At 40.5% G+C, this 144,179-nt stretch overlaps 6 protein-coding genes across 13 annotated transcripts; 3 read left to right on the forward strand and 3 right to left on the reverse strand.

Moving 5' to 3' along the window:
• Window positions 1-7,215: 7,215 nt before the first annotated feature.
• Window positions 7,216-49,871, reverse strand: SCAI (suppressor of cancer cell invasion). Of its 2 annotated transcripts, none has more exons than XM_053473512.1 (17): window positions 49,756-49,871; window positions 25,143-25,272; window positions 19,616-19,711; window positions 19,303-19,389; window positions 18,189-18,287; window positions 17,214-17,310; window positions 16,924-17,022; window positions 15,297-15,449; window positions 14,675-14,776; window positions 13,868-13,969; window positions 13,675-13,753; window positions 11,911-12,010; window positions 11,028-11,109; window positions 10,039-10,111; window positions 8,860-9,033; window positions 8,637-8,737; window positions 7,216-8,118 (listed from the first exon to the last, which is right to left on the reverse strand). In XM_053473512.1, the coding sequence occupies exons 2-17, from the start codon at window positions 25,244-25,246 to the stop codon at window positions 7,972-7,974; spliced, it is 1,695 nt and encodes a 564-aa protein (XP_053329487.1). In that variant the 5' UTR covers window positions 25,247-25,272; window positions 49,756-49,871; the 3' UTR covers window positions 7,216-7,971. The 2 variants fall into 2 exon arrangements, with proteins under 2 accessions (XP_053329487.1, XP_053329486.1); XM_053473511.1 differs by having other exon boundaries at window positions 49,738-49,849.
• A 3,557-nt stretch (window positions 49,872-53,428) lies between these two features.
• On the reverse strand, window positions 53,429-61,479 carry PPP6C (protein phosphatase 6 catalytic subunit). The gene is made up of 7 exons (XM_053473187.1): window positions 61,325-61,479; window positions 58,083-58,178; window positions 57,434-57,499; window positions 56,720-56,861; window positions 56,112-56,191; window positions 55,313-55,522; window positions 53,429-54,854 (listed from the first exon to the last, which is right to left on the reverse strand). Exons 1-7 carry the CDS (start codon window positions 61,397-61,399, stop codon window positions 54,606-54,608), a joined length of 918 nt encoding a protein of 305 aa, XP_053329162.1. The 5' UTR covers window positions 61,400-61,479; the 3' UTR covers window positions 53,429-54,605.
• Window positions 61,480-62,650: 1,171 nt separating this feature from the next.
• Window positions 62,651-68,321, forward strand: RABEPK (Rab9 effector protein with kelch motifs). 2 transcript variants are annotated; one of them, XM_053473017.1, is made up of 8 exons: window positions 62,651-62,739; window positions 63,164-63,231; window positions 63,399-63,556; window positions 64,078-64,230; window positions 64,582-64,743; window positions 65,749-65,898; window positions 67,197-67,346; window positions 68,031-68,321. In XM_053473017.1, exons 2-8 carry the CDS (start codon window positions 63,179-63,181, stop codon window positions 68,300-68,302), a joined length of 1,098 nt encoding a protein of 365 aa, XP_053328992.1. In that variant the 5' UTR covers window positions 62,651-62,739; window positions 63,164-63,178; the 3' UTR covers window positions 68,303-68,321. The 2 variants fall into 2 exon arrangements, with proteins under 2 accessions (XP_053328992.1, XP_053328993.1); XM_053473018.1 differs by having other exon boundaries at window positions 62,695-62,735.
• Window positions 68,322-69,985: 1,664 nt separating this feature from the next.
• On the reverse strand, window positions 69,986-74,968 carry HSPA5 (heat shock protein family A (Hsp70) member 5). Its single transcript, XM_053474253.1, has 9 exons — window positions 74,834-74,968; window positions 73,359-73,553; window positions 72,766-72,997; window positions 72,514-72,648; window positions 72,271-72,383; window positions 71,767-72,157; window positions 71,392-71,629; window positions 71,088-71,255; window positions 69,986-70,881 (listed from the first exon to the last, which is right to left on the reverse strand). The coding sequence occupies exons 2-9, from the start codon at window positions 73,481-73,483 to the stop codon at window positions 70,322-70,324; spliced, it is 1,962 nt and encodes a 653-aa protein (XP_053330228.1). The 5' UTR covers window positions 73,484-73,553; window positions 74,834-74,968; the 3' UTR covers window positions 69,986-70,321.
• Window positions 74,969-81,733: 6,765 nt separating this feature from the next.
• GAPVD1 (GTPase activating protein and VPS9 domains 1) lies at window positions 81,734-107,002 on the forward strand. 6 transcript variants are annotated; one of them, XM_053474251.1, is made up of 27 exons: window positions 81,734-81,814; window positions 87,852-88,063; window positions 88,772-89,615; window positions 89,980-90,066; window positions 91,442-91,576; window positions 91,697-91,889; window positions 93,014-93,094; window positions 94,588-94,739; window positions 95,031-95,160; window positions 95,571-95,720; window positions 96,348-96,521; window positions 97,556-97,696; window positions 97,835-97,969; window positions 98,127-98,246; window positions 98,515-98,598; window positions 98,819-99,180; window positions 99,742-99,829; window positions 100,146-100,223; window positions 100,458-100,580; window positions 100,957-101,083; window positions 102,519-102,628; window positions 102,749-102,908; window positions 103,460-103,647; window positions 104,224-104,437; window positions 104,785-104,857; window positions 105,727-105,924; window positions 106,067-107,002. In XM_053474251.1, the coding sequence occupies exons 2-27, from the start codon at window positions 87,879-87,881 to the stop codon at window positions 106,205-106,207; spliced, it is 4,473 nt and encodes a 1,490-aa protein (XP_053330226.1). In that variant the 5' UTR covers window positions 81,734-81,814; window positions 87,852-87,878; the 3' UTR covers window positions 106,208-107,002. The 6 variants fall into 6 exon arrangements, with proteins under 6 accessions (XP_053330226.1, XP_053330225.1, XP_053330222.1 ...); XM_053474250.1 differs by lacking the exon at window positions 93,014-93,094 and having other exon boundaries at window positions 95,568-95,720; XM_053474247.1 differs by lacking the exon at window positions 93,014-93,094 and having other exon boundaries at window positions 81,755-81,814; window positions 95,568-95,720; window positions 97,838-97,969.
• A 10,808-nt stretch (window positions 107,003-117,810) lies between these two features.
• LOC128503135 (carbonic anhydrase 1-like) lies at window positions 117,811-125,101 on the forward strand. The gene is made up of 9 exons (XM_053473158.1): window positions 117,811-117,883; window positions 118,749-118,820; window positions 119,319-119,348; window positions 120,173-120,337; window positions 120,966-121,117; window positions 121,973-122,065; window positions 122,912-122,975; window positions 123,528-123,682; window positions 124,688-125,101. The coding sequence occupies exons 2-9, from the start codon at window positions 118,763-118,765 to the stop codon at window positions 124,808-124,810; spliced, it is 840 nt and encodes a 279-aa protein (XP_053329133.1). The 5' UTR covers window positions 117,811-117,883; window positions 118,749-118,762; the 3' UTR covers window positions 124,811-125,101.
• The last annotated feature ends 19,078 nt before the right edge of the window (window positions 125,102-144,179 follow it).

A 144,179-nucleotide genomic window follows, 5' to 3' on the forward strand; every position in this document is an offset into this window, starting at 1 on the left:
TGAGACTACAATTCGCACAGGCTGACCAAAATTGGACAATGGAAGGCTGGAAGAACGTTACCTGGTCTGATGAGTCTCGATTCCAGCAGTCTGGAACGTTGTCTGGACTGATGAGTCTCGATGCGGCATTCAGATGGCAGGGTCAGACTTTGGCGTAAACAACATGAAATCATGGATCCATCCTGCCTTGTTCAGGCTGGTGATTGTGGTGTAATGGTGTGGGGGGGGGGAAACATTTTTTTGGCACACTTTGGGCCCCTTAGTAACAACTGAGCATCGTTTAAACGCGACAGCCTATCTGAGTATTGTTGCTGACCATGTCCATTCCTGTATGACCACAGTGTACCCATCTTCTGATATTCGGTGTACCTGCTCGGCCATGTAAACCCATTTTATGAAGCTCCTGACACAAAGTGCTTGTGCTGATGTTGCGTCTAGAGGCAGTTTGGAGCTCTGTATTGAGTGATGCTACAGAGGACAGACAATTTTTACACGCTACATTCTTCAGCCCTCAGCAGCCGCGCTCTCCTTTGTGGTGGAGCTTGTGTTACTCCTAGATGCTTCCTCTTCACAATAATAACCCTAACAGTGGACCGCGGGCAGATCTAGCAGGGCAGAAGTTTCACAAAAGATGGGATTGTATGACAGTGCCACGTTTAAAGTGACAGCGCTTAAGTACGGCCAATGTTTGTCTATGGATACACCTGTTAGCAATATATAAAGCTGAAACCTAAATTCAATAATTAGGAGGGGTGTCCACATAGTATAGAGTAAGGTCAGCTGTGGGTGGGGGTCTATACAGATTCAGGTCAGGGTTTTATTATTCTAGAATGCATATTTAAGTACCCACAGAGTACCTTAATTTGAATTCTTCCTTATTTGGGTGTTCCGAACATTAAACTGTCCCTTTAACCATAAAGTATATCTGCTGTTTCATCAGAAATGTCTTGAATCATGGGGTTTGTAGGAGAAATTAAACATTTCCTTTAATTATACATTCTGAAAAGCCAAGCAAGTTGGCTCTGCATAATGTGCGACGAATGCAAAAGAAATCTTGCAGCTGTAAGTAACATTATGAAGGACAGATTCAGTCGTCCTTTGTGTTACATAAATGCCCACGCATCCTAAACTCTCCCCTCTTGACTTATTAATGGTCACAGCACATAAACACTGTACAGGGATTTAGAATCTGCGGAGGATGCCTGGTATGCTGAGCTCTCCCTATATTCGAAGCTTTATGGGGATATAAATAATATTCCCTTATCTTTCTCCTGTATCAGCGTCCTCCACCTTCTGCCTCCGCTTATATTTAATGTTTTGTATTAAAAGCGATCGTAACGTTGTTCTTCGTACTTGGAAGTGTTGATTCAGACATTGTTAGGAGGTTAACAGTACCATCGTCATTCACAGGTCCCTTTAGAACCATTGTGCCAATCACTGCAAGTGTGCAACGGTCATAACTCTTACTATTTGGGCAGTTTTTTTGTGTTCTATTAATGATGTTTATTCTAAATTCTAATCCAAATCTTTCACGGTATACTATGTCACATAATATAACTACACATACTGCAGGGCCTCAGAATGAAATCAAGATTTGATTAGCAACTGGGTTTAAAGTTTTTTTGTTTTTTTTTAATGTTACTGGTTATGTATGAGTGATCTACACATAATACTTAACCCGTTAATGACCGGGCTGTTTATTTTTGTACCCTTTGTGACCAAGGCTATTTTAACACTTTTGGGGTGCTAGTGTTTAGCTGTAATTGTCTCCTCTCCCATTTAGTGTACCCACTAACCACCTCCTTAGCTCTTTTAAAATGGGCGTCTGTTGCCATACAATGTATGCCAGACGTTGACCCCCCAGGAAGGGGCCACACGGAGCCCCTGCTGCCGATCTCGGTGTTATGAATGCCTCGACATCAAGGCATTACAGTAACACTGTTTAAGCAATGAAAACAAAAAAAGCAATCGTAGATCACTTTCTAAGCTTGTTTAATGTCATGACGTGTCAGGCATGTCATTGGTCTTTAACTGACTGCTTTTGTGTTGTTAAGGGGTTACAACAAGCTCAATCATTTAATGTAATGTAGCAATACAGCCTTTTTTAGCACTATGGAATCTGATCTGCATATAAAATATGATGTAATGTAATTTATGGTTTAAGACATGCAATAAAGATAACATTAGCATTGCCATATATTGGTTAGAATCAGATGACCAGACTGGAAAAATACATTCATATTACTAAATGTTATATATATTTATATACAGACCATGTTATGAAAAAACAAGAGAAAAAGAAAAACTTTATTTTTGAAGGAGAAAATATCCATACAAGTAACCACAGACATCAAGCAATATGCTTTTAAAATTCCAGGGAGAACAACATTTACAATATGACCCAAGCAACCGTCCATGTGAATTATATACAAATGCCCAGAAATATTTGAGTTGTTACCAGAGGCGTTGCTAGGGGAGGCCAAGGGGACTGAAGTTTCACCGGTATAGCCCTGTTTGTCGGACATCAGCAATGTGGGAGAATAAGGCTGTGTGTGTGTGTGTGTATACTGTGTGCAAATTGGTTTATATCATATTTGTGGTTTGGATAGACAGTAATGTATTTATATTGGGTGCATTCCTGGGTCTGACCCAGGGCAGCACCCCAGCCACCACAGGACTCCCCTGTGGACAGTGTCCTTATTGCTCAGCACAGGGATAAGGCGGCATATGTGGCACCCCACCTATTAAGGATGTACAGTATGGTATGGAGACTGGAAAGACTGGCCTTGGTCCTGCATAGTGTAACTGGGCCAGCTAGGGAGATCAGAGATCGCCCTTCTAACCATCCCATTGGGTGGCACCAGGGAGCCAGATAACCTCCCATGGACCTGTCGCTATAGGCCTGACTATAACATTGTGTATGGAATCCATGTGTGCATTGAATTAGTTGAAACTTAGTATGGGCTAAGAACTTGTATGAGGCTAGCAACACCCCTGCTTCGTACAATCTGTGCTGTCCACCCTCCCGCTGGATCAGACCCCTAACTTAACGTGTAAGAAAAGGACAAACGTTGTAGACTCCATTTCTGCAGCAATGGATTCCATTTTACTACAGCAAAACATTCCAAGCTAAATTTACAAAGTGCCATTCACAATGGTCTGACGCTCATGATTCATCCTAAATACATTTTGGCTTGAAAAATATCTACTAAACCGATAACCATTTAACAAACACAACTATTTCATTGCGAGAGAGGCACGTACTGCATTGCTTTTCGTCTCTTCTCGAGCTGAAATGAAACTACAAAACATACATTACACAACACATAAAACATGAAATAAAATCATGAGGCTTCTGTCAAGGCTTTGTTGGATTGATTTAAAAAAAAAATCTAATGCTAATGGAATGAAAATATTCCATACTTTGGAAATTCAGAAAACAAAAAATACAAAAAAATGCACTCTAAGCTTTGAAAATGATTCCACTGCTTTAAAACACCCACGTTGTTTTGCGATTACAAAGATTTAACATGAGTTTCCCTAAATTTATGCTAAATTCTCTAAACTGCTATATAACTTTTTTTTTTTTTTTTTTTTTTTTTAAGTTTACACAATGTACACCGCTAATCAAAAATAATTCTGCTAAGTCTCAACCGTTCTCTCGTGGCTACAGAACATGAAAGACGCACGCTTACATTAACAATAAATAGAGGGGTGGGGGGCACGCGGTCACGGCTACTTACAAGACTTTTATATATACGTGTGCTTATCTAAGTTTGAGTTCAGTCTTTGTGGATTGGTGATAGGACCGCAGTAATGACCATCGCTTGATCCGATTAATAGCATGAACTGCATTATTTGCATAGAATTTGTAAGCCTCGAGGTTTTTCTTTTTATTGGTTGCTGACTTATGTATGCTTACCCCAGACATGACCGTTGCTACTGGATTTTGTAAGTAACACTGTCTATATGGGAATTTTTTTTCTTTAACATATCCTCCACGTGGGGGGGGGGCTGTAATTAATCTTATTAACCCCTTTTACAGGTGGAGTGAAGATGCCTTACCCTCCTCTACAGCACCGTAAAGCTACAGAGCCCGTCCGTCGCTATCCCAGTAGGGCATCGACGTTAAATACTGCTTGGTTACCTCTGAGCTGCTTTTGGACTTCGTTGGTTCAGTCAGTTAGTATTTGCGTTTAAGGCCAGATGTACACTCACACTACTGGTGTCGCAAGAGAAGCGGCATATGAAGATCAGTCAAAAAAGTGAATACTGGACCAGAGTGGTTGGGGTTACCATTAAACATCTCTTTTGCACCACAGCTCCATGACATATGCCTAATGTGCCCTGTGGGAAATGCAAGCCTCTAGATGGTAAACTCTTTGAGTAGGGCCCTCCTCTGTAAGTCAAATTGTTATGTTATATATGTCTACCCATTGTATAATGCTACGGAATTTGATGGCATTTCCCCCAAACTCAGCGGCATCTGTCGGTGCCATCAGCTCAGTGGCCAGTGGAAGAAGCTAGGTTTCCGACATCATTAAAGGGGATGAGTTTGGGCACATAGAGTACCACGGATAGAAACGCTGGCCTTGGAAGAACAGGGAAGGCAGCGGGACACCAATTACGTAAAGAAATACATTTGAATAATATGAAGGAACGCAAGACTACTTGTGAAAGCAGATGTCGATGGCCATGGCATGACTTGTCTAAAGGATAGGCAGGGGATATGAGTGACACCCAAAGACAGGAGGGGAAGAGGCTCCACACCAACTCCTCCAGCTCTAGAAGTTTAGCTTGTTGATTGAAGGAATACCTTGGTCCGTAATAATGTTGGAGGCAACCCACAGCGCGTCAACCTATTACTCATCCGGGTAATCACTCAATGCCGCGTCTTTGCTAATAAATTCCTATTTTTCCCCTATTCTCATTACTGGTTGGTTGGGATGTTTCATTTTTTAATAGTAATTTTCTAGAAGGTCACATATCTTATATAAACATGATTGTAAGTTTAACAGCAAACATTCAATGCCTACTGTAAGACATTTAACATGAATAAAAACAATGCACTTGTATCGATAGCAAAATCTAGGAATTTAGTTCTTCGTGTTTCCAATGTTTCTGGCATTTTTGTGCTTTCTTACAGAATATCACAGTATATTCATCTATAGGAATACACAGACCCCTGGATCATAAAATAAAATGCATTCAAAAATCTACATAAACATTTCCATTAAACATGTTACTGCTAAGACAAAATTCATTTGAAAGCACCAAGGATGGATCCAGGTAGAGCTAATAACCCTCGCGTCCCTGATCCACAGCACCAGTGCCATGTGTTCACTCCACAACTGTTAGTAATACAATGGAAGGGGGGCTGTTATGAAAATGATTGTACCGTTTAATTTTCGTATCAGTTCATAAGCAAATTGGGCAATGATGATACTTATCGGCTAATAATCGTTTATACCAATATAGCCATAAAAAAATTAGATAGGACTCGCTGAACTTGGGGTACTCTGACATAGTGGCGGGCTAAGCAATATATGGCCATAAAGTATGACGGAATCCCCAATATCTATACCTTCGTTGAATTCTTTCTTTATGTATTTATTGGTCATTATTATTCCAGCAGCAACCTGGGAATCTGAATGTTTATGCCTTTTATGCTTTCTAGGTTGTGTGCGCCTCTATTTTGATTGTAAGCTTGCGAGCCGGGCTCTGTCCACCTAATGTATCGGTTTGTCTTAGTCTGTCAATTCTCGTCTTGTCAGACCCCTTGAATATATCTATTGTATTAAGCGCTGCGTAAATTGTTGGCGCTATATAAGCAAAACATAATAACAACTGAATTAGACGGCAAGCTTCTGACGCTATTCGATCTTTTTCTTCAGGCATATTACACTTGAAGAAGAGACTTAAGTAGTCTTGTACTCTTGCAATTCAGGTAGCCGATAAATGTATCCTCTTTATCAAATTTGCTTAGTTTCTTTCCATGGATAACCAGTTACAGCCTCCTACCTCTAGTAACCGGTCATTGTTACACTTAAGAAGTACGCTTACTTTGCAAAGAAAATGTCGCATAGTCTGGAAGGTCAGTTGGTAAAAGAAAAAAATACAATTTGTCTTTGAAACTAATCTAAAGCTATTACTGGCCTGCAGCGCAGCCCGGTACGATAATCCTGGACACAAAATAGTAGGAAGGAATGAGACCTTTGAACTGAACTACATGTAAAACCTGATTGCAAGTATTCAGCTAACCAGAATGTGTCTTGGCGAACTGCTGGTCATACGAAGCGGCTTTGCAACCAATATACGTAAAATTATAGTGAAAGTTACATATGAGAATACAGATTAATAATAGTTTTACACGTATAATGAACGTGACAGGACAGAACACAATATTCCTGACATAGAAGAGGTAAGAACACATAATGCTACCAGTGATTCAAAGGACAAATAGGAGATCAGACATGATTTTCCTAACGTATACCGACAGCAAAGAGCTTGAGTTCAGATTAATAAGGAAAATGCATATTGCCACATCCAAGAAAAAAAATGGAGTCTTCGGTTGACGCCGATAGCTTTTAGTGGGACTGCCTAGAAGGATATGTCAAGTTACAGAAGCTTTGGGGATCTCAGAAGTCCCTGGTGTGACTTTCAATGTATTTTCTAGGTTGGCCACTAAAAAGGTATCAACTTCAGCTCTAAATTCAGATTACAAATACCAAGGACTTGATTAAGTACCCATCGAAACGTGGATTGGTGTTCTTCTGCCTCATTTACCTCCTCCCCAGATACATCTACTGGACCAGGAAGCTAAATATACCAGTGCTCCCATTAACTAAAATGACAGTACCACTAGGGTTTCAGTAGCAGCAGGCGAAGAGGAGGCATACGAGACAAAAGAACTCCAATAACTAAAACGCCGGCACTTGTCTGCATGCAAAATGGACTCCAATACGTATAACACGAAAATGGGGCTAAATCCTTGGGATTGTAACTGGATTCATTTCCACTCCAGAAAGTATCTCAGAAAGTTAAAGCTTTATCCTTAAGTCTCTCGAGTGCCCTTTCACTTCTGTAAAACACGAGCAAAAAGGACAATCCTTAGCTCTATGACAGCGAACTGCTTTGGTTAATAACGAAAGCATCCTCCGGTGCACTGCAAGCCCAGGTGGCAGTGAACGGGTTAAAATAAACTTCAAAGCATGATACATACAGCATTACTACGTAATGGACGCTTTATGTCTTGTAATCGTATGTCTCCAATAACTAAGGTAGTCAACGATGTCCGAAACTTTTCTGTCCCTTTAAGTCATAACCGACCTACTGTTGTGCGGAGTGAAAAGGGATGACTACTTTGTACTCAAAGTTCTCATCGGCACGCTTACAGTGTTTAATTAAACCAGAAAAGATGAAAAGCCTCGTCTCTAAACCCTACCACGGTTCTCATGTTTAGTAATTCAAGACAACTGTCCCGAGGTTTCGGAATATGCCGCTGGGGCCTGCCATCCATGGCTTGTATGTAAATGAATGCTTTAAACACAGACTCCTGTATCACGGACATTGTTCCGGGGCGTTGCAGTACTTCACGTTGCCCCTCTGTCCTCACAGAGGAGATTTTTTTTTGTTTTCCATGCTAGGGGATTGTCATTCCAGGACAGAACACATAACAACATGCGCAGTAAGCTGGGGCTCGCCGCCCTGCAAGCAAAGAACACAAGCACTAGGTGCCACACTACCGACTATAGGAGGGTGGGAAAAGTGCAAACACAAACTATATCTCCGTACCTTCTCTGCCAGAGGTGCTCACTCTACAACCAAGGCTTAGAATTAACATAGTAAAAAGATCAAGTACTTTGTATCTCTATGGTCAATTTGCATTTTTACAAAAAAAAAAAAAATATGCACCTCTCCATATTTTGTGGCTTTGGATGCACAAATGTCCATGTAAAACGGGCGCTACAGCTAATATTCATCCATGGTGCTCTCCAGGAACAAGTTTCGGACATCTAATATTGAAGCCAACTCCAAAATCTGTTTTTGAAGGTGGAGGTTTTCCACCATCTCGTCCCGAGGCAGAGGTGGGTACGTTTCTGGGTAATTCCTCGTTTCCTGATAGAAGAAAGGCAGATTTAAGGAGTCACTGAGGCACGGGATGTGCAGTAAATAACTATGTCAATGTTTAGTGGCAGTGAAAGTGCAAACAGAATACATCATCTTTATAGTCCGTCCAGAAATCACAAGTAATGTAAATATGCCGCATACAGAGCAAAAGAAAAATGGTAGACGTTCCCGTTAAACGCCCTTTGATGCTTTGATCGTGGCTAGCCCAAAAACCATAGAGAGTCCCAGAAGTCAGGTATCCCGAACTCCAAAGAATACCGACCCCGCCAATGCAAAGCTTTGTGGTTGGAGAAGCAGGACGTGGGGAGTACCGAGGTTTTGGCAAAATATTAACCGACGCGTGTGTTCTACGCGATCGTAATTTCATTACAAGGTGTCTGTCTGGATCAGTTTCAATTCTACGTCTAACTACTGCTAGGGTCTGCGTCAAACGGTTGTATATTCTCACTAGGTCTTCAAAAAAGTATTTTGAAAGTGGGTGGAATGGAATACGATGATTTACTTACCCTAAAGCTTTTGTGCATCCTTAAAGTGGCTGAACAAAATATGAATCGTGTAAGAAGCAAGCGCAGGAATTCATCGCCAAAAAACTGAAGAAAAGCCTGATCTGTGGAACAAATCCGAAAAACAGATGACTGCAAAATTGTATTTTGCAAATATTACGCTCTAGACACCCAAGTTTGATTGGAATCAAATGGTATATAGGTGTTAGAAACCCCTTTCCTTTACCTATGGAGCGCGAGTGCGTCAGCAGCTGAGCAATGTCTCGGTTGATTTTCCGGAGGTGTTCCTGACATTTCTCCCAGAGTCCTTTGCGCATGCTTGATAGACCAGAGATGAAGAGAAACGCCATGAGCGGGTTATTCAAGAATAACGTGAAGAGACTGCCACGCTGTGAGTGATCTGTAAAGATGGAAAAGATGAGTGCTTAGCAGGAAAGGACACCGAATTTGACAGCAGAACCATTCGCCCCATTTGGTCTCCCCATTTTTAACCCACCGTAAAAGCCTCAAATCTTATTTAGCTCTTGATCTGGTCTCATATTCCGGAAAGGCTGTTCTGGTTAAGTTAGATCTATTCATCAAAATGTATATTTTTTGTATGTTTTTTTTTTTTTTTTTTTAAAGCCACATTTGGAAAGTGCGCTCCCCCCCCCAATTTTGGTCAGTCTTTGCCTATGCCCTATCTTTGAGCCCAGTGATCGTAGATCACTTTCTAAGCTTGTTTAATGAAATGACGTGCCAGGCACGTCATAGGTCGCTAAGTGTCTGTTTTTGCGTGACGTGCCTGACCCGTCAATGGACATTAAGGGGTTAATGTCTATAAATACTCCAAATTGTCAACAAAAATGTAGTATATAGCAATCATCTCTGACATGTTATGCATACGCATGGAAGATGCAGACACATTTGCGATGCATCATGAAGGAAAGTTCTCCAGGGTAGTATAGTTTATAGATCACTAGTTTATTATTCCCTCCCCTCTTAACCCCTTCCCCAGTCCTGTCCCTCTTTAAATCCCTCTTCCATCAAACTTTGTTCTCCTTTAACTTCCCTCTCAACCCATTTCCTTCATCTCTCCCCAATATCTACCCTATACTTATCATTCCTTCATTCTCTCTCATTCTCTCACTCTCATTTCTACTTCCTATCTCATGTTTTTCCCACCTCTTCCACATGTTTACTTTTCCCCAGTGGCAGAGCATACCCCTCCTTACCTATTGATTCTGTAGGTCAAATTGTTATGTTATATACTACTTGTAATGTCCTGTCTACCCATTGTACAGCGCTATGGAATATGATGACGCTATAAAACCAATTAATAATAATCAGGTAGAGGATACTTGTTATATGTTCCTCTCTACCTGATATCCAGGTATCAGGCCATTATACAATCATATGCACACACCTTGCAAAGCCTTTGGATATGATGTTGGAGAGAGCAGGCAGACCAGTGGCTGTCCAAACAAGTTGGTGAAGTTCTACAAGTAAAAAGAAAAGACACAAACCAAGTTAGGACCCAAACACACATAATAGGGTTTGTCTGCTCACCAAACATAACATAAAAATGATGTTTACTTAACAAGGATAAAAAATATCATTTTAAAGTCTAATTTTAAAAGCCCAGACTGATTTCATCATTGTGGAACACACTAGACTGTAGGGGGTTAATAACTACCGTTTCCCAGAAATCATATGACAAATAGGCGAGATTCTTTGTATAACAAATCATTTATCCAACAAACAGAAAAAAAAATCCACTGAAATCGGATTTCAAGAACTTCTAGACCCTGCAGGAGCTGCCGGCGGCCCCTAATCTGTGCTCTGGCAAACGCAGCGGCCAAATTGGCAACCCTCCACATCTAACACGATAAATACAAGGAGGAAGGGAGGTGTGCAGGAGCGCTCGGTGTCACCGCTGTGGATGGAGCTGGCACCTCATCCTCATTGTGCTTAAATTACGGAGTAATCCCACTCCTCAGCGCCAGCATAGGGTTTAATGGACCAACCGTACAATTTAGAAAGCTCAATCCCTGTGTGCTTCTTCTGTAACAAGGGTTGTGTTGGGCCCTGAATAATACATAGGTATGGGCAAGAAGATGCTCAAGAAACTGCCCTTATCGCTGGAGAAGTTCACTAGGCCACACATTATGTATAGTTAAGCATTAATATTTTAACTCGCCAGTCTCCGGAACAGAGGTAGCTTAAAGGGATCCTTATATGTTCTATATTTACAAGGAAGTACAAGCACTGTGTGTGTGTGTGTGTATGTGAATGGGGAAACTGATCCCGTATGATCCTGATATCCTCAACCTTCATCCGTTCTCCCCGTTCTACTGTCCTCGTGTCACTGACCCCAGATATTATTATTATTTTACAGAAAGCGTACGGTAATACCTTGTAGGCCACACTGTTGGACGAATCCACAATGATAAATAAGGGTTTTCTGGTGAAGGGATAGAGATCACCTGGGTGGAGGCTGTTAATAAAGAAACACATTAGAGGTTAAAGACCCCAAAACATCGGGATGGCTCCCCACAATAACAGCACATACAGGCATGTCTTATCCCTGGCCGGGAACAATAGTGTAACAGACATTCAGGTCAAAATTGATCATGATAATACCACTAATACATAAAAAAGGGGAGTACTTCGCTGCTTGTGACGGTGATGCCACCACTTTTACCAAAATCCCTCTTTATACACAATCCCCAGACATGAGATCTTGAAAAGTAGTTTGAGGTCACAGCCGTGATTTTTTGGGGGGAATATAGCAAAGGAAGCCTCCAAAACAAAACCCATATAAAACATTTTGTTCATTTTACAGCTTCTACTTCTATAAGTGGTTGAAAATGTCATTTTTATCCCAACCTATCACTTCTTAAATTTGGAAACAGAGACTATTTTGTATAATGAAAAATAATTAAAACATACGACATTCTAAGTTTTACCTATTCCTTCTTAATATATGAACATCAAGTTGTTTTAACATGGATGGGCAAAAAGGACATTCTAACCAAGATACATTGGCGATGGCTTACAGAACAGAAACAGCGGTGATTTCACCATTTAAAATAAAAAACACATAAACCACATTTTTTTCTGGTTCACATAACTAGTACATTTTGACAATAAGATTAACACGCTTTAAGAAATACTAGACCAGAAGGCGAGGAGGGCCCCCTGCTTTTGTTAGCGTGTAATCTATCGGGTTACATACATGTTTATCACTTTCACCAGATGGCACGCTAATACATGCGAAATATTGGTCTCCCCTCACCAGTGCATCTCTTTATAGGTCTGGTTCCGCTTGTGCAAAGCATCGCCGTTCACCACATCTCGATTACTATTGGTGAGCACCCCTCCGAAATCATACGGACCTGTAGTGAGGCAGCGATAATGGAGCTTCAGCAGATCGATTTAAGCAAAGCACAGCCCGGGGTGACACTTTGACGTCTGCTGGCTAACACATAGACGTGCGATCTTCTCTTATAATCTTTTATTCATACGCAAGGTTCCCTTCCAGAGAGCGTCATAGACATGGAAAAACTAGACAACAACAGGCACGAGCGGAAGGGTCAAGTGACAATTATCCGCCGTGAAAAATCAAGCTTCCGTGAAAATATAAGACATCCACGGAAATGTCCATTATAGACTCGAATTACAGAGAGATTGCACTAATAAATATGTCAACCAGCTTGTCTTTTAATTCTTGTAATGAGAAATATGTAACTGTTAAAGAAAAAAACAGCACATCAAAGGCTGGCTAAATATTGCAAATGATGAAAATGACAATTCTTTTATGGTATGGATCAGTGTTGTCCAACTTTCTCAGGTGGAGGACCACATGCCAACGTAGAGAACCGAGCGCTAGTGGATAAATGATCCCATCGGGCAGTGTTAAACTTCTACATCTAGCCACTGGTAAGACACGGATGTAGAAGGGTCATCTCTTACCACAGCAATGCCCAGTTGGACAACAGTGTCTCAGAGGGGTTTAGGATGAACATACAGTCACAATGAAGACAAGATAAACACACAGGAAGATAAATGCACAGTGTGTGAGACACCGAGAACACAAAGGACAAGGACAGAGGCACCAGTGTAACAAGCAGGTATTAAGAGTCAGTCTAGAATCCTGCCAGATACACATAGTCAGCGGTAAACATGTAAAAAGGCTATTAGCGTGTACTAGTATTCCTCTGTGCCTTCACACACCGCATGCTTAGCCGTGCACACACGAGACGGGCAAGGGGCGGCATGCGTCAGATAAAGGAATGCATGTTTAATCCAGCTGATGGCCAGTGACTTATGAATATGGTTTTGGAAATCTGCCGTCGTTAAACTGAGATTGTGAGCCGGCGTTCCTTGTTTTAAGTCTGCGCGTGAGATGAATGGCTTGGCACATGCGCAGAGAGTCACCGGCTAGCATGGATCAGAAACTATTCGGTGTTCATGGTGCATTTACTGTGGAGATCTTGGGGGATTCGATAGAAGGCATGGCATGGATACATAAAACTAAATTTAGGGCATATTAGAACTTGTGTTCATGTCCAAGTTGTTTACATGGCTGTCAATTTGCTTTTAAAAATAAAACCTAAGGAGAATGGATGAATGGCAGCTCCCAGAATCCCTCGTAAGGCGAGATTATTATAGCACGTTAGACGGGACACAGACGAATACACAGTGACATTAGGGGTGTTTCTCCCATCATTGAAATCTTTTGCTTCAAAAGAAGGGATTCTGTTTGGTAAAAGGATAAGGACGCACACAGACAACCGATTCGGATCTGCAGCGGCTTGTGAGAGTCGATTCCTATTCGTGCGATGTCATGAGTTAAGATGAAAATGGCAGCTACGTGAGGATATGGATGCCTGGTTAGCGGCAGCACTGCTGGAGGGCCAACATTAAAGAGCGGCCAAATGACGCAGAAGATGTCTGTACATGCACGGCAAGCCGCTCCAGCAGTGAGACGCACGTCACACAGCATGGAATAAAGGGAATTGGAGCCCTGTGCGTGACAGGGAGCATTCCTTTATCGTACCTTCATAGTCAGAGCGACCTGTAGGGAAGACTCCTGTGGCAGACAGATAGATCAGGAGGGCACTGTTTGCAGGCAGCTCCTGCGGCAGGGAAAGCAAAAAGTGTCACAGCAACAAAACAAAAAAAGTCAATCCACGTATCTTTTTACACATACAGCGCATTTACTCAACAAGCCCCCCTAAAAAAGAACTGACCTTAAAAGATGCCGCTAGGAACGTGTACAGTTGGCTGAAGGTTGGCTTGTACAGCAGATATTTATGGGGGTTCTCCCTTTTCGTCGGCTTCTCTCCAGGGTCCTGTAAAATGTCTGATCTGTCAGATGTAGCCGTGGTATATTGAACGCATACAATAAAAAAAAATAAAAAAAAACGCCTATGACACTTTTATCCAAGTTGCTCAAAAGGGAATGTGGCTTCCACATTTTTTAAATTCTACATTTTTCGCGTAACACATAAGCAGGCACTGATTGTTGCCATAGAAACAGAAAAGGTTTCTAAAAGTTTCCGTGCTTTATGTGATCCAACCTTCAGAGGAAAGAAAAAAAAGACGACAGTGCTAAAGATTACGTGCTTGGCATACCAGAGAGTGCAATGTTCTTCCTAATTGGAACAGCGCCATTAAGAGGAGCTCTCTATACGAGACATCGCTGCATGGGAGCATTTTACTAAAAAAGCAAGAAGGGTCTATTATTTAATTACCTTTTACAATATGGAGACCCTTATGTAGAAAACAGGCGATGGAGGGTTAATGATCCCTACCAGGTTATAGGAAACTAGAATACGACGGCAGAACCGTTGGCCCATCCAGTCTGCCTGTTCTTCCTGCTGTAGAAACCTCAAACCTTAATCAGTCATTCTAACCTTTTAGCATCTTGGTAGCCACACGACTGCAAATTATAAAGCGATCAAACAGACACATCAGTGCATCGCTGACGCTAACCTCATCTAATAGTAATAAAACAACAAACCAAGTGACCAGAAATTCCAACTTCACGCACTTACCTGTAATCCTGGTTTATTCATCTGAGAGGTGAGGTTCATGGGTTCCCTCTCCAAGGCTTGTAGCACCCGGAACATGTCTATAGTTAGCTCACTAAACTTGACCTGAGATAGCAAAGGAAAGTGATCAAGAGGACAAAAAAAACACTCATAACGCAAACTGAAACAAAACAAGCCATGTTAAGGCATTCTATAAAAGCCGATCTTCATCCGGAAGGGGAAGTCCCAAGTCCTTAAGCATAAAATACAACGATGGGGGAAAAAAAGCTTTGTTTTATATTATTTTGCTCCAACAAACTTCCTTTACCTGCAGGCCTGGAGGCTGCCATTGGTGTCAGTCATGATATGTTGGGTGCCTTTCCCTGCTTAAACACCACACTGAGCTGACTCTTCATGGCAATGCTAATGAAATCTGTTCCTCCATAGACTTCCATTAGTCAGAGTGTCAGGACAGGTGATTGAGACTGAGCCATTTTATTATTTACCACAAGGCAGCATGATATGTGTGTTTGTCTAATGGATTGGGCTAAGATCACAAAGCTAGAAAGCACGCAAACAGCTAACATACAAAGTTTAACATAAGCAGAACTTAAATACTTTATATTCTTTTGTGTTATTTTTTTACCTGGTTATTACAGTTGCCAATAATTAGAGCATCAGCGAGCATCAACTGACCCACCACCATACCCTGCTCCAACACTGGCCCGGAATTCTCCGTCAACCTGTTGGAGATGGTCACAATGGTATTGTCATCATTCAGCACCATGACAGGGTCTGCCTGGAAGGAAAAATGGAGGACAAGTAAGCGAGGCTGCTCTTTTTGAAGGGTATGGAATGATGTTCCACGTATATATTGCAAAGGCTCTGTGGTAGGAAAAGGGTTAAGACTGTGTGCGCTGAAATCGAAGGCTACTCTGTCCATGTTCTGCAAGAAGCATTAGAATAGATCCATTAATCATAAAAAACAAGTCTGAAATCCCGGGAGTGACCATGTGAAGGACACATGAAATAAATGATTACAACCAACTCATGGGGGAATAATCTTGGAGCCCTGGAACTATCCTAAACATTTATCATACTACGTTGGCTACTGATTTATTATTTAGATTCAATGTAAATTAGATGCGGTGCTGGAAGAATTGTCTCAGGAGGAAGGCATGAGCCGTTCCTTTGCTTTGACACTATCTTTGAAGACAGAACAGATAAAACGTTGTGTAACTTTCAGACTGCATTATGCATTACCTAGCTAATCTTCCCAAATATCACAATATCTTAAACTCATATTCTAAGAAACAATAGCCGAGATACGGCTGAAGACAGTCTGCGTAGACTTATGAAATATTAAAGGGAAATGGTCACTTGTAAGACGAAGCCATGTTTGAAACCACCATAGTTAGAGCCAGTGCAGTTAATGCAGAAGTTCTTCATCGCCTATGGTCCCCAAGTGACGATTGAAAAGGGGTCTACTGTAAACCCAATTAAGAATATGCAACAACGCCTTGAACTTAATCTACTTGTACTCTTTTAGCAGACAGAAGGTCCGGTGATAAATGGTTTTTTACTATTTTCTGCATGCAAATAGCTGTAGGCGTTCTTTTGCTACTTGAGTTAGAAAATAAAAGAGTTTGGCGTGAGAAAATATTTTTTTTTCTTAAAATGTTACAATGTAAGCCTTTGGCAATAAGGTATACTATATGGACAAAAGGTATTGGGACACACCTCTTAATTATTGAATTTAATAATGAAGTCAGTTCAAGTCAAAGTCAATTTGTGAAATGTCATCCCTTCTAGATATTCTATGTAACTGTAAGTGGTATTATTGGAAAGGCGTTTTGGGGAAAGGCCTTTTCTATTCCAGCATGACTGTCTGACATGGTTGGATGAGTTTGTTGTGGCAGGACTTGACCGGCTGCACCGAGCCCTGACCTCAACCCCATCGAACACCTTTGGGATGAGTTGGAACGGATATTGTGAGCCGAACCTTCTCGTCCAACATCAGTGCCTGACCTCACAAATGCTCTACTGGATGAAGGGGCAAATTCCCGCCGAAACACTCCAAAATCCTGCGGAAAGCCTTCCTAGAAGAGTGGAAGCCATTATGGCAGCAAAGGGGGGACCAACTTCATATTAATACCTATGTATTTATTATGTCATGTCATAAAAGTCCCTGTTGGTGTAATGGTCAGGTGTCCCAATACTTTCGTCGATATAGTGTATTTCAAAGGTGAAGAAAAGAATGGGGTAAACGGAACCTCAATGAACGCTGCAACTTCTTGAAGAACAAGATTCCACTCCAGCTGATCTTCTGTGTTGAAGCGGTGTGTGTAGTCTTCAATCTCATCTGAAAGTTCCTACAAACATGGAATAAACTGATGAAGGAAGAGCGTAATCAATGCTATGGTGTGAATTTTTTGTGACAGACTTCCCCGTAAAGCAAAACATGTAGATGATAGACAAAACACTAACACAAGCGTACAAAATTGTACCATTCTAACATAGCCAATGCTATAAGAGACAAATTGCGTGATCAGGTGAAAATTACCTTGACTAGATCCTTAACAACATCCATTTTATTAAGTAAGAGGCAGACGACAATGAAGCGGGCATAATAACGCAGCTTCTTCACCACCAACTCAGGCCTGAAGGAAGTAAATAGCAGAGCTAATATAGGACAATAATATTAGCATGGACCATCTGGGCAATCATTAAAACAAAATTATATATATATATATATATATATATATATATATATATATATATATATATATATATATATATATATATACACCTATATTTTAAGAGCATGAACTCATCCTACTTAAAAATAATAAACATGATACAACTCATTTGTTAAAGAAATGCATTTCATTTCTAAATGCATTGGCATAAAAAAAAAACAGAGCTCAGAGTAATAATGTGATTATTATTATTATTTGATGTGTATATTTCCTTGGACAAGCGCTAATTTATGTGACTATTTATAAAGTCTTTTTTGGGGGTTTGGTTATATGTCGTGCAACCAACATCCGCGCAAAACATAAATCGTGTGTCCATTACTCATTATTTATTTTTCGGTGTACAAGTGAAAATAAATACCTTTCACAAATCATGTTGATTTACTTTAGAAAACAGCGTAAGTTATCCTAATGGCAAGGAGGCAGTGGGTTTACATCATCAGTGTCTCCCTGCAATTCTAAATCACACGACCTTTAGCTGTCCACATGTGCCGCTTACTGATAAAACAAAGCTAAAGATAGTTTGCTTAATGTGTCATCTGGCAACCAATAAATTCTAGTTATTAGGGATTTACTGTCACTCAATTATAGTATCTTAAGATGCACATCTCAAACAATTGCGTGCCTGAGTTTCACAGTTAAAATGTCGGGCGGATCTGAAGGCGATTCTCCACCACATTTTAACTCTGAAGACTGCAAAATAATACATTTGAGCATGAGCGTCCCTTTAAAAAGGAAAAAAAAAACAATTGCCACACATTTTAGAGGAACTACAACCTTACCTGTCCTCCTTGGTGACCTGAGAGTAGTAGGAGCGCTGTCTGATTGCTGAATAAAAGGAGAAAGCTTCATTAAGGTAACTGGTCTCTGATGTACGAAGGCTGTGAAGGAAACAGACGTAGAGGGGTCTTTAGTCCGGTTGTACTATACTGATCATCAAATACACTAATGGCTCTCAAACAGAAAATAGGAGTGTAAAAAATGTGCGCAACAAGATATAAAGCCGGAGCAGGATGAAACAGCTGTAACCGGAGCCGATTGTCTTGTCTCACGATGTGCTACTTAATAAATAATAAAAATCAATGCGCATCAATACAACAATCAAAAATTTCACTTTGTAAAACTATGTCTGGATAACAAACCAATTGTTAAAAACAAACAAACAAAAAACTCGATAACAGTATCTGCTTCCAAACTTTAATTACAGCTCCTGGCTTCACATCCCCATAGAAGGGGCTTAAAGCTTCAAAAAGCATCAAAGGTTGGAAGCAAGTCCTGCTGGGAGCTAATGAACGGACGCAGAGTCAGATGTTTCCTAATAAGACCGGCGTTTACCAACACAACACTGATTGGAAACAAATACTGCTCTGCTACTGGAAAAAGCTCTTTTTCGCTGGCCCTAGGTCAACCCTACTATCATTAAAAGTAGGCAATTCATAGTTTACTTAAATTATGTCACTGAAAAAAACCTTACAAACTATGCTAACTGAACTGTTACAGCACATCTTAAGAGAAAAAATCTCTACATTTGTCCCAATAAATAGGCTACATGCTCTGTGTGAAGGTAAATGGTGCCTTTTATCACTCCCATCGCCCCTGTGCTCCAATAGCACGTTCTGTTCACTGATCCAAGTTTAAAAGGCTAATTGATCGTTAGAAAAACCTTTTACATTACAGATAAAAATGTCATTGTTTTCCATGAAAACAGGTAAGTGACCCCAAACTTTTGACCAGTTGAGTATATAACGTGAAAACAAAATAACTAAATATAAACAACATGATCTGTTGACACATACAGTACATCTTATAGTATTTTGGCTACAATAAGCTGCCGGTACTTCAGCCAATGGCTCCTTAAACTCAAAGCGGTAAGTGTTTCCGTAGATCGGTACTCACTAATAATGGTAGTAGAGCTGTCCAATTTTTGAGGCTATTTCTCCAATCTGCCAACGTTTGAGACCGTATCGGTTATCCAGGACCTGTCTGAAAGGGAATAAGTCAATAACTACATGAAAAACTACAAAGGAGAACTCTATGCTTGAATACAGGTGATTCAGTTATGGGTTCTCTATAACAACTGGCATTTTTATACATATGGTTTCCATGACTGTGCTACTGCATGACATATATCATGGTTAATGAAGGGCTCATATTTTATAGAGTTTGGGTTTATTGAACATGGCCCCCGGTCTGATTCGCGTGTTCTTACCTGTGCTGCTGTTGAAACTTCCAGAGCTTTGTATAAACATCAAAAGTCCTCCCAAAGTACGATTGCCATTGCTTCTGCCCGTACTGGGGCAAATCCCTGTAATAACAGGTGAGGTGTTAGCTCTAGGCTGGGCATGTGCAGGGGATAGAGGTGGCCGATACAGCAGAGGAACCACAACTCCCATAACCCCGTGATGGACAGCGATCAGCGCATGCCTTTTCTATTACGATGCTGGCTGATCATCATGGGAGTTGTTGTCCAGCAACATCTAGCTGGAAAAAAAGTGTGGCATGTGATCAGCGGCAGCATCTCGGATTGCAACATTTTGGGTTTTTGCTATAAATGAAGCCTGCTGTATATTTCTATAGAAGCTCAGTATCCATCCCAAACGACAATTATGTTTTATCGCAGATAGAAGGGCCCAGGGCCAGTCCCACCTGCTTTCCCCCATCCCCCCAGTGATCGGGTGATGCTCAGCGGTACAACCTGCCCTCGCTGAAGAGGTAAGGGGGCTCACAAAATTGGGGGGGGGGCATAACCGATTCTCTGCTAGTGGAAGTTTCAACAGACTTTAAATGTTAAAACAGAAGAGAAGGATCTCTTGATCAGCGCATTCTCTGCATGCGCCTTCCACCTCTTCCGGCACAAGGCAACGTCGCTCCATCACACACAGCTCAGCCACCTGCAGTGAGCGGTTTCCATGGAAACAGACTGGCACAGGGAATGGTTACCCAAAAGGCTTCATCACCTCCCCCACTTCCTTCCTTCTCAATAAAAGCAGAGGGCAAGTCTTGTGTTTCACGGTTTTAAGGCTGGAACCAGAGACTCTCGTGGTTGAGCTTTAACAGCAGTTCATTTCTCTTTAAAAGGAGAACTGGAATATTTACATTAACCCCTTTAACACAAAGGAATCTTTCCATGTGTGTTTCCAAGGCACGGGGTTGGTTTTGTGTCCCCACATATTTTCTATAAGCATGGGACGCTATCATGGTCCTCGCTGTACAGCGCTGTGGAATATGACGGTTCTATAATAAATCAGTAAGTAACGATAATCGTCTGGCTGGGAACTTTTAAGAGGAAGTGCATTTTAAATGCATGTCGATGACATCACAACAGCCTTATGGAGTAAAGAGACACAGAGCGGAAAGCCCATTGGAGTCTAGCTAACTAGAGAGCGAGAGGTCATGAAGTGTCCTTATTAAATTATATATATATATATATATATATATATATATATATATATATATATAAAATCACAAAAGGCCAACATATCTGTGTTTGATGTTAGTAATGTGTGTTAATAAGAGAGATAAAGTGTGAGCAAAGACGGAGAGAGAAAGAGAAGAGAAGGTAGGAGAAGAAGAGAGAAAGAGAAGAGAGAGAGAAAAAGAGAGAGATATTATAGAATGGTCCATTAGTAAAACATATCTGTCATGTATTTCTTTTAAAAATAGCTACATAAAAATAACAAGAGATTGTGAAGTAGAAACAGTTGGAAGTAGCAGATTGGGCAGTGAATGATTCAATTATTAAGTTAAAATGTAACAATGATATCCCCTGCGCAGAATATTGCTATGTGAAACGTTCTGTAGTGCTGCTAGCAGCATCCTCTATGCTGATCCTGGCACCCTGTTGATTACAGGGGGGCTTCTATGTCTAATTTGGACCCCACAACAGTCAGCGCTACAGAATCTGCTGGCGCTATATAAATAAATGTAATGTAAAGCAAGGAATAAGTGCACACCAAGCAAACACTAGACTTCAAAATGAATTAAAAAAAGAGGAGCATACCCCTAACAAGCAGGTAAATACAGATTTTGGGGTGCTGCTGAAATTTGAACTAGTAATGCATATTGTTTCCGGAGCATTCCGAATTCTGCACTTGTATCCACGTTAGAGAAATCCTTCTCGGTTTGTATTTTCGATTCAGAACCCAGGGATTTCGCAGAGAATTGGGAGTTTTGCTGGAGAGGAGGAGACACTCAAGTCAGAACCGGCTTAAAATGTCGCCCCCTCTTTTGGCACCGATCTGCAGAGTATGGGGATCAGCGGACACAAGGAGAGTAAGGGTCCCAAAGAAAAATAATTAACCGAATACTATGTGTTTTTTATTTTATTAAGATTTTACTTCCGTCCCGTTCCTCCGCCAGCTCTTTAGAAGCGCTCTGCTTTAAGCTCAGTATGAGGTACAGGCAGTTAAAAAACGCTCCGCTGGTTTCTGACGCAGAAGAAGCCGAGTATGGGAGGCAGAAGAAGATAGGAAACGGCAAACACAGTGAAATGATTCTGATAGCTCTACACCCGATAGGTACTAAACGTCTCGTTAATACGGGAGCGGGAACACTGCGTGTAAAAGCCAACAGCGTGTAAATAGGGAATTCAAAGATGATGTTGACAGCCAAATATTTAAAACGATGTCCTCTTCAAAGTGACCTTTAACGCCAACATGTTATCTACTGAAATAGAGAGATTTGGTATCAATATTGTTAGTGGGCCAGATCCAAAGCTAAAATCATAATGATCCCGGCAAGAACAGGGTAGAGATGCTATTAAATAAGATGGATCAGACTTCTGCAGGAACTCCATTAGCTGAGTGATCTCTCGAATATTAGCTTTGGAAATAAACCAAGAGCCAAAGAGGTTAAAGTAAATTAGCGCGATGCAACCACTGATGGTTTGGCCATGACAGAGGCTATTATGCAGTGGGGCGGCTTGAGGTTTCAAAATAGTTTATTGTTCATGTGTCAGCAAGAGGAATGTATATGATTAGGATTATATTTTGTTGTTGTGAGTAAGGGATTTAAACCTTGTGAAGCCAAGTTCCTCCAACCTTGGAAAACTGGCTGGTTCAAAGCCATATTGTAACAGAGCATCGTCACCTGGCATGATAAAAGTTAAAGGGACAGGGCTGTTATGCTTATGAGAGCCGAGTGCCCCCTTTAAATTACCATTTTGTCCCCCCATGGAGGAAGTCTTCAGAACCCCCTCCTTCATCCGTCTCCTTTAACGTGCCCCAGCTCAGATTATTTGCTATCCACAGACTCAATGCAATCTCATTCCAGTGGCTCGGCTGCAGTACACTCACAGGACTCCAGGGGGAGACAGTCATAAAGAGTTTCCAAGAAATACTTATTGTATTTGCATTATTTAAAATACACAAATACACAATTCATGGTCATATATAAATAAAAAAATACACATTCAAAATCTTTCCTTTAAGACGGCATCTAGAAACATAGAATTTGACCACGGATAAGAACCATTTGACCCATCTAGTCTGCTCATTTTTCCTGATGTAGAGACTCGGATCTTAACCAGTCCTTGGTCTTATCTTAGATTCAGGATGGCTTTACGCCTTTCCCATGCATGTCATAGTGTTCTTCAGATTATATGTGTCTGTGAGCTAATGCGTTTGTCCCCGGCGCTATACTCTGCATCCAGCCCCTCCACCCGCCGCATCGAGTTTGTGAAGTCAGGGCACATCGTCACACAGTCAGGGAAACGGGCAGTGAAGCTGAAAATTAAAAGTGAAAACCTCAACAGTTGCTGATTTTTCAGGATCGAGGAAGATGACATTTTTTTTCCAAGCTCATGAAAAGGAAAAAAAAAAAAGGGTAGCAAGAAAGAAAGAAAACACAAAATCGACTTTACACACATGAATTGCGACAGCACAGAGAGTAACGGGCTTCAGGAACTAAGGTTCCTAAATGACCTTATTAAATGCTTCTGCTTCACTGTACAGAAAGAATTAAGGGTGTTATAACCCATCCATACACAGATACAGAGGAGACGGGATATCCCAAATGTCCAAACGAGATCCTGATGCCGTTTAAGGGACATCTAACCCTGCAACCCTGAGAACAGACACCTTCGCGCCTCCATAACACACAAATATCACCAAGTTATCTGTAACAGGAGGGATTTTTTATTTTATATCGAATTGTAAAATATAGGATGTGAGAAATGTTACAGAACCAATGTTTAAATAGGGAAGTCCCATGGAAATACGGTACTGTACACAGTAACGCAGGTTAGCACTGACAATAAACCGGTTTCGTTTTTTATATTGCCCCAGTAAAGCTTCCTTTATCTGCAGACCCAGAGGCTGACGTCAGCCAAGGGATCTTTTTGAGTGACTTTCCTGCTCAAACACCACACTGTGCTGATTCTTTATGGCAATGCGAATGAAGTCTGGCAATAGGGCCATCATATTGTTTACCACAATGCAGTATTGGTAAGGAGTCTGGGTGCTTGTCAAGCATATTGAGCTCAGATAGCGGAGCTAGAACACATACGAGTTGCTAACATGCAGCTGCCTGAAACATTACATGATTAAAAGAAAATAGAACAATTTTAAAAAGAAAACAGCTTTTTTGAAAATCATTTTTTGAAAGAAACAGTGGAAATTCCCTTATAAGAAGTGTGAGAAGTTGAAATCCTAACTACAGCTATCTTAGACATATTATTAACAGGGCCAGTGGCACTCATTGGTGCCTATAGGCATTAAGTAAAATGTCTGCCACAAAACCTATTGCTGCCTACAACTCAATATCATAGTGGAGAATAACAAAATGTTGCAACCTACTGCAGAAATCATGTACCTACAGGAGTTGAGATAATATGCGATGCGCCCGGGTCAATGCTTTAATACCAGGTCAAAAAAAAAATGCTGATTCGTTTGTAGTCAATATATTAATCAGATTACAATTCTAGAACTCCTTGTGAACTAAGAAGGCATGTATTTTTCTCCTCTGAAGAAGTAATCATTGTATTTCAGTCCAAGCGTAGTCTGTAATAATCCCATTGACACTATGAGTAGATTACTATTATTATTAATTTTTTTCCTTTAGGGCAAATCTCTCAGTCTCTCGTTAAAATTATGTGGACTCATTCACTTCCACTCTCATTCATGTTCAATTTCAGTCTCATTCACTCTCTCTTACACTTCCTGAATGTCTTCCTACCTTCTCTACGGACCGATTCCATGTTTTGCAGCTCCACTAGAATATTCTTCATCTTCTTTCTTTCATTTTTTTCTTTGTCTGCATCTCCACGGACATGACTTCCCGGTGAACTTCTACAAAATGCCGGAGCATGGGGGAAGCACCGACATTTTGTGGATGTTCATGGGGAGGTCATAAACGTGGAGATGCGGTCGAGGAAAAAGACGGAAGACAATAGAAGAACAAGAAGATGAAGAGGATGCTAGAAAAGAAGCAGAGCTGCGAGACACGGAAGCAAAAGTGGTCGGCGGATAAGGTAGAGAGACTGAGAGCGAATGAGACTGTAAGACAGTTCCAGTGAATGTGGGCGTCAGAGTAACGTTACGCTATGTGGTCAGATACTTATCGCACAAACTTCACTATGAAAAGCCACTATGAAACTCGCATGTCTGGTCCATTACAACATATAGCCAAGGAGGGGGAACGTTTTGCACCCCAAACTAGAATATAAGATGTTGGTAGCCAGTAGGTTTAGATGTTCACAAATGTGGAGGCTTATCCTTCATACCCCACATCACACTAACCTCAGACCATTGAAGAGCTGCTTGGACTTATCCAGCAAGTAGCAGAAATCAGTCACTGTCTTTCTCTCCACCTGTGGGATGTCATCATCATTGGTGACCGACATTACTCTGCCTTATGTTGTCCTCTGCCCTAAAAGTGGGAAAAAACAAAAACAAACAGATTACATCACACTTAATTTGACACTTGGCAATCACATACCATGCAGTCTGTATAGACTAATATGATATCCATTGTACCGAGCTGTTTTTACCGCAGCTTGCACTCTCCATGTGCGAGCTGCCAACATACCACCTATTAATGCACATTATGTGACACCAATGGCTGCCTCGGTAACTGCAGCACCTGAGAGCCAATCGCCCCCCGGTGACGCACTACCTGTGTAATTTGTGGGTAAAGGACTGAGGGTTTTGCATAAAGAGCAGTCACTATACCTTTGGTGCATACATGAGACCAACATGCTAAACTTTAATTTCTCTACAGCAAATGGCTTCCCAAAGGCTACGTGTGACCATCAATGGTTTTTGCACAGCCTTACCCTACTCGAATTATTATTTTTTTTTTAAAGTTCCATTGCATTACATTAAAATGATATCCTGACCCCCCTGTCTATTCATCGTAATGCTATGTGATCTTCAACACAAAACAAGGCTCCAGGGAAACCGGAAAACTGGGGTAAGCCTTCCAAAGAGACGCAACGGTCGAGAAGTGGAGTCAGCCTTTTTGGGGCAGATCTACTTTAGGATGCTTATAGCTTATCAGTCCCCAAGAAAGCAGACAGCATTTCTCTTCCAAGGGGGTTTTAAGGGTTTCTATACGCATACAACAGGAAGGGCGTAGGTAAAAGAATCAATCGGTGATCGCTTAGATTACAGTACTGGTATTCATACGTGATGCCAGAGTGTTTGGTTCGAGATAACATAACGGTGACAAAGGTGACAAATTAAATCATGCAGTTTTATATCCTTATTCCACCGATGAACGAGATGAACGCTCCTGACTCAGACACGCGTCTTAATCCTCACCTAAAGCCCATTTCAACAGGACCAGAGTAACAGAAACAACGTAGTCCTAACTTGTGACAAACATTAAAAGACAACGGCCTTAAAGTGACTTATTATTTATTCATTTATTATTTATTAATATTTATTATTATTATTTATTCAAACTAATCCTACGCATGTTGTTATCAAATGAACCTCTAGTGCCGTCGCATTATAAGCCTTCCCGCGGCCATCTATCTCAGAAGTATATTGAGTTAAGGTACAGCAGCCACCTCCACAGCGAGTGATAAAAACTAGTAGCACATTTTGAGAAGATGCCAGCAGTCAGCGGGAGGTGCTGGTGTTCTCCCCGACAGAACGGTGGGAGTAAAACGAGACGTGTGAGACTGCGAGGAGATCCTGACACTTGCAATCTTTGGCAATAATTAAATTCTCGCGTCCAACGCATTAATAGATCTGCACTTTACAAGGAAAAAACCTGCAGATGAAATGTAAAAGCTTTCACTGCATATGCTATATGGACAAAAGTATTGGGACACCTGACCATTACACCAACAGGGACTTTATGACATCACATGATAAATACATAGCAATAGTAGAAGTGGTTAGCACTTAATTAATGACAAATAAATGACAAATAAACAGACGGAGGCTCAGAACATTCATGTCGTGAGGGATTTTAACGTCCACTATGGTGGGACTGGTGTTCAGCCTTCACATACTTTATTGCTGGTTTTTGTAGCTACGCTCTGCTTTGCCATAAGAGCAGAATGTTTGCTTTTACATGTTTTTAAGAAGCATTTATCCAGGGCTAGACACCATTGAAGTACTCAACCGTTCTAGCATGGAACCTTTTCACACCAAGGATGGTAATGCTTCGGACAAATAAAACATAAGAGATCCCTTTCTGGCCTATATAGCTAGACTGTCCTTCGCGATAAACAGGCATTTAGAGGTAAGATTACAGTTCTCTTACCCCTCTGGATAATATAGCTTCAGCAACACCACCAATCTCAGCCCACTAAACAAATGGGAAGTTTCAAATATTAAATCTAAGCTTTCCATAGCTAAACGCATGTACTTCACCAAATACTTTTCTCACAACCCCAAGCACCCTATTAGTACCTTCAAGTTCTCTGTCCTCTTCTACCACCTCAAGCTCTCAAATTCATCTGATTTCAAACAGTTTAGTAAAAGCTACAACACTATACCCAGCACTCAACCAGCCCATGTGCTAATCCTACTGCAAGATTTGTTTTTTTGCACTTCTTTTATCTCCCTACCACCTGCCCTCCTGATCTACCACCCGTTACATTATACTTCATCTCACTTTCCGACTATTTCCAATCGTAGCAACTCTAAGTTATAGTTTCATTCTCAACTTTTGTAATAAAACACATTCCAAATTTCCATCCAAAAATCCTTTTTTTTTTTAGAATTTAGGATTCTGGAACCTCTTGTCCAGACTTACCAGCCTGCCTTACCGTGCCTTGAAACACAAACTAATCAACCAAGTAAACGATGGGACAGCCGTTTTATTGGAAAGTATGGGATAAGACATAATTAGTGAATTTGTAAGCCAGAAATTGGCAGAATGCAGGATAATTTTGAATAACATCGATAGTACAGCCTACATATCAGTTACTTTCATAAAGGGTTCCTATTGGTTACACGCTTAGAATTTGATGGCACATAATATCCATTTGCCCATTTCTCCTGATATAGACTCACATCTTAATCAGTCCTTGATCTCATCTTAGATTCTGGAAAGCTTTATGCCTTCCCCATGCATTTTAAATTTCACTCACTGTATTGGCTTCTACCACTTCTGTCGGGAGGTTGTTCCATTTATCTACCACTCTCTCAGTAAGGTAATAGTACATGCTGACGTGGGTCTGCACATAAACTGCATTAACTTTCAAAGCAACTTTTTGCCTGATGATAAAACCAGAAGTCAGTAGAGTGATACCATTCCATATCAAGGGCGCCAGTGGTAGCATCACCCCATGCTCTCCATCACATAGGAAGCTGAAGCTGCAGCTTAATACGTGAAGAATTAACGGGTAAATAAAATGAAGATTAGTGTTGAGTCTCTGTTTAGTTGCAATCAACATCTTGCCTATGGTGTGTTCTAGCCCACAATAATACTCAGCCTAAGTGGCTAGCAAAGACTGGGTTAACAGACAAATAGCGTTTTATGCAACATATGGGAGGAGATCTATACGGGTGGATGGTCTGTGCTTAGCTGCCTTTATAAGGGGGTCATCAATGCTCTAAAAAGGTCAAAAGCTTCAGGACACTAATCTATTAACTTGCTCAGGAATCAATACGGATATGAGCGATCATAGGAAAATAATATGTAAAGCGAGCCACGGGTGACAGATACAGTTTCATCACAAGCTCACGGAAGCGCGATATCTTGATTTAGGGTAGCACTGAATTCGATTGATAACGGTAAGTTTGGTTACCGCACCTCCGATGTGCTCAATTCCCAAGAGGGCAACTTCACGTAGGACAGGCTATTTTTAAACGTGCGTCTTCTACGCTCGCATCTATTGCTGGCGCCCGCTGCGTTTTCTGAAACTATAAAAAGAGAATTCGGGAACTTCAAGCCATTTTCTGTTTGTAAAAATATTGGCTGCTTAATGAATCTAAACACACAGCGCAGCAAAATGAAATTAGTAAAGATGGCCGATAGGAACCTCAAGCATAAAGTTTTTAAAGGTACCCTAATGCGGTCTCGCTGATGTCGTCGGCGGTGTTGGATTCGTGTTTTGCTGTTATTGGCCTGTGGCTTGCTTGATAACTCTCCTGCCTATTGAATTTGTTCCCGATTAGCCCTATCTGTTCCCGATTGATACCAAACCTGGTATTGTATGATCATCCTGCATTAACCCCTGGAACCCTGCGTTACCTGCCTAGGAATTCCACCAGTGGTTAATCTACACAGATGTACATCTATTCTACACTATTATATACCGGCCTACACCGGAGCCTCCGCACTGTATGGATGACCCAAAGACTTCTGTGGTGTGCGCTCCTAAAGGTAAAGGCGACGTGACGTCACTAGAGCCATGGTGAGTCAGTCAGGGGCCGTGTTCTTCCAAAAGGGATGGTGACATCTTCCAAACTTCTCAGACAGACAAAGTTGGAGCTCACTTGCACCAATAAACATATATTAAGTCCGGGATATTGTGTTGATGTCTGTAACCTCTACCCAGTCAACAAGCAATGGTGTATTTGCGTGATAACATGTTACATGTAAAAAGGAACCCAGGAGCACCCCCAGAGTCTGTATCTTTGGCGAGAGGAATACACGGTCTTCCGGGGTCAAATCCTGCAAGATATCGCTCCGGCACACACGGCAAGTCATCAGAGTTGTGGCTACAAGTAAAGGTGAATGTCAAAGACAACATCATTGATGCCTCTGGCAGAAAAAGTCCAGTGCAATCAATAAAGACAAAATTAAACTATTGTAAGCCAAGGGGCATTCTAAAAAAAGATCTCGCTGCGCCCAGGAGGTTACAAAACGGCAATGAAAAGCCTGGACAAAAACCTAAAACACTTCCAGCTCCGAGGAGACGTGACTACTGGCTGCTTTATACACGCAAACAGCAAAATGAGAAATACACACACTACACACATACACAGGCCGGTGCGTACACACAGATAGGGGCAAGAACTGATCAGCACCTAAACGTGAAGATCTGATCCCTTCTGCCCCGCAGGGTACAGGAGCAGAACCGACAGCTTGCTGCAGCCGGGGCGTCACTGCGGCTTTAACAATACAGCACCCAAATCAGCAGAGGTAATTGAATATTGACTGATCCGTATATCGATCACATTGTAAGCACGCTGGCGCAGGCACCCAATCCCTGCTGACACGCAGGAATCCAATTTTGCAAGGTTCTGAAGCGGCAAAATCTTTAAAACTATTTACATTTTACATACATACATACATACATATATATATATATATATATATATACACATACACACACCGTATTGGCCCGAATATAGGCCACACTTTTCCTCCCTATATTCGGGGTTTAGTGCAGGGATGCGAAGTTCGTATTGCCCAACGCCCAGCACATGTAGTTCCGGGTGGGTGTTTTTTTCTTTTTCATTTAGCGATGCAGGGGACCTGGATCCTCCTCTCCAGCAGCCATGCACGTCTGCGCAATGTGCGTAGACAACCTCCGCTGCCGGGGTTTCTAGGGTGGAGCACCGGCATGACATAACCTTCCGGTGTTCCACCACAGAAGTGCCGGCAGCGGAGGTTGCCTACGCGTATTGCGCAGACGTTTATCGGCTGCAGCGATGTGCGCAGAGAACCACTGCTGCCTGAACTTCAGCCGGGGCTTTTATGACGGAGATGCACCGTCATGGGAGAGACGTCCACCGGCCGGCCCCAATAGACACCAGGGAGTCTGGGGGTGCATTTGTAAGTCGAGGGGGTCACTTCTAGGAAGCAGAGTGGAATATCAGGGAGTAGAGTGGCACTTCTAGGGGGCATAAAGCATATCTAGGGGGGCAGGTGGGCATATCTGTAAGTAAGGTGCATTATGAATTAAGGGGGGGACCTTAAAATGGCTATTGGTTTTCTGTCTGTATATAACACCCAGCTTTTGAACGGTACTGTTTATTTCAGCTGTAACCCTGGTGGCTAGGACTTCTACTTTTTGTATGATGGTCATTATTATTAACAGTCTTAGACTCAAAACTTACCTAGCCTTCATTAAGTACAATATGATGACTGCCCTGGCAATAAACAGGTGCATTCACTAAGGTCTGTAAGTTAAGTGCATTGCAGAAGTTACTTAATATCCAAAACGGCATAACAGATTAATAAAACGAGTTTGCACAACGGAAAATCTAGATTTTTTTTTAAAGATATCCATTCCACATACAAAGAGGTAATATGATCCTGGCTGCTTTTTTCCAAATGTGTCGTAATATTAGCCATCCGAGAGGTTCCGACTGACCTTCACGGTATAGAAACCAGCAATTGGACAGCAATGCAGTAAACCATAAGTGACAAACCCAAGGGCAGATCGTGTATTTATATCCAGCATCTAGATGGCAGATCAATAAATATACGGATGTGTAAAGTTAATCTATCACGAAAACCGTATATCCTCGTACTTACGTTGAAACTCAAGCCTACGTAGTATAATGAAATGTTGCCGCTCATATACACTCTGGGGGGGACAGAAGCGCAGAGAAACGTATTATTATACATAAGCATATTGGGTGAATACCTATTATTGGATTGATATTGTCTCCGTTACTGTTTTCAGCTTCATTATTGGGATTCATATACAAATGATGTATATCATACACATGTATCAGATACAGTACTTGATTAGTGCCAGGCTGGCTCGTAGCCATTTATACATATACATATACCGTATATTCCGGCGTATAAGACGACTTTTTAACCCCCAAAACTCTTCTTAAAAGTGGGGGGTCGTCTTATACGCCGGGTACTTACCAAGCCGGAGGTTCCCACGAAGCCACCAATCTCTCTAATCACTACGCGCCGGCTATTGATGCCGAGCGCAGGGATGCCGTCATGTCCCGGCGCCCGGCATCAATTGCCGGCGCGTAGTGATGAGGGAGCAGGGAAGCCCGAGGTCTGGCACTTGAGACCTCGGCTTCCCTGCTCTCTAATCACTAGGCGCCGGCTATTGATGTCGAGCGCAGGGATGACGTCATGTCCCGGCGCCCGGCATCAATAGCCGGCGCGTAGTGATTAGAGAGCAGGGAAGCCGAGGTCTGAAGTGCCAGACATCGGGCTCCCACAACTGGATGGAAGAAAGAAGACAGAAGATAAGGTAAGAGATGGGGAGAAAGGGACAAAGGGGGGAGAAATATATATATATATATATATATATATATATATATATATATATATATATATATATATATACACACACACACACACACACACACACACACTGGTGTATATATATATATATATACACACACACACACACGTGTGTGTGTGTGTGTATATATATATATATATATATATATATATATATATATATATATATATACATATACATGTGTGTGTAAAGGCAGGGGTGTGTGGTGAGGGCAGTGTATAAATGTGTATGTATGGACAGGCATATGTGTAGATATATATATATAGATATATATATTATATATGTGTGTGTGTGTGTGTGTGTGTGTAAGGGCAGTGCATGTATGTATATGTCAGCAAATCACCGGTAAGGTACATCGCTTGCCGTGATTGGCTGGTTGTTGTACGCTGGGTAGAGGGGTAGTCTTATACGGCGAGTATAGTCCAAACTCTATATTTGGACTGTAAAAGTTGGGGGTCGTCTTATACGCCCAGTCGTCTTATACGCCGGAATATACGGTATATATATATATATATATATATATATATATATATACACACACATATACACACACAAACACACACACATTTTTACCACAATATGATTTCATTGTTTAAAGTTTACCAAGAACCAAAGCTTAGTACAATGAATAATACCGGTAGATTGAGAAAGTAATAGAATTTGGACAGACAAATGCTGTCCAAATTCATTGATGTGGAGAGACAGATTGTGTCAGACTAATAAACCAGGCAATGGACCCAAACACACATTGCACGCTCACACTAATGCACACTCGTGCCAATTACCACATACACACTCACATTAAAAGATCCGCACTCTATCTCACAGCTCCACACCCTTACCTTGTCTGGAGCCTTTTCCTAGATCGTGACCTCACTTGGCTTCTGTCCGTCCTCCAACTCGGACTGGCTTGCTTTAAGAATTTTAGACCCGCTCAGTGAGTCTGCCCCGCTGCGTATCCTGCTGGTTGCCCCATGCCCCAACCATCAGCTGGACAGCCCGGCTTGAAACCACAACTCTCTAGTCTGATGACGGCAAACAATGGCAAGTTTCTCCAGCTGGCTCAGTACAATGCATAATCGGATGGCTAAAGAGTCTTAACTATGCATTGTACAGAGCCACACAGCAGAAGCGCACCAGGGTTGGCCCTTAACGATTTTGGCCCATTTGTGTTGGTGGGAAAAAGAAGCGGCATGCAGCGGGAAAAAGGTTTTGGACAGGAGACCTTTTTTCCTGCTTTCATAGAAAGTATATTTAGATAAATCTATATTACCCAAGATTATTTTAATAAAAAGTTAACACTAGGCAGACGGTGATGATGTATTACTTACAGTGCTTTTGACATTTTATTTGGTATACATGCAGTACGTACAATGAAGTAAATGCCACATGTTGTGTTTAATAAACACTTGTGGCATAATCTGTCATAGGTGTGGAAATTGCTCTTCAGATCCTTTCTGCCCATCTGCCAGCGTTGCTCCAGTGTCAAATAAATCAAAATAATAGATTCTTGGCCGGATAGTAAAATTCTGTTTGCAAATTACGGGATAATCTGTCTATAAACTGTGCTTCTACAAGACAATGAATCACAAACTGTCAAGTGTTTTGGAATGTACCCTGACAAAAGGACAGACCAATCAGCAATCACAGTTGCAGCGAACAGCCAATCAGTTGAGGGGGAGAAAAGACGCATAAAGCATTCCAATCATGACATCACAATTTAGCCAATATTCAGCCTACTTTTTGTAGAGATATGAGATCATCACAATACACGGACAATGCATCAAACTCCCTTGAGGTCATAGGTCGTGGGAATGTAGTGCTTATTATGCCTCAGTTGATTTCTATACATAGGGATAAAACGTAATAATGTATAAAAATGCGCTATATGATGGCACTATATGAAACAATAAATAACAACAAGCTTGCAATTCAATGTTATTATAGGACATAAAATAACATTAAAATAAGTAGGGGGGAGGGGGAGTGCTTTTTATTCCCATTCCAGGGCTAAAGGAATACAAAGATGTCAAAACGAGAGCTGGGCTTCATTAATAACTTGACTACCATCTCCCAGAAGCAGACGGGTCACCGACGTAACATGTTGTCTGCGCACTTGTTGTGACATTGTGGTCTAGCTCAGTTACGACTGATGCACACGTGTAACGCTGCCGGAGGTTGTTGAAGTTTTCTTAATTTTGGGAAAACTTGGGCATTTTATGTGAATATGTCACTTGTGTTGAATAATCCCAGCAATTATTTCTGGACTATTTGAATAGTAAAGGCCCGCACTCGGCAGTAACAGCGCACATGTGTCACTGTACGTCTCCCAGGGCAGGGCACGAGCGCCATACGTCCCTACGATTCTAACACGGCTCTGCAACGCTTGGTTTACAAATATAGAAAGCCGTATAAACCGGTAACTTAATAAAGGGCAATTACCACAGCCGCTCTATTAACACTTCAAGAATACAATTCGTTTACATTGGTTGTGTTAAAAGCTCTAATTAGCAAAATTTCTGTAACACGCAACGTAGCGTGTTCTACATGTTGAGGAACACCCAACAGAGAGAGGAGGTGATGAAAAGAAAGAGCGGGTATGCCGACTAATTCCACAATACAATAGCGTTTGTACAGACAAAATCATTTTACTTCTCTTTTCTAATGAAGAACCTCGTTGCACTTTAGAATAATACCATCAGACACCGGAGAGTGAAATCGGGCCCGTGGGGGTGCCGTCCTGAATCCTGCTGGGATCTATATCCGTCCTGAAAAGCTTTTGGGGGTTTATAATTTTAAATTATTTTAGTAGCACCGTCACTCTGTTTTTCATGAAATAATTCTATGGTTGTACATCATTTAAAAGCAAGCGGAACAGCCTCAGAGAAAAGGGCGCACTGCATCAGTGTGGTGGAAAAACAGCAACACAACCAGAGAGTAACCTAGGGGTGCACCAGGAAAATAATATGTTTTAACATCCATCAACAATTTAATTAAATAACTAGTTGGTTTTTTTACAAACATGGATTGACAAAGCAAACGTTGGCTTAACTGATCTTCCAATAAAATAATAATAATAATAATAATAAAAAATATCCAAGCATGATCGCCTCTTTAAAATCCTGCTAGGTATAAGGATATTTAACAGAGCAACCAAAGGTCTTCCAAGTTTCCAAACCCTACCATATGCCACACACCAAGTCCGAATTCATAAGACATCGCTATGATGTCACTGAAAAAGAAGTATTTTTGATGTACGCTCTTCTGTCTGCCACCAGGTCTCACAGTTTTCCCGTATCCCAAGCGCACAGGTCTTGCTAAGATTATCAAAGGAAAACAATACGGTCTAAAATATGCAATCCTGAAATCTTCAGTGAATTGCAGAAATGTAACGTTTTAGACACAACCCCCAAGTGTCCTGTAGGCCTTTTATTTTATGGATCAATACGTAAAAAGCATACGTCCTGGCTAAACTACAATCACCCAAACCGAATGTTCAGAAGAGACGAGATCTTGCCTGCGATAAGCTCACTCCAGGACAACGTCACTTCACTTAAAGAAGTTAAACCCAAGGGGAGGAATTACACAGGTTAACGGAATATTAATGCCGTTTTGAAAACTGCTCTGCGGGAAACTCAATTTCCCAATACTCTGTTTACTGCAACAGTGAAAGTATCCAGTGTACGTCACTCCATGCATATGACAGCTGTGTGGTCTCTTATTTATTTGTGTTATACCTTTTGGAAATGTATGGCGGGAATTTTTGCAGAATACCCCCGAAGCAATTGTCCCCCCCCCCACACACCAGCTAAATGCCGGGCAGGAAACGTCATCTCCAGTTGGCTTCAGCCAATTAATTATGCGGCAAAAAGGATCCAAAGGTAATCAGTTGATAATGAATCGGTGACCAATAAGCGAGTTGTAAAGTAACACTTGGAAGTCCTTGGACCGGATAAAGTGACTATTTGTTATGCCAAGTGGATTAGGGCAGGCATTGGCTCTGTTGACTTGATGCATGGGGGCATTTGCCTGATGGCATTAGAGACAGGAGATATACCAACAGCTTGTAAAGAAAATATTAACAAACATATAATTTTCTAAGTTAAAGGGCCACTCCAGCCATTATACGCACTTTTATTCTTCTGAATCCCCTCCATGCATTTGTCATTTCCCTACCACCAGCTGCTTGGCTTTCAGGCGATGTATTCAGACCTTGAGTTTGAAGATAAGCATGTGGAGGTTACTAGCCTTTTCATTTAGCCACCACTATTACATTACGATTCCACGGAAAGTCAAAGAGGCTAGGAATGCATTGCATACATTTTCTTTTTTCCTTTAATTTTCTTGTGAGTAGACGAAACATCGCCCACGGGCAATTTACAATGTTAAAACAACTCGGCTCTGGGCACAACAGATACATTATTTAGGGAACAGACTGGTGATCAGGGCTGCTATATGATTTATTAATATGTATCCGTGTAAACGTCTCAATCTTGATTTCTCGGCAGCCGTGCCATCAGTCGGAGAGGGAGCAAGCTAGCAGATGCGAGGGAAGGTGAAAACGCATTGTCAGATATTCATGCAATCAGCAAAGCAGAACACTCGGGATGCAAACAGAAATGGCAAGAACGCTCAGCAATACTTCCCTTAATTATTTTACTGCAGCCAAGACAGATTCACAGCATATGGTGTTGGGAATAGGCGTTTGGGGTCTACCCATCTTTTCGGTTCGGTAAGTCAGTGTTTTTTGCAATGCGTAAGGTCAAGACCTACGTTTAAATCAGGGAAATGTCACAATTGTTAGTCCAATCCCACACAACGGCAAACGGAAGCAATCTGTGTAATGGATAAAGATAATTTTGTCTTGGAACCATCTTCTATCCTGCTCATATAGGAGCCATCGTAAGGATCTACCCATTTCGACCGGTATGCTTGTGGTTGTATATTACATCCCCTTGGAAAGCCATAAGTCCAGGCTTGGGTTGAGGCAGAACCCCTTTAGAATTTTTGGTGGTTCATAAATTCCACCAAGGGATTAGTCCATCAGAAAATATAACTGAGGTGCTGGCACCGCGTATGTATCTTTAACAATAAGTCACGTTAGCTTATCCCTCACAGACTGCAAATATAAGGCAAATCTGTGAAGGCAATTTGTCTTGGACTTTCTTGAAATACTGTAAGCCAGTAGCTCTAAGACTTCTGTGACTCTGAAACGCAATGGCGCCACCAGGATTAACGTCCCACTCGATGAAAAATGCGGTTGTCAAGGATTTAATACACACAATAGCGGAAATATTCAGCAGCAGGACTATTCTTCCCAACTCTCGGTCAACATTGCGTCATTTTGAGGAGCGTGATAAAAAGGCCTTGCAGACCACATTCAAGAAGCGCTAAAAAGCAATATGTTTTGGCTGGATGGCATCCTCCAGTAGACATCGTGGAGGGAACATAATGGGTCTGCATAAGTGAATGAAGAACATAGGAAGGTGCTGGGGTAAATTGAATCATGCTGGGCTTGTTAGAAGACACCTGCTGTGATTTGGTCAGAAGAGTACAGAGCGCGGTCCATTCAGTGACTCCGCTGTAACTGTAATCAAGGTAATGACTCTTGTTAGGAGAGGGAAAGCAGTGGGGTATTGTCTCTGGCATGTGTGGTTATGTCTTTCCAGTTCCGTGTTGTCATTGCTTTAGTTCATAACCTCTTATTTGGAGATAATACAATTGCTTTGGTTAGTTGGTTATATATTTCAAGGGGGTGAAGACAATGCAGGCAACGTTCTTATTTTTGTCTAACACAGAACATAATAACGGTAAGAGATGACATTAAGCCAGAATAACATAGCTCGTGGACATCTGTATTTCGTGCCAGTCCATAGGATATTTGCAGAATATTTTTTTTTTCCCTTTTATCGCTCCCCCCCCCACCCACTGTGATAATAGCACTGGCAATAAAGTCCAACGGCTAATGACCACAGAATCCCACACGCCGGTCTGCGAACAGCTTTTACAGGACAGAGGTCCGCAGCTCTGCTGGAGGCTTTCAGCTTCTTAGAAACCCCACAGCAATTCTGCTTCCCGTTAGGATTTCAAGCGCTCTCAATTATTCACAATTTTGTATTTGGAAAGTGCTGCTAATGCAGCTGATATACAGATATATTCAGGCCGTTTCTGTCAGGAACGCTTCTCTGGCTACATTTATCATACAGCGTACAGTGATGATCATATGAATTGGTCTGTTTAACCTGCCTTGTTTATCACAGATTACTCCGTAGCCCAAATCCACGGTATGCGAAACCTAACTTTTCATCCAATTAAACCAGCACTGACACAGGCTATGAGCCGACAAAATCACGGCACTCGGTGCGAGCACCATTCACACTTAAGCGTATTTCCACGTTTGGTCAATGTGGACATTACCAGAAGCACTGATCAGAGCAGAAGAGATCCCATTGGCCCTGTCCAGACCCTGCTGGGATCCCCCTGCTGGCCAATCACACAAACTGCAATCAGGATCACCGTGTGATCAGTGACAGTTGAGACCAGAAATAGAAGAAGAGATAGAAAACAGAAGAGTTGGGTACAAAATCGAAACCGTTCACTGTATTCCGGCCAACTTCCGCAGTGAATAAACTGTAATGTGTTTCTTCCAGATATGTAAATAAAATTGGTCTTTTCATAAAGAGAACCACTTGATCCATACAGAGAATATTCAACATGCGTCAGGACAGAAGAAGCAGAGACTCTCCATAAGCAGAAATGCCAGCAGCGGCAGCTGGGAGCGAGGGAGGAATCATTCTGTCTGACGGAGATCTGGACCTGCCTTCCGCTGTTTGTTCCATAAAATGTTAATCAACGCTCTTAATTTCCCAAAACATTATCTGCTTCTGTGGTGTAACTTGTTTCAAAGGGAGACAGATCAGCATTAAGCAGGAGACAGCCAACTCGCAGAAAGACTAGAACCTAGATCAAGCAGCATGCGGGTAATCTGTCGGCCCGGCAGATAATTCCACAACAAACATTAACCATTTTATTTACAGAAGCGAAAGGACTCATCTCCAGGTACCGCAGGTCCCGGGGTGTGCTGTATACAGACGCTCGCAATGAGATTAAAGCTGAAATTTCTCCCATATCACATTCAGCTTTTTGAGACGCACGATGAGTAGGCGATCCTATAGGGCATGTTTATCACGAATTCTCCTGCCTAAGCCCAGGAGGATCAAATGAAGATAACAGACACACCTGTGCTCGGATACACGGCTTCTGTTTATAAAAATGGCAAACCAGGACTCCAGCTTTAACGGAATGTGATGGGGGAATTCTGTGTTAAAGGGACATCATGTCCCCTTTTACTTTTTCTTGTAATTTAGCTGAAGAAACACCACCCAAGGTCAGTGAATGAACCCATCATTTCAACAACAAAGGGTGGTTCATACTATTTTATCATATTAAATAAGATCAATGCCCTTTGACTGTTTCTTTAAAATTGCTGATGCCGTTTTTCATATTAAAAAGGAGTAGACTTCATTTGATACTTTCTAGCTATTCTGATACAGGATACAAACCAATTATAACGTAGGATGAGAATGCACCCTTTACTTCCCGCACAGTTGTGGATGGTGATGTATTTACCTTGACACTGGGGGTGTCAATGATATCCTTTAAAGCAATGGTTCTCAAGCTACTCTTCTAAAACCCATAGACCAGGCTTTACAAATATAATGGAATACAGCCATGTAATCACTATATCCTGAAACCTTGAGAGTCCTTGAAAATTACCACTAGGTTTCCAGTTGTATGGACCAATGGCAAAATAGCATGATCAAAACGTTAACACCAGTATATAAACCTGATGTATGTTAATCACCAATCATTTCCATTACTCGCTTGCCCAAGGATGTAATATCTGCAGACTACACATTCTCCCGATTCACCTGCATGCTTCTATAATCTCAATTAATAATTAGTGATGAGGAGGTACGGTGACATTTTATGCATCCACTGGCAATTTTGGGCTGAAATGACACATCTAGCACACAGTGCGGTACATATCTGAACGCAGAAAACAACGAATCCGCTAAAAAGTAACATGATCACTGTAGCGCTGCGGAGAGGTTATTGTGGCAATATACATTTTATAGTAACCCATTATACAGTGGTGGCCTGGCTATGTCTCCACTAGGTCATAGCCATCACTCTTATCTGTATGTGGCCGAATTACTGCCATGGCACACATCAGCTGCTGACCTTGGGCCTTGATCAATAGGACCTGCTAAAGGCTGCTGTGCAAAATGAAAGCACGCGTGTGAAATGTATTTCAGGCTCCAGTGGTTTCCATTAGCCGGCTGCCTATGCCTCCTGTTCCGTACCTGCAGGCAGATGGCAACGTGCAGTCAGAAGACTTTCCGAGCTTCACCTAAAACATTTCACTGTCTGCCGGTAAACGGACGTCCAGGAAAACATCCAAGAACAGGTGGGATGCATCCTCACAGTATCGCTCCTACGTACACAATCATTTCATAACAACGTTTTCATAAACGGCAATTACAACACAAAGTGAAACAAGCAGGTGAAGCATTTCATTGGTTGCTAGAGCGGCTACACTGCTTATACCGCTGTGTCTGTGATGTCACTACTGCCCTCAGTGTACAATGAGATCATACTCTCTTAGAAAGGTGGCTGTCTGTGTCCATCGAGTCCCGATGACAAAAAGATCTGCAGCAAGACACTTTCTTAAACTCACGAGCCAACTAACCATGGCTTCTAAACTGTTGGCATTAAAAACGTGTAAGCTGTGTAGATTCCAATGTTTACATTTCTTCTTTGGCCCCTAAAAAATCAAAATGGCAACTAAAATTTTCCTACAGATTTCAAAATTCTATTTACAAAAAAAAATACATTTATATTGGAAGTGAAGCTATATACCAAGGAGCAAAGATCTTAAAATCCTTTGCCTGTTTTTTATTCTCCTTAGTAATTCCTCCCCTGATTCATTAATGGGTAACAAAACACACAAGATAACACTCCAATTGAATCAAGAGCTGAAATGGTCTATCCTATGTGGGATTTGCAATGAATGTTACTTTTTATATGGAATTGCAGCAGAAAGATGGCTGGTCCCACGTGTAGCAAAACAGACGATAACATTTTATTTTAATGTTAATAGTTTAATTTAAAAAAATGAATACATTTACACAATTAGTATTTTTCACAATGAGACAAATCTTAACGATAAACGTAACTTTTAAACCGAGTAACTCCAAGACAATTATAGCGACTGAAGGAAAAGCTTGAGCTGCAGCTCGCTTTAATAAATCATTTGGGTTTGCTAAAGGCTGTGAAGGTGACAGCTCCACTTGCCAAGAACAATGATATGGGAGGGGATCGGTGGTGTCTATTCACTAACGGCAACTCTCTCATTTCACTATTATCAAGGGCCAACATGAGCAAGTGAAGGCCGAGTGTTCCTGCATAACGCAATGTATACGACTTTGAAGAAAGACATTTACACATACATTACACAGGGCCAGCCAAGCCATTCCCCAACAGAAGCTCACTGGGGTTGGCCCCTCATAATGTATAGTGAAGTCCCTTTTAGTGAATCATAATGTATAGTGAAGTCCCTTTTAGTGAATAGACCCAATTTAGTAAAGAAAAAGAAGATCTGGCCGTCAACTCCCGTTACACCCGCCAGCTGAGCATAAAAGGAGCAAACAACCTATAATAGAATATTGCATCATCTAAATATCTCTGATGAAAATAAAATAATGAGCCTAAAATTATACACGTTGAAGAGCTACCGGGGGAGACGGGGACATATTACACATTACACGCCCATGCAGGCAACCTGAAATGTAACCGAGCAAAGGTGATTTGTGCCAGGCTGTAACATGTGTAAGATATAATAGTAGTGTGGTAACGCCGCGCTCGGGGATAAACCATCAAATATTCTATAGCAAAACTGCACAAATGATACGGCGGCACAAAAGCAGAAACCCACGGGAGGTCAGGTCAAAGCTCTGACACACAAGATGTCCTTATCATAGGTAACTAAACTTTGATGGAATGCAGTATAAACACAATGTATGATTATTTATATGGTATACGGACATAAACTTTTGCTGGCACCCTTTAAACTATCGTAATTGTGCAAACATTTTATTAATTACCAAATAACAGCATTAAGGATCAGTGGTTAAGGTTTAAACTTTAAAGGGCCCTCCAGTTCCAGACACATCCTCCCTTTTACTATTATTCTCTCTTTACGTCAGAGTAGAATTCTGTATGTACTTTTTGAATTTGTCACAATTATATATTTTATATACCGCCAAATGCTGCTAGCAAATTCCACGGCGATAGGTAATTAAAACATTCAATTTATATTAATATTCAATATTAATAATGCGATAGTAGAGAAAGGACTGAAATGATAATAAAATCATACACAATAGAAACAAAATCTACGCGATTATACAAAGACTGCGTGTCAACGATTACCTTTGTTTTGGAGGTTTGTGAGAACGTCTCCGGTGGTCCGCCGCTGCTCTGCACGACGCAGCAATGACCACATCTGACAACGGAGAGCAAGTCAGTGTGACACCTGCAGGAAGTGACATCATAAAGCTAGTTTTCCTAAAAATCTTGCTTTTTGTCACACCAACTGGCCCGAGCGGCCCGGTACAAAACAAATGTGGGGACTGCTTGTGGTTAAACCAGAGATACTTAACATTTGGGGAGTTATTTACTAAACAGGGAGTTGATTAAAGTGAAAACGTTGGCTCATGTTATTAACTCTGTGTTATAAAAAGGCACAGCAAACTCTTCTTGCAGGGGAAATATATAAATGTATACATAATACAAAATAAATGAGGAGTGATGACCTGTTACATCTCATCACGACTCAACACTACCTCTTAAGTAACTCCTTTGTATATATGATTATTTTTTATGATTTTCACCAATACATACCCCACATACGCCATATCTGTGTGTAATATTACACGTATAGGATAACATGTAACTTCTGGGAGTTAGAGCTTTAAAATAACAGACACTGGAGAGCAAATTGAGGGGAAATTCTAATTCATGATTATATGTTATATATAATATCTCATTAACACGCACAGTATCTCATCAATTAAATAAACATTCAGAAAATACATTAAATAAGGTTTATTGTGCTCCGCTTTCATATGATTGCAAAACAAATAAGCCAGAATTGTTTCAAACGAGGATTCAAAATAACGAAACAAATACACAAATATATACCTTTCCCGCTTAACTAGCGAAGGCCTGTATATGGATAAATATTGGCGTTAGATGTATATAGGAAGGTTACAAAGCAGCTCTGACCTCCCCCTCCCCCACCTCCTCTACTATAGAGTAGAGATCGTAGATAGGCTTTCCGCCTGTACCCGAGATTTCTGGGTGCGTTTAGCTGTACATTTAACGTTGGCATTCATATGTAGATTTCCAATAAGTGGATGCTTCAAAGGGAAGTTTCTTACAGAGATAAGATAGAGGCACCGTTATCATGTGAATTTCTTTTTGGGTTTCAAAAGGAAAAATACAATGATAGAAAAATCCACCCAGCCACCAATCAAGAGTGTGAAACGCAAAATAGACAAAATATTACCAGAAAGTGAACTTTTTCTAACTACAAACACGACCAGGTTTACGATAATTTTAACCAAATACAACCTATGAAAAGAGAGAGAGAGAGAGAGAGAGAGAGAGAGAGAGAGAGAGAGAGAGAGAGAGAGAGAGAGAGAGAGAGAGAGAGAGAGAGAGACCGAGAGAGAGAGAGAGAGAGAGAGAGAGAGAGAGAGAGAGAGAGAGAGAGAGAGAGAGAGAGAGAGAGAGAGAGAGAGAGAGAGAGAGAGAGAGAGAGAGAGAGAAAAGAGAGAGTGGAAAAGAGAGGAAAAAAAGAGAGGAAAAACGGAGAAGAGAAAAGAGAGCGAGAGAAAGATAAATGTTTAATAATGTCTGCCATTATCTAATTCTGTGAATGGGTTTTTTCCCGCCATACCTAATTTAATTTGTATGAACCCCGATGCCCTGCGCCAATCGTTAAAGCCGGTATCACAGCCTCATGCTGATGAGTCCCATTAAGGACTGTCTAGTACAGCGGACATCTGCTCTAATGGGGTCCATTTATGAAGTGGATATAGAGGCAAAAAAGGTGATCGTTGTTACCCCCTGTTTACATCTGCCTACCCAGAATTCCCTGCAGCAGCAGTAGAACTACAAGATTTCTGTGGGAAACGCAAGCCTTCTGGCTTCCATGGTGGACGTAGATGAGTGTATAATAATGTGATTTATATAGATATATATATATTATACACACACACATATATATATATATATAACAACATGACGATCCAACCCAAGCAAGTTTCACCTGTGGGCAGAGCTTAGCTGGCCCTGTATAATGTATAGTTAAATCAGTGAGATCAGTCTTTTCGCACATTAAATTAATCAGAATCCCCCCCCAAAATTGGAAGGGACCGCACATTAAAGTGCATATAATGGCTGGAGTGGCCCTTAAAGGCGCACACGTTAAGCACACATTGGAGTCATTTAGGTGCAGGCACCAAGCAATTTGTTTTCTCCAAATGGACTCCAACGTGCATTTAAATATAAATACAATGATGTAGAGCAGGCACGTCCAAACTTTTTTCGAAGAGTGCCAGATTTGATGAAGTGAACATGTGCGAGGGCCGACCGTTCTGCCTGACATTATTTGAACCATAAAATGAAATGCAAATTAACTATTTTATGCAAAGTTTATTGAAAACAGCATACTTTTCATTTGGATGACAAATCTAAACAGGTGTTAAATCACTCTGCCTTTAATATCAAAAAAACGGATCTATATTTGGGCAACTTATCTGGGGGGCCTTATCAGTCCGGAACGCGGGCCGCAATTGGCCCCTCGGCCGGACTTTGGACATGCCTGATGTAGACTATACTTTTCCTATGATACATACTGTAACACATCTAGTGTTTGCTCAATGATAACGCAAGGAATGCTTTAGACATCCAGCAGAGGGGGTAGAAGGAATGGCTCACCATACTGACAGCTTTTGGAGGTGTTTGGCATGAATTTAGAAGAAAATACGTCTCACGATGATTTATGCATTTACTTGAACCCTGTCACTTTAACCAGTGCTAAAAAATATGATGGAACCGCAAGAAAAATCATAAAAAAGTGCCTCGTTTATGACATCACTACACAGCATCACATAAAAATTAATTATTCCCAATTACCGTTCATTTGCATATAGCCACACACGATGAAGAACGATAATCCACGCAAACTAATCTAAGTATTTCTAGATATTCTCACTTAAAATAATCCGCGCCCAAAGCAGTGATATTTTATTCCCCATGCAGCCGTTGTATAAATGAACAGATGTGTCCTTTTAATGAATCCATACATTTATACGTACTGTCCTCGTACTAGTGGGGGAAATGCCAACAAAGCACCTCGCTTTCCTAATATCCCCCTCCCTTGGCCATTTGTCTTGTACAAGTCTTGTAGTCATGCTTACTGCAAAGCAAACCACTGGGGGTACTCATACAAACAAACAATCCAAAAATAAACACATTATATATATATATATATAATATACACATACACATAAACAAGGGGCCTGAAGTTCCGCGTGGTGTCTCCGCTCTGCTGTTAGGAAACCCGCGTAAAGTCGGAGGATCGTGGTCAGAGGCGAGCGATCAGCAGCACCATCTCCTATTCACTTACAAGCAACCGTTAGAAGAAGGACCCTACTGCTAACCTACTGTCACTACAGCGAAGCACCACTACCTCGTGTGTAATTATATATATATATATATATATATATATATATATATATATATACACACATATACACACACACCGTATATATATATCTCCATAAAATCTATGACAAACAATAAGAAAAAGGGTTGGCAAAAAAAGTAAACATATGCCTCTGACATACCCAAGGCCACCACCATCCCAGTAAGAAATACCTTCATATGGTGTCAGTTCCCTTTACGAAAAACATAGAAACATCGAATTTAGTGGCAAATAAGGACCATTCATTTATCTAATTTGGTCATTTGGCTTGTTTTATGTCCAGAATAATCTTATGCCAACACAGTCATGTTTAACCCCTTCACTACCGGGGTTTTTAGTACTGTACGTACCATGTTTTTTTTTGTTTTTTTACCATATGTTGGTTTAAGCAAGATTACCCTTTTCTGTGTTTAATGCAACTAAGTATGTAAAAAAATAAATAAATAAATAAACCTACACTAAAAAAATAAATAAACAAAATTCCTTGCAATTTCCTTTACAAACATAACAATGTTTCAATTTATGTTCAACAACATTCCCTGATCAGACGTATCCGACATGCACATGTTTTTATGTTCTACAGGGCCACATGCATCCCTTCCATAATATCCTATAGGGTACAATTTTTAACGTCTGGCTCAAGGGGTTTATACGTTTGTTATGGCGTTAGGTGTTTTTTTTTACTTTTATCAGTATAATTGTAACGGAGATCACTTTTAGGCTTCTGACGACAATAGAGATGTCCCTGCTACACAAAGTCAGGACATACTGGGACGTCCTAATGGGTATCTAATCACAGCTTTTCAGGACGTACCAGTACATCCATATGGTCACAAAGAGGTTATTAACTGCTAACACTCTTGCAGGATGGCTGTTCACCAAGTAGGGTGATGGATAGGCAGAAGTAAAACTTCCCACATTACATCTAGTCTTCTAACCCTCTAGATTTAGATTATGACCTCTTGTCCTGACATTTCTCCATGTCCATTCCTCATTTTAGAGACTCTTCTCTGGCATCTTCTCCAGAATCTCTACACCAGAACTAACCACGATACTCCACGCGACGTCTCGCCAGAGATCCGTAAAGTGGCAGAATCACCAAAAAATCCAACAAACGGTGAACCTTCCGTTATTTCAAGAAAAAACCTGGTTATATTTATCTGTGTTATTATTTTATTTGTATTGGTCATGAGCACAATAAATACGTCCTTTCCAGCAAAGATAATAAAATGACAATATAATGAAAGGCCATGTAAGGAAGAACATCCAAACTATAAGTTTACATTGTATTTTTTGTATGATTCTTGCACACATTCTCTGTTCTACATATTGCGTCCTTGGGGAAAGGTGTGTGTGTCCCCGTGAGTCTGTGTGTGCGTGTGTCCGTAAGTCCGAGTCTGTGTGTGCGTGTGTCTGTGAGTCCGAGTCTGTGTGTGCGTGTCCGAGTCTGTGTGTGCGTGTGTGTGCGTGTCTGAGTCCGAGTCTGTGTGTGTCCGTGAGTCCGAGTCTGTGTGTGCGTGTGTCCGAGTCCGTGTGTGCGTATGTCCGTGAGTCCGAGTCTGTGTGTGCGTGTGTCCGAGTGTGTGTTGTTCCTATAGATTTGTACAGCGCTGTGGAATAGCATGGCGCTATAAAACATTAATAAACAATACTCTTGCACTGCTCCAGTAATTGGATAAATCACATATAATAGCACTGAGAATCCACTTGTTACAGACGTGCATCCAGAACGAAGATTCTATATCTATAGCAAGTATTTCAGCAGCTGTGGCAAAGCGAATCATGGAGGAGGATTTCCTTTTAAACCAGGTTGATTTTTAAATATTACAATATTTTTGGGACACTGAGTCGATAATGATTATTACACCAACATATACAATAGCAAAAAGATCCTGTGGGTGTCTATGCAGTCACAGATCTTAAGGCGTTATACTATAGCGTGACTGGCGTTAAGTTGATGGAAACAGAATTTGATGGCAAATAAGAATCATTTTCTGATCTTATTCGGCCCTTGGTTTTTTCGTAGTTAGGATAGCTCATGCCTATCCCACACGTTTACATTTCCTCACCGCATTAACATCTACCACTTCTGCTGGGATGCTATCCTACTTATCTACCACGCTACATCAGTATTGTTAGAAAATGTAGGCAATGAATGCTAAGTGTAAAAGATAATGTTGTAAATGCAGACATCTGGCGATTTAAAACCAATGACAATGCATATTATTCCAAAAATGTGTGTCAGTCGGGAGAGAAGAGCTAGATAGTGTTCACGCCTGGAAAGGAGGGTTGCATGGTATACACGTGATAGCCTGGAATGGAGGGTTACATGGTATACATGCTATAGCGTGGCATGGAGGGTTACATGGCATACACGTGATAGCCTGGAATGGAGGGTTACACGGTAAACACGTGATAGCCTGGAATGGAAGATTGCATGGTGTACACATGATAGCCTGGAATGGAGGGTTACGTGGTATACAGGTGATACCCTGGAATGGAGGGTTACATGGTATACACGCTATAGCCTGGCATGGAGGGTTACATGGTATACACGCTATAGCCTGGCATGAACGGCTACATGGTGTACACGCTATAGTCTGGCATGGAGGGTTACATGGTATACATGCGATAGCCTGGCATGGAGAGTTACATGGTATACACACTATAGTCTGGCATGGAGGGTTACATGGTATACACGCTATAGCCTGGCATGGAGGGTTACATGGTATACACGGTATAGCCTGGCATGGAGGGTTACATGGTATACACGCTTTAGCCTGGCATGAACGGCTACATGGTGGTACACGCTATAGTCTGGCATGGAGGGTTACATGGTATACATGTGATAGCCTGGCATGGAGAGTTACATGGTATACACGCTATAGCCTGGCATGGAGGGTTACATGGTATACACGCTATAGCCTGGCATGGAGGGTTACATGGTATACACGCTATAGCCTGGCATGGAGAGTTACATGGTATACACGCTATAGCCTGGCATGGAGGGTGACATGGTAGATAGATAGATAGATAGATAGATAGATAGATAGATAGATAGATAGATAGATAGATAGATAGATAGATAGATGATTGACAGACAAACAGACAGAGATGCCCATGTTTATGGTAAGAATATTATACGGCACTGAGAGAGTCACTGCACCCTTGACAATAAATTAAGACAACCCTGATAATAAGATATCATCAAGTGCATACAGCAAACATAAATCATATTCTGTCACGCATAGCAACGTGTACCACGGTGTGACGTGCCCGTGTACATTTATATATGTAACACACATGTCCAATAAATGTCTGGGGACCCCTGCATTGTATGATACATTACCCATGATATTTAACACAACAAAGCCCCGCGGGGTTTTCATTCATGACACCAGTGTTATTATATGCAGTGCATACAGTGTACTTGGCTTTCCCTCTGTCACCACACAACAGGTACACATCAATACATTCACAGTGTCAATATACGTGCTATCCTAATATATACACACACATAATATATACACACACATTATATATATATATATATATATATATATATATATAACTGTAAAGAATACACATCAGACGCGGGTATACATGTAATTACAATTACAATATTACAATAGATGAGAACCATTGAATTCTGGTCCATCTGCAGAGATTGTATACAGTGTGTGCGTGTGTATATATATATATATATATATATATATATACTCCTTAGCAGTCCTGCAGATGAACCAGTATTCAGTCACACACACATATACATGTATATATTATATAGCAATGATTGAACACATGCATTAATGTACCAGAGGGAGGCAGTTAAAGCACAGCCAGGCATGCAGGAAATGCACCGTACCCGTGCTCAGAGCCGTACCCGCTGCCAGCCGTCTCCCGGCCTCTTCTCTCCCCTGCCCCGCTACAAATCGCGGCTCCAGTCCAGCAGTTTAGCGGTGTTATGGGTGCACTCTGCAACCAAACCTCACAAGTGACAGCCCGCCTTTGGTCGCCAGCTATTGGCTGGTGTTTGTCAGCTCAGGGTTACCGAGCGCTGCTATTGTAAGAACTGACTGCCAGTCGTCATAAATGACCCTCCCCCTGGGTTCGGTTGACATGGGATTAATAAAATAAAAAATGCTAAGCGCCCTCTCGCGGTGAGAGACGAGTACAGCACGCAGGGTCAGGTTCATATAGAAATACTGTTTTACTGTCAATATAGGCGGGAAAACAAAAGCTTTCTGGCATTGGACTCGTTCTTAGAGATGTGAATTCCTAAAAGTGAACATATATGTACTTTACATTTTAATTTAAATCACAGCTGCTGTACAATGTACTTTAGTGCATGCCCTCCTCTGTTACTGCGTGTCTGGTATGGTTTCGTGCTCTAATAGCAACACAGCTACCAGTTACTTACCTGAATATTTACCACACCCGTTTTCCCAAATCCCCACCCAATTAACCTAACCCACAGGATTAGCATAATCTAGCCCCACCCAGTTATTATGGTGCAGATTATGTCACCAAATTCCCACCAATACTACCATAGACACTTAGAGTATTACATTAACACACTGTATATCGACACACCCCAAAAACACAAACAGTCGAAAACTGTATACCGACACTTATTGTAGGACCGTGCACTGACACTCCTCTCACACACGCTATTTGCTGACACACAATGTCTAAAACTGTATACTGTCACCCACACACACTTATTCTAACCCTGTACACTGACCCCCACACACACTTATTCTAACCCTGTACACTGACCCCCACACACACTTATTCTAACCCTGTACACTGACCCCCACACACACTTATTCTAACCCTGTACACTGACACACACACACACACACACTTATTCTAACCCTGTACACTGGCCCCCACACACACTTATTCTAACCCTGTACACTGACCCCGACACACACTTATTCTAACCCTGTACACTGACCCCCACACACACTTATTCTCACCCTGTACACTGACACACACACTCATTTTAACCGTGGATAGGCACAGACATGGTTCATCGTGAACCTTTTTACAGATGCTGGACTTGTTTTATTAGAAATATTACTAAACCCTGCTCCTGGGTTAAATGTATGTTAGAGTGAATTAGAGTGAATCATTCCATTCCCTTTAGGCCCCAAAGAGTAACGGATAAACTGTCACAATACAAACATATACACTTCCTTTACAAAACACCTACCCATACACACATACATACACATTCACACTTGCCCTAACACACACACTCATTCTCTTCTTCCTCATTACCTCACCTCTTTTTTCTTTATCTCCCTTATTTTTCATATCTCTACTCTTTTTGTATCCTTATCTCTCACATTTTCTCACCTTTCGCCCCATCTCAGTTCTTTCTCATTATCTCCTTCCTTTCTCATTTCCCTTTATTGCTCCTCACCTCTTATCTTTCTCCCTGTTCTTTTCTTTAAGTCCTGTGGTGGGAGGGCGCTGATGTTTCAGTGCTGATATGACATTGTATCTGGCATTAATCGTCAGCACACAGTGCTAAGGAGCCCCTTAAATCCGGACGTGTTAGAGGGAGATCTGTGCTCTCCCCCTTCACCATTCATTATGAAGGACACTAGCAATTTTCACCATCGTCTGAGCCAGCCCTATATAATGACTAACTCAAAGTATGAGAAGACATCTCAAAGATTTAGCTATATATATTATATAGGGTCAGTCACTGGGGTTGGCCCTTCCTAAATGTGTAAGCAAAGTAAAGGAGTCAAAATCAGAACTCTCCCCAATAGTGAATATACAATATAAGAAATGATGTGAATCAGTGCTCACTGTTAAAATTACATAACCACAATAAATTACCCCATTGGAACGCAGCCTCCATTCTGTACTCCCCTGAGTATGCCGTACACTGAAACACAGAACATTGGAGGCGCAGGACCATATGGGAGAGAAATAGAAAATCCTACAGCGTATTGTTTTCAATTCAAAGTAATAATTAAAGTTTAAAAACACTCACAAACTTAGAATACTTAAGTGGCCATAGAGTTCCTTATTGCTTCTGCTTCTTCCACCCTAGCAAGTTCTGAGTAAGATTTGTCTATGGCAATCATGAGGTCCTACTTCTGCCCCCTTCTCAGCGGTCCAACGATTCTTGCCATCGATTGGGTTTTTGAATCAGCGGCAGGAAAGCAATCCCACTGAAATGAATGGGAACACTTTCTGTGTGGATGGCGGGGTATCAGATGCATGGACACGTGCTCGACTGCTCACATCTGGGGTTGGGTAAAGGGACACATGGGGGATTCTGCATAATCCTCCCATGTATGTACAGGAGGGACCACTCAATCCGATGCCTTAAAGTGCATATGATGGTTGGAGTGTACCTTTAAGGTGATCTGGCTAGATCATGGACAATGCTTTACAAAGACATTTTAATTGGTCTCCCGCTATTAGTATCTACATGCAATATATATAATTATTATGGAGCGCCTTAGCATTTTCACAAAGATTCTGTATTCCGGGAAAGGACATGCAGCTCTCTTAGACAAAGTGTTCTCCCTACATATAAAAACATTTGTATGTATTTATGAAAACGCACACGTAATATTGTTTTACCAATGTAACTAATTCAGCATTTGGTACAAGGCATTTTTGGTACTAGTGCACCTAGATAGACTGGACCTCCAAGGTAGTATTCTCAGGGGTACTACCTGTGCCATGCGCTACACCAGGAAGACAGCAGTAGATTAGACAACTAAATGCATGGCAGAAGTCTTCGTGTAAGGAGGAGGACTAGCTGACGATCTCAAATATTTCTGTTCAGTACTGCAGATGAAAATGAAGGAGACGGACCTCAGTTAGGGGACAAAGGAATAGCGAGTCATTTGATACATGTGAGTTTATCGAGGCAGCTGTCTAAGGTAAAGACAAGTCTATGGGATACATGATTGGAGACACCCCAAGTTATCAAAAGAGCTTGGACCCATTCTATTTAATATTTTTATTAGTGATATCGCAGATGGTCTTGATGGTAAGATATGTATTTTTGCTGATGAGACAAAGATTTGCAACAGGGTTGACTTCCCTGGAGGGAGAAGCTAAAGGGCAAATGATTTAGGTAAACTAGAAAAATGGCAGCTGCCGTTTAATTGAGTTAAGTGAAACATAATGACCCCAAGGCATAAAAATCCATGGGCAGAGTACAGAATAGTTAAGCATCCATGGCATCTTCGATATAAGATAAGGCCATGGACTAAGTAATCAGGAACCAGGCAGACCAGATGGGCCGAATGGTTCTTATCTGCCAGCCAACACATTGTTTCTATATTACGCTTCCGCCAAATGATTTCACAATTTTAGTTTGAAAAATCTGAAAAGTTCTGAAACAGCAAGCCTGGAAATTATACTAAATTTCAGGTAATGAAAACTTACAAGTGTCTCTTTCAAGAAACAATAATTGCGAAAACAACCTGCAGGTATTAAAGCACAGGCTCAAAAGGAATAATTCTACATTAAAACTACCCCAAGTCAAACACCTGTAAGAACACAAACAAGATAAATTATTAAAGCCTTACACTTTTTTTTTTTATTCCCAATATTTAAATTCTATGTGTTTTATTAAGATTACTTTATTAAAATACAAGATATCTGGAAGGGAAAATAACCTAAGATCAGTACAATTATTTTAATGTACAAATTCAAAAGCTGCAGTAGTTTCCATGAACATTCCATTGGAAATAAAAAGCAACTTTTGACAAACTCTTTAAATTTTTTCATTTATATATTCACTTTAAAACATCTGATGAAGGGAGGCGTACTTTTTCCTCCAACACACAACACAAGGTGTTTACAGTCAGGTCCATAACAATTTTGCTGCTGAACATTTGTCCTGTCACAAAAAAATAAAAAAAAAATCAAACAGCTAGAAGTAATTAATCGAAGAGTTGGCTGGGGTTGGCGGAGCAGAAAAAAGGTGGGAAAAAGGGAAAATATTTCCCGCCAGACTTCAAACAAGTGGGAAGTTGGGGAAAAAAAGAAAACAAAACATATTTACAACAAAAAGAAACGCAGTTAGGTTGTGGCACTTGAATAAAAATAAAAAAGTGAATTTTAGATAGCCTCCAATGCTGCCAATTGACTTTAGAAGCCAAGCAGCGAGACATTTTTGGCCTAATTATATTTTTTTTTAGGTTTAGGGTGGTTACAATTTTAGATCCTGGTTACACCGCAGCTGTTGGTTAACCAGGCAAGCAAACCGAACAAACTATAGCTCTTAACTGAATCGCACGCAGAAGCCTTTAGTGCCAACAGGGCAGAACAAGGTTTACGGACCCCAAATGTATTAATGACACTTTATATGCTTTGGTGCATAGTGACAGTAAGACTCAGCAACATCGCAAGTACCAACTTAGAATGCGGTATCATTTCAGTTACCATACTGGACTACAAAAATATTGAAACGATTTAATGGGAGACCATTTTTGCAGCTCATTCTCGCATGGTTGTTAAATTAACACTTACATCAGAAAAAGTGAAGATAACCCTTTTGCTGCCAAGCGCGGCTGGGAGCTGCTGAATTGCTTGGCAACAATAAGGTTACGAAAGTAATAAACAATATATGTTTGATAATTTATTAAAAAAAAAAAGGCAAGATGCAGCATTTCAGCAGCAAAGTGCTAAAAAAAAATAAAGACGAAAAAAAAAAGGTTCCAGCACAGAACAGAATGTGGAAAGACCTCAGAGAAAATACGGAGTGGTGGTTCTGGGAGGGATGACGCGCTCTGAATCAGGGACAGCCCGAAATAGTTTTGGCTCTCGAGTATTCACATCTTTGAACACCATAATGGAGGCAATGTTTCCACAGCGGTAACAGTAGTTGGGTGCTGACCAGACTGTCACAAGTTTCTCATCAAACATGAATTTGTAGCCTTCATGCACAAGTTGATGTGCTCTGCAGATCAGCTTCAGATTGTTGATGTGGACGAACTGTAGGGAGGAAACATCCATTATCAACAGGAAGATTTCAAACGTGCTGCACAGCGTCGATCAAAAAAGAAACAACGACCAATGAGAAACTTCATCACGCTAAGACTGACAACACAATATATTGGTAGAGTAACCAAAAATCTTTTTTTTTTTTTTTTTTAAATGCACATCATCATCCAGGCAGGTAGCGAGGTGGTTTCATTTTAAATTACCGGGAACCACAATTCCATCCCAAAATTAACCATTCTATCATATGAAATGTGTTTCTCTGTAACATGTTTAGACAGGTTTTCCAGCTGTTCTAGAACTCCCATAATGACCAGAGGATCAACAGAAATGTGGCATAACCAGTAAAGGTTCTTTTTCTTAACATGGGTATTTTATGATAGAACAGCTGTGATAGATTGCAATATCTCCCTGTCCATGTCAGATAATCCAGTATTGTCTCTACTCATTACCTCATTAGTGACTTTGGCACCAAACAACCAGCCTGCTCCTCTGGGACTAATAGCCCAAGTATCGACATCTTCTGGGTCGGACCAGACGAGGTCACAAAATGCTCCTTTGTGAGGAATCTCTTGGTTCCGCTCAATAGTTCTGATCTGATCCAGCGTCTTTATGTCTGGAGAGAGGCCACCATGCACGCAGAGTATCTGCTCGTCTATGAGCTGCAACAGCAGAGGTGACAATATAAGGCCCGTGCGTTTACAGTTTGGGTAGATTATTCAAACAATCACAGAATTAAGAAAACCAGATACAGGAATAGTATGCAGAACTAGGTGTTTGGCATGAGCACCAAGCATGGAAAATACAAGCCTCCACTCAGTAGGGTTTTCTACAAAGCAATCCAAAGTAGTGGCAACTTGGCCCAATTTAAGATAGACTTTAGGAGGCTGCGTTGTAGAAATAGTTTTCTTTCTGACATTGGGCTTTACCAGTAAGGCGAGCATGCTCCTTAATAAAAGCCCTTACGCGTTGTTCATAATAGTTAGTTAATAGTTCATTAATATCAGTCTATTAGCCAAGTGTTAATAGCCCACTGTCACAGTGCAGCAACACTGGTCAAGACTGTTGAAAGACCTTGGGCTTTATTAACTAAACAGTGAGCTGTGAAGGATTAGCAAACGATTATCTTAACACTTAATGCTACAAACACTACGTTATACTACAAATGCTTCCAATAAACATTTCCGATTAGCCGCTCTTTAGAAGGTGCGCTTTTATAAACCCGTGTCACATTACCAAGAAACTACTTACAGCTGCTACGGTGAGCATATCGAACACCTTGGTACAGTACCGCCATGCATTGGCATTTCCATACTTCGTTTGGCACTCGTCTATAGAGAAAAAATACAAAACTCAATTACACCTTTGATACATGTATTCCGTGCAGCGCGTGGTATATTTAACATAATTAAACCACAGAGCAGAATTAAGGCTATTATACAAGTCTAATATATTAAACGTGACCGCACATTTAATTGAAATCAACAAAGCGGTTAATGAAAAAACCACAAATACTGCGTGATTAAGAGAACCTTCTGTTTCTAACAGCAGACCCGGAACCTACTAAATACTTAGGATGTTATCAGCAAAGAGAACAACAACATGAATGTAAAATTACAGATTTTTCTTGAGCAATGGAATATTCGGTTGCTCTGCTGCTCGTGGCCTTATGGACGGCAACATAGCCATAACTATCCACCGGTGAGGTAGCCGAGCTCCGTGTCTCTGATGTCACACAGTGAAAGATGCCTTCACAACCAAGATTTCCTCCAACAGAACATTTCAAGGATACAGAGAAAGCTCAGTTCCATAAACGTAACGGAAGGAAGCAGATTCATTCTAGAGGCAGAAGCGCTCACCATAAAATCCATAAACTTGGGTGATTTGCCTGCTCTCGTGGTTCCCTCTTAGCAGTGTGATGCGGTCTGGCCACTTTGCTTTTAGGGCGAGAAGGTAGGTAAATGTCTCCAAACTGTAGTACCCTCTATCTACAAAGTCTCCCTGTAAAAAAAAAGAGGGGGTAGTATTAAAAACAATATATACAAGCCTGTCAAAGAAAGGCAACGGTCAAAGTCACCTTCATAACGGAGGGAAACAGAACGAGGGCTGAATGTACTTTAGAACATGGCTTAAACACATAAGCGTATCTCCATAATCCGCAACATCAGCCATCTTGGTTTTGTCAGGAAAGACCAGCGTTTGCTTGCGTGCCATTAACTCGCCTTAGGCAGTTATTTCAAGACAGATTTAGAAGTTGGAGGAACACTGACATAACTTCTAGATTGTAAGCTTGCAAGCCAAGCCCAAACACTTTTTATGCAGTAGCTGTTGTACATAATGCCTCCATCTACTGGCAGAAAGCTACATATTCCGTCCCAACGTCATGTTGTCCTTGTAAGTTGGTTATATAAAAGTACCTGAGGCAGCGTGATGAAGAAGTCTACGCAGGGACTATTTACAGTTAAATCACTTTTATGGTTTATGCAGTTCTCTGCTGTGGACTCTGCTGTGGGAAAAAACATGAAACGTGGGTTTCTCATTAAACCCAGAAAAATAAACCCGAGCTTACTTACCATAAAGATGTAGTTCGTATCAGGAACCTGCCCTCCGGTCCTGAAGAGCTCACACAGATCATAGAACTGGAAGACAAATTGTGACGATCACTCACTGAGTGCAAAACACACAAAGCCCATTTCCGGCTGCTTTAAATCCCTCAACACATTTTAGGCTTTTGCTTTATTTAAAGCTGCCGAGTTTTAACACTTTTAGAACAGGGCATTCGAAGCATTATTCCTGCTACAATTCGGTGCCCAATCCCTATATGTTTAATAGTTAATACATTTCCAGGAACAACTATCATGTAGCACAAAAACAGGCACTGGCAGGCAGTTTCCATAGAAACTGAAAGAGCTTCTTAAAAGTTTATATTTTGTGTGATTAACCAGAGGAAATAATAAAACATCTAAGGTTTATTTGCTAGAGAGTGCTATTGGGGCATTTGCTAAGTGAATCAGGACCTTTAAACTTCATCTACATTTGCAGATGTTCCCTTAGGACAGTCGATGCCATCTCATGCTATGGAGGAGACTATGGATCAACGCCAAAGTCATGGTCCAGGTGCTGAAGAGCCACACGCATGACGGCAGGTTTCTTGGACAGTGAACATGATAAGGAGCAGTCAAGTTACATTATTGTGCAATTTAGCAGAACAGCTCACACTACCTGTCCATGTATATCTCCGCAGACCGTCACTGGCGTCGACACCGGCTGTACATTAGACTCTTCCAGCAGCAGATCACAGACATAGTCACATAATCTCTTTAGAAGAATGAAAGACATAATAGGTATTAAGAAACAGCAGGGTGAAATATTGCTGTATTTTAAATGTTTAGGTGCTGCATATACACACAAACACACCACATACAAAGCAGGAGACCCCCTACATGCTAAGCGCTCCCAAAACAATCGCGTTCACCACCTTACAGTCGCAAGTCTAGCAGCAGAGAACATTACAGCACTGCAGATCCAGAGAAAGTAGTGTCAAAGTTAGTAGCCAGCTTGATATAATGTAGGACCCAGAAGCACAGAGATTGACATAGATGGCCGGCTGTTTATTCTGGCTTAGACTGACTAAGACCGCAGCCCCTGGAGCAAAGCGGTGGGCAGACGGCTCTACTGGCCAATGTGGCTCTCTACTCAATGGGCCAGTTACAAGGAAGAACTCTTATCTCTCCAGCCTGCCTATTGGGGGACTGTGCCCTGTGACATCATATCCTTCTGCTCGGCACAGAGGATCACAGTCGCAGAGAGGGCGCTGCCCTAGGCAAATATACCACTGGCACAAAAACTTAGTAGCCAGTTCAAAAAATCTAGGAGCCATTGTCAACCTGGCTCCTGGGATTCATCAAGCCCAGGTTTATAGTAAAATAGAGCTGTTCTTTTATCTCTCTACTCATCTTTGTTGGAGAGGAACATTTGTTGTGATTTTTGTATAACATTGGTAGGTATTACTGTAAAATGAAGTTATACACACACTGACATTTAATCAGACAGAAGGGGGAAAATATACAAAAATTATTGGTTCAGAACCACGCTGCCATTCAACTTGGCCAGCAAGTGGAGGGTTTTATTTGCATCGCTTGTGCTTTAGTCTCTGAGGTCTGCAAATAATCTGCATTAAACTGAGAGAAACAGGATAAGGGCTTCCTGTAGAACTACCTGAATGCAACGTCAGAACGTTCTGGAAGTCTCACATCAAATCATCAAACTTAAAGATACCAACAAGCTGCGACTTACTGGTCAAAACCGAAGCCAGTAATTGCTTGACAACCCTTTCAACAATACCCAAGAACGTTAAAGTTTTACTTCCTTAAATTTGTTTCCCACCAGTTGGTGTAAAAATCAAAAAGATCTTATAGTGAGAACCAGAATTACAACATACAAGAGGAATTGAAAACTCCAATTAGTGAGATTTTCCTACCGCAGAGTCTCAGGGAACGTTTGACTAGTGTATTACTAATTTACTTACCAATTTAATTAGCATAAAAACAATATATATATATATATATATATACCTAAAAAATCCTTGTTAAGGTAAAACGCTAACAAAATTAAGGCTATTGCAGATGAATTTGAAGGTTTAAAGTGATTCTGGCACAAGTGATCTTATCACCATAGCAACCAATGACAACTGCATGCTGGTTAGCCTTGCCATTGGTTGCTATACCGTAACCGACACTGTGCTCCATGCTGTTAGACAGTATACGGTCCCTGGCCTCCTCAAACAAGCACTTTAACATGCATTCTCTAACAATTAAGATAAAGCAACTTATGGAGAAGCTGCAGCTCTCCTGCTCCTCTGTGGGCTCCTGCTTACGGAAGCCAATAGGCAGTAAGAAAGCACTGATTGAAATCAATGGGAGCACTTTGTACGCATGCAGGTATCATTGGACTACATGCGGATTTCACAAAGCCAGCGCCAGAGCCTACTAGCCAATTATCTCCCGCATGAGAAATAGCAGTGGGGTCCAAAGGCATATGGGGGTCACACATTTGCAAGGGGACCCCATGATCACTTAAAAGGGACCCCTAAGTCATCAGATACAATAGAAGAGCATATTATGGCAAGAGTACCCCTTTATATTATACGCGTTAGAGAAACCAAGCAATAAAGTTGTATTAAAGGGATACTTTGTAAGTATTTTCATTAACATGTAATGAGAAAAAAATAAAACAACCTAACTTTAGCACCCCCTCTATTGCTCTGCTACTTAAAGCAGTCACTGGCAAGTACGTGTGTCCTGAGGGATCTTAGGGAGTGCTTTCTACACATACGCACGTGGATGGGGGTCTCTTTAGACCCCTTGGAACTTCCAAACAAGCCGGTGCAAACCAAGAAGGTGGGAGGCAGGAAAACCACGCAAAAGCGTACAGCCATTCCGACTAATCATGTCATTCATTTACATGGAACAATGATTATTATTATTATTTATTGTTTAATATAGCGCCATCAAATTCCGTAGCGCTGTACAATGACCCGTTAAAGGGGACACGGCTATCACGAGCATCAGACTGCATATAACGGGTGCAGCGTCCCCTTGAGCAAGTAGAATTTCTTTGGCATTATTAACCATTTGTTGGCACCATGGCTCTGGGATTCCCTGTACGTGATGAGCCCTGTTTTAAGTTGTTACTTTTCATTCCTATAAAACGGGGGGGGGGGGGGGTATTTGTATGGCATTAAGGTCGTGTGCCAATTTATATTTCAATTCCATCACGAGCCGGCAACCAAAATAAACAAAGGCAGGTATCAGCCTTAAACCGACGAGCTAACCGTTTCAGGACGTGGATGACGAGGAGTCTGCAAATGACTTTGTTCCTTAAGATACAACATAGACACCTCTATGCTCATTCATTATTTCACAAGATGCTATACAGCTGTTTAATTGCACGGGCGATCTTTACATTAGCGTAACGCTTACTTATCATTTACATGCTCGCTTTATACAGAAATAGGTAAAAACTAACATAAGTGCATAACGGAGCAAAGAAATGATCCAGGCATTGAGGAAGTGCAACTCACTCATCTCTAATTTGAAAAAAAAAAAAACAATTACTGTATAGGTCGGCGCGTGTGAATAATGTAAAAAGAAACGACACTATTAGTATACCAAAGGCTGGAATTGGGCAGCAGTTACACAAACGAATATATATTTATATATATATGTATGTAATATATACATATCTATATATTATATATACATAACTATATCTATATATCACACAAACACAAAGGTCTAAGAGGACACAACCAACTGCCCGATGACAGCATGCAAAAAGCAGTTAAGGAGAAGCACAGACATGATACGGCAGGAACTGGCAGACTTTGACCCGAATGACAGACCTCCCGCGGTCGCAGATCGAACACCGCGAAACCGCCAGGCTCCACAACAACCTCCGCTCACCTTCAGGTCATTTTCCGGTAGATATTTACACTGCCGAGCAATTTCCACGTAGTTATCCAAATCTAGGGGTGCCATTTTGTGCAGAGGGAAAAAAAATTATCAGGGCGGGAGGCACCGGGCAAACGTCACATCCGACACGCTCCTCACTTCCGTGAAATGTGGGAAGGAAGGGACTCGAGAAGCAGTTTGAACAACTTTATTCGTATTACAAAAAAAGAACAAATTCTTTTTTAATTGACTTTGACTAACTGTTGGCCATTGGTTGTAATGATGTTCTTATGGGAATAGTAATTAGTTAATTGTCACACTATATTTATGAATGGGCTGATGCATAAATGAGTCATTTTATCACTCACTTAAACAGCAAACTTGTTTCACCAGTAATGTGTTACATATTATATATATAAATTACTCATCTGGTAGGCCATCCATGTGAGACGCCTCATATATGCAGTACCCCCTGTGAATGGCTACGCATGATGGGAATTATACTTAGACAACAACAGCTAGCATGCGTCAAAAGACAATGAAAGCTAAGCCGGTCCCGCCATCATACCATCTAATATTACAGTCTAATAGCGTTATGGTTATAATAGCGCAGACATGCTCCTCGGTGCACTTGCAATGTGCACAGAGGGACACTCCAGCCATCATATGCATGTGACAGCTGTAGGGTTCCTTCATGCATTCGGTGTCGTTACACAATCTGATCTCCGGTGTAGCGACAGGGAGACTTACCGGTAAGCCCTAAGGAACATCTTGCCTCACCGTGTATGGATGTACCATCTAGTGTGGGGAACTGGTTAATGTGCATTGTCTGTGGTCTCTGCATGGGTTGCAGGATCATCCCTTAAACAAAACTTTAATGCATAACAATAATCTACCGAAAGGATCCACTCAACTAAAAAAATCCTTCAGGTAGTAACCCTTAATTCTGGATCAGAGCAGCCCGGTCCTGCTTGCCAGGCCTCTACTGCGTGCCCTCAGGGTTTTGTGCTGTGCGGTTTACATCATGCAGATGAGGGAAACGAATAATCCGAGGAGTATATCAAGATGGCGGAACTGTTTGTTTATACTTCAAACGCTGTCATACTGATATCATATCGCCCGGGTGTTACGTGTAGGGAGAATGACCCAATAGTAAGAACACCGAACCGTACAAATTCGAGGTTCTGAATCTGAGCCTCCAACACAGCACAGACCGGAACTCGATAACATAAAATGGCTGAAAAGTAACCAGCCGCCTCTCTAATCACGTGATCACGGAGTACGCGAGCGCTTCCTATTGGTCAGGTTACGAGAGGGTTGCCATTTGAACATTCGACATTTGAGGAAGCGGTTGCCTTGGTAACGCTGGCCTAGCGGAAGGAGCGTGGTAGGAAAGGCATAATCCGGTGTCACGGTCAGCCTTGTAGGTAAGCAGGTAGCTTTTTACCGGTAGAACACCCAGTACATGAACTTACCATGTCTTTTATTGCCAGTGACCCCTAATGTTTTTTAGTGTCTGCAGCTAAAGACATGCTTAATCGCCAGTTATGATACCTTGAGGGCATTAAACGTGTGTGTGTGTGTGTATATATATATATATATATATATATATATATATATATATATATATATGTCACTATTGAAAATTACCCCTTTTTTTAGGAATAATGTAACAGAAAGCTCAGGATGTGTGTTTGAAGCGTAACACCCGTCCACATGCTTTCCCTTATTATGGATACTCAAAAAAAACTATTTTGTATACCAGAAAATTAAACAATCCTCCCCAAAGTTAAGTTGCTAGCTCATTATAGTCATCAGTTTGACAAACCGGGCTGCTTTTCTATGTTTTAGGTTGAATTTGCCACAATGGAGCTCTTGGAGGTTTTAGGACCAGAAGATACACCCAAAGCATCTACGTGGTAAGGTCTTTCTCATAAAGATTTCATATGGGATTCCAAAGCTGTGGTCATTACTATTATTAATTTAATGCAAAAGTGAAATCTTACTCCTTTCTATAGTAAAATAAACCCTATTGTGGGGCTGCATACACTATTTACTTTTGATGCAATGTAAATTGTCTCATCAGGTATACCCTTGTTCCCCAAGGAGAAGCACCAAGTTCCCGTGTGGGTCACACCTGCATATATGTGCCTTCAACGGAAGAGTCAGCAAAGGGAAAAGTCGCCATCCTTGCAGGAGCAAACCCTGGGGGTTGTTTTTCGGATGCTTACATCTTAGATCTTGGTAAGTTACACTAAAAGCGTGAGAAAACGTGAGCGGATGTGGACTGTGGTTGATTGCCGCGCCGAGGATCTAACCCAGGAGTGTCCAACCTGCGGCCCTCCAGCTGCTGCAGGACTACATCTCCCATCCTCTTCAGCCAGCCCCCTTAGCTGAAAGAGCGTTATGGGAGATGTAGTCCTGCAGCAGCTGGAGTGCCACAGGTTGGACGCCCCTGATCTAACCTGTCTGTAGGATCCAAAACAGGAGCAAATGAAAATGTGTCATATAGATTTAAACATTTCATTTCTACAATTACAGTTACAATTACCGTACTGTGATCATCTGGGAGCTGGAGCCAAGTTAAGCGTTACTTCCCAGATAACGTAGGAATGGAAGCGTTTCTGAGTAGGGCAAGCAAGTTGTAAAATATAGTAAATTCTTTATTATTCTCCGTTCAGCCTTCACTATTCTGTCCTGCATAGGATTTTATGACGGCTATCATTTTCTTAATATATTTAACGCATTATGTTTTCTCTCTGTAGATAGTCATACATGGGATGACGCAGACTGGGAAGGTCTGTTACCCCGTTACGAACATGCCTGCTTTTCTCCTTCAAGTGATCCGGGCAGCATCTGTGTGTTTGGTGGAGCAGAGCAGTCCATGAATAGAAATTGTGTTCAAGTATTGAACTCTGGTAGGTAGCTTAATATCCGTCCGTCCTGGACTTAATGGTATTACTGGCGGTGTCTTCTTGCAAAAGTGAAGAATGGCTGTATATGTACGGATCAATATGTAATGTACCAATACTTTAAGCACTAGAGGTCAAATTCTTGAATCAGAGGTCATGTTCGGCCATTGGAAAGTTATTTGTGGATGTTGTAACTCATTCACTCATACACAAATGCATTCATCTTGTCTGGCTTAAACCCATGCATACACTTGTCTCTAACACTGCCATTAGTTATGTCTTTTGGAAGATTAACCTTCTGATGAATAATGCATACACATTTGTGTCATAACATTTTAACACATTTTTGTTTAATAGGGACCTGCTCATGGAAAAGCCCTAAAGTTAAAGGAACGCCACCTTCCCCAAGAACCTTTCACACCTCTTCTGCTTCCATTGGAGACAAGCTTTATGTGTTTGGTGGGGGAGAAAAAGGTGCAGAACCCGTTGAAGATCTCCAACTTCATGTGTATGATGCAGGTAACGGTGATTATCTAAAGATTATTTTGCTTTGATGACAGTTAATTACATTTATATGTTTGAAGTGACCAATGGAACTGCGTTTTTTTGTAAACCATTGGATGAACACTGAAAAGGCATTCACAATCAACTAAGCTCTTGTGTTGCTTAATAACGTTATGTGCTTGTATTCACCAAAAGGAGAGTTTGCAGGAGAGCCATGCTTAGAAAGACCCTTCCTTTTGCCGTGGAAACACATAGAAATATAACAGTTTATGAATTGAATGTGATACAAAAGTTATTGGTTTCTATGGTGATGACCAAACTTAACACCATAATGATGTCATACCTGTAACCCCCAGATAATTTGTTGGGATTTAGGCAATTTTCTGGTTGGGTCCTTCTGTTCAAGATACCCTTTTGTTATATCTATGATATCCATCTTCTCTTGTATTTGCTCCAAGTGACCAATGCTGGTGCTTTAGGCACCAACTTTTTGCTTACTTTACCCCTGATCCTCTTTAAGAAGTCCCTGAGTATTCTCTACCTCTCCACAGTACCTGAAACAGCTAAGTAACCGAGTAGGAATCGCACCATTCTAGTTACATGCAGGGTACTCGCTAGTGATGCTTATTAATAGAATGTTCACAGGCTTATTTGTGCTGGTGATATTAAGCATCCTGCAAGTGCTGCTCCTCGTAAGAATCAAAGCATTCCACTTATGGGGAGATTGGCCATCAAATTCATGTGCTAGAGTACTGTGATAGTTGGCATGAACTGAAGCTAGCTGCAACAAAAGTGGGGTTAAACTTTTTCCAAAAAATTCATTGCATAATTAGAAATTAAGTTTATCATATTCCTGTATTTGTCAAATGTTTAGTCAGATGGCATAAGGGTCCCGTGATTGTGGTTGGTAGCGCTGGGGAGACGCTCCACTTCCTTTGTCTACCGCTTGGAACTTGGCAGCTGCCCTATTTAAGATTGGTGACTTTCAAATGTTATTTATAATATTTTTTTTTTTTACAGCCACCTTCACATGGACTCAGCCAGTAACTCTTGGTGAGCCCCCAAAGCCTCGCCACGGCCATGTGGTGGCAGCAGAAGGGACAAAACTGTTCATTCATGGAGGAATGGCAGGTAGCATGTTTCTTGATGACATGTTTTGCATTGATACAGGTAAATATCAGCCTCTCTTTTTCCCTTTTCTGTTTAAGCCTAAACTATATGGTTTAATTCTGTATGGAAGGATAACACATCCATCATTAGACTAAGGATCCTTTCCCTCTCAAAAAGAACAAACAAAAAAAAACTTAACTATGCTTAATCCTGGGTTGCCTCCATGATTTAGATCTTCTTATGTTCCCAATAAACAACACTCTTCTTCAGTAGAACTTCATTTGAGTGACTGAAGCAGCAGCCAATCACATGTATGTGATGTTACCATTTATGTTGAGCATGTTATAGTGAATATTGAAGTATTCTCACTGCTTTCAGGGGGGGGCAGCTGTGAGGGAGTTAGATGAGACAGAACTCTTTTTCTAACTCTAATAACTAAAGAATTCTTGTACCAATATGCATGAAATAAAATGCATTGGAGTCAATACTACAATTAACAGCTATATGTGTTTAAACTCTTGCTTCTATCATAATTGATCCAGCTACACTTTTAAGTTTAGAAGAAAGCGCTTATTTTGGGTCGTGCCTGCTACATTTACCATTTGCCAGAATGTAGACTATAGGAATGGCCATAAACAGAATTCTTTCAAAGCATTTGTGTGTATGCAACACTGTTTATGTACAGAAATTTGGTTTCTACATATAGGGCTTCCTATAAATATAATATATATATCATTTATATTACATGAACACACTATATGGACAAAAGTTTTTATGTCCCCTTCAACGTCAGCATACGAAGACATTTTGGACAATGCAATGCTTACAACTTTGTGGGAACAGTTTTGGGGAAGGCCCTTTTCTATTCCAGCATGACTGCGCCCCAGTGCACAAAGCAAGGTCCATTAAGACATGGTTGGATGAGTTTGGGGTGGAAGAACTTAACTGCCCCGCACAGCGCCCTAACCTCAACCTCATCGAACACTTTTGAGTTGAACTGGAATGGAGATTGCGAACCAGTCCTTGTCCTCCAACATCAGTGCCTGACCTCACAAATGCTCTACTGGATCGTGTGGAAAGCCTTCCCAGAAGAGTGGAAGCTGTTATAGCTGTAAAGGGGAAACCAACTACATATTAATGTCTCAGTATTTAGAATGCAGTGGCATCAAAGTGCCTGTTGGTGTCCCAATACTTTTGTCCATATAGTGCGTGCGTGTGTGTGTGTATGTATGTATGTATGTGTCATATATATTTACATATAAGCTGTAAAGGTCTTAAATATCCCTAAATGAACTTGGTATAAATAAGGTGTATGGTACTTTATTTGGGGCCACTCATTTTGGTTGCTATACTTGCAGAAACAATGAAGTGGGAGAGGTTGAATATGAAGGGAGACGTTCCCCCTCCTTGTGCAGCCCATTCCTCTGTTGCCTGGAAATCATGCATTTATATATTTGGTGGAATGACGGAGCTGGGGGCAACAAACTCTATGTACCGGTTTAACACAGGTAGGTAACCATGGGTGGCACTGGAAACAAAAGCTTCCATTTACAGGCATTTTACAGTCACACTATTTGAAATACAAACCCCAGCTCTATTCGAAGGAGATAACACCTTCCAAACTGAGGTCAATTCCATTTATCATATATATAGTATGTACGTATATCATTTCACCTTCTATCCATACTAAGACAACCGTGATCATACCACCGGACTCTGCGCATGCCTGTCATTCAGTTACTTGTATGACTTCTGTATGTGTGTCCAGTATTGTGTTGCCCACGTAGAGGTCTATTCATTAAAGGCCAAGTTAGTCCATGTGCATGGAGAGGTGAATATGCCCCCTCATTGATTACGTTTTAAAAGGTAAGTCCCATGGCATAGGCTATCCTAAAGCAGCTGATCAGTGATTCCACTGAAATCCAATGTAGTGATTTCCACGCACGGGGTTTCAGTAGACCCCCCCCCACCTGCAGCTTTTGCCAAGCCGGCTCTGGAGTAAAATAGATGGTGTGTTGGGGAAAGTCCTCCAAGAATTTGCAAGGGGGCGTCACAAACATCAAACGTGTCAGTGTGTATGATGGCTGCAGTGTCACTTTAAACTGGCGCTGAAAATGAATTATGAAAATCTCATGGATACAGATCAGTAAGTTTCACGCTTTTGTGCTGATTTACATTTTATTCTTTCCTAGACGCATTGCTTTGGACAAAGTTGGAGTTTGACTCCCCGTGTCCGCCAGCACGCTTAGATCATTCCATGTGTCTCCTTCCTTGGAAAATACAGACCGGCCTTTCCAACACAGAGAAACCTCAAACTCAACACGAGGAAGGGGACCTAGATGAAAGCTCTATAGAAAAGGAATACAGTAATTTAAAGCAGGTTTTTCTCTGTCTTATATTTGGGGGAATGAATACTGATGGGGATCTGTTTAGCGACTGCTGTGTAACAATGCTGCAAAAATAAATTCTACTAGTTTTATGTACACTATTGGATACGTTCATTAATGTCAAGCCTCTCCCATTGTACAGTGCCATGGAATATGATGCCGCCTTAATAAACAATAAAAAAACACAACTCCACTAACATGGTTAAAATGGCTTAGGGACTGTCTTCATTTAACAGTTAAATGGGGGCAGACATTCTACATCTATTTATGTTGGCAGTAGTACACTTGTTTAACATACACGCATGTAAGGATGCTTTAAATATTTAAGATTTAGTAGTGGTATTGACATATGAAGATCATGAGTGCAGATATGCTTAATGATGTTGGACAGATCTATTAAAACGAATGTAGTTCTGCAAACAGTATTCTTATCGTCCAGCACAAAGCATTAAAATGACACCTTTACTCAGACTGGCCCGTGTCACCATCGTACCAACAATTTAACAGAGTACACTTAATGGCAAGTGACATTCATGAAGATCCTGCTTGAATAGTTATTCCCCTGATTCTCTTCTATATTCTAATTTTGTTTTTTGCACACACTATTATAGAAGTATAAAACATAACTAGGAATACATTTCTTTTTAAGCAAAGGGCACCCACAGCGAAGAGGTAGACATCCACCTTTCTCTTTCAGCAGTTGAATTTGAACACTAAGTAACGATGGGAAATGTAGTTAACCGGCATCTACCTGCGTTGGCTTGTACATATGCATTTATAACTTAGGACAGCGTAATAATGTAAATTTAATCTGGGGCATAGTCACTTGTTAGGTGTAAGTCCTGGTCCTTCACTTAGCAATTAGTTTTATTTGGGAGAACAGAGAAACTGAGTTCACCCAAGCTACTGTTTGAGTAACAACATATACGACATGGAGAAAGCGTCTAACAAAACTATAACGTACTATCGTGTGAAGTTAGTATGGTGCCAAGCAGTACCTTGAAGACCGTGGGGTTTACTGGATCATGATAAATACAAGTTGTCAGATTTTATTGCATCCCATACGCAAGTGTATCTTGTGCCTAAATTTAAATGGAAGACTCACAGCAGTAGAGCACGCGACAGGACATTGAACATCAGCATCAAGTTAAATCAGACCTGAATACTTTGGGAGTTTGTAGAACGTTTAAAGTCGCTGCCATCAGATAACTTGTAACATGTATATTTCAATGGGTGTGCATATATGGTTTGTAATGGGAAGCCAAGGGACTACACCCCCCACCCATTGCCAAAATGGCTCATATCCTATCCTTTATATCCTTTGAGAGCAATAGCTTGACAGAGTAATCTTAAAAAAGTATTGATAACCAGAAAATTCCAGGTTTGCACAAATTAATTAACCCATAGATTGTTATAGGCCAACATGAAGTAGGTTTATTGCATATCCCAAGAGTGCTTGTGAATTAGCCCAGGTCACCGTGGCAACAAGGAAATCACTTCCTGGTGCCTATGGTTTAGCAGGGATGCCCCCCCATATCTTATTGTGTGCATGTGAATGTGTGTGTTAATTAGTATTACATTTTTTTTTTAGCTGGCTCCTAAATCACAACCAGATTTGTGGACCCCTGAATTGACCAGGCGAAATGCAAAAGAAACAGGGCTTTTTCTGTACAGGAAAACGTGACACGTGTGTGAGGATTGCCGAAATATTTTAGAAATGGAAGCAGACAATACAAAAAACGTACTAAGAAAAGAGAATATCATGTTAATTATCAAACATTTATTGTGGTCAATGATGGTAGAAAAAAGTTCTACATAGAATGTGTATGACCATTTTGTAAATAAATAACTTTTAAACAGGATACCCATGAAAATACCAGACCCCCACCCCCCAAAGGGAAACAGCAAAACAAAAATAAATGATTTTGGTGAGCAACTGCTAATGAAAAGCAGTAAACAGCCATTTTTAAGGCTTAGCATTTGCCTCCACTGGGTAGTGAAGAATTCACATGTAAATTACAGTTCTCCATTCAAATATTCTCTTAACAAAAAAGTTCGAGTCCAGTATTTACAATGTTACAGTAGCTAGGGACATCCTATAATTCATCCTTCTCGGTCTCTTCTCCTTCGGGAGGTGGTGCACCAGCTCCGCCATAAAGTTTACCAACGATGGGCTGAACGATTTCTTCTAGTTCTTTCTTCTTGGCCTTGAAGTCTTCAATGTCTGCATCCTGATGACTCTCCAACCATTCAATTTTTTCTTCCACTGCCTTTTCAATGGTCTCCTTATCTTCAGAGGATAGCTTACCACCCAACTTCTCCTTGTCACCAATCTGATTCTTTAAAGAGTAAGCATAGCTCTCCAATTCGTTACGAGAATCAATACGCTCTTTCAGCTTTTTATCGTCTTCTGCAAACTTCTCAGCATCATTGACCATTCTCTCAATTTCTTCTGGAGTCAAGCGATTCTGATCATTTGTAATGGTGATCTTGTTTTTGTTGCCAGTGCCCTTGTCTTCTGCAGTAACCCTCAAAATACCATTTACATCTATCTCAAAGGTGACTTCAATTTGGGGGACACCACGTGGGGCTGGAGGGATTCCAGTAAGATCGAAAGTGCCCAAGAGATGGTTATCCTTGGTCAATGGACGTTCACCTAAAAAGCAGCAATACCTTTGTTTAGAATTTGCACAAAATATCCAAAACTCTCGTGAATTTACAAACTGGAAGTATGCTTTTAGAAAATAAGCACTCTCACTCAGTTTTATTATCAGATATATCCATAGACTGTATCCTATAGAAATAACAGGCTGCCTAATCATGGTGTAAACATTTATCAGAGGTTCTTCAAAAATCACTCACCTTCATAAACCTTTATGGTAACAGTAGGTTGGTTGTCAGATGCTGTGGAGAAAATCTGAGACTTCTTGGTAGGCACAACAGTGTTCCTGGGGATAAGCTTTGTCATGACACCACCCACTGTTTCAATACCCAGAGTAAGAGGGCATACATCAAGAAGGACCAAGTCACCTAAAATAAGACAATAAAAATATGCATATTAGAACTATAAACTGCCAGCATTAAGCCTATATTATTGACCTGGTGTAACTACTATAACAACTACACTTATGGAACTGCATCAGCCAGTTATTTATACTCGACTTACCAGTATCCTGATCACCAGAAAGCACACCAGCCTGGACAGCTGCACCATAGGCAACAGCTTCATCAGGGTTGATACCGCGAGATGGTTCCTTGCCGTTAAAGAATTCTTTCACCAACTGTTGGATTTTGGGAATGCGAGTTGAACCTCCCACAAGGACAATTTCATCGATGTCAGACTTCTTCAGGTCGGCATCTTCCAACACCTTCTGGACTGGCTTCATGGTGGAACGGAAGAGATCCTGAAAGGGAGCAACAAAATTAGGATTGCAAAATAGCGTCGAGACTATCGCTGCATTAGTGGCCGATTAATCTGAACTAAATAAATAGGCTGTAAAGACTATGAACGTGCATCCTACTGTATTAAGTAAATTCTTACCATGTTGAGCTCCTCAAACTTGGCCCGGGTAAGAGTTTCTGAGAAGTCTTCACCCTCAAAGAAAGACTCAATTTCAATCCTGGATTGATGCTGAGCTGACAGAGCTCTCTTCGCCTTCTCAACCTCGCGACGCAGTTTCTGCACAGCTCTGTTGTCTTTCCTAACATCCTTGCCAGTTTTCTTCTTGTACAGCTTTATGAAGTGCTCCATGACTCTCTGATCGAAATCTTCACCTCCAAGATGGGTATCTCCATTAGTAGCCACTACTTCGAATACACCATTGTCAATAGTCAGCAGAGACACATCGAAGGTGCCACCACCCAAGTCAAACACAAGGATGTTCTTCTCTCCCTCTTTCTTGTCTAGCCCATAAGCAATAGCAGCAGCTGTTCTGTAATAATATTTGAAGATGTTGTTATTATAAGTTTAAAGAAGGAGCAGAAAACAAACCAAACACTTTCATTGAGAAGGGGAGAGAAAAAAAGAAAAGCGAGATCTACTTACGGTTCGTTGATGATTCTCATTACATTCAGTCCTGCAATGGTACCAGCATCCTTGGTAGCTTGACGCTGGGCATCATTGAAGTAAGCTGGCACAGTGACTACAGCATGAGTAACCTAAAGGCAAGAAACACTTAGTTAGAAAAAAAATGTTTAAAAATGCTCAAAGAATGACTCATAACAGGGTTTTGTTAAAAAAAAAAAACAAAAAAAAAAACAAACAAAAAAAAAAAACACAAAAACACACCTTTTTACCAAGATAAGCCTCAGCAGTTTCCTTCATTTTTGTCAGGACCATAGCAGAAATTTCTTCTGGGGCAAATGTTTTCATCTGATCACCAATATCAACCTGGATGTATGGTTTAGTCTTCCTTTCAATGACCTAAAAAAAAAAAAGTAGTAAGAACAGAGTTAGAGGACGCCACCACTCCAGAGATTCTATAAAGCTCCCATTGTCTTCCCTTATAAAGTAGATGAAACGTTTGTGATCACAGCATACTTTGAAAGGCAGGTACTTGATGTCCTGCTGAACAGAGGGATCGTTCCATGTGCGACCAATGAGACGCTTGGCATCAAACACAGTGTTCTCTGGGTTAGAAGTCAACTGGTTCTTGGCAGCATCACCAATAAGACGCTCTCCCTCCGGGGTAAATGCCACATAAGAAGGTGTAATTCTGTTACCCTGGTCATTGGCGATTATCTCAACACGACCATTTTTAAACACGCCAACACTAAAATAAAAGAGAGAGGACATAAGAATAAGAACACGCAATGTACATCTGAACATGTACCAACATGGGGAATCACTAATAGTGTGACAGCCTTAGGGGTAAAGCTTGGCTAGGTTATGAAGAACTGTCAATCACCAATAACCAGGATATATTTAAAAAGGTATATTAAAAGATGTTATTGCCTTTGGTTTGCTTTTTAAGGCAGAGCCTAAAGCGTGAAAAACCAAAAGGAAAAAATAAAATGGAGTGGTTGGATGAAAGAGAATGCAAGAGGAAAGCAGAAGGCCTATGCTGGATAACAAGAAAAATGTAGGATGATATGCCGGTATTTAAGATCCATTTCAGATAACATATAGCTTACCAGGAGTAAGTGGTGCCCAGATCAATCCCGACCACCGTGCCAACATCTTCTCTCTTATCATCATCATCAGCATATACGCTGGCAACAACCAGCAAGAACAGCGCAAAATACTTCATGGTGACCATAAGATGCGAATGTCTTTTCACAACAAATCGAAAATGTACGTTTTCCGTAGATGAAGTCTACACAAATATCCTGCACAAAAGAAGGGCGGTGTTAATATTTACAGTAATCAAGGACTGAATTTTTAAAACGTAACCAAAAATTATAAAATAGATAAGGAAAGCAGGAAGAGCAAAGCTTTTAACCGCTACCCTTCACATCGGCTAAATATATGTATTTATATATACAAGCGTTAAACGGTTAAAAGATTCTGCCCTGATCAAGCATCCCTACAGATAAGCGGCAGGAAAAGGGGGGAGGGACCTGCTTTTTAACACTCCTCCTACTTCACCGCAGCCAATGAAAGGACTTGCTGATTCAGACATGGGTGGCAGGAGGACTAGAGAACCTTCTAGATACACTAGAATGCCCATTCTTCCTCTGAGAATGGAAGGTGGGGGACTTAGAGTGCAATATAGTGCTGTATCCCCTGGAGTTCCCAACATAACAACCAAACCTTGGATTTATATTACAGTTTACGAAGACATTACATTTTATAGAATACTACCGAATGGAATATTAAGCTCAACCTATATTAACCTTAACATGAACACACAAGACACACTGGTACAGACAGGAGGGCCCTGCCCTATGAGCTCACACTCTACTAGAGCACATAGTTATTCATGAAATATACACAATATGCAGCCCAAGTCCATCATCATTTCCATAGCAACTGGTTACATTGTAAATATAGACATTAGAAATAGGCTGATTTCAATGAACATTGTAGCTATAACCCTTTTAAGGAATGAATACTGTAGCCACAAACCTATGAATGAATAAATACTGTAGCCATAAACATATGAATGAATACCGTAGCCATAAACGCATTAAACCCACATAAAGGCGAAAGCTACGTAAAGGATCGCCTGACATCACATCCAGCGAGGACCTGAGGGGCATTATTAGGCGTGTCCTCCATCCCTGCAGACCGGTACACGGTGTCAGGCCAGATGAGACCCTTCACAGACTTGGGCTATTACTATCCAAATACAAAAGAACTTAATGAAGCAATAATCCAAACCCTATTGGCTGGATGTGCTGAAGGATAAGTTGACCATTTAAATCACCAGGGTAATGCGCTTAAAGACACAGCAATGCAACCTCTTTGTAATACTGACAGAGCCAATATGAAGCCCCTTTAACGAAACGAACGAAACTCAACCAGCATCTAAACAACGCAGACTCCCGATAACCGCACAGGCTTCCGTCATTTGCCAACGTTGCCTGACCAGATCCGAAGCTCATATATATATATATATATATACGCCTATAAAGGCCAAGAATATAAATAACCCAGCAGTACATACCGAGCTCAGAAGGCCGCGTTCTCCCAATTCTCTGTATCCTCTATTCGCCGATTGCTGTCAGACTGACGTACCACGCGCCGGTGTGCTTTTTATATCCTCCCGGCCGGTCAAAGTCGTGGAGCCCAATCATTGGTCCATGCGCGGCGCGTTGGAGTCACCCTATTCGTTACTATTTCCTAAGCTGTCCGCAGCGGATTCGCACACGTTATCTGCGTCGACACACTCCGCCCTATCCTCGCCAAACCTCAATGACACGCGCCACGCCTTGTGCTCTTACAGCTGGACCAATCGTGTGCTTGGCCGTGGCGCTTCGTGTACCTCTGATTGGCTGGGTTCGCTATCTGTCAGATGAAGTTATTTTTCAGCCGGTTCGGTTCGTTTCTGGAAGTTTCCGGCCTCCCACAATTTCGTCAGAATGTCGTCCGATTGTGGGCTCGCGTTCGTAAAGCGCTATGCTGTAACTGCATGCAACATGCTTAAAATGTGCATAATACATATTTAATTATATGATGCGCGCCATATACATGGATCACATATGTGACATGTAATCTTCAACTGCATTCATAAATGGATAAAAGTACACGAAAATGTGCATAAGGGAGACAATTTACTGAAAATAATCACTAAAAAAAAAAAAAAAAAAAAGACAGCATCACATAACCTGACAGTTTCTACATACGGCAATCACCCGGAGTCTGTTATTTTCTGCCCCAAACTTAAGGTAAAGTGGCAGATTTTTAGGGTCACATGAGGAGCTGACTTCTTCCTATTCCACACTGGTGGTTGATATCCCTGTTTAAATGAAGGCGACTCCATTAAGTGCATATTTAAATAAGTCAAGTCTTTCGGATCTTCATGATGAGCTATTAATGGGTTAATATTTCGAGCGTATCAGGGTCCACTATTTTACAAGGTTTGCAGGTATGGTTATCAATTAGGTTTTTGTCATCGACAACATTAACAAGCCAGAAGGAGAAGATACATTGCACAGATGTAACACACCTAGGCTTAGTTCTTGCAGCCACCATGGGTTTATAGCTAAAGATACACAAGCGGTTGTGAAGCCTTTAGCCTTTGACCTCGGGCCAAACAGTAACAGGTGGAACTGCTGGGTAACGCAATGATTCTATTTTGTGGCAACCGGCATGTAGCCACAGCTATGATCCAGTGGGTATACGTGTCCTCGGAACAAGCCCCTTGCTGCCGGTCATCGCTAAGAAATAGGTCAAAATAGTGGTTCAGAACAATGGCCTTTATGCTCCTCTCAACATGGAAAGGAAACCCTGAAGAAATAGTTTATAAAAACATGGAAGCCTCAACTCTGAACGGACAGTGCTGAAATAGCCCTATAGGAAGATACCTAGTCAGAAGGGCCATCACCGTTTTTTTGGCCGATATCATACCTGGGAACTCTCCGGGTTTGACCCGGTGATTGCCGGGTGAGCGCTGGTCCTCCGGGTCATGACTGACGTTGTGGGAGGTCCCACTGATGGCAGTGGAAACACCCGTTTAACGGAAAAAATGGGCAGGGAGCGGGACGTGTCAAGACCCTGCTCCCTGCCTATTTTCTCCTTTAAACAGGGGTGTTTCCCGCTGCCGTCAGTGGGACCTCCCACAACGTAAGTCGCAAGGGAAGGCTCCGTATAGCCGGAGCCCAGAAGTTGCCAGGTATGCTGATATCCCTCCTAGGTGCAGTGAGCCAGGGACCTGCGTCCGGGTAAACTGAATAATATAAGGCGAGAAATACAACATGGGAGCCTCATCTCAGACTGAGAACAGACAGTGCTGTTGGACCAGTCTGGTCTGTTATGGTAAAAGTTAGCAAACAAACAGTGATACCTCACCTGAGTAGGTATCTTCCCATAGGGCAGGCTATTTCAGCACTGTCCATTCTTGGTCTGAGATGAGGCTTCCATGTTGTTTTTCTCACCTTGGGTTACCACAATGACGAGGAACATAAGAGGCAGCTATTTCAGCACTGTCCATTGTCAGTTTGAGATGAGGCTCCCATGTTTCTCTTGCATTTTCATAGATGTCATGTGTGTGTTCTCTTTAAGGTTCTGCTAGCTTTGTGAGTTATCCCAAAATGAGACACCATAATTGTCATCTAGGCCGACAGAGCACAGCTCACCAAAGCTGTAGTTGTACGAATAAGAAGGGATCGGAGGCCATGAGTAACTCAGCCAATGGTCACGCTCCAGGCAACTGGATATTTGAGTAATCTTCCAAGGATGAAAAAAAGTGGGAAATAAATACATACCTGTACATTAAGATTTAGCTCATTCATTTGATATTCAAAAAACCTTGAAAGAAAATGTAGACAAATAAGAAAATCCATCTAGGATCGGTCAAAACTTAACAGTAGCAATCCAACCCAGAATGATCCGGGTAGTATGATTTACTATCTAATTTGACCTATGTCTAAGGGCATAATCAGAAAGAAAATTTAGGAGACATTTATGTAGAAACAGAAGAATTCTAGTATATATGTATTTCATAGGACTGGGGTGACATCATGTATCCAAACACAAAATGACTTGGAACCCACCGTTCCCTCAATGAGGATGTCATAGTCCCTTTTTGCTACAACAAATTTAGCACAAGTCCAGCATATGTAGGCGCTGCTCAGAAAAAGGCTCATGATGCAACATCCATGCATTACTCAAGATTCCAGAAATTCATGTATTACCTAGAAGAGCAATAGTACCGGTACCTGTCAATGGTTCTTCACTAAACCTCCTGTGGCCATATCTTGTATTACATGCATGAGAGAGGAGAGAGAGACAGAAGAAAAAAAAAAGAGAGGAAAAAAAGGAGAAAGTAGAAGAAATGTCAAAAAGGTCCAACAAATGTGGGACCCATCATATGTTCTCAAAGTCATAATGGAGTTGTTATAGTTGAGCCACTTATAGACCTAGAGGATTATTCACTAGGGCAGGGGTTGGAAGAGGTCTATAATCATATAACGTAGGCAAGGGAATGGTGATCAGTCCAAACACAACCTCTTTGCGCTATGGATAATGATGGCGCTGTATAACACGATAAAGAATAACGTAAAAGTGATTCGGTTATGCAGCAACCAGCAGGTGGTGTATATTCCACGAGAATCCTCCTCTGCCAGACACTAAACACCTAGAGCTACAAATTGAAAAAGGAGAACTTCGTATATATGCACATTTATCATGTAAAATATACGAATTGAGTGATTTTATTCAAACCTTAAAAGGGGCACAGCTATTATTTGCGCTTTAGTCTCCATATAAAGCTGGTTCACTTGCCCAACAGATGCAACTCCTAGTCACTACGGCAGCTGGCTTTTATGAAGACTTGGGGTAAATGCTATCCCTGTTACAGTATCTTAAACCGTTGGGGCAGTGGGTTTTAACTGGCTCATTTATTCATGATGAAGGCCAAACACTAGCAAGTTTCTGTAGCACGAAGGGCTATGCTGACCCTGTATAATGCATAATTAACCGTGTACTAAGCCTTTGAAGGAATCTTACGGATTTAACTATACATCATACAGGGCCTGCCAAGCTGTAGCAGAAGCTCAATGGGGATGGAAAGCGAGTACTGACTTAATAATGGTAATTATAATTTCTCCAGTAGCAGGCAAATAGTGGGTACAATAAAACACCCATATAGCCTGTACTTATTACAACTGACACAGTGCATTGGAATTCTCACCGTCACGGTTGAAGAAGGAACAGGATTGTTTAAACACGAGAACAATTTCCACTCCAGTGTCCCCTATCTGTAACCAGAGGAATGATACGTCATCTGATTCAAACAGAATTGTGGCTTCAGCTCACCACACATGCACAACAAAGGGATGTCCATGGAAAGTTTCTACTGCGAGAAGGGCTGGCCCTGCATAATGCATAGCTCAATGCATTATCTGACCCGATACGTTTACAGGGCAATTTAAGTCTGGCCACTTTATTAGGTACACGTGTTCAATTGCTTGCGAACACAAAGCAATCACATGGCAGCAGCTCAATGCATTCAAGCATGTAGACGTGGTCAAGACAACTTGCTGAAGTTCAAACCGAGCATCAACCTGCCTTGTATCAACAGTTCAGGCTGGTGGTTGTAGTGTAATGGTGTGGGAGACATTTTCTTGGCACACTTTGGCCCCTTAGTACCAATTGAGCATTGTTTAAACGTGACAGCCTACCAGAGTGTTGTTGCTGACCATGTCCATCCCTGTATGACCACAGTGTACCCATCTTCTGTTGGCTACTTCCAGCAGGATAATGCACCATGTCACAAAGTCTCATCATCTGAGACTGGTTTCTTGAACAGGACGATGAGTTAACTGTACTGCAATGACCTCCACAATCACCAGATCTCAATCCAATAGAGCACCTGGAACAATTGTCAGCTACTGGTTTTACTCATCATTAGAATGATATTAGCACCGAAGATTGTGCAGGTCTGTTAACAGACATTGTATGTCTGGTTTTCACCAACCTCATGGCAGTTTGTTCACTGGGTAGAAGTCTTTATTGCAAACGTTATACATGTTTTAAGATTATCAATATTAATTAAATGCATGTTAAACAACAAAAAAACACCAAATACCCTTCGTGCTAAAAAGGACAGTGACAAGCGACCCAGACTACACCTTCTGCTAAGTGCTCTACCTTCCATCTACACGTTGCTTCTCCCTCCACTGGTGCGATCATACTTCTACTACCTCATGCAAGACTCAGTTCCCATTTTCAGCTGTGAATATTATCCAAAGAAGCGCTTCTTGGCTATGTCTGTTTTGTTATTGCTACCTCTCACCTGCAGATTCAATTCCTATTTTTAAACCAGCAATCTTCTTCATTTGAAAAACGCAACAAAAACCATCTCGAAGCACAAGAGAAGAAATATAAATATCATAGTATGAAAAAAATTAAACTCAACCAAAAAGCAAGCACACGCCATCTTTTATAGAAACTAAACTAATAATCGGTTATCCCAAGTCATTGCACTGCGCCCACCCCACTTTAGTACATTGCTGTGAAGCTCTTTTGCTAATCGGCCACAAAAAAACCAAAAACATTATCGTGATTGGGCAGTTAGGCCTGGTTCATAACTGGCATTCCAATTTGTCACATAGGTATTTAATACGACTGAGGACAGTGATCTGTGTAGGCCATTCAACTTCTTTAAGAATGATCTCAACAAACCAATTCTGTATGGCCCTTGCCTTGTGCATAATGTCATGCAGAAACAAGGAAGGGCCTTCCCCAAAAAGTTTGAAGCATAGAATCAACGTAGAATGTCCCTTTTATTGGAGCTAAAAGGCTTGTCCTGAACTATATTTAAAAAAAGCCTCAGGCCACTATTGCTCCTTCACCAATATCGCATATAGTATAGTAAAATAGAAGGCAGGTAGCATTCTCATTTATTGGACAGCCAGAGAGCGAAGCATGATTCCTCACTCCATATAACACATTTCCACCGGTGACAGGTTTAACACCGCACTAGCCAACAACTGGCATTGAGTATTCTGATCGCAGTCTATGCCATGGAGTGCTGATATTCCAATGCCATCGCTCGTACGGACAGTTTGGGGAGCTGTAGTGTGTGTTGCTAGCCATTTTACTTTTTGGAGGTTATGTATATATGTTGCATGTTGCTGATCACCTACAGAGCTGCTCTGATTAGTTCATACATTCCACATAAAGGGAAGCACTTTACAGGTAGGGGTTTTGACAAGGATTGAGACCATGTCATAGAGAACCATGAGAGCACAGAGGGAAGGTGATCATTATCATTATAGGGTAACAGGACATTTATTATTCGGATCCCGTTCTATGTGCTTCAACCAATCAGGCAACAGCTGGATTCCGTATGATGGATACTAACCAGGAAGTGGAGATCAGAATAAACGCCCAAACCTTTACTAAGCTGAAAGGAACAATGTACTAAACATAGAATTTTATGATAGATAAGAAGCATTCGGGCCCATCTTGTTCTTTTTCGTGCATTAAAGACTCAAACCTATTGTAGTGGACAGAAAACATGACTAAGAGGATGCTTGAACCACACCTTAGAAATCACATGAAAGGATAATGCTGATCCTCCTTTAATGCTGTGCTGTACAGCTCAGATCAGCATCCCACAGAAACTAACCTGTGGTCCTGCAATCTAAGCAGTGTTTAGGAGTTATATCACCTTCAGCTGCATGGAGTATCAGCATTTGCTTGCATACAGACGATCAACAATGTTTCTCAGACACATGTGTACAGAAATGTTTATGTAAGAGGGTAAAGATTAGGCACAAAGCAGTTTCTAATAATAAAAAAAACCTATATGACCTGCCAGGAGCAGAATGATGGTGCAATAAAAATAATTTATTGTTTTATATAGCACCACCACATCCAAAGCGCTGTACAACGGAGAAACAGGATATAACAAGTAGAGCATCGCATAAAAAATTAGTAAGGAGGGCCCTGCCCCAAAGAGCTTACAATCTAAAATTTGGGTTATATTACACAAGATGTAAAAGAAATTCGGATTGGTTGTTTCTTTAAAATAGGCGGCCTCGTGTGCATAAAACTACCGACTTTGTGAAATATACCAGTCCACCCCAGTGCATGAACCAGCTCAACTTCTGAAAGTGAAGACTTCTTCACAACAGACACTCGCTTACCCTGTCACTTTACTTCCGGTTTACAAAGCAGTACATCGTCCAGTATTTCCTACGTTTCCGGAATGCATTGCCCAAATTTTGCTACGGGAGGTGAGAGGATCCACTTTTCGCCGGCATGCGCAATTAAATATCAGCGGCCGCTGCTCGCGCAGGCGCACTGCGTTTTGGAGGGCCTGCACATGGGCAGTATTGACGCAGCGCCTCTTTTCGCGCATGCCTAATGTGTTCGGCCCCTTCATCTTACGCATGCGCGGACCTTAGTTTCTGGGAGGCTGCGGCTGACAAGGATTCCGGCAGCACCGGAGGGCGGAGACCGTGCCGTAGAGAACCGTGTAAGCACAAGGGGAATGCGGAAGGGGAATGCGGAAGGGTTCGTTGTGGGGTAACCGGACTTCGGAGAGTCCCTGTGTTTTAGGAGGTGCTTGGATGGCACATATAACGTCAGGATGAGGCATAATGTTATTCTAAGGGGTTCAGGTGAATGTGCATGTAACAGAGGTGGGAAACATGTCGCCTTCTTGTTGTTCTTAAACTTAAAATATCTTGATTAGCCAGGCTCTTGACTAGCTGAGCATCATAGGAGTTGTGATTCTGCAGCACTCCCCGCAGCCCACATGTAGCATGTCCTTTCATAGAGTTAAATGTCTAAAGGCACATTAGATCGTACATTGTGTTTGGAAATATTACCCCCAGAGGCTTTGGGACGTTTATATACCCCATTGTACGGCAATGATCGGCTCTGTATGGCCCATCTTCATATGCTAATCAAGTCATATCAGTGTTTCAGACATGGAGGCTCAGAGAGTCTATTCTGGCCCTTCTGACATGAAATAGGGATTCTGTTTAAAGAAACAGTCTTCTTCATATTATTTTAATAAACTAATTTTTATGTAGCGCCCGCAATCTGAACAGAATGTCCCACAGTGCATACTAAGGGTATGGAGGCCTGGGTCACAAAGCTTACAATCAACAGAATCAGTCATGTCCAGAGAGCACCTGTTTATAGCATATGTCATTTATTTTTATTTTTTATTTATGGTGCCTCAAATGTATTCTGTTCTAGTCTCTAAAAACCTTCTATACATTGAGTAGATCATATTATTATTATTATTCTCTTTTATGTATATAGTGCCAACAATTTCAAGGGGTCTGACAAGACTAGAATTGAGAGTCTAAGTCAAACCGATACATTAGGGGAGAAGACCCTGTTTGTTGTTGTTATAATAATAATAATAATGAGTTGGAAATAATGACTTCCATATGTAAACATAATGAGCTACAGTTGAAATAGTACGGTGTAGTACTTTTTAGTATAAGTAGTTATAAATATATATATTTTAGACTCTAGTCCACTCTATTTTTTATTATGGCTTCTGGAAGTGACATTGTACTTCTCTTTATTTGTCGGTCTGATTATGTTAAATGTATTTTTTTATGTTACATGTATCCAGCAAGGTGGGGTGGACTTGTTAACCGATAGAGAAACTCATGTACCCATTTCTAGGATACAAAGATACTTTTTTGTATATCATAAATTTAAACAAATATATGTGTTTAGACCTATAAGTTTATTCTTTTTTTGTAGCGTGCCAGCAGATATTGTAGCCGTTTCCTCCGGTAGCTTAGAGGAGAGAGGGGAGATGTGATAGGAATGTTGAAATAATTAAAGGGTTTTAACAAAGCACAGGAGGGAAGTTTCTTTCAAAGGAGTAGAAATGTTGGGACAAGAGGTTATAATCTAAGATCAGACGCTTGGGTAAATATAAGGAAGTTTTATTTTGCTGAAAGAGGTAGATGAATGGAACAGCCTCCCTGCAGTAGTGGTAGATGCTAATAGACTGAGAGAATTTAAATGTGAATGGAATAGGCATAAAGCTTCTGAATCTAAGTAAAGACAAAGCACTGATTTAAGATCTAAGTCCTTACATGAGGAAAATGGGCAGACTAGATGGCCGAATGGTTCTTATCTGTTGTCAAATGCTCGGTTTCTATTACGGTATGGCGGAAATTGTGTCTGGTGGATCGGTGGATCGGTTTTTAATGGCAAAATAAAATATACCCGCTAAAAACCCACCCATTTAGGGAAGCAAACAATCTTTCCTCGTGATATCCGCAACCTGAAAGACATCACCGGCCTTCCCGCTCTGGAGATCTTCACGCCACTGACTTCTCCACGCCACTATCTCTCCATATTGAATTCATTATTATTTTTATTATTAATATTATTTACTATTATTATGTTACACTTTATTATACAATAATAGCACTTTATTATTCCATAATATTATAGAAAAATTTAAGAAAGTATTTAATAGAAACAGGAAGGCAGATAAGAGCCATTCATTCTACTCCGCCATATTTTTAGCCACTGTAAAGACTTAATCCTAAATCATTGGTCTCATCTTAGATAGACATTATGTCTGTCCTGTAAATATAATTTAGAGCACACGCTCTTTAGTTACTGGAGATAGAACAGGAGATATTTGTCTCATTTTCCTCCCGTGGCTGCCTCTGCTGAACCCGAGAAGCACTGTACCCCAAACATTATGGATGTCATCTATACAAAGTGATTCTATACTGGTCTTACAACCGTAGAAACCAACAGGCAACTGCTGGCTGGACCATGCCATTGGTTGCTATAGTGATATAATGAGAAGACCACTTTTCAAACTTTGCACCAGAATCGCTATTTATGCATAACCTCTGATTAGTTTTACTGCTACCTGCTTGAAGTCTGTTATTAAAGATATCTTATACTGTTCTTGAGCCCTAAAATATGAAGATGCCGTGAAAACGTTTTTAGACCGGTCCAGTCATCCCAGAAGGTGTATTTAAGGAACTGAGAGCTGTAACAAAATGTTTATACGTTGGCTGCATTTAAAAGACAGACAGACCTTAAAGGGGCCGTTATGCTTATTTTTCTTTTCACAAGTCCGTGAAGCAGAAAGTGCTTGCTTCACTAATGCCTGTCTTTCAGCAGAACAAGGTACGTCTCGCTATGCTTCTGCGTGGGCAGAGGTACACGTGATCCACCGCCCATCTGCTCAGTGCCGAGGACAGGCAACTTGTCCGGCCTCTGGGTGGCTGCAGGACCCTTTGATATGGCTTATCCTGCCATGCTTGTTGTTTACATGAACACAATGTGATGAGAATGTGAAGAATGGAACAGCTCGTGCCCAACAGGCTTAGATATTAGGTTTATGAATGCAGAATTGAGGGTTGGCTAATTGGTTTAATGAATCCTCACCAGCACACTTCTCTGTCATTTCCTCCAATGAGGATTCATGTTACTGGATTCCCTGGTCAAGGGGAACTTGATTATCTCTTTCATTGTGTACATATAAATGTAACAGGAAAAGGTAACCTTGTGGATTTAAAGCTTTTTAAAAATATGTGTGTTATAGCTAACCCGTTTTATTAATATTTTAGTGATACATTTTAGTCTACTTACCTCGAAACTCCGCAATGCTTTTGGCCTCTTTCTCTGCAACATGTTTTGTGAAAAATGTCCAGATCATACGAGTTGAAATTTGTACTTTTAACTATGATGTGATTTTGCTGATGTGCCGTTCCAGGGGAAGCAGACAAGTCTGCCACATACAATGAACACAAAAGCATACCTCAGGAGTTAGTGTCCTTTAATAGGAAAATATGGCTCCTAGAGGCCACCGTAGAAAGTGGCACAAAGTGCTATGCAGAAGTGGCTCAGTTACCTTGACAGTGCATACTGCAGGCGTAGGCCTTTATAATGCATAGATAAGTCAATGTGTTATGTGAATACACCCTAATGTCGTCTTCTGCTTTGTTCTTGCTTCATTCTTGAAGTCACTTAGTGCCAGCAGACTATGATTTTCCTTGCGTTGAGTGACCTTGGCACACTTCAAACTCTGACTAGCGTCTGAAATCAGCTTGTTCACAAACAACCTCTCTGTTATGTGTATTCACCATTTGATTAAAGTTGGGAAAGTGCTTTAACTCAATTTTTCTTGAAGATAGTCGAGTGCGGCTTTGCTGGTAGAGCTGAATGTCACAGCCGATCGACCCAATACTTGACAACGATTGACTAGGCCAGTTGGAAGACCAACTTTTCTGTTCACTAAAAGTCAGGTAGTTTCAAGTTGAATTACCTTATAAGCCGACAGACGACTCAAACAATTTTGAATCGAATAGCACGTAATGTATAGAACTTTAAATAAGCTGTAAAACGCTGCCAAAGACTGTGACGGCAGCAGTTCCCCTTTAGATGTCATCTCCTACCCTAAAAGCCCGAAAGAAACCCGTTCACATGGAAGAATGTGAACTAATAGGCGACATTTTGCGCTGAATTAGCACCAGGCCTCTCCGACGTGACTGGGGCTCAGTCCAAGCTCCGGGAGTTTGTGGCTCAGTGCGTCTCCGAGTCTGATGCGGGACGTGTAGAGTTTCATCGCCGGTTGCCAAAATTGCAGGGTGTTCACAAACAGGCCAGTGTCTATGCAGGGATGTCTGTCAACTCTTCAACATGTTACAGCGTGTATAGAGTTGTTGTGGAAATGCAGCGTATTTTAACCCCTCGTCTATCTGGGTGTGTGCTACATGCGCCTTTTCTATTCTACTTACCAATATATCGTCCACCCTGCTTTCAGACTCTTGTTCAGTACCTGGTTGTTTGGAAGGTGCCTCGGTTTGTGGATTGGTGTCTGTAGGACACGCAGTGCTATTATTTTTCTAATGCGGTGGTCAACTGTAGACCTATTTACTTTATGAAAGATAGAGGGAAAAGCTCACCCATCCAAGAAATACTTGATGGCCAACCACCAGTATGCATGTTCCTGGGAGCAGCACCGTGTGACTTCTTAGTAAACTGGGATTTTACAGGATTGTTGAACGTTTTTAATGTACCTTACTTTAGAAAGAGGGAACCAAGTGAGCTGATGTAACGTAATAATACGTTTATTGGTGAGACCACTGGCAGGAGAGCGTTGCCGTTGATATCATGGACATGTTGTTAGACCTCCCCTGGCGCTGTCATATAGGCCAGCACTGAAAGCAGCTCAGCCCTTCTTAAAGAAGCTTCCTGGATTTTAGATAATTTTACAATAAAGTGACCTAAAAATGTTACTCATCTGTAGACTACCTCTTTAATGAATACACTCCATAGCGTTCTCTCTCATGTCGCACCACAAAAACATTCACTGAACGTGTCGAGAAATGCCTCATACCTTGGAGGGAAGGTGTATCGGCTCCAAGCCATCATCTAGATAAAATGGTTTTTGTTCTGAGATTAATGCGTACTTATTGAAGTGCATGGACATAAATCAGGATGTGATATTGAAAATAATTTTTTTAGTGTTTCTCCTTTTATTTATATTTTTTTGCTATAGCGTAATCACGATCGATTGTCTGTATCAGGGAGGCCCTAATGTCTACATGTCTTAGATGACTTTCACATTTGTCATGAGTTTCATGGGGAATTGTTTTTAGAGGAACAACAAAAAGCTTTCCAAAAAATCAATTGGCCCACTGACGCAATGTGTTCGGTTTTTGCTATAGTCGTAAGAAATTGCAACTTATTTGACCGACTGCTTCAGAGGAAGCAATCCCTGTGATTTTCAGCTGAAACACAGCAAATCTCTGACAAAGACGTCTCTGTTCTGAGCAAAAGCAAGCATTTGTAGTCCTTACAAATTCCCTTACGCGGCAAGTGTTAACCCTGCAACTGCTGATAACTTAAGGGGAAACGGTCTGAAAGGTCTAAAAACAAGTGGTTGAATGAATCGAGAGTTGCCTATTTGCAGCCCTGGTGTAGCATATTAAGCATCCGAAACCAAATAGTCAGGTGCATCTTGCGTGGACTCGGCTCCTGCAAATGGATCGGTGAAGTCAGCTTGCGATTTCTTGATTTAAATATTTTATTATTGAAATATAAAATTGCAGTAAACTGAAGCATTTCAACTCACTGACTTCTCGATGCATTACTGAGAGCCAGTCCTGGTAGTGTTCTTCTTTGGGAAGGTCTGAGTTGACCATGAGTAATGCGTAGTTTAATCACTGATGAAATCTCACAAAATGAAGAATATACCGTATTATACAAGGCTTACCCAGCCTGTCTTGAAGAAGCAGCATCTTATTGGCATTGTCCTCTCATAATGCACTCACTTCCCTGAGTAAACCACCTCAACTTTAGCCATGGCTTGGCCAAGGAGGTCAACCTGCGAGATGCCTGGTGCTGTGTGTTTGGTCGTTGATGAGGTTGCAGCCCAATGGTTTGGTGATTAAATCGCAGAGGGATTCTTGGCCCTGGAACCTAGACTTAGTTGCTGAATATGTTTTTAACATTTAATTCTTTTCAAAATGATTTGTTAATGGCCAATTATTTTTTTTCTAAAGGTCTGGCGGCTCTCCTTGTGTCTCAAGATGGTGAAGCCGGATATCCACACGCTTGCGCACCATCTCAAGCAGGAACGCCTCTACGTGAATTCAGAGAAGCAGCTCCTCCAGAAATTGAACGCTGATGTGTTGAAAACAGCAGAGAAACTCTACCGAACCTCATGGATATCCAAGCAGCAAAGAATAAATTTGGACAGGCTCATCCTAACAAGGTAGTCATAAGGGGGGGGACCAAAATATTCATATGGCTTCTTCCTGTAGCTTGTAATCAATAAAATCATGATAAATCATGACGCACATATTAGTGCTTTTTAATTGTGTGATGTTCTAAGTAGGGATCACTTACTTCACCACTTTTGTAGAATATGTTTCTTTTCTTTTTATTCAAAGTTCCGTCAGCCTTCCTGAATGTGCCAACAAGTGTCATCTTGTTATTTCTGTTTCTGTAACAATCCTGAATTGTTTTGAAACACTTTAAGGTTTTTAACTGATTGATAAAGACTAGAGGTTGAAGGAATTATTTAATACCAGCAATTAATACCCAATCGGTCACACTACATCTAATTCCCAACAGAAAAACTGATTATCAGCCTTCTTTTATCGGCTGTGACATTTATTAGCTCAATATCTTTATTATAGAAACTTTATATATTTAAAGCATCTTTTCTGAAACCCATCAGCTTTCTGCAACATAATTGTAACGCAATTCTGCACGATTGTGACTGGAACAGCAAAATGCTCATAGGTACTTTTACATTAATAAAATTCGTGTCATATAGAGAAATTTTGATGCAAATTATCTTCTGTTTGCGTTTTTATCCTGCCTTTTAATCTTTTTCAGAGATGGGATCAGCAGCTCTGGTTTAGGTCCTTTTGAAATCTTTTATTGTAATATTTGTTGCATTTGTTTTTTGTTTTAGTGCGGAAGCATCTCCGGCCGAGTGCTGCCAGCATGCCAAGGTTCTGGAGGACACGCAGTTTGTGGATGGCTACAAGCAGCTGGGCTTCCAGGAGACCTCATACGGGGAGTTCCTTAATCGTCTGCGGGAAAACCCCCGGCTTATTGCATCTTGTCTTGTAGCAGGAGAGAAAGTCAACCAGGAAAATGCCCAAAGTGTCATCCTTACTGTCTTCACCTCTCTGTATGGGAACTGTATCATGCAGGAGGATGAGAGTTACTTACTGCAGGTTCTCCGTTATCTCATTGAGTTTGAACTGAAGGAGAGTGATAACCCACGAAGGTTGCTCCGCAAAGGGACTTGTGCATTTAGCATCCTCTTTAAACTATTTTCTGAGGGACTCTTTTCTGCAAAGCTCTTTCTCACTGCAACCTTACATGAACCCATCATGCAATTATTAGTAGAGGATGAGGATCACCTAGAAACTGACCCAAGTAAGGTAACTGAGCGCTTTTCTCCAGCTCAGCAGGAGAAGCTGTTTGGGGAGAAGGGTAGTGATCGTTTCAAACGGAAGGTGCAGGAGATGGTGGAATCTAACGAAGCCAAGCTGGTGACACTGGTGAACAAATTCATAGGATACCTAAAGCAGAACACATATTGCTTCCCTCACAGCCTGCGCTGGATTGTTTCCCAAATGTTCAAGACTTTGTCGTGTGTTGAGGGTCTACAGGTTGGCGAGGTGAGGTCCATGTGCACTGACCTTCTACTGGCCTGTTTAATTTGCCCAGCAATTGTCAATCCGGAGCAGTATGGGATTATCTCGGATGCCCCCATAAATGAAGTGGCACGCTTCAATCTCATGCAGGTAGGAAGTCTGTTATGTAGAAAACCTTCTCCCAAAATGTATATCATACCCACCTGTATTCCATCATTCAAAATGCAAACCACCCTGACTGACCCAGTTGTGCTTTGGCACCTCATAGTATGGGTTACCGTCTGGGTTAACTTTGGATACCTTAAGCCACCATTTGATTCAATGTAGCAATGTCCCCCCTCTTTTTAAAACGTGACAGTCTGTCACATGTTAATTGCTCCTTTCTTATTGCTGATCAAATGTTATATGTATCTTAAGACTTATATATATTTTCTTCTACACAATGAAGGTTTTTTGTTGGAAAGTGGGAATTGTTTCATTTGAACAGATAAATGACCCTGTTTCTTTGCGTTAGGTTGGCCGTCTCTTGCAGCAGTTGGCACTGATGGGATTTGAAGAAGTGGATTCCCGAAACAAGAGCAACCTCAGTAAATTTGATAAAGTAAGTCTCCTGGCAATGCTTTATTTTGCTTTGGATCCAGTGAGCTACAATTACTTTAACAAAATGTCATTGTTGGGTATAACCTATACCATCAAAAATAACCCCACTGCATATAGTCCCGTCCCATCAAACTTAATATATTTTTGGTCTTTTGTAGCTTGTCTGTCCACGATGTGTCCTGAGAACATTGGTTCTCCTTTTACCAAATATGTAGTATTTAACCCATTCAGTGTGATGTCATCAAACACATGATACATGAAACTTACTACAATGTGGGGAATTTTTTTTATTTTTTGTTTAAACTAATTGTTTCATAAACCTGTGCCAGTCCTTCTTACATCATAGATATTTTAATTACTCAATTGGTATCTTAACCTATTTGCAACACTGATGACTTGAATGCTGTTGTCGTGATTTTCCCGTTAAATCCGCCATGATGGCATGGAGCGTTTGTGTTTTTAACCACTGTGCGTCACACTCATTTACTAATTAGTCACCAGCGCTCGGTCTCGCTTTCTCCATGTCTTACGGTGATTGTGACATAGGAGCGGTATTGATGAACAAGCACAAAAACTGATCTCTCTTTGTATGCAATGTGTCCGTAACCCTTGAATACAAAGACTTTAAATAGATCAGTGTACTCATCAGTCAGTGTTACACAAAACCATTTAATGTTTGCTTCCTAACATACAGACTCCTTACGTTTTATCTCCTTGCCCAAAAGTTTGTTGGCCAGTAAAGAAATAATTGCTGTCATCTTGTTGAACTCATCACTATTCTTTTCTTAAACAGGACTTGTGTTTATTGGCTTGGTTTATCATTTACTGGCTTTCATGCATTCACTCCATATCTATTCATACTTTGAAGTGGTTCCATGCTGGGTTTCTCCCAGACTACAGTATTGCATAAAACATATTTTTAAAGGGGTATTGGCATCTAAACCTTTTTTTTTTAATTACCAGTACTGTTTTTTTTTTTTTTTTGTTTTTTTTTGGGCCCATGGTGTTTGGGACAGGGAGTGTTCCCTCCTAATAGAGGGATTTACCTTTGTTAGTATGATGTCATGTCATGTCACATTGTTACCCCTCTGAACACCCTCCTATTGGATACTGATAGGAGAGGGGTCTGAAACCGTTCTTCCCTTTATCCTGTGTATTATGTCCAAGGTTGCTTTCTCTGGGTAATTGTATTTACGGTGTGTTTAGAGCTGTGTGTGCCGGAATTCCAAAGGGCAGTTCTTCAGAGCCAGACAAAAATACATTTTGCTGCTACATTTCAGCGCAATTGGCAGAGTTAACACAAACTATAGGATGTCTATAAGATTACATATACTGCAGCATTTACATTTAACACAATTTTGCCCCGTTTTCTACAGAGCTGTGTCGCTGCTTTCCTGGATGTGGTAATTGGGGGTCGTGCTGTTGAAACCCCTCCTATGTCGTCTGTAAACCTTTTAGAAGGATTGAGTCGCACCGTTGTCTATATGACCTACAGCCAACTCTCTAATCTGGTAAGTGCCCCGCGTTGTACAGCTCGGTAGCTTTTCGGTGCTGGATATTATTATTATCCTGTGTCTCTGCTTACAATCCAATGAGCCATTAGCGGTAATGAGATCTATCGTTGCTTTTAGCTGGGTTTCTTGCGCGGCATCGTATCCAGTGACCAGTTACGTGAGGAGGACAAGATGGCGCTGGAAAACCTCTTGGCCACGGTTCCTCAGGCTAAGCCAGGGAAGAGTAGTAACCATGACAACACCCCCTACAGCACTCCACAGCTCTCCCCCGCTACGACGCCCGCCTGTAGGAAGAACAGGCTGCCTATAGGTAAGAAATTCTCTCTTGGCGTTATTTACTTACACATGTAAAGGGGACCTGGATTTGTTCATTGAAAATGGGGCAATGCATTTTGGGAGTGTTGATGTCATCCATGCGGTTTTAGTATGGAGCTCTGCGATTGGTTGCATTATCCATGTTAAACGTATCTGTCAGATGCATATAGCTACACATTGGATGTCTTTATGATGGCTGCCGTGTTATCCTCAGTGATTGATCAATGCATTGTTGTTGTAAAAATGTATCGAATAACAGAATTCATCAAAATCTGTTTATTTGGATTGGCATTCTAGGCTGGTTCTGTCATCAGAATACATTTGGGCAGAACCAACGCAACATAAACATTCATGTACGTTGCGATATTCTCCCAGCCGTCCATATAGCAGATATTTGTATTAAAAGATGGCTGTGTAACTGCTGTGAATCTGTTTCCTCTCGGGTATCGTTGTCACTTCCTGTTTCTGTACTGGTTATAAAGCAATTTCAAGTAACTACGTTAATTCCTGTTAAATAAGCAGCCAATCAGGAAGGAGAATGCTGGGATATCCCTTCTACGCAGGAAAGTCAGGAAATTGTTGCCGATGAATGTTTGTTCTTGGTAAAAGAACCACTTAAAATGTATAAATAACCAAATTCTCACGTCTGCGTAATTTTTTTTTTAAACTAGTAATTTGTATTTAAAGAGCAAAGTGTTCAGCTATCCTAAATCAGAAGATATTTAGTCTGCTTTTCTTTCCTTATTGTGGTATTGGTAAGAATGTTGAATTCGCAGTCTTCTGAAATAAGCGTTTTTAATTTCTTGGGCGGAAATTAATAGAACAAACTGTATCTGTTCTGTACAGGAAAGCGGAAATGGCAGAGGTCATCATTAACACCAGGAAGATTTAGGATGATTACCTTTTTACCTCCCTTCTGCTTCTTTAAATTCTGTACCCAGGGCCTTAGAAAACCTGTATAGATTAATATGAAGTGTTATCTCCGGTTCCCGCCGGCTCGTATCACAAGTATATGGTTGCCCCCTAGCTTTTCAGAAATTCTTCCCCAATATGTAGTATTGCTGTATGAATGATCTGACTCTACTCTCTCTCTGCGCTGGGATAAACCAATCCCCCCAGGGCAGCAGCTGGTGGCCATGACACTTTGGGACACGTCCGCCTCGAATATCACCACCCACATAAACCTCGTGACCCCGTTTGGTGGGTAACTAGACACGCTTCGCTCATGTGTGGTGACCAAGCTTGATAGAAAAGAACGCACTCTAGTTTAAAATGATGATGTCATAAGTCCATCAGAACCTACGCAACATAAATACACACCTTTTGTTGACCTAAAGACTGCCGTTACAGGGAAATAGTTATTTCAAGGTTTTCAAAGTGTTCCTTTATATCTTACCGCCATTATAGTTCAACAAATGATGTCGGCAACTTATTTGAAACCATCATGCCCTCTAACACAAAGAATATTATACTCCGATTACAACGTCATCTAAACTCTCATATACCAAATGTTTGGGTAAAATAACAGTAATATACAAAAATAAAAGCCTGTAGTTTGTATGTCAGGTCTGAGTAAGCGTTGGTTTGCATCGGTCAATATATTTTAGATTGTGCCACTTTTTGTAAAAAATCTGCCCCTTTTTTGGATGTCTGTTTGCATAAAACATACACAGAGCAATTTTTAGCGAGTATACTTACATGCGCTGCATTACCTGCCTTAATCATAATTGGGTGTTTTGAGTTATTTGAGACAATGTTGTTTTTCGGTCTCAGGAGCCCGGTGGCTAGCGCTAGCCTTTGCAGATCCAGTGTCATGCCCACTGCTCACCGCAACTCCTGTGACCGAAAATAACATATTAAGCTCCTTATAATAAATACATAAAATACATCAAGTAATATTTATTTTATCAATACTGCGCAGAAATATCTATCAAGCTTTGGCCACTCGCTATTCACCAACAACTGGCAACTATTCACTACTCAACTAGTCGTGGTTTTAATGAAGACCCATACTTCTCCATCTGCATGTACTCATTTTTGGTTTATTTGTATGTAATTGAAATGGTTATTTGTGTTTTTTGTTATTGTATATAAGTGACACTTTTACAGTGTGTATCATTAATAAAATGAGCTGATCAGATAGATACATCCTCATATATATCCGCTTATAGGAGAATGGGGAGAATCTACTGTCAAATGGGATCTCCGTATTTTTTTTAATTTTTTTTTTTTTACATTACTAGTTTTTGTATAATGTTTTCAGACGGCTAGACAAACACCCTGACTCCTTATCATACTGCCTTGTGGTAATCAATGAAATAGCTCAGCCAAACCAGATGTTCATAACTAATGAAAATGTATAGAGCAACGGACTTCATTAGCCTTGCCTGCTCAATGTAGCGTCTGGCCAGGGAAATCACTTAAACTATTCTATCACTGACAACAATTGCAACCTCCCAGTCCAGGTAAAGGAAGTTTATTGGAGCGATAAATATAAAGTTTTGTCACTGTTAACCTACACTTATGTATACAGCACTGTATATTTTTCACACAAGGATAAGTTTGCTCCGCTTTACTTTGTGGAGATAACCTGTCGTGTTTGTTACCGTCTGTAGGCTCATCACCCTCTCCATCTCATTGTTTTCCACCTTTACGAGCCACTAACTGAGATCTGTTCTTTCCCTAAAAAAAAGTTACTCGCAGCAGGAGTAAAACCAGTCTGATGGAAGCAGAGCATGAAGGATCCCCACAAGAGGTCACCCCGCAAGGACAGCCTGAGGAGGTTCTGGTCATCTCCCTGGGCACAGGTCCACAGTTGACGCCGGGCATGATGTCCGAGAATGAGGTATATCCATCCTACGTCATTCTTAAATGCATAGACACCAATGCTTAGCGTTAAAACCACTACCTATGCAATTCCATATGCATTTTTAATGGTAGGCGGAAAAACTGTAGCTGCAGGGTTTGTAATCTGGTTGGTGCCACCAAGGATCTCCAGGGAAAAGGACTTCCATTTTGGACTTAAGGAACTCTTTCATTAATACATTCTGTAGATTATTGCTTCAGTTACTCATTTAACTGATATTGTTAATAAAACGAGTTAACTAGACACCTGTTAAAATCCTTCTCCATAAAGGTTCTGAATATGCAGTTGGTGGATGGTGGCCAGACGGATGTACCGGTTGATGACACCAAGCTTCATGGGAAGCCGGACAAGACCCTGCGTTTCTCCCTTTGCAGTGATAATCTAGAAGGCATTTCAGAAGGTGACTGTTTGGGTTTAAGAATAGTTCACTGGCAAGAATAAAATGGACTAGTTAGACAGGGTTATTGGGGGGGGGGGAGTGGGGGGCATGTCAGGAGTTAATTTCCTTGTTATAAATATTTGCATGTTTATTGGTAGCTTTAATATGGTGACGGGACCAGGCAACTTAAATGCCTTACTGACAACACAAGAGACATATACGATGGGTAGTAGTGCATACATAAGCTATGGGGTCTGAAGATGCAGTATAATTTGCTTCACACATTTTATTGGTAATTTCATATTCAGAGCCCTTATTCCCTTAAACACGCATTATAAATCATGGTTTCTGTTTGACAAGCTGCTCTGCGTCTCTTCACTGTTGAGATGATTACATGTTTTGTAATTTGGTTGGAAATGCTATTAAAGCAGAAGAGGAAAATCCGTGTTCAACAGGTCCCTCAAACCGCTCCAACTCGGTTTCGTCTCTGGATCTGGAAGGGGAGTCCGTTTCTGAGCTGGGAGCTGGACCATCGGGCAGCAACGGAGTGGAGGCTTTGCAGCTGTTGGAGCACGAACAAGGTGAGGTAGAACTATTGCAGCTCTGCTAATGTTAGAACAAAGCAGAGGGAGAACAATTATATCGCCCTTCCGTTAATTGCTGATCTATTGATGTTAAATGATTAGAAAGTGCTGCCATTGAAATCATTTAAAGGGCGGTGAGGTTGATTTCAATAGCGGCACTTTCCAACCATTTTTCGCATTGAAGCCCCAAGGTTCAGTGCTTCACGTGGCCCACGGCAGCCATCATATCCCCTGGTCTTTGGGGGATATTTTCTACCAAAAGGCCTGCAGAGGGAGGGCTTCATCTTCTTGGTCCTTCCCGGCAACGTACTCATATGGTGAAATCAAAACCCCCTTGGGGCATCAGACAGTAAACTTTCCCTTTTAACGTTCTTGATCTTGGCATATTTTTTCATAATCTGCACTTTTGGAGTCATGGTCTTTTGTGATTAAAATAAATAACGTTATGAAAGAAATCAAATGTCTAATAAAATATTGTAACTTTTTTAATCTTAGATAATGACGGCTACATAAAACTAGGTATTCATCTCTGCAAAGCCTCACTTATTGCTTGTAATTTTTCTTTTTTACAGCTTGTACTGTTATACCAGAGTAGAACTGAAAGATTATTTCTTAATCCTCTAGCTACCACGCAAGACAACCTCGATGACAAGCTGCGCAAGTTTGAAATCCGTGACATGATGGGGTTGACCGAAGACCGGGATATCTCCGAGACCGTTAGCGAGACGTGGAGCACAGATGTACTTGGCAGTGACTTTGACCCAAACATTGATGAAGACAGACTGCAGGAAATTGCAGGTGACAGATGGATTGTTGATGAAGTGTATGAATAATAAGATGACCAAAGCATACTATTGGGACTATGAAAGGTCAACACCGGTCATGGTCATGTAGGCATGTCTTTATATATGTTTGTTTTATTTCAGCTGCTTCAGTCTTGCCCCAAGTGGCTACAAAACACCGTAAATTTTGTCGGATGATGCTTACAAAAAAGTTTTCTTTTTTAACCCCTTAAGGACAGTACGGGCTTTGTCCTTAAGGGGTTAATCTATACACACATGAAAACCATGTTCTGACTCTTTATGGTTGAATACCTGTCACTGTTTATTTGGGGAATATTCTGATGGACACCCACCAGCATAAAGTGATAGATGGCTGATCTTCCTTCAACGCAGCACAGTTGTCGAGCAGGTTGATAGCACTAAATGACTGTACAAAGTGAAGGATAGGGCCTTTTTTATTGTTTAGTAAGCAGACAGGTGCTGACATTTTCATCTGGAGTAGTCTATTTGTTCCATATGTTTCAAACAGGATAGCTGAATGATTTGATTATGGTTGCAAGTAGTAGGAATTAAGCTTTCACTGTTTTATTCTGCAGACGGGACGGCCACTTGCGGTGATTCTTTTAGGATCGTAGGTGTTTGTGTGAGTTGTGGTATGCTATGTATAGAACGTTGTAATGTTGTTAGAACGACATTTGGTATTGTAACAGAAGAGATGAAGCAGAGACCAGTGGGAAATCGTAAGATGAGCATTGAAGGTAAACGGTTATCTCTTTTGTCTGCTGCCTCCTGGTGTTTGAAATGAAGCCTGCAGCTGGTAAATTTAGCTGGTGCGGTGTGAGAACGATGTGTTCGTGTAGTGATATTGCTAATGGCTGGAGAACACGGAGAATGAAGAGCTCCATAGTGAAAGTGATCATGTGGAAATGTGCATATGTTAAGTGAGTTCTGACTGTGTCAGAGGTGTTAAAAGGTAATACAAATGACATGTTGGAATAACCCCTGTAGCTTTTAACTGTAATCCACCCGGTTTTCCACTGTTGTCTTTAGGTGCGGCAGCAGAGAATATGTTGGGTAGCCTGCTTTGCCTCCCTGGGTCTGGTTCTTTGCTGCTTGACCCCTGCACAGGGTCCACCATCTCCGAGACCACCAGCGAGGCATGGAGCGTGGAGGTTCTCCCTAGCGATTCGGGTGAGTCACGCTCCTAAACTAAAACGGAGAGACAGATTAGACCCAAATGGTGCTTTCCCAAACCCTCACAGCCCTGCATGCCCTCTCGGGATAGGTATAGTCACGTCTCTTCATGACACACAGGTGCTCTCTGTTTAGAAGCACCGGATTTGAAACAGGAAGAGCGGCTACAGGAGTTGGAGAGCTGTTCTGGGTTGGGGAGCACATCTGATGACACAGAGGTGAGAGAGGTCAGCTCCAGGCCTAGCACCCCAGGGCTCAGCGTTGTGTCAGGTGAGATGGTCACGTGCCGGATATTCTCACTTTTCTTGTTTCACTCTGACTTCTGTTTTCTTTTGCACTTGGGGTCTGCTTTCCTTGCATTAACCGCTATATAATTCTAATAAGACATCTGGTTTAGAAGCCGTAATCACTATTCATGCTTCTTTAGGCATTAGTGCAACTTCAGAAGACATTCCTAATAAGATCGAGGACCTGCGTTCTGAGTGCAGCTCAGATTTTGGGGGAAAAGATTCAGTAACGAGCCCTGAGGGAGAAGACTCTGTCCACGGTGAGTGCTAACTCTTGTCACCTTTATTAGAAGGTTTGTTGGTGATATTAGAGAATACGTTGTGCTTGTCATCCTAACAGATTTAATAAACGTTTGTGTAATTTGCAAGTAAGTTGTGTACAGGAAGATCGATCTCTATATATAGTCCTAGAGCTTGCTTAATGATCTCCAGTACTCTGTCCTCACCAGAAGGGAAGGATAGGGGTTTGAACAGTGAATTATTTTTTAGAGGTTGCAGCATATTTGAAAACTTATACCTTACTTCTAGGAGCTCATCATATCACATCCCCTCCTACCCAGACAGAGTCTTTGTTGGCCATGTTTGACCCCCTGGCTCCGGCACCCGGAGAAGGTAAAGTTATATTATTAAACCTGGAATTGTGACATTGATTTCTGTGTGTAAATGATAAGCTGACGGTTCTCAAAACCCCCTTTTTAAAAATAAATAAATAAAAAAAATATGGATTTCAGATTGTTTTGTAGGCACAAGTCTTTTAGAAAGTGCTCTTAATATTTTTATTTGCCAAAACTTTTCAGTTTTTTATTTTTTTTTATTTTTTATAATCTTCCAGTCGTTCGTCCCAAGTTGCATTATGCTAGACCTTCTCATCCACCCCCTGACCCTCCAATCATGGAAGGTGCCGCAGGTGGAAACGAAGCCCGGTTGCCCACATTCGCCTCTCATATCTTCGTTGCTACTGACTCGGAAGCCTACAGACAAAGGCATTCGTGCCCGGAGAGGCTAGTGCGCAGCCGTAGTTCTGATATTGCAGCCTCCATGAGGAGACCCATGAGCGACCCTGGCTGGGTCCGGCGAGGTGCGAACGAAGAGAGAGAATTGCCTCCGTGTCACCCTGTCTTAGGATCATCTGCGGTGATTAATGCTTCACAGTCTTCATCCTCCTCGCCAAGCAAAGACTCCTCCAGGGGAGAGGTGTGTGTTTAGTGTTCATCTAATTAATACCAGACTAATATTGTTTAAAAAAAAAATGCCATAATGGTGTCCGTACTAATCTGCTTGTTATGCATATTTCATTGTATAACAGCAATAGAACTGCCGTCGATTTTCCCTTTGCAGCCGAGCTTAGCAGACGGCCACCAACCTTGTTTTCATACTTTAAGAACATGTATTTAGCACATAAATCACTATAGTATTAAAGGAGAACCATATTTTCTGTGTTGGCTGCATATTTTTAGTGAATAGGTTACCTATCAATGTGTGATGATTAGTATTGACTAGTAACTTAAAACAGAAGAGCATGGAACCTTACGGTAGATACATTTATGTCTGGATGTTAATTCCTCGCGTGAATATCCTGCAGTAAATCCATTGTACTTTACGCTCTGACGTGAGACGTTTTGTGCCCCCCTAATAAGTTTAACGTCTTTGAAATAGTTACATGGGATTAACCCCGTCTTTACTAGCAGCGATCTCATGGATTTGCGGTCGGTGACCACCTTTATTTTTGGAATCCTATTTTGTGTGTTCTTTCAGCCAGACGAAAGGAAAGACAGTGATGATGAGCGATCAGACCGCAACAGACCGTGGTGGAAGAAACGGTTTGCGTCCGCAATGCCAAAAGGTAAACGCCGTTGCAACAACTCTCTAGATTTGTCTTTGAATATTATCTAAATAGGGACAGTAACACCGTAAACGAGCTGCTTGAGCATTTCAAGTGTTTAAACTCTTCTTATAAAAACAAATATTTGTGTGGTTTTCTCAGTAATATTGCAGAACACTGACGACCTCTTCCATTATTATTATTATTATTATTATTATTATTTATTGTTTTATATAGCGCCATCAAATTCCATAGCGCTGATTCCATCCACTTCATTAACTTGAAAAATATATCTTTAAATATACAATATATGCGTTTTTTTTGTTTTTTTTTTCAGCTCCAATTCCATTTAGAAAGAAGGAGAAACAGGACAAAGAGAAGGAGGACCTGGGGATCGATAGATTTTCCATTTCAGGTGCATAGAGTGAATGGGAATCGTGAACTATTTCAGTATCTCCAAACAATCATTCTTGCACACAATCCCACCTTTGTCTTTAGCAATCTAATCCTTTACTTTTTACCTACATACATTTATTTTAAAAGTGCTGAATATTTAACATAGTAAGACTACAATAGTTCTCAAACTTTTTTTTACTCTACAATAACATTGCTACAATTATTACAAATAGTCATTTTCTTGTGCTTGTAGATGATGCATCGTCAAGACTTGGTTCCCATGCTCAGGCAGCCGAGGACATTCTGGATAAGTACAGGAATGCCATGAAGAGAACAAGCCCCAACGATGGAGCCGCTGTGTCCTATGAGGGAGGAGGTAGAGATAGAAGAACAATTTTTATTCTTTTACTATATATCACTTCTCTAATATGCCTTGCAAAAAAATTAGATCTCTAGCTGCAGAGGAAAGCTTGTTTTTTTTAATGTGAGATTAGAAGCCTTGTACTTGGTGCTCATAATGTAAAAAGACATGTGTGTCTTGCACTTTTGTGTTACGTTTTTTCCTAGCAAATAGTCGCAATTGTTTTACAGTTCAGAGGAATAATGTAAGCACCACTGACTTAAACTAATGGCTACTGTGTCTAGCGAGGTGAAAACATGCCAAGGAGGCATAATGTGTCTGTGATAGCCAATGAAGAGTTCAATGCTCTGTGATTGTGACTTGCTATTAATCTCTTACCTGTATTTTGCAGATGTGGTTGATGGTGAAAGCCTCCATGATTCTCCGCGGGATGATGCGCTACAGAACATGACATCAGATGACCTCCCGGATTCTGCTAGCCAAGCTGCTCATCGTCAGGAATCTGCCTTCTCCTATAGGTAAGATATATTTTAAGTTATTGTATAATTATTAGGATCTTCACGTCATGTCGGCTGTAAAATATATCCCCAAATAATGACCACAGATCATATTAACAATATTTACTTTAGTCATAGATCAAAACCATGTTGTTTGACCATTTGATGTTTATTTACTATAGATAAGTTGCTAGGAGAATTCATTTTAATTTAATTTAACAGAGTTCTCTTTACATTAAGCTTCTGCACCAAGAATAGCTTGGCTGGCCCTATATTTAAACGAAGTCCGCTTGCTATGCATATATAATATATATATATATATATATATATATATATATATATATATATATATATATATATATATATATATATATATATATATATATATATATGCAATATACAGGGTCAGTTCAACCAATGTGAAAGAGAAATTTGCTAGAGTTGACGCTTTATAAGGATTTAAATCACACTTACCGGATAAAATGTGTATAAAAGCTGAATAAAAAACACCAGGAACTCCCGAGACATTTCAATCCACAGCATCTGCAAGCCACAAAGCACAGGACTGTGGGTCAGTCGGTAGACCATACGTCAACCCTGATGAATTGATGAGCACAAAACACAGCACATTTTGCCAAAGGCTTCTTCAGGACTCATTCAGAATGGTCTCTGGTATATCTGCATCACTCCTGAAGAAGCCTTTGGCTAAACATGTCATATGTTTTTGATTGCTGAGTGGTCCCTTTACATGCATGGTGTATTCATCACCAGTCATCTATTGACGAGCCCAGCTTGGGTCCCGGGAGTGTCTCATTTCAGAGCACTTTCCTGCCACTGACTGGTTGCTTTAAACAGCTAATCGGGGCATGAAACTATTTATTAAGTACTTTAATAAGCATTCTTCCATGGTGAGGTTGTATGGGACTATCCATTTTAAAATGCTCTGTTTCCTCGCTGCCTGGAAAGTTTTGACTGCTCTCTGAAAGACTTAAGCTGCCAGACAAACGTTTCAGAAATCACAAGCTGCAAAAGCGGACTTTATGTGAAGCCAAACAGTGACCTTCTCATAGTTTGTAAAATATAGGGCCCAACAACGATCGTTTAGGGACCAAGATCTCCAGCCTTCGGTTGTTTGGTTAAGCCATGCACAAAAAGATGGCATAAAAGTGAATAGAGTTGTCTAGAGAGATCTGAACATATAACACTCCACATATGTACAGTTACTAGATGCCATATTTAGAAAGCTTAATCTGTCTTTAATTAAGTCTTGCCTTAATGTTCAGGTATCTGATGAACCCTCCAGTGTTAGCTGCTGGTTTGTTCTCTGAATATGTTTTTCAGTCAATCAGCTGAAGAAAGTGTTACCGTATTATCTAGATTTCATTGCACACAAAGTATAAACATATGTTTGCCTTGTGTTGTATTTCTTATCTCCATAAAATGTATCCTGTTACAGAGATGCAAAGAAGAAGCTGCGCATGGCTCTGTGCTCTGCAGATTCTGTGGCTTTCCCAGTGCTTTCCCACTCCACTCGAAATGGCCTACCAGACCATAATGACCCTGATGGTACGTAACTTTTTTTTTTTCTGGTCCTGGGTTGGCTCATTTAGCTGAAAAGATAGTTTGCTCTGTTGAAGACCTGATACGATGAGTGCATGACTTCACTTATTTTATTTTTGCGTGCAGACAATGAAATTGTGTGCTTCCTAAAAGTCCAACTGGCAGAGGCTATAAACCTTCAAGACAAGAACCTGATGGCTCAGTTACAGGAGACCATGCGCTGCGTGAGCCGCTTTGACAGCCGCACCTGCAGCAAGATCTTGGCATCGATTGCAGAAGATTACAGGTTTTAAGATTATTATTATTATTGTTTTATATAGCGCCATCAAATTCTGTAGCGCTGTACATGGGACAGTATTGGGAATTTTGGGAACTTTGAACAATGGGAATTGGATTGCCATGTGATACGGAGCAGGGGTTACTTTGGGAAAAGCCTTTTCTTCCTCAAATAAGTTACTGTAAAGGCAACTTCATTTTAGACAGCTTCATGTATTGTAGGAATGCCGTTACATCTCATAGATGGTGCTCTGGGCCCATCTGGTGGACTCATCTCATTATTGCAGTTTCCATTAACAGGCTACACACTTATTCTGTTAGTACTGCTTTCTATTGGCTCCAGAGGCTGAGTAAAGGGCCGGTTTCTGTTTAATGACACTGGTCCTTTCATTCTATGTCACACATATATTAGGTGTTTACCTTAAAGGGACAGTTTTTTTTTTTGTTTGTTAGACCTCTCCTTATTTAGAAAAAAAAGTCCTACCTCCTCCATTAGCCTCATCTAATAATTCTGAAGTAAGAATTTGTCAGTGGCTTATGACCCTCTGTTGACTATTCTAGGAAGAGAGCTTCATACATTGCGTACTTGACAAGATCCCGTCAAGGGCTGCAGGGCACCCAGGCCCACCTCGAACGTATGTTGCAGAGAGTTCTACGAGACAAGGAGGTCTCCACAAGATATTTCACAACTGTCTGTGTCCGGCTTCTGCTGGAGAGTAAGGAAAAAGAAATCCAGGATTTCATTCAAGGTGAATTCAGTAGGAGATTTATTTTCCCTAATTCTTATAAAAATGGGAATGATGAGTTAATTAGACACTGTTTAATGGATGTATTTACAGCTACCATGGGTTGGGTTATATAGACAGTTGGTACAGCAAATACAATCTTTTGGTTTTCTTTTTTGGGATTTTTTATATACCGACTCTGTACTGCCCTTAAGAAGTCCTGGGTATAGTAGTGAGCTATAACTTGTGATCAAATACAATCTATGCCTTCAAAAAAGGTCTGCAGACGTAGAGAAATAGTTAGGGACTAGTTATGGCCGTGCAGAATCCTCCAATATACATTTTCTTTACCCCCACCCACCCCGGATATTTGCAGTGCATGAGATATGTTTGGTCAAACACCTCCAGTTAGACCCATGTGGGCATTTGAGGCATTGAGTGCTTTCTTGGCACTGATTGATTGTTACAAAGGCTGTCATGGCTCCATAAAGAATGTAAGGTTGAAACGTTGCCCGTGTTGCTGAATTAAATATACCTTACTGAACTACTGGAGCGCTGAGCGACTTTTTGTCTCAAAAAAAAAAAATTATTTTTGTCCAGATTTCCAAAAGTTGACAGCGGCTGATGATAAGACGGCGCAGGTGGAAGAGTTTCTGCAGTCGCTATATGGAGCAATGGCGCAAGATGTGATTTGGCAAAATGCCAGCGAAGAACAACTACAAGATGCTCAAATAGCCATTGAACGCAGTGTCATGAACCGCATATTCAAGCTGGCCTTTTACCCCAATCAGGATGCAGATATATTGCGTGACCAGTAAGTTAAATGGGCACCCGGTTTATATCAGTGATTTCCCACCCCCCTTCACGTAATTAAAGGCTTAGCATGGGGGTGATATATAACACAGGAGAACAGCCATGGGAAAAAGGACATATTCTTTTAAAGGGGAGAGGTATTAAATGTCTTATATGAGTAAAATGATGAATGGTGGTGTCAGTATGTAGGTCGGAAAGAACCGAGAAGGAAAAAAGAGAAGAACCAGGACGTGAAATCAGTATAGAACGATTATATAGAATAGACATAGATAGTATTTATATAGCTTTCCCATTTGTATTCTATGTTTTGTTTCTTGTTATATACCTATGTACTGTCCTCATTTTTAGGGTGCTGCATGAACATATCCAAAGATTGTCTAAAGTTGTGACGGCCAACCACAGAGCCTTGCAGATTCCAGAGGTAAAAAAAAAAACCTGACCAAGTGAATCTTGTCCAAGTAATGACCCAAAGTGTGTTTAAATGCCTTAAATCCAGTTTAAGGGGATCATGAGATTGAGACCATCGAGACCAGAAAGTTTACCTTCCTTGTCCAGAGTGGTTCTTCGGGTTACCATTATGGTTGACTTGCCTTATTGTTTAAAAAAATGAAGTCTCTCCAGCCTCTCTGTGACCTGACTGATAAGCTGATTTATAGAAAGCAAGCCTAGTAAATCAACTCGGTTTCCTAAACAGTAACATTTCCACAATGCACAGTCTGGATATTATCCCCACATAAACCCTAGATTTTATAACACACAGATTTACTGTCCTTTTTAATGCCACGAGACCTGTTTCTTGAAGATTTTCTACCAGGGTTGACTTCTTAAGAAATAAACCATTGCTTCTTGCAACACTAAACTATTTATTTGTTCTCCTAAACTGATAGCAGCATAGGGTCTGTCATTTCCATTTTCAGGGATCACTGAAAGGGACGCACAAATGTCTCATACAAACAAATGCATATTACAATACTTTATAATGCTTTCCGTACTCATCAATAAACACACTTATCTTTAGGGGTAGCCACAGAGCACCCTTACTCAGCCAACCTATTTTTCGTATGGCTTTTCTTAAAGCAGAAAATTCTCCCATTTATAAAATAGGTCTCAGACATTTGGAAAGCTCCAGATTGAACCCTACAACCACCTGACAAGTCCTTAATGGTCTTTTAACTTCATGACCCCTTAACTGAGTGTAGCTGACTGTCTGCTGTAGCGGTGACCACCATCTTAATATGTACTAGAAGTCTTAAACTCCCCTGTGTAGTCATTTCAGTTTCTCTACGCTAGGTATATTTAAGGGAAGCTCCGTGGCCATCTGCTCAGGCTGAAATCCGCACCATCAGTGCTTACAAGACCCCCCGGGACAAGGTGCAGTGCATTCTGCGAATGTGCTCCACAATCATGAACCTTCTGAGTCTCGCCAATGAATACTCTGTTCCCGGAGCGGATGATTTTGTGCCTGTGCTGGTGTTTGTCCTTATTAAGGTAAAAAGACCCACAAATCTCTTACTTTTTATAGAATAAGCTTTTCGGATTAGGGTTAATGGAGCACAATAAATCTAATTTGGTGTTAAGTTCCTGCTTAATTATTTATTCAATACAAATAGACTTATGTTTAACTTTACAGGCCAACCCGTCATGCCTCCTATCAACTGTGCAATACATCAACAACTTTTATGCTAACAGGCTAAGCGGAGAAGAGTCCTACTGGTGGATGCAGTTCACTGCTGCTGTCGAGTTTATAAAAACCATTGATGACCGAAAGTGAAGCTCATCAGCCACATCTTGAACCCGATTAGCAATGGTCTGTTTCATGCACTTCTCAGTGTCTGTCTCAAAGACCCTCTCTTGTAATATAACTGTACAGAAATAGCGAGGGTGGTTTAACTTTTTGGCTGATGGGGTGGGGGGGTCCTTCTGTGTATTAACAGCGATACATTTTAGGCTTCATTAGCTTGAAAAGGGTTAAACTTCTCCGTTAATTTTGCTGTTGTTTGAAAATCTTTATTTCCTTTTTTTTTTTTTTTTTTTTTCTTTTCCTCTAGTACCGAACCAACCTAAAACTTTAATTCCCTTTCTATTCTACAATGCTGCATCATTTTAAATGAAACCTTTACTAAATGGGAAAACTACATTTATTTTGCAGGTGTGGAATTTGTGTTTTTTTGGGGGGGTTTGTGTGGAATATTCAATGCATTAACAGGGACCACATTTTTTTGACAAAAGATTCACATAGTTACATTTTAATGAAAATAAATTAGTTGACTAGGTTGTAGGGATTCGTTACAATATCCTACAGGGACACTAACCTCTTAGTAAAGTAAAACTTCCTTACGTTACACATCTCCTTTTGAGGAAAAGTGCTAGAAAAAAAAAATAAATAAAAAGAAACCCATTCTCTAACACACCCCTACCTAGGACATGTGAATACCTATGCACTTGCATCATGATGTTCTTTTGGAATAGTAGACAACCAAATTTTATGTTCTCCCCTTGTTGATCGTTCCAAATAACGAAATATTATATTTAACCATTTCTACCTAATGGAAGGACCCAGACTTTGCTTCTTTTGACTTGACGTTAACTAGATTTTTAGTTTTCAAAGGGTTTCCTAAACACTGGACTACTTGTACTGGAAAGTTATTCCACAAGTGACTCGGTATCTTATAAAGTGTATGCTTAATATTATTTAACAATGAAGTAAAAACTATTCTGGACTGTGCTTCACTTCCCCTCATGTTATTCCTGGTAGCATGCAAAGGAGATAGCTCTGCCTTTACTGGTAGTGCTGGAAATGTATGGAAACCGTCTTACCCTCCTTGTTTTTGTTCCTCCTGCCCAATCCTGGGTAGGTGCCAAGTTCACAACCTTGCTATAAGAGGATAGGGAACCTTTTATCAATAAATGTTACCGGGTCATTGGGAGACCATGGATCTACCAGGGTACAGTTTGTAGGATCCACGAGTCAATCCATATTTCTAATGGCCTTTGGGCAGGCCGTGTGATCGATGGTGTGGGTATCCAGCGGCTTGCAGGGAAACACAAACATCCATTTGAGACGTGCTTGTGCGAGACGGTCTTCCTCTGCTTCTGGGTTATTCATTAGTCAGGTTACAGGACACGGCCGGCCTGATGACTGCAGCCTCGAGGATGATGTCATTTGAAATGAGCTCCCTCTTTGCAGGACACATTTGAATAGCTTCCTAGCACCATGGTTAGGGGCTGACGTCTCATTCAGAACTAGGATTCCTCATTGTAAGCACCCTCATTCCAGTTGGATGTGGTATTAGAAGAAGTTTTGCTGTGAAAGATTATTGATGAGGTCAGAGCAGCCCTTGAAAAGGAGGAAGATAAGTCTGAGATTAAATCTTAAGTTTTACCAAGGTTCCTGTAGAAAACTGAGAATTTTTTCAGTGCATGAAGCTCTCCAAGCCCTGATATTGAAGCAATGGAAGAATCCAGAGAAGAAATGTACAGTCTATATAATTATGACTGTTTCCTTGTGCAGGGGAACTATCAGACCTGTGTGTTGCACCAAGGATGGACATGGGGGCTAGGGCTACCCGAAGGTCAGCTATCCTTTTGGAAGACTCTTCTTGCTTCTCTGATTACTCTATGAATGATAATGCTGAATATGCGGCAGAAAAATCTTTAAGCTGTGATGGTTTTTGAAGTCCTTGACAAATGCATTTAGGAAAAGTGTTCTACACGACGATTCAAGAATTCATATAGAAGAAAGTCTTGGTTTCAGTACCATCTTGTCAGCGATTTACTGTTGTTTGTAATCCTGAAGTCCTCAAATTAATTAGAGATCTCTTGAATCTTCAATAAAGCATGAACCAGTCTAAAAACTGATCTATAAAGTCCACTTTTGAAATCCTCCCTCAAGGAGTAAGTTTGGCCACCCTGCGTCTTTAGGATGCATACCTGCATATTCGCAAGAGTATTTATGAGCAGCGGTCCCTACAGATTACAGGAACTCCCCCTTGGACTGCCTTCATCTCTGCGTATATCCACCAAGCAAATAGTAGCAATCATTAGAACAGAAAGTTTAAGGGTAGTCCCTTATTTAGATGGCTGGTTGATAGAGACACGTACTAGAGAACATCTGAGCAGCCATATTCAGGGAACTATGGACCCCAAGTGGAGTTGGGATGCATCATAAAAACGACAGAGGTCCTGATCAAGGCCTTCAGGAGCAGTTTGTTTTTGCTCCATTGAGAGTAGTTACTGCAGCCAGTAAAGTTTCATCAGACAATCAGATATGGTACCAGAAGCGTTGGGTTGGGAGATGAATAAACCGGTTGAGGAACATGTATTCCCCCTCGTTGATGTGCATATGAATATCAGATTTTATCAGATTTTATCAGTGTCTGCGTCTGGATTTTTTTTTCTCCTTCTCTATCTCAAACCTAGGAGCTAGGAGGAGTTCATCTGCTGTCTATCGAAACGTCTCCAGACATCCCTAGGTTAGAGAGAACAGCAGTTCAGAGATATCTGTGGTGTTTGCAGGGTCCAAGGAGGAACAAAATGTTTCCATAGCCTCTATAATTCTCACTGATAATCAGTTCTATCCGAGCGGTGAAGCTGCTGAGAGAGAGGACCTCCTCTGCGACTTAGAGCGCACTCTGCTATTGCCACCTCTTTTTCTTGGGCTGAAGCAGGCGATGTCTCGGTGAGAGCTGCAGTGTGGAAGATCACATCTTTGCAAGAAGATAGAGACTGGACATGGCAAAAATATTGCTTCAGGCTGTAATTTCATGACCCTGCCCTTTGAGCTTTCTTTGCTACAAGGAATGACATGGAAACAGAAAATTCTTACCTGATTAGCACAGTCACCAACTTAATAAAGATTTGTTCTTGAGGGTTTGTGAGTTGGCCTTTGTCAATTCACTGAGGTTTTATTATTTTCTGCCCTACCAGGATAGGTAGAGCTATTTCCTCGGTTTGCTGCCAGCAAATGACGCGGAAATATTCTCGGGTATGAATTTTTTGTTTAAATTGGGATAACCGTATATTTGTTCAAATGATTTAAGAAACTCTTAATGCCTCAAATCTGACGAGCAAAAAAAAAACATTTGCTTATATTTTAAACTGGACAGATACAGAATAGGCTAAAATCTGAGATCTTTTTGATTTTAAACATATTAACCCTGCACTTAGCTATTATATTTCAACGTGAAAGCAAGTTTAACTAAACAATATTGATGGTTGGAAAACAACTTTTTAGATGCTTGTAGGCAGGTTTTTCTCAATATTGTGATTTAATAAACTTTTTTTTTTGCTGGGGAAGCAATAAGTCACAGTTTACAGTCCTTGGTGTGAGTGAGGGTGATCCTCACGCTCCCAAACACTGATGATTGCTGTACTAATATATTATGAAATAAATATATTTATTTATCTCCTATATGTAACATTGTATTAACCATTAATCCATAGAATGAAAAGCACAGTGTGACTTCTGGCAATAAAGGTTTCTGTTTAATAAAGTGTTGGAGAAACAACAAATTTTAAGGAATGTAAGGTTACAGAGCTTTGTGATCATTTCATGGTGTAAATTTTGGTTTTCTTCATTATTGTCCGCATTTATTAGGCAGAAGTCACTCATTCACTAGAGCTCGGTTTCTTTGGATGCTCAAATCGTAAGGCTGAAAGAAGACCGGTGCGGTTTTAAAAGGTTTAACAAGTAACCCATGATTAAAGCGATTAGAGACAACAATGTCAGAGATTGTATTTAATTAAAGAACCCTTCATCTAACACAAATGGCCGACATGTATTCTTTTTTAAGCGTGCAACATGAATAATTTTAATGAAACGCTGTAAGAAAAAAACATTATTATTCACTAAACGTAGTTGATTAGCCACTACAGGTGCCCATTTATAGTAACCCTGTTGACTTTCCAGAATATTTTCACCCCTTCTGATGATGCAACGGCTCTTAGAGCCAGGGGCACGGGAGATGTGATGAAGGGCAACTTTGGGATATTTTCCCTAAAGGGGGAGTTTTCAGGAGAGTCGAACCCTGCTATCGCTATACATTAAAGGTCTGAGTTGACGTATATAATGGGTAGTTCATAATGCAAAGCTCTCTCGTCTTGCGCTAGACATTCACTTGGATTTGATGGCTATTAATACTGAAAAGGTGACATATGTTAAACTCTACTGCAATTACCCCCATTTATCCAGCAGACCTTTCTGATAATATGCCCCTGGGTAAAAATCTATACGATCAACCTCCTACAGCACCAATATGGTGGGAAGGACCCACACCGTATCATCTTCAGGGATAACTGCAATAATCTTTTTATAACCTGCAGGAAATATAAATTAAATGTAAATATGGAATATCTTTTGATAACATTAACGCAAATTTAACAATATTTCAAATGTGGCAAGTACATTTCATTGAAACACGCAGGTGGGAGCAATATGATCTTAAATTAACTCTTCAAAAATTAGAGCCTTACCATGAAATTTAGAAAATAAAATGCCAAAATAGAAAAAAAAGATTACATACAGTTCTATGGCCAGTAATGCCCACCTAAGAGTTACTATTTGGGGGTGATCCCGAGGGAGCAGCGTCAATCCAGGGGGTACCAATGAAGAGCTCAGGATCTGAAGATCATGTTGTGATCCAAAAGAACAGAGGGGTCCGAAGTCGGGACCCTGAGCAACAGCGTCGGAAACTTCCCCACGGGAATAGTCCGCATGTTAGCCGGGCCAGAGTTCCATAGCCACGGCTGGGTAAACCCGGGTTCTAAAGATTGGTAATAAAACCAGGGTTTCCAAACAAGCTTGCTCTCCGTAACCACAACTGAGTGTTGCCCACCACAAGCTTAATGTAACCTCAAAAGAGTGACGTGGTGGGACAAAGGGCGACGTAACGACGCAGTACCCGGTTTGCCGGCTAGTTTATGTGACTCTGGTTTCCCATTCACCCTGTGCCCCCAAATGAGCACAGGGTTACTTAGACATTAAAGGGGACTGGGCAGGCAGGTACAGAGTCTCCCCAGGAATCCATCAACCTTAGAGGGTTACTGTGACACTAACATCCTACCAAACTGCATGTAGGTCTGAGATGGCTGGGGGCTGTAAAGAATGACCGAGTGAAGGGTAATAGAAGAGGTAGCAACATCTCAGATGCTTCGACACTGCTATGAAGACAAACATTGGCGTTGCAAGGGAAGAAAAGAGGGTTCCATGCACTCCCCTACATATTGTGCCCCCCCCAACTGAAACGCCATCGGAAGCTGCACATCACGGGAGGATTTCCCCTTTAACCAGAACAAAGGTCTGTATGACCTTCCTAGGGCAAGGACGCAGACTGAGCTACTATAGCAGAAGCAGTGCAGGGCACAGGACAAGCTCTGCCAGATATATTCAGATTGTACAGAACTACATTTCCCCCAAAATGTAAAATATTAAAACATTGATCCCCAGATTAAGAAAGGAAGGAAACTGAGCAACAACAGTAACACGGGTAGGGCACAGGGCAGGCACCAGCAGGCACATCAACCATGAGACTGAATCCCCCTATATAAGAAAGAGCCCGATCCCTGAGAATAAGGAAGGACATTGAGCCACAGCCTCAGAGGCAGGACAGGGCACCGGCAAACTCTGCCAGACAGACACACTCAGATTATACAGGATTGTGCAGTCAATTCACAATGTTAAAGAGAGAAAAATGGGGCTTGGATAGCGACTGAGTAGGACTCACGAGAAGGAGCTCCAGTGATTATTAGCCATCTTGCTAATCTCCTTCAAGAACAGTGCAAGAAAGACATCCAGATATTGCAAACTTTCTCAGGTGCGATATTGGCAACCTGGTTGAGAGAACTGGCCTCCTAGACTGCAAAATAGAGAAATTTGCTAAAGTCCATAACTCCATAGCAGCCAAATCTCGACACAAGCAGAATTGGAAGTGCTTTGCATAAAAATCATGGAGGCATTCCCGAAGAAATCACTCCAATGGGTGAGGACCCATTTCACAGTGGTCAGACTGAATTGTAACCATAGAATACCTAAGTAGTCAGAGATTACCTTTCCCGAGACGTCCTCACACATCCGCTATTTTGACGTAAAAGACAAAATTATGCGAAGAGCAAGAATTAAGCCGACATTACCGCAACAGTTCCAGCAGGTGATTTTGTTTACAGATCTCTCACAACTTACCTTGCAATGCAGGAGAAGCATGTACCTCCCAGTGTTCTTCATCTTCTATCTTCTCTCATTTATCTTCTCTTGTCACTGAAAGCACTGCAATTTTGGCAGATGATCACCTATGGGTAAACTAAAAAAATATAATAAATATAAAGTATAACGTTTCATGTCCCTACACTAATAAAGATCAACAATATCCCTAATAAAAGAAAAAATAATGGCTAAAACCCAAATGGCATCTTCAAGAGTGAACACCAAAGAAACACTCCAGGTGAAAAGAAAAGTTTTAAAATGTCAGACTAATGATGTTGACCAGCCGCTTGTCATTGACGACTATCAATTACTATCAAAAAAATATTTCTGCTTTCCATTCAAGAATTCCTGCTCGGACCTCTTTCACATGATATTTAAGATCAATTCCATGATTATATTCACAATATAATGGTAACATTTTGATGTCACTATCAAATATCTTACAAAGTTTCCAAAAATGTTTTCCAATTTAATTATGATGTCAAAATGATAATGCAATGAAACCATTATGAAGTCACAATCAAAACATCACATTATAATGTCATAATAACAATAAAATAATGCATATATGATGTTACAATCATAATATCTTATGATGTCATAATTATACCACTATGATGTCACAAATCAAAATATGTTATTATCGCGTCATAATGATAAGGCAATGGTACCATTATAATGCCACAAACCAAATATCTTATTATGATGCCATAATGATAATAAAATGACACTATCATGATGTCACAATCAAAAGATCTCAAACATTCCAATGTTTTTTTTCAATTTATTTATGACATCAGAATGATAATACAATGGTAACATTATGACATCACAATCAAAAGATTTTACAAAGTTTCCAAGATAGTGTTTTCAATTCCAGTATGATGTCATAATGATAACACAATGATGTCATTATCATGTCACAATGATAATACAATGGTGCCATTATGATGCCACAATTGACAAATATTATGATGCCATAATTATAATAAAATTACACCATCATGATGTCACAATCAAAAGAATTCATAAAGATTCCAAGATATATTTTTCAATTCCATTATCATGACATCAATTACAGAAGATTACAGGTATACAGCTAAGGCAGTATAGGACATTTCATGAACTGAGAAAATGTGGAAGGGTATTCCCATGTAATACAGAGCAGCGGTTAGTTTAGGGAGATATGAGAAGATCATAAATGGAACACTACTATCAGAGAGCTGCAAGAATCCTGGCACTGTGGTCCCCCCCCCCACCTTATATTCTAGATTGTGATTTTGGGCCATCTGGTGGCCTTTCTTATTATTGTGGTTTCACATTAACAGGCTTTATAGAACCTGTTCTGATAAAGCTGCTTTGTAGTTGCCCAGAAACAGACAATAAAATGACAATTTTTGAAAAGGCATATTTTTGAAGGATTTAAAGGGTTGAAGGCCCAGAGAGCCGAACGGAGGAGGTTAAACTAAAATCTGTAGTTACATTTTATGCAAATTCTTAATGCAGTGTATGAGATACTTTTGCCATAAATTAAACAAAATTTGTGTTTGCACTTTGCAACAAGTTCACAGAAACAGATAATTAGTGCAATGTATGTAACTCTCTAAACAAACATTCCATGGATCTCAAAAATAATTAATAGAACCATACATTTTGCATATACCGTATGGGCTCGAATATAGGCTGCACCCTAAAAGTTGTGCCACTTCCAATTGTAAGTGCATCCAGACCTTTTTAGATCACTTTTTACTGTGGCTCATTTGTTTTACAGATTTTAAGAAGTAATTAAACAAAATCTTTTATTGAATCCTTTGATGGGTCCGCTTTATCCAGCCCGCTTGTGAATGGATCTTGCACCATATTAAATACTATTTCAGTTCAACAATTATTATTATTTCCTATTTTCTCCCTTTATACATGCGCTCCATGGTTCGTTGCCTGCTTTGTAAGAGTCAATTATTTTCTGTTCATCAGTCAGGTTACTAAGTGTAAGTGCAAGAATCATGTCTCATCGAGGAGGTATTTTCAACAAAAACTCATTTTGGCTAGGAGTTTCCAAATGTTGGAACACAACTGTTTTTCTTTTTATGTTAAGGAGTCTATTTTATATTGACATCAGTTGATTTTACTACATGTCAGCTGGTGCTTAGTAGCACTCTCGTTATTATCAACTGATGTTTTGCTAGTATAGATGTGATTAGCTGTAATTCTGCGTGATTTCAATGGATGCGCTACTACGCATGTATATAAGTGTACATGCTAATGTTTCCTGGTTTCAGTGAAAGCCGCACAATTTTGTGGGTGTAAATTCATCACACTCATCTATTTATTCTCTTTTTAATATATGAAATTCATTCATTCACACACACACACACACACACAAAACGATGTTGGTGAATGTAAACAATCTGTTCACTTGTCACAGGTCCGTTTTAAGTGCTATGACCTTATGCACACTGCCACTGATATACTAAGTAAATATGCCTCAACTATTAGAACAACAGTCTGGCAGTTACATATGCATTTTGGTGCCATTTTATATCTTTGCTGAAGCAATCTTGGTTTTAATGTATTTATTTTACGTGTTTTCACAGAAGATAGGTCATAGATTTTAGTTACCCTATATTTTTCAGAATGTGGTTTTATAGAAATGTTCTGGCAGGGCAGACTATTGGATTTAGTGGACGTCATCCAGCACGGACATCCTTACAGAGCCAATAAAAGTCCATTAAAGTCCAATATAGTCTAAAGTATCTAGTAGCATGCCACCATACCCAGCACTGTATGCAAAACTTAAATTACTAAAGGTGAACCAAATGCTTGTAAAATATGAGGTATATATTGCTTCCCTAAGGTTACACTCAACAAGTCACTACTGTACTAGTATTGTCATTAACATAGAAACATAATATCCTGTACAAAATAACTGGAAACTAGTAAACTAACTTCTACTAAATTATCTTTACAAGTTCAACAAGCACCAAACTGGTCCTATCCAACTCACAGCATTTATATCAAATAGCTAGATTTAAAAAGCAACAACATGAACACCATGGCCTAGGGCAATTGTTAAGTATACAGAAAACAGCCTATTTGCTGTGGTCGTTTTTCCCTTGCAAGTACTCCATTGCTGGTAGTAACTATATAAACAAATTTCTGTTTAGACCAGAGACAATAACGACCCACACCAAAGAAACGGATAGCGAATTCAAGTTACAAGTTTTTGTTCTATAGCTACTTAAACCCCTTCAGTCCCCTATGGACGTACTGGTACGTCTAAAAAACGCATCCCAAGAATCCCCTATGGACGTACTGGTACCTCCTGCCCTTCTTGCAGTGGCAGGGACACATTCCTGCCGCTGCAACAAAAAAAACCCCAAAAACATTGGCTATTTCTAAACTCAGGACAAATAGAATCTGTTTAGAAGTTTTTTTTCATTATATTTTGTGGACAAAAAAAAACAACGTATGGGTTCACCATTTGAGAGAAGAAAATGACAGCTAATCACGAGCACTGCAAAAATGTTAAAACAGCCTGGTCCTCAAGGGGTTAACAGATTAGTGAATAAATCACAATGAGACGACGCATCAGGACTACATCATTTTAGGTTGATATTAGGAGCCACACGCATTAATTAAACAGCTCCAAAATCTGTGGTGATTAGTAAAACAAATGGCAATAAAACAAGGCAAACAAAGAATCTCTACCGTGGCTCCCTTGTTGCTGATATTTTCATTCATGCAATGCATATTAAACGTGAAATAGGGAGGGTTGTGTTTGTATGGATCACTTAAACCAGGAATTACCATTAGCAGTTTTGTCCGGTAGACATGAGGAAGAAACGCATAGAACTGTGTATAGCAAGGAAAACGATTTATATAAGTACATATTATTATTATTTCCCTCTGCACATGAAAAGGGAAGCAAAGCCATTCATAACATAACACGTCTTACATTAAAAGGATTGAATTTTCTATTACGTCGTCCAATTAAAAAAGTTCAACTAGTAGATATTCTTTTAAACATTGCATCCAGGAGAAACCCTGAAAAAGGCCTTGAGCCAGGAGGCATTGCCTATGTAGACCAGCGGGCTGTGTGGCAGAGGCCTTGCTGGTTCAGGCAAGGAGTTTAACTTGGCATAAGATGGTCATTGTATCATGTAGCTGTGTTTTGGTTATCATTCTATGTCTTACATGTCTGGAGCTAGCCCTGTCAGTAAATGTATCTTGGTACCTATATAGCTTACCCTCCTGCCCACACCCTGTATGCTATATTGAAAATTGGTCAGTCGGGCCCCCCCCAACTTCATCAAGCAGCATGTCTCACAGTGCCACCTTTGCCCCAAAACAGCTTGTGAGTACCTCCTTTGCTCACAAGCAGTTTACCAGTGCCCTCACACACCCTGCCTGTGCCTTCTTTTCTCCAGAATGTCAGTTCCCCAAACAGCTTATCTGTGCCATCTTTGCCCCCAAACAGCTTGTGGGCTGTCATCATTGAAAATGTTTTGGCCCTGCTGTTTCCTCAACAAACAGTTTCTGTTTTTGTATCCTGATTGGTGTTTCATCTGTCTTGATGACTCAGCTCTTAGAAAGCAGACTTTGGAATTTTTTTTTACTTTGTGAAACAGAGATATATATTTTATTTGATTCATAATTTAAATTAACTGTTTAATTGATTAATGCAATGTAAAATCAATTTTCTTCTATTACTTTTTACTTTATTTAATTATTTCTAATTCACGGTTCAAGAGACCGTGACCTAGTTACTGATTCTATACACTTTTATACACTTTACAGAGGATTTTACCCCAATTTCTGTAAAGTTTATGGCAATTATGTACTAATGCACATATGCACTTTGATTAACTTAATGTATTACCCTCTTAAAGTCATAACAGTTTGAATTTATATTAGTTATGATGACACTATTAACATTTTTTAACATGATAATTCTAACTGTTACACAAGAATATTTAGGTTAGTAGTAAAAAAGTAACTTCAATCGCCCTTGTAACTCCTAGAAGAGAAATTCCTTCCGAGAACAGATTAGGTAAAAATGACTATTTTTAAAGTTGCAGATAAGCTGTCAAAAGGACAGAAACATATGGCAGATTTTCCTTTAATTTATCATGGTGCAAAAATGGGAGGTCTTTTTACAAAAGCAAGTCAATCCGGATGTTATAAAGCGGTTTAAGGGTATCAGTTGTGCCATAATCATTTGAAGATTTTGCAGGTCAAAACAGGAATAATGTGAGTTGTTTTTTTATTATCTTTTATAAATATTTAAACAATTTGATATATTATACAAAACATTTATTTCTGGGGTGAAAATACAAAATATTCAGAAAAATGTTAATATCAATAGTCTGAAAATAATACGTCTATATAGATTGTTATTGTATTTACTTAATTATGCTCCATGTATACTTCTGTTTAGATTATATGTTTCAAAAATACAAATGAAATCTACCATTGAAATATATGATATATATATATATATATATAGTATTTATAAAATCTTATTAAAGATACAGTGAGTTTTAAATCAGCACCACAGAACCGTTGATTCTGCATTTAAAGGGGACATTATGTTTTGGTTGGGGATTCTAGTGATTGGAAAACTTTGGAGCAGTCAACATAATGGGAAATTAAAATACAAAATCATCATCGCTGTAATTTTAATTAAAACATAAAGAACTACCCATTATTCTTTATATATATATATATATCAATTATTTTCATTTCTATTCAAGCATTCTTTTGGAACATTTTCAATAACCACCACACTTTTTAGTTTCAATAGACTCATGTGTCATTATTATCGGGGCGTATGAATGTTTTGAATTCATTTTCTAATTCTAAGAGATGTTTTTCCTTCCCTGACAAAACCTGTCTGCCTATAATTGAGTCTGGCCAGGTTTCCCGCTGTCCCTTAAGCTGTGAACAGTAATTTCCACTCACAGATAATAACAAATATTGTAGCTTGATTTCATATTTCAATATGAAGTGAAAACAGGGATCTTGAGTGTTCATTGTAGACTAGTTACTTCAAATGCGTTATCCAGATATAGTTTATGAATTTACTATAATAATGGTGGTACTTTGGGTCTTTTAGTGTTAAAATCGGAGATGTTTAGATCCGCTTTGGTAATCCTTCTGCAGCTCGCACTATATGGACACTCGGCAGGTAAGGGGATGTTTTCTTATCTGGGATTAAAAATTATTTCATTTTTCCAACATGAGAATAGCGACATGGCTGGGATGACTTTTTCCTAATAGCAAATGTATAGAATCCATATGACCGTGTAGCCACTTGCAGTGGTCCTCTTAATATTCCTGATTACTACACCTTTACTTGTAGATAGGATAAAGCCCCCGTTTCATTAGTCTATTGTAAAGACGCTCACCTGGCACCAGGACATTGTATGTATCTTAGAAACCACAAAAGCCTTGAGGTCCTGAGTACCTGAATACAGAAAAAAATATGGTGAAGATATTCAAAACTGAGTTAATTTTCACAAAGACCTTTCATTCTTACCTCTCATGGTACGGGTCTTGCTCTGCCACATTTATGTAAGCTATAAAATACAAAAATGAATGAATTAACATTCCTACCCAAAATGTATAGGCATGTTTGATATATCTTTTTTTCGGAGGTGTACAACTGTCTCTTTTCTTGCTACAGATGATTGGTGTTACACAGATCCAGTGTGTGGTATGTGATTTCTATTGTGTTTTTAATCATTTTTACACACAACTCTGTGCTGAAACATCTTGAATCATTCATTTCTCCACCTCAATATAGAATGGCAAATATACCGATTTATCTCCAACCTTTACAAAAGAAAAAAAAAGGATTTGAACTGAAATCTTATCTATAAACCTGATTCAAAAAATAAAGCATATGGTTTCTAAATCTGTATTCCTGACTACAGACCATTATAAAAGTGATATAAAAATATAAAATGAGTGTGTCAGGAAACGAAGCTCCAGGGAAAGTATGTATAAAGATGCCTCCAGTTCCAGGCCCTGGGGTAAGCCCTCCAAAGTAAATCTTGCAGGGTCGTAACAGAGCTCGAGAAGAGCGACCACGCTTTGTGGGACTGATCTATAGGTAGAGCCACTTTAGGATGACTTCACACACTTAGGGTATCAGTCCCTAGGAAAGCAGTCATGATACGTCTTCCAAAAGGTTGACATTTTTTATTTGTTTAATCTATACACAAACACAAAATCAGTAGCATAGGTAAAACAACTAATCAGAGAGTGATTGGATCACAATCCTGTCATTCAAAATGATGCTACAGTGTCTAGTACAAAATAATGTAACAAAGAAAAAGGTGACAAATTAAATTGGCCAACTTTAGCATCCTGATTACTCAATAGCATTAGCACACACAGCCGACTTAATCCTTAACTAACGCTCAGAGACTCACTAACATTTACACATATTCCACAAGGTCATCATGTGCCTACATTTTGCAGCAGAATGTATTTCTAGGAAATGAGTTGTCACATGTCTTGTATTCTACCTATCAGGACCTTCTACCTGGTATCATCATTATGCAAACTGCGATAAAACATCACAGTCACCCATCAACATTGACACATCCGAAGCAGTTCCTGACTCCAGTCTGGGTGCTATCCAAATCAACGGAGCTGTAGGATATTCTGGCGCTAGGATAACCAATAATGGACACTCAGGTATGGGCCTTCACTACGCCTAAACTGACATAGCTTTATGGTGACCAGTCCTCTTTCAGAAAAAAAAATACTGCTCATCGCGGATGGGAAAAGCAGCGTGATATAAGATATAGTGTTCTTAAGTTTCCCATTAGTTGGCTTGAGATAGGCATGAACACCACCAATTGTAACTCCCAAGCCAATGACTGATTTCAGTTGGTATTATTGCAAAAACATTTTATACTGATTATTCTATATATTATTCTAGAAGCTGCATCTCGTTGAAGGAGCAGAATGATAATTTTGTTAGGGATCTAGCAATCACTTAGGGTAAAAGGGGGCTGGAGCTCAAGCATTCTACAAGAGTCCACAGCAGCTGCAGTAGACTAAGGTGGGGGCATGAAAGCATGAGATGGAGGGGTTTACAATGGCGTGAGGAGCTTATGAATGGCCTTATCTGGAGCTCCATCAAGCTTAAAGAAAGCCCCGCAATTGATATGTCTTGAAAACAGCAGTCCTTTATACATACATGGTGTTCCAAAACGAGGGGTACATTTAGCAGGCAACTAAGTTCGTGATGGGAATTATGCTTGGAAACTGCACTCAATGAATTTGGTCTTAAATGATTGATTTTGTTGTATCCCTACAGTCGAAGTGACTCTGAACAAAGAATATACATTAAGTGGTGCAGGTCTTGGCAATCCATACAAGTTGGCTGGATTTCACTTACATTTTGGTGATCTAAATTCCGATGAAGTAGGATCAGAACATCGCATCAACGGAAAAGGCTACCCACTGGAGGTCAGCAAATCCTTACACCTAACAAACCTTACACTAAGCCGATGATCTCCAGATTAAACTAAGGTCCAAAATCTTGACCTTTCATCTAGTTTAATGTAATATTTCTAATAATAATGCTCCTCTGTCACTGTCATTACTCCGATGGACTTTTTTAAATTTCTGTAATACTGGGGAAATGCAGTCCTGCATCTGCTGGTGTCCGCGGAAGCCATATGCCTTAATGCAGCGGATTATTGTAATACTGGGAAAATTCAATCCTGCACCTAGGGGCTGGATGCGCCTATCATCTGCCAATACCTGCCGAGGCCCATTGCCCTACCACTACTGCTGCTGCTCCTCCACATTGGGGAAATTCAGTCCTAGTAGCCGAAGGTGCCTGTCTGCCATCCGAACCGAACAGTCAGGAAACTAAATGTGTTGCCCGAAAACAAACACGCCAACAACAGACGCTTTGGCACATAGTGCTCTGACTTACTGTGTGTGATCTACCGCTTCGTGTTGTTGTTACTCCTAGACATTTCCACTTCACAATAACACCTTTTAAAGTGCTCAGGAGCAAATCTAGTAGGGCAGAAATTTCACGAATTAATTAGTGGTAAAGGTGGCCTCCATATCTGAAGACACTGAGCTCCAAAGTTCTACCCATTCTACTGCCAATGGTCGCCTACGGAGAAATCATGCCTATGTGCTTGATTTTATACATCTAGCAATGAGTTAGAAATAGGTGTGATCTATGAGGGACCTAAACTCCGTAATCAGGAGGAGTGTCCACATACATGTTATATGGCGCTTATGTTTATATCAAAGTATTTTTTGTATTCTGAACGTTTTAGTTGTTAAATATGTGCTTTTCAGGTTCACTTTGTGTTTTATAACATACAATATGAAGACTTAACAGAAGCCAAAACAAAGCCCAACGGTCTGGCAGTAGTCGGTGTACTTTTTCAAGTAAGCTCTTTACATATCTATTCACGCACAGTCTAATAATCAAATAAAAAGGTTTCGTTTTTTTTAATAAAGAAAAATGATGAATTAAAAAAACCCTAAAATATAATCCAATATAATGCAATTTTAGATTCTTTATTTGATTTTTCATTAGCAGATAACTTGTTAGAGTACATCATACAAATAGCCAGAGCTGAGTGAATTTGATGTGATACTGTGCTCTGGTGCAACTTAGGTATACCTTTCGAACCATAAAATTACTGCTGGTTTCAATCATAGTTTTTGTTAATTACGTAAAATTGTGTTAATTAACTAAATTTGTAATTATGTTGATTAAATTGAATAAGCAAAACAATATTCTACAGGATAGTTTGCTGTAACATTTATAAGAATATCTACCTGTATTTGCCCAGAAGGAAGTAAATCATTGGTGCCATCTTCAAATTGCCCACGTGTGCACCAAGAAACGTTGGGTGCCCTCTAAGGGATTCAGGGACCTATGACGCAACATTGACCAGTCCATTTACTGGACATTCTCCCTGTTACCCGACATTCAAATTACATTGTGCTGCCATTCCAGAAAATTTGCAAATATTATTTAAAAATTATCCTCTTCTATAGTCAGTATCCCACCAAATTGGAGATTAAGAGGAAAAAGAACAGGTTGGTTTATTAGTAGGCACAACCACCAAATTAATATCTTAACATGTTGCATGGGGCACTCATTTTCAGTGTTTCCAGGAGATGGAAGAGTCCAGTTCTGCTTTGATTATATATATATATATATATATATATATATATATATATAATTTCATTTATATATACATGCATTTTACATTTTATTTGCAGATTAACACCGCTAATGAAGCTTTAAATGAATTTATCCAGCAACTTCCTCTAGTTGCCTACAAAGGTACAATGGGGTCGAGTAATGGTGTATTACATTTATGTTGACTTTTTTTTACCATAAGAATATACATTCTTCTAATCTTAGTAGTTTTAGAAGGTAGAAATGTCAGAGAAATTGGCATCTTCGAATTTAAAAAGGGGTCAATGTACGATGTGAAACTCATTTTATGTTTAAACCATGAGAACAACTAGGAGGAAAGAGGAAATAAAATCAGAACAAGAAAAAAAATCAATAAACTTTTGTGATAGATCTTCCATAACATATTTGGTTACATTCTAAAAGTTATTACTAATCACCATACCTGGGATTTTTTCACCCCCAATAGGTATGCCGTTGATAAAGGGTGGGGTTAGCGACGCATAGGGCCATGACTACCCCTACGTAGACTTTAAAGGCCAAGGAGTGGACAGAACCGGATATTGGAGGTAGCCCCGCTATCAGCATCACAGATTAGGCATGATTATCAAATAAAATTGTGGGTTTTTTTCAACTGATGAATTTAATTTCAGAAGCTGATAATTATTTTCTAATATACATTTTTGTATACATTTACAGGTCAAGCAGTCTCATCTTCTATAGATTTGGGTACATTTCTGCCCTCTAATTTGCAGAGTTATTATAAGTACCAAGGATCCCTTACCACTCCAACCTGCTCAGAGAATGTTACCTGGTTGGTCCTGGACTCCATCCAGAATCTTTCTTGGTCACAGGTAATATATTGGGGAAAAAATGCACATTATTTGCAATTTTTGTTTTTATGACTATTTTTAGTAGCAAAGTATCCTAAATACTGCAAACATCCAAAATACGGCCCTTATCCTATGTTATAAAATTCTTACAGTTTTATATCTAGTTTTATATTTATGCAGCACATCCATGTGTCTATACACTAATCCCATTTACTACAAGGCACAGAATGAACTATACTCACAGTAGTGCTTTTTTAAACAAATAAGCTGTTACAATTTACATTGTATTAAAGAATGTTTTAGTTGTTTACAAATTAATACAATTAAGTATTTATGTTTAACCCCTTAATGACAAAGCCTGTACATGTACAGGCTCAAAATGCATTGTTTTCAATGGGTTTAGGGACCGCCCATTGTCCTTAAGGGGTTAATGAGACCATCTCAAGCAGGATAGATGCCATCACTGATAAGACCAGTTTACTAGGTATCCCAGCAGACTAATTATAAGGTGTGTGTGTATTGCCCTTATTCTGCATTTCAATCCCCCGTCCGGAGACACACGCACTCAAACTAGCGTGGGGAAGCACTCCTTGCTCACACTCCATTTGAGATGGAGTTATCTGCTAAATTTTGCAAAACTTTCCCTCTTTGCCTTTAGTTGCATCCTGATTTTCTGCTTTTGCCCTTCGTTAAGGTGGCCCTGCAAACAAATGTGTGTTTGATGAAAGAATGACTGAAGTGCCAGTACACATGCATGTATAAAACAATAGAAGCATAATGCATTTAGATGTATTTTGTGCGGAATGCCCAGAGGGAAAAAAATAAATATATAAATATGTATATATGTACACACATACATAACACATTTTAAGCTTTGCAGCGCAATATTACTAGAAAAGACTAAAAAACACTACAAAACACAAAAAAATTATTCTTTTTTCCCCCCAGATATAAAGGTTGAGTGCATCAGGTGGCTGTAATCCATCTGTTAATATTAACAAAAAATCCTGTTTTCTTTGTTCACAGTATCAGTCGATTGTCACTTCTCTCTATTATAACACAGTGGATACAATAGACCCAGAACCAATGCAAAACAACTTTAGGCCCACACAGCCACTGAATGGAAGGACAGTTTACCATTCTGCATGAACACCTGTGTAACTATACTGGAATCAATGGAAGAATGTGCGAAATTGACATTACAATTGACCATTAGGTAGCAAAAAGTATGCAATCATGCAAAAAAAAAAAAATAAATCAGTGTGTATGTCCAAAATAAAGAAAAAGGACTAATTCAAAAGTCATTATATTGAAAAAGAGGCATTTCTTTTAAAGCTTGCAAGTGAAGTGAACATAAAAATTGTTTTGGGGTTAAAAAGTTTAACCAAGATGGATCACTGTTCTAGCCTGTCATGAATAAATGTAATATATTCACACATTTATCCTTTCAAAGTCTAGATTGTTTTTAAATGTCACATTGGCCCTACGAAAGATGGATTCTAAAGTTTGTAATACATTTTTTGGGGCCAACATTCAAAAGGTTAGATGTGGATGTGGAGTCATAATCCATTTTAAAATATTAATGGTGCCCTCAAGCTCTTAAAATCTGTTTTAATGTTACTTATTGAAACAGAAAACAGAGGTCTACCGGGACTTCCCTGAGTGTTGTTGTGGCTTTCCTCTCTGAGCCGGATACAGGTAGGTAGCTGGAATGGTCCTTAAAGTAGGGTCGAAGCAAACCACCAAGGTAAAGAGGACATGGATTTAGATGTTTATGTAGCCACCATGGTTTATAAAGCCACCGTGCCAGGGAACAGGAACATATCAACCTCTTAAACCTTTTATGATGTTTCATGCCATAATGAAAAAAGTTACCCAAAACCAATCATGACGGCATAGAATGTAATGAAGAAAGTAGCAGTGTGCACTCCCGTGCCTCGCATCGGAAGAGTCCACCAGGAACCGCCATTCATGACTCTGATGAGGAAAAACTTGCGTGACAAAAAAGGAAGAGTTATCCAGGAGTAAATTGGATCGTCATGAACATCATTAACCACCATTAATCCTCCCAGTGCCATAATTATGGCTCTATACTTACTTCTTGCATGGTAAGTGTCTAAATGCTCTTACTTGTCTTCTCTCCAACACATATACACATGAGGGATATTTTAAGCTGGTGGGCTGCTAAACAGTCTCCAATCAGACATAGGCTTCGGAAAATACCATTTTAAAGTTTTAAGTTTGTAAAAGGAAATTACATGTTCCATTTTGTGCCCCTTAACTTCCAAAAAAAACCCCTATATATATCATATTTTTAATTCATGACACTAACAAACATCTTTTGTGGTACTTTGGTCAACTGAACTGGTTTGTGGACCATTGTGGGTGCACAAAAAAACAAAAAAGGAGAATCATAGCTAAGGAATATGCTGAATAAGTCTAGGGCTATCGGTCACAAAACATCCTCAGTTAATGCATTTAACACATAACACAATGGATCACACACACTAATCTCATCATATAGGCAACAATGGGAAATACACAACAGAGGTAAAGGGTAACACCTAAACATAGACTAGACAACAAGACATTCTCAATACACGTACAAATGGAAACAGAGGGTAGATGTTAGATTTATACCCCTCATAGGATGGGTAACGGAGCGTACCTCAAAAATTGGTGCCTCGGACAATTCAAATTCCAACCCACCGGTGTTGTGTCATTATTTGTGGTCTTTGTGGGCAGTGGTGATGGTGGAGGGGAGGATGCCCTCCTTGGGAGCAAAGGCTAGTGCAGGGGTCAGGACTTTGGCTTTCCCAGAAGGAACATGACCACAAAAGTCATCTGCTGAAGGCAACACTATAGAGATCCTTGAAGAATGAACTTCATAATAAATGTATTAAAAACCTTGAGATAGATCCAATGAGCCATGAAACAAAATCCCTGATTAGTCCATTAAATAAATACTTGATTGATGAAGATTAGTCACAAGCAGACATCTTGGTCCATTAACTGTTATCACAATCCACCAGGGCACCCACAATACAGGTGAAATTTTACATTTGTAAGGAAACAAATAGCATTGAAATGATGGACTGTCAGAGTTTACCATAACTAAATTCATTAAAAGAGCAGTCTAGACCCCAAAATTTTATTTTTATTTTTTAAGCATCCTTTAGTTTTTGAAGTTACAAATTAAGACTCTGTCTTATGTAAGTTATCCCCTAGATCAGCGGTTCTCAACCTGTGTGTCGCGACCCCTTTGGGGGTTGAACGACCCTTTCGCATTGCCAATATATGTATATATATATTATTAAGCACTCTCAAAGGATAGTCAGCACTCCAGGTCGTCAAGTTAACAGCTTTTCTTTATTCAAACAAAGTCAAGTCGACATTTCAGTCATTGCTGACTTTCATCAGGACTGAAACGTTACGTTGACTTTGTTTGAATAAAGAGAAGTTGTTAACTTGAAGACCTGGAGTGCTGACCATCCTTTGAGAGTGCTTTGTATGGAAACTGCTGGTTACTAGCACCAAGCTTGGAATATTTGGAATGGTGTGCAATGGACCTTGTGAATAAATATATATATATATATATACATATATTGCAGATATCGAGACATATGTATATACACTACCAGGGCCGGCCTTTGGGGTGTGCGACCTGTGCGGCCGCACAGGGCACCACACTCCAGGGGGCGCCGGCGCGGGTTCCGCCCCCGGGTCCGAAGCCGGGTCCGAAGCTGCCGCCCCCTCTGCAGGGGCGCCGAGCGGTCGCTTGTGAAGTTTTCAGCAACCGCTCGGCGCCCCTCACTCTCCGTGACTCTATTGCGGTGCCGCGTTTTATGCAGAGCGCCAGAATATTCCGGCGCTCAGCTGTGAAGCGTGCACCACGGGAAGACGGACGCCTCCCGCTCCCACCACTGGACTCAACAAGGTAAGGAAGGGGAAGGGGCAGAGGGGGGGGTCAGTGAGAAGGGGCAGAGGTGGTAGATAGTGATACAGGGGGATAGATAGTGAGAAAGGGGAGTTTTGTTACAAGTTTTTATTCCTTTCTTTTTTTGGGATGGGGGGGCGCCAGAGGAGTAGTCCGCACAGGGCGCCAGAACACCTAAGGCCGGCTCTGTACACTACCCTTGCAAACGCCTGATGATACATATACATGTACGCTGCTGATACACACATATATAAAGCCCATATACATGCCTGCCCATACACATGCACAGTCATGCTTGGCACTGCACACATATTGGCTCACACGTGCCCTTGCAGCCACCCACTTACTTGCCCATAGACACACTTGCCCCAACATAACAAAATGCAAACATCCCCTTTCTCATTACCCCTCCTCTTTTTCTTTATTTCTCTTCTTTCTCTTTATCTACCCCTATCTCTCTTATCTCCCCCCCTTCTCATTACCTCCCCTTTTATCTCTCCCCATTTCTCTTGTTTCTCACCCTGGTAAGGTAAAGACTAGACTTGTGCAAATTGTGTTAAATTCCAAGTCCAAAATGCACAATTCATCAGTTTGTACAAATCTCTGAAAAGGAAACAAATGAAAACAATGCAGAATTTTCATTCAATTTTCGTGGGCTCATTCACTCCCTCCTTCACATTCTCTTCCTTCTCCACCGACCGCATCAGTGTCTTGCAGCTCCCTTCCTTCTTCATCTTCTTTCTCTTCTCTCTTCTGTCTTCTTTCTTCGTTCGCATCTCCGTGGACATGACCTCCTGGTGAACTTCTCCAAATTGGAGGGTCGAGTGAAAGGATGTGTGCGGAAGCTCCGACATTTTGCCTGATGATAACCTCCTATGAACCTATGCAAAAATGGCAGAGCTTCCGGTGACACCCAATCCCAGATTGCTGCGAGACATGAGTAGAGTGAATGTGGAAATCAGACGATGAATTTCACTTTGATCGTCATATTGATACATATAACATATTTATGGAATAAAATATATAAAAGGGGAGGTTTGTCACATTTCTCATTCTAACCTTCTGGTCAGAGGGTCCATACAGGCCCTGTTTGATTTGAATCCATAAAGTACCAGACATGTCAACTTTTTGTAACATATATGGTACATTAGTGGTCAAGAAAGGGTAAAACGAGGCAGCTTTAATAACTAAATAAAGGATACACATTTGGATCATCACAATGGATTCCAATGTGCATTTTATTTGAAAATAGGGCTGGGGTACGTCTTTAAATAAAACTGTAGCTTGTGCTTTTCAGTATAATTATTTTGGAGATATTCAATTTAAAAGTTCACTTCATGGATGCTATCTCTGAGTTTCAGAGTCAGTATCTAATCAACGTCTTGTCCTTTCATTTCTCCTCATCCCTTACACAGGCCATTTGAACTATCCAACGACAATCACCAACTCAACAATGGAGCAGATATAAGATATTGGGAGAAATAATTATTCAATTGAAAAGGTAGTTAAAAGACATTTTCTGTCTTTGATTACAGTTCATCCAAACAACGTTCTCTCACAAAATCACCGATAGCCTAACGCTTGGCCCTGTGTTTTCGTGTTGTTAAGGAGGAGGAACGACTAGGAGGTAATTCATCCCCAAAGTCAGTTTAACAGAAATAATCGCATTCCCTTGCGCTTTATGACGAGGTGCACGCAAGCTCCAAAGGACAGACGGACGCCATTGCTTTTTCTAATGCATTTTCTCAAATTCAGACATAATCCCTACTCTCTGTACCTTCACTCCTCACATTCCCTGCTGAGCTTGTGACCTTGATTCTATCTCATTTACATGGAGCATTTTTCATCCGGTGGAAATATCTCGTTTCGGGACCTTTCCATCATTAAGTGAATTTACAGCAATTTCCTCATGTGTTTTCTCTGAGGGATTCTGCTTTGAGATGCACATTAAATCTCCATTAATACCTCATTATCCCGCTGATACGATTACCACGATAATGAGGCAGAAATTCTAATTGTCCCTGGTTTGTATTGTACAGTTCATATACCTGACAAAGCAGGGACAAATAAATAAATAACGCTGAACTCGGTGCCTGACAATATCACGTTATGTTTTTGGTTAAATCAGAGCTCATGGTTTATTAGATCCCAATAAGGAATTTGCCGTAAAAGGAACATTCTAAATTATGGGAGAGATTGCCATTTTTCAGCATCTTCCAAAAGTGAGGCCCATTCATATATGATTATTGGGTGTTAAAGGTTGACAGATTTTTATCTTTTTGTTTAATAGGGTTGAATTAGAGAGGATTTTAGTTTGTGGTTCCACTATGTTATAATTTTTTTTTTTTTTTAAAGTCCAGTACAGAAGCCATTCTGAGCTCATAGAGTATATAGATTAAATTATTATGGTTTAGAGAGACCAAGCACATATATGGATATTTAACAAGGAGGTGTAAATTATGGATATATGACCAACCTTGGTATCCTTTCTCTTCATTGGAAAATACATTCATAGCTGTTGCTCGGAGGAACGCCTCTGCTTAAATGGTAAATGCTAACCTGAGAGATGGGATGTTGGAGAAGAGTCATTCTGGAATGTTGGGAGTTAGGAGTGAATTCTAGACCAGGTAGGCAGGATTTAAACAGAGCATTGGTCCTACGGGATATGATAATGGGTAGTTCTGAGTGTTCTGTGGGTATCTTTGCATTAGCTTTGCATCATTGCATCTATCTATCTATCTTGTGACACTGTATATCTCCAGGGAGATGTCCTGTGCATATTTTGTGTGCAGATGATGTACATACCTGGGAACTCCCAGGGTTTTTGCCCCAATATCAGGGTTTCAGGGTGAAAAGGGCAAATTCTCAGGGTCACACAGTCTGGATCAGACTCATTCCTATTCTACACTGCTTTTATTATATTTAGGCTACCAGGTGCTTTTGCTACCATTTTGTAATAGTTGATATCCCTTCTTGATTGGAGGTGACTCAATTTAGTGTATCTGTACATAATGACGATTCCCAGTTTCCATGAGGACCACTATTACAGCCATTTGGTTAACACATTTGGACAATCAGTACATAGAGCCTTCACAATGGGCTACTAAAGGGTTAATATTTTAAGAGTCTCAAGTTCCAAGATATGAAGATGTGCACATCTTGTGTATGGGTCTCTGGGGTGAAGCCTTTGAAGAGCAGGGAGGGTCAATGCTCCAACTCCAGTATTGTAGCAGACTGGATGGCCAAGCCAGGTTTTCAGCCCAGAACTTCGATGAAGCCTGCATTAGGTGCTGGACATTAAAACGAGTGCTTGTTGGCAAAGATCTCTCACTGATGATTATTTTTATTAGTTTTTTCACATCCTGTGCTGCTGTAGTGAATTTAGTGGCAAATACCATCCTTTCCGTCTTAGAATCCCATTGGGGGGGGGACTGTGTAGCTTTTTGTTGCGTTTTGTTTAATGCCTCTTGTACAGAGTGTCTCTTATAACCTCTCAACATGAATCTTTCTGAAATTTCTTTCAATTGTTTATGACACAATTATTCATCAGCGTTATTGCGTATCATAGGCAGAAACTGTGTAAAAGGAAGGTATCTCTTCATGGCTGTCGGATGGAAACGAGATGTGTGCAACAACGTATTCCGATCAGTGGGTTTTCTGAGTAAGGTGTAATCCAACATCCAAATCCTGAACTCCCTATACAGGGTATTCAGGTGAGATCCATGTCCATGGTAAACCCTACAGGTGAATCCTCTTTTATGTCTAATAAAGTATGTTGGTCACCTCTTCAGAAACACATCTTCATACTACAAATCTGCAGAATTTGTCAACCAATTAATGCAAAATATATGTTGCTTTATAAATATTGTTGCTCGTTTTTATTGTCCATCTGACAATTTAGTATTAAATCCTTGAAAAATAAAGTCTGAGATCTTGCAGCTGTTCATTTCTGTCTTAGGGTAACTGGGCCTGTCCATATAGGTATACAGTAGGACAGATATACGATATAGGGTGGCTTGAATGGTGTTGTTTTGGACACTGATAATTGTGTCCAGGATGCTGATGTGGGTATGAGTATAACTGAGCTGTAGTTTTATTGTAGAGTAAAAGTTATTGTAGTCTTTGTGGAAGTAAAAATCATGTTAGTATTTAAAGTAGTTGTGTGTATATGAACTCTACTTCCGGCAGGCTTCTAATCCATCATTGTGGGGGATGTTGGAATAGAGGGATTCAACATCCAGAATGTCTAGAATGGTATTTTTGGGGAAGCAGCTAGTTTATTTTAGAGGTCAGTAGTGTCCTGGATATAGCTTGGGGTTTCAAGAGGTTGCAAGAGGTTTCAGAATGTTTTCCAACCAGCCAGAGATGTTTTCTGTGAGTGTACCTGACATTTATGCTTCCAAGGTTACCATCATTGTGGATCTTGGGGAGCATATGGAATGAGTCTATTTTTGTCTCCTCTTGGATTTGTTCTTCTAAATTCTTGTTGTGTTGTTAGAAGGGAGTTTTTGTATGATTTTCTTGAGAACACTTTTTGTAGGGTTCGGTGGGGTCTTCCTTCAGTTTGCTGTAGTGTCCGTTGTGCCAGTTGTCTGTATGCAGTATTGGGTTCTTAAGACTGGAGTCTTTTGGGATAATATTCTACTTTTTGGTGAAGGAAGATGTCACTATCCAGTTGGGCAAGGTTCTTCAGGAGAGTTTTCAGCTTCAATAGTGTGTGTTACATTGTGGTATCTTCCACGTTGACAAAGATAAAGGAGTTGTAGTTTGTTTGTGAAAGAAAGAGAGATTGGTGAATATGGAAGATGCGGAAGCATGGATCAAGGTCTAGGATTATGGAAGTTGTAATTCGTCACCAACTGGAAGGATACCTGTTGATATCTCTTAATGGAGCAGGGAAGAGGGGGAAGAAAGCTCTGCAGCTATATGTACTTCAGGGTGTCCTTATCTGCATAATATGCATAATGTCGAGCCATATTATGTAGACAGTGATAACTGTGCATGAAACATTTGGGACTAATCAGATCTGTCATTTGTCCATGACATCTCTACACATCTCTGCCCAGTTAAACCCATGTAATGTTGTGTACAGATTATACTAATCAATGTGTGTTATGAACATATCTTATGTGTATATCATTGGAATAGCCATTTTGACTACATATTTTTAGAATTTAGATGATTATTTTTCTATATTTAGTTATTTAGTCTCTTTTATTAAATTGCTAATTGTTGTTGATTGTTGGAGCTGGAAGCATTGTGTGAGAGAAAGAGAAATAATTTCAGGACAGGAAATTGATTGGATAATGCCAGTTGTGCCACATAGAGACACAAAATCTCAGTTTCCACTAGTTTTTACTAACTATGTCAAAAACAATTACACTGACATACCTGCCAACAGTTCCTGATTCAGATGACACTCCTGATAACTGATCTTACACCAGAGTTGTTATCAAATGTCCATCTTATCGGGACAGATAGTAGCAAACAATTGTGGATTACTGTATTCTTCCTGCAGGATTATTTTGGTAATATTAACATATATTCTTCGTGGCTGTTTGGAAATAAAGCAGATATATTGTTGCAAACATCTGCTCAACAGCAGAACCTTAATGCTGGCAAAGCCCACGATAATTTCAAGTAGGATTTAATTTTACTTTAGCAAGTAATTGAAGCCGTTTCAAACAGAAGTTTATATGAAAGGGACCGGCTTCAAGCTCAGCAAATGTTTTTTTACATTTTATACCTCACATTTAGTTGAAGCTAATAAGAGTACAGGAAGCCCTGGCAGACTGGTTGGCTCTACAGAGGTTTCTATTATACTCGGGCGCCGGCCAACTGTTCGTGTTCGTCTTCGTGGGGGAAAAAATCTTGGTATACCGCGAATACGCGAATTCCTGTGTTCAGTTCGGGCGAATATTCGTGTACATTCTTTGTGTTCGTTTTTTTCGTGTTTGTTTTTTGCGTTTTTTTGTAAAACGGGTTAATACGGGGTTAACGCGGTACGGACTATGCAGTAGCTTTGGCACCAGGATTTTACGAGCAACTCTATTGGTCGCCTGCAGGGGCCTCCTCTGCCATCAACCAATGAAGTACACCTGCCATTGGTTGATGGCAGACGAGCCCCCTGCTGACGACCAATAGAGTAGCTTGTACAGACTATTAAAATCCTGGTGCAGCAACTTGGCCGGCAGAGACCACTGGTCTCCCTGCTCCAACAGGGACTTTATTGGCCGTTGGTATGGACCTTTAACTGTTGGAGCAGGGAAACCAGTGGTCTCTGCCGGCCATGTTGCACCGTAAGGAGTTAAAGGGTTGCGCGAGTGAGCCTATTGTACGGCCTTTTAACCCCCTGACGGCGAACCAACGGATTTCCGCTTCCATCAACCCCTGCGATGCTGCATAGATAAGGTAGGCTAGATGGGGAAGGGACCAAGGAGATTAGTTTCTATAACGATATTATCAGTGAACAAAAATGTAGTTTTTGATGGAACCCTCCATTACTGGGGCCACAGGAGAGGCCTGAAAGCCAGCCTCCTCCCTATTGACTATGGGCCCTGACTTTGTAAAGACTTCTGTGGCTACCCCAAGCAGGATATCATCTCATCACTTACTGAGGGGATTATCTCTGGCAGACAGCCATGTTTTAACTTAATATCAGCCCCCCACAGCGTGTACTATATGATGTATAAGTCAGTCTCTCACCCCTTCCACCCAGTTCCACCACTACAGACATTTACCCCGACCAAACCTTGGAACTGATTTCGGAAAATAATAGAAAGTGAAGGTTGGTACCCTATTGTACTGTTAATACTGTTACTGACCCTGTTGTCTCTGGGAGGCAGATTAAGAGGACGGTTTGTATCCCAATATCTTGTTTTATGTTAATGTGTGAGTCTTCGTTCTGGTTATACCCTACACTGAGTCTCGGCTAGTGACTGGGAAACCGGGCAAAGAGTGTGTTGTCCCAGGCTAAGGGAGCACAAGTCAGCGGAGGTAGTCCATCGGACTAGCCAGATCCGTGACATAGTTAACTGACATTGACTAGTTATATGTTGGGATTATTAAGCAAAGATTTGGAATCAGATCATATTAACTTTGTCGGTTACATGAACTAAACCTTTAATAAGGATTATAATGAGGGCTTCCTACATCAATTTTGTAACTATATTCCAATTCAGTGACTTTTAAAGAGCAGGCAATTAGAAGTGGAGGCAAGGAGCAGCATATCTCCCATATGTTCCATTTTTGGGAGAAACATTCCCCTAATATGCCAGTTGTCTTCTAGTTTGCACAAATGAATATTTGGTGCAACTGTTGTGTTTCTATTGGACCACAGGAAAAATATTGCTTGCAACTTTGGAATTTAAAGGGTTAATTAAAATTTCACTCATTCCAGCAATAGAATCTGTTATCTTGGAAAAAAAAGTTGCAGAGAATAAATGTATTACAGATTGGTGCAAGTGTTCAGAATTTAAATTGTTTTGGCTGCTTCAGTTTTATTAGATAAACTGATGCAGGTCACAGTAGCCAATTCTTCTTTTTTTTTTTTTTTTTATAAGTTCCTGGCTAGAAAACAGTTTTTTGGCAAAAATAGATGGGGATTATAAAATCCTTGCTGATTGCTCTGTTCTCGTTGTGTTCTGGCAGATTATAAAAGAAGTCTGTAGTTCTGTTTAATAGTCTGCTATTGGCATATTCCAAAAAAATCAATCCTGAAGGTGCTTTATTGCAGGAGAAGAGTGTGTGGTGAGAGGGAATGGACTATAAACTGGCAGGTTTGCTTGCAGACAAACAGGTATTATATTGCTACACAAATACTCTGTAGCTTCTCGGCCAGCTATTACAAGAACATGGCCACATGTAGTACAAATAAAATGAGGATAGGCGCAGAGCCAGATGGGGGCTCTGTAATGCCTTTTTGTGGCGTGAAATCATAAGATATGGGCATTTTGGTATTTTTCAAAGCAGTTTTCTGTATTCTAGGTATAGCGCCCTTTATCACACATTTTGAAATACATCTCTATGGTTAGAGGCTGCATCCTTTTGTTTCCTCTGAGGAACCAAACAAGCCAGCATTGGTGATGTTGTGGAATTTTAAATGGAGATATCTCAGTTGTCTAATTATGATGTTCTAAGAGAAGTACGGAGAGTGCTATTATATAAACTGATTAAGCAACTGTTTGCAGATTCATGAGACACCAACTGGGGATGGAGGAAACAATGTAACATCATTATGCTACATTGCTGTATTTAATACAATGCATACATCTTGTTGCTTGTGGGACATGTTAACAAATACCTCCCCTGTGGAGAAGTTAAAGGATGTTGTTGTTGTCTGCCCCAGAGGAGAAGAGGTCCCCTACCTGCGGCACGCCATTGTGTTGTAGGCCACATCGCTGGCCAGGAGTGGACGGAGCTTAAGCCACGTTCATAGCTCAGTCTGTGCTTCTGTGTTCCAACCTGTGGTGTCTGTAAGGGTACAGGCACCGATTCTGCCAACACTTGTGCTTCAGCTTGCCGACCCCATTTGACCCTATGTGAAATCCTTGTTATTGACCTCAGCTTGCTGACCCCATTTGACCCCAAGTGAAATCCTTGTTATTGACCTCAGCTTGCTGACCCCATTTGACCCTATGTGAAATCCTTGTTATTGACCTCAGCTTGCCTTTGGATTATCTTCAGCTTGTTTTGACCTCAGTAAACCTGTGCTGCCTTGACCATTGGACCGTCTGACCACAAGTGTGCTTTTTCCCGCTGGTTATTACTGCTCTTGGCCTGCCCCAGCCATCGTGGCCCCAAGCTCTTGCCTTATTCTCCCAGCCATGTCTCTGATATTCCAGCGCTATAGTTATTAGACATTGAAAGGAATAGAACACGTAAGAGTGCACGGCCCAAAACTACACCCAACTAGTACATTTATAGAGTCCATTTAAAGCTTGCACAGTTGCTGTAATGCTCATGAACAGCTGGAATAACTTGACCCCCAACTGGGGGTGAGACGTACATCCCCGCTGGACTGTTCTGGCCAGCTGCTGAAAGCCCAACCAACTGCAAGCCATAACACAGAAGTGTATGAAGTAAGATGTGCTAAAATTATAAAAAACACTAAATACAAGAGAAGTCACAGGAAGAAAATACAACTGATGCATATTGTAATAGGTTTGATTCTGATGATGTGGCTCAGTGTATGAAACACAAAATAATAATAACAGAATCTGATGGGATGCATTTACAATTTGCATCTAATGCTATCTTCCTAAAAATCTAGTTCCTTTCCTGAGTTGTTTGGCTGCCAAAGGGTTAATAGCCCTCAAGCTGAAATCAGTATAATCAACATTCACTCCCGTTTCCAAGTTTAAATTGAGCAATTGTTTAATTATGCGTAAGCGGCAATACATCCAACACGTTATCTAAATCACCACTTTAATTCCTGGACTCCCCAATCCAAATTGTTTTTTTTCCACTCCTTTTTCCCCCCTCTTACTTGTTCCATCCCTCCGCATCATTAACGCCAGAGAGTTAATGAATATAAAAAGGCAAGAGGCTAATTATGCTTTAATTTACAATGATGGTGCCATCCTGGGACTGAGCAAAATCTGTTTTCAAAACAATTATAAAAGGCATTAGACTCTTGTAAATAGAATCATTCTGTCTCTGCATATCTGAGCGTATATTTTAATGTTCAGTATATAACGTATAAAAATATGTACATATGTGTGTGTGGAGGCAGAGATAACTGGTTACATAAAACGCTTGCACATTATAATTCTAAGTTGCTGACTATGTATTTCGAATGCCTTAGTTCAGTGGTTACTTACCTTTAACGTTGTCCTATATGCCTTGCTTAGGGCAGCACCACCTGTCACCTGCTCTGCACCGCTGTCCTTTCTACTGTGAATCTGGATATGACATCATGTCCCGGAGCGCTACTTTTAAAGGATACGCGACTTAGAATAAAACTATGAAACTCTGTGCCAACTCGGCACAGCCCTCTACAGTGTTAGTGGGCTGGTTGGGAAGATGAATGATCTAGGATGATCAGGCTCCCTGATGTGCAGTAGAGGACCTGCCTCCCCTAGGCCTGGGCTACAGTGGCGTCGGCAGGGGGGGGCCACAGGGGGCCATGGCCCCCCCTACATCATGCTGTGCCCCCCCAATTGAAACGCCGTCTTTTTTTTTTTTGTAATAGACGCGGAGGACAGAGAGAGGCGCCGAACGATCGCTGAGGAATACGTTTTCAAAAACCGTTCGGGGCCACTCTTCTCCGCGAGGCCTCTGCCTTGGTCGCGGTGCCGGCATTTCAAGTTGAGCGTCGGTATATGATGTCATATCCGGCGCTCAACAGTGAAGCCGCGCACACTGCGGCAGAACCAGGGAGATAGGGACTTCGCGATCGCACTGCTGGACTTCTACAAGCCCAAGGTAAGTGAACTTCGAAGGGGGGAGAGGGAAGAAAGTTAGGAGGGTGTTAGAGAGTGAGAAGAGGTAGATTGGGAGGGAGAGGGGATAGATAGGATAGACTGGGAGGGAGAGGGGGATAGATAGGATAGATTGGGAGGGAGAGAGGGGATAGATAGGATAGATTGGGAGGGAGAGAGGGGATAGATAGGATAGATTGGGAGGGAGAGGGGATAGATAGGATAGATTGGGAGGGAGAGAGGGGATAGATAGGATAGATTGGGAGGGAGAGAGGGGATAGATAGGATAGATTGGGAGGGAGAGAGGGGATAGATAGGATAGATTGGGAGGGAGAGGGGATAGATAGGATAGATTGGGAGGGAGAGGGGATAGATAGGATTGATTAGGAGGGAGAGGGGATAGATAGAATAGATTGGGAGGGAGAGGGGGTAGATAGGGAGGGAGAGGTGGTAGATAGGATAGATAAGGAGGGAGAGGTGGTAGGGAGGGATATATATGTGCCATTTTATAATTGGCCCCCCTACTTTGGTCCCTGGCCCCCCATGTGCCCCCCCAAATATGAAAGCTGGAGACGCCACTGCTGGGCTAGAAGACACCACGGCCTTAGCTAACACTCAGAGGTCTGTTTACCAAGGGTTATGCTGGGCAGAAAAAAAGCCCTGAGGTGATGAATTGCATCTTGGGTTAATTAAGTGTTTGAAAGGAAATGATAGATGCCTGGGAATGTGAAGGCCCAACAGCCGGCCAATAATGCAAACACGGACACCAATGTGAGTCTTCATACTAGTATCACATTTTTTTGAGCATTACCATAAAACTCAGTATGATGTTAAGTAGGGAAGATCGGCTAAAACATCACATGACTGACAACAACTATGTCAACTTCCAAGTCTGAAGATAAACGACGTTTATGGGAACAAAAAGAAAAAAATCTTCAGTGCTAAACACAACCTAGGTTGTGTCCATGGCCTTTACTTTCATTATCTCGGCAAATAGACTTGAATAAGACTACTATGCACAGGCCCCCTCCATGGTCGACATCTTGATTGCATTAAAAGGTGGGCAGTGCATTGCATGCATCGCCTTCTATTGTGGTCTATGGAGGCTGCGCTGAGCAAATGGAGTAAATGGGCTGGTTGGGGTTACTCTAAATTTTACTATGCGTATCTAGCTGTTTGACATGTGCTGGGTTATCCAACATATTGCTTTAGCCCTTGTACTGCATTGAACTGGATGGATCTATTCCAAGACCCAGTTTTAAGCTACTTACCATCTGTTTAGACACAATACGTACATCCAAATTCCACAGTCTGCAATTCCAGATTCCAATCCTTTTGCTGAGCTGTCCCGTGATATAGTGTGACAGAATCAAACTAGTTTCTACACAGAGCAAAAGGTAAAGAAAAGTGTCAACATGTATTAAACAAATTGAGAAAATTAAATTATATTCAAAAGAATGAAACTTGCCAAAAGGTATAGCACGGAAAAGTTTAAATACATGATTCAACAAGTTAATTTATTATTTTTTTTACTTAGTTTCTTACTTATATTTGTCTTACCTGGGACTGTCTTATATAAGTTTGGTGTAAGTAATACAGCAGCAACTCAAACGTAGTATATCGGGCCTTCCTGCAGTTAGGTCCAAGCTGGTGCTGCTCAGCTAGAAATCATATCATAGAAATTGCATAGATCATCAGCACACATAAACTACACTCTTTAATATAAGTGCATAAAGTGACATAAGTCAATAATACATTTTCCACCGACACACATAAACATTTGGTGGTTTCAACTTTTAACAAGACTAGTTGCTGTTGAGCTAAAAAATATTTTAGGTGGAGGTGATTTTAGGGAGATTGATCTAAGTTTTAAAATTCATTACATCTTGAAATTGTTTTGTTCCATTTACAACCATAGCACTCTATGACATCAACGTAGAGCATTGGTCTGAATAACTTTCTTCTTTGGCTTATTACCTTGTGGAAACTAAAAGTCATAAACTAGTGTTTAAGGACCAGATATGCAATTGCAAAGTTCACCAAATTCTCATTTCAGCCATATTCACAAGAGAGAAACGCTCACATATTTCTGTTGCTGAACCTCCTAATCAACGGGACAATTGAGGACAATTGCCTAGGCTGTTCTGATTGAAACATTTTGTGGCAGTACCTGAACCTTTTTAATTTTTAAACTCAAATTTGACTGGTATTGAGGTTTAAGAATAAAGAATGTACAGAAAAGAAGAAAGACCCACCCAAAAGACCCGAACCCATCATAAATAAATCCACAAACTAAATCCAATATGTCATTCCTCCCTAATTATAGAAAGCAGGTGGGAGCAGAAACTTTTTAGTTTTATACTTGTAATTCCACATATATCCACCAGGGACATCCACTCTGTAAAGTAATGAAAGAAAAAGAAATGAGTATGCACAGTTATACATTTTTCTGACAGATTTGTCTTGGGCTTCTTTATTACAGGACCATTTTGCTGGACTTGTCCTTCAGGTATATTTAAAGCCTATTGATCTGCCAAAATATTTCGCTAATAAATCCCAGATTTTTTTGGAACATGAAATAAACCATAATATTTTGGATGGATGCTGGTGTCACCCTACATAGAGAAACTGAACTATGTCACACGTATAAAGTTTCTGCACCTTATTTGACTACTGATCGGAGGACTGTAACTAAAATATTACATCAAGAGATGATTCTTGTGCAGCCTGTATGGTCCCTCATTCTATGTGAGCTTTTGTATTTAAACGGTCCTATTTAAATCATCAAATCCTTTCTTCCTTTTTTGGTCAATTAATTAATAATTACTTAGGCTATAATATTTGTGGACTAGCCATCTGCACACAAATCTGTGCCAAAAGCACACGTCTCCTGGTTTACAATTCTTCCTGTCTGTCCAAACATGAGCTACCATGCCTTCTACAGTCCACTATGCATGGACCACGCATGGGCCGAGGAGGGCATCTGGATATATGGCGGGATATAAAAAATATATGGGGATGAGATGAAGGTAAAAACGAGGATTGTGAAGGAGATATGTCGCTTTATAAGAAAGCAGCAAGGAGTTACAGAAGTCTAGGCAGAAAAGGATTTGTGGATGAATATATTACTGTTTATGTTGTATGTTTATTATGAATTGGAGCACAGATTACAAGCCAGGCCTCCTCTTCCTACATCAGTGCCTGACCTCATACATGCTCTTTTGACAGAGTAGGCACAAATTCCCACAGACAAACTAACGGAAAACCTTTTCAGAGTGGAGGCTGTTATAGCCACAAAGGTGGTCCAACTCTAAAATAATGCCAATGGTTTTGGAATGGGATGTAGAACAAGCTCATATAGGTGTAATGGTCAGGTACCCACATTCTTTTGGTCCTATGGGGTATTCATTTTTGAAACAAATGTAGTATACCGTGACGGCTCTGGGTGGCACTAGTGAGCTATAAATTTCTTGTTTTTTAATATAATTCCACTGGTTAAATCTTTTAACCATTAATGTGAGCAGGTTAGCTTCTAGTCACTTTGGTTTGACAAAACATCACGAATCACAAGGAGAGTAGAGTGATTCATCCATTTCGGCGTACTAAAAAGTACATTTGTATTAAAAAAAAAAAATACCTTAAAAGGTGTAACTGGCCGAAGGTACACTATATAGACAAAAGAATTGGGACACCGTACCATTACACTGACCGGGACTTTGATGATATTGCATTATAAATACATGAAGTTGGTCCCACTTTGCAGCAATAACAGCTTCTGCTCTTCTAGGAAGGCTTTCCATAAGATTTTGGGGTGTTTCTGTGGGAAATCAGGTAGAGCATTTGTGAGGTCAGGCACTGATGTTGAACGTGAGGTCAGGGATCTATGTGGGCCACACCAAACTCATCCAGCCATGTCTTTATGGACCTTGCTTTGTGCACTGGGGCGCAGTCATGCTGGAATAGAAAAGGGATTTCCTCAAACTGTTCCCGCAAAGTTGGAAGCATAGCATTGTTCAAAGTATCTTGGTATGCTGAAGGGTACATGCCGAGACATTTTGGACAATGCTATGCTTTAAGTGGAAACTGTTATAGCTGCAAAGAGGAACAACTACATATTAATGTCCATGTATTTAGAATGCAGTGTCATGTAAGTTCCTGTTGGTGTAATGGTCAGGTGTCCCAATACTTTTGTCCGTATAGTGTGTTTGGAGATTATGATGGTTAAAGGGAGTCAATACATCATTGGAGTAGAAATGCAGATAAGGGTATTTATTATACAGGATTGGAATTCTATATCAATCTTTGTAAACCAGTATATACACACACATATATATATATATATATATATGTAGTTCACATATAAACCAGAGAGAACTACATCCTATTACTTTTTATCTCCTGAAGCCTGTGACTTTTTATTGTATGATCTCAGAGCCCAACCCTTGGGACTCTTTCCCTGTTGGCCAAGCTCAGCACATTCGGAATTGCCAACGACAATAAGAGGACATGGTGAGCCTTGTCCGTGGGGACTGGTATAATGCTGAATGTTACAAAAAAGAAATAAGATGCTTTTTTGGAACAGATGGTTTCAGAGACACCTGGGAAGCTGAAAAAGACCAGGGACTTAAAAAGCAAAGTCCTAGTGGAAAGTACTTTGCCACAGCAGGCTGACGTTAACCCATTGTGCTATACCTTAATGCTTCTGCTTAGGAACTTCTTAATTTCTGTGGGGGAGTTAACAACTGTCAAAGTATGCATGTATATCAGAGAATATAGTATTGACAAGTACATTTATGTGATCTTTGGATGCCATTCTATAATTCCAAACCTCAGTATAATTATTGCTTTAGGATCTTTTTTTCCTTTGCAGTTTATCATACTAGGTTTTTATGCAGAAATAAAGTTAAGAATACGATGGGAGGCTGTTAGGGACTTTACCGGTATTTTGTTTTCCTTTTTATATATCATATAGTGAAACGTGTATATATATTATTGTATACTCAATATATCATATACTAAAAAACATATCATATAGTTAAGTTCTGCATATCTCATATAGTTTTCCTAACAACCCATCATAGAGCACTTTTTTAAATGAAAATTAGCTCAAAACAGGCAACATAGTTACAGTACATAGCAATGCTGTTTTCGTTTAAAATAGTGTGAACTACCCTCTTAACAACACTTTTACCGGAAGGCAATATATTATTGTTTGCACAGTGACCAGCAATCATGGCAAATGGACGCTTTAGAACAGAGAAGGTTACAGACGTTTTTGCTCAGGTACAAATAGAAAACATACGGCTATGGCCCATTTTTCACTTAAGGCTAGTCACAGTTTAGGTTTTCTTTAGAGCTTTAGTAAGATTTAACCCCCCATTACCTCAAATTATTTTTTGGCTCGTAAAAAAAAATATATATTTCACTTTTCCATCAGATTGCAAAATTCTGGGGCTTTTTTTTCCTGCCTTGCATAATGCATAGCTCAGTGAGATTTTTTTTTTTTAGAAATCCCCCAAATATTCTATGCATTATATATCGCCAGCTCAGAACCTACTGCAGAAAAAGGCTCACTGGGGTTTTCCCTTAATACATTGTGATGTCAGGAGGCTGAAATGTAAGCTACCTGAATATCCACCAAGTATAGTATAGTATAGTATACTTTCCGACTCCAGTAATCTTTTGTGCATTGAGACACCTGTAACAGCATTCCATAGGTAAATTTACAATATCATTTTCATTGATATTTGATTATCACATGAGTTTTATTATTACTGCTATTAAGGATTAATCACTCTCCTGATCTCCACAGCCATTGGACCTCTTCCGTATTCTCTTCTACTCAACCCCACCACCTCACCCAGTTTTTTGCGCCACTATAACAGTTAAATGTTTACTCTCTATGGTTGCTTCTTTGTACTTTGCATACTTGACTGTAGCATTTTGTTATTCACAGTACACAAATGCTATCACTGTATGTACTTTGGAGTTGCTGATGTTCATGTTCCGTGCTCCGTTGCAGTTTTCCTTGTATATAATGTAAATTCTGTTATTGAATAAACTCAATCCAACAATGACCATGTAATTGGCTGTGATTTCCAGAGTCTCTGAGTCAAAAGTAGAGCATTCCCAGGTACATTTATGGAGTATTGATCAATAA

The sequence above is a fragment of the Spea bombifrons genome, chromosome 8 (genome assembly GCF_027358695.1).
Source record: "Spea bombifrons isolate aSpeBom1 chromosome 8, aSpeBom1.2.pri, whole genome shotgun sequence".
NCBI lineage: Eukaryota > Metazoa > Chordata > Amphibia > Anura > Pelobatidae > Spea > Spea bombifrons.

Coding starts and splice junctions, on each gene's coding strand:
- SCAI (XM_053473512.1), bottom strand. CDS start 25,246: ATGTCGGTCACCAATGATGATGACATCCCACAGGTGGAGAGAAAGACA. Junction 12,011..13,674: donor AGGTCGCTCTGACTATGAAG/GTACGATAAAGG, acceptor GCCTCACTACAG/GTCCGTATGATTTCGGAGGG. Junction 8,119..8,636: donor GGATGCACAAAAGCTTTAGG/GTAAGTAAATCA, acceptor TTCTTCTATCAG/GAAACGAGGAATTACCCAGA.
- PPP6C (XM_053473187.1), bottom strand. CDS start 61,399: ATGGCACCCCTAGATTTGGATAACTACGTGGAAATTGCTCGGCAGTGT. Junction 56,192..56,719: donor CCAAGTTTATGGATTTTATG/GTGAGCGCTTCT, acceptor TTTTCTCTATAG/ACGAGTGCCAAACGAAGTAT. Junction 55,523..56,111: donor ATATGCTCACCGTAGCAGCT/GTAAGTAGTTTC, acceptor CTGCTGTTGCAG/CTCATAGACGAGCAGATACT.
- RABEPK (XM_053473017.1), top strand. CDS start 63,179: ATGGAGCTCTTGGAGGTTTTAGGACCAGAAGATACACCCAAAGCATCT. Junction 63,232..63,398: donor ACACCCAAAGCATCTACGTG/GTAAGGTCTTTC, acceptor TTGTCTCATCAG/GTATACCCTTGTTCCCCAAG. Junction 64,744..65,748: donor ACTTCATGTGTATGATGCAG/GTAACGGTGATT, acceptor TTTTTTTTACAG/CCACCTTCACATGGACTCAG.
- HSPA5 (XM_053474253.1), bottom strand. CDS start 73,483: ATGGTCACCATGAAGTATTTTGCGCTGTTCTTGCTGGTTGTTGCCAGC. Junction 72,649..72,765: donor TCAAGTACCTGCCTTTCAAA/GTATGCTGTGAT, acceptor TTTTTTTTTTAG/GTCATTGAAAGGAAGACTAA. Junction 71,630..71,766: donor AGTTTGAGGAGCTCAACATG/GTAAGAATTTAC, acceptor GCTCCCTTTCAG/GATCTCTTCCGTTCCACCAT.
- GAPVD1 (XM_053474251.1), top strand. CDS start 87,879: ATGGTGAAGCCGGATATCCACACGCTTGCGCACCATCTCAAGCAGGAA. Junction 102,629..102,748: donor AGACCATAATGACCCTGATG/GTACGTAACTTT, acceptor TTTTGCGTGCAG/ACAATGAAATTGTGTGCTTC. Junction 104,858..105,726: donor GAGCCTTGCAGATTCCAGAG/GTAAAAAAAAAA, acceptor TCTCTACGCTAG/GTATATTTAAGGGAAGCTCC.
- LOC128503135 (XM_053473158.1), top strand. CDS start 118,763: ATGTTTAGATCCGCTTTGGTAATCCTTCTGCAGCTCGCACTATATGGA. Junction 119,349..120,172: donor TTACACAGATCCAGTGTGTG/GTATGTGATTTC, acceptor TCTACCTATCAG/GACCTTCTACCTGGTATCAT. Junction 123,683..124,687: donor AGAATCTTTCTTGGTCACAG/GTAATATATTGG, acceptor CTTTGTTCACAG/TATCAGTCGATTGTCACTTC.